The sequence below is a fragment of the Prunus mume genome, linkage group LG4 (assembly GCF_029339155.1).
Source record: "Prunus mume cultivar Tortuosa linkage group LG4, ASM2933915v1, whole genome shotgun sequence".
NCBI classification, from domain to species: domain Eukaryota; kingdom Viridiplantae; phylum Streptophyta; class Magnoliopsida; order Rosales; family Rosaceae; genus Prunus; species Prunus mume.
The window spans coordinates 3,116,034-3,260,212 of NC_142701.1; the positions used below are offsets into that span (position 1 = coordinate 3,116,034).

Genomic DNA, 144,179 nt, shown 5'->3' on the forward strand with positions numbered 1-144,179 from the left:
ACGGTTTTAACACTGTTTTTTGTACTAAGAATACTTTAAAAATATTATTTATCAAACATAGAGTTGCTTTACTTTACAACTAATTATTTTCAAAGCACAGCATAATCAACTTTTTAAAAAAATAACAACAATCCCAAACCGGCCTAAGACATATCATTATCACTGCTTTTCACATATTTGAGTCTTTTTTGAAAGACAACGTTATCTCATAATAACATCAGTATATAGGTAGCAGTTGTCACAAAAGCTACCGTATCTGTTTTGTAGTCAGACATCTCATGTTATAAAGGTTTTTTTATATTCTCTATATTTAAATGAAAATGAAAATTGAAATGGGTCAGATATTGATTTATTTGTGAACCATCATAACTTTTTAATATTATATACTACATTGAAATAGATGCATTTACTGCCTCTTGAAATAAGTCAGTACAGAATTTGGGAAGCGGTTCTTCCACATTTGTACAATGTATGTAACTTTTTTACTGACTCTATTAGACTCTAAATGATGTTCTCACCGGGATGATCTTCTTCGGAACTCGACTGTACATGCAAGAGATTGACCAAAGTTCAAGCACAGCAGATTGTACAGCAATGGTGTTGCTGAACACAAGGATCATGGGGGATTATATGCCGATTGAGGAGATGATCAAACCCAACAGCAAGATGCCATGGGGAAATCGTTTTACATTCTTGCAAGTACCCATACCCAAGTTAACTGAACTCTCAAATGCGGACGACTTTATCAGGAACACACACAAAATGATAAAGAAGAAGAGAAACTCTTTGGCTGTTTATTTCACTAGTAGGCTATTGGAGATTGTGAACAAATTTGGAAGCCATGAGGTTAGTAAAGTGAAGACTACAATATGATTTACGTTACGCCGTCACTTCACGACCCGATTAATTTGAACTAATTCAATCTCCTTCAGAGCTCAAATTCAGATTTGTTTCTTTTAGTGTTAACATATTGTTAGTTTTGCAGGCATCCAGCAGATACATTCATCGCACGTTGAAGAACTCGAGCATGGTAATCTCGAATATGATTGGACCCGTGGAGCAGATGTCTTTGGCTAATCATCCAATTAAAGGTTTCTACTTTTTGGTTCCTGGTTTACCTCAGGTATGTCACACATTGTTATAAATCTTATAAATGTTGAAAGATATATTGATCAATTACTCCCTAACACTCTTGATACTTTTTCAAAATACCTGGAAATCTTGACCACATATTCCTTAATAGTAAATTTGGCATATAATGTAATTGGACATATCTATCTTACATGGCAACATATTTCAACTTTGAGATTTAGTTAGAGGTTTAATTGTAAGTGGATTTCTGTCTCGGATATAAGAGTCGTAAAGGCTGTATTGGCTTCACTCATTCCTTAAACGAGTAAGTACTAAATGCATGGTTCAACAGAAAAGAAAATGATGTTGAAATTAATGAATTTTCTTCTGTATTTTTCAATTTCAATTTGCATTTATTAGTTTTTCCAGTTATGGCATTTAGCAACTAGTATAACATGACTACTATGGATTTACAGGGCTTTGACATAACCATTGTAAGTTATATGGGAAAGGTGAGACTAGCCTTCAAGATGGAAAAAGGTATCATAGATCCACAGAAGTTAAAGTCATGCATGGAAAATGCCTTGGACATGATAGTCAAAGACTCCAACAAGAATCCGAAGCTGAACAATTAAGAAGCCGTTGAAGTTCCGCCACTATTTAAAATAATAATAAAAAGAGCTTTATTTTGTTGAATTATTATTATTATTAAATATATGTATTGTAAACTGAATTATTTTTAAATATAGAAGTCTTAAATTAATAAGAAATAATTGATGCAATTTCATTCTTCAAATATTTTTTGTTAGGGGAAGGAAGGTTCTGATATGTTGCATATCGGTTTTCTTTCAACTCAACTTAAACACCCAACAATTAATAGATTGTAATAGATTGTAATCACATGATTCAATTAGGATTTTAATAGATTGTAATCACATGATTTTAATGTAATGGATTTCAACATGATTTGTAATTACAAGATTTTACTTATGATTTTAATAGATTGTAATTACATGATTCTCTTATGATTCACTTGGGATATTTTTGTATTCTCCAAAGAATCAATTGATTTGCTCTAGGATTTCATATGAAATAAAAATTATATAATAACATGGATTAATTATGCTACATGAATAAATAACCAAATGATAAAAGTAATAACAATAACATCATGTAGCAACTAGACATGGCTTAAGGAAAACAAAAGTTATTCAAGACGTAATAAACATTTGTTGGAGCTTCATCTCCTCATATGACCTAGATAGCATCTCTCCACATAGCTGAAGCTATGCTAGCTCTCCATGTATTAGCATCCTCTCTTTGTTGGTCTTGGGTTTGATAAATCTGCTCAAAATTGTCCTCTTCATCAACTGGTATTGATGAGGATGAAGATGATGAAGATTCATCAGTTGGCTCAATAGGAAATTCATCGGAACGACACTCCTTACGAAGAAAGTTGTGTAATGCTGCACATGCCAACACTAGCTCTGCTTGTGTGTTAAATAGAAATGGAGGAGCTGACTTAAAAATTGTGAAGTGCGATTTAAAAATACCAAATATCCTCTCGATCACATTCCTTAAGGACGCATGACGAAGGTTGAACAACTCATTTTCATTTTCAGGATCACGACCATGACCTGCAAAATCTTGGAGATGATATCGCACACCTCGAAATGGAGCTAAAAATTGGCGTCGGTTGGCAAATCCACAATCCACTAAGAAATGTTTACCTAATTATATAGTACACATATATATATATATATATATTAGTATGCAACATAGAAATAAAACTCATTTCTAACAAAAAAGATAAGCATTTACCTTGAGGAACTTTAAGACCATTCCTCCTTGATAGAGCATCACTTAACACTTTTGAATCATGAGCCGAACCCTCCCATCCGCTAAGGACATACATGAATTCCAAATCAAAATTGCAAGCCGCTAATACATTTTGGGATATATTTCCATGTCGATTACGATAGTTGCTGACATCGCGTCCCCTCACTATTGCTGGAATATGTGTCCCATCAATAGCTCCAATGCAATCCTGTAATAATTCAAAACTGTAATGGTATAATAATAATAATAATAATAATAATAATAATAATAATAATAATAATAATAATAATAATAATAGTAATAGTAATAGTAATAATAAGGATAATAATAATTATTATTATTATGGAATGGTTGTCACTTACCTTGAAATAAGGATAAAACCTTGTACTTTCTCTTATTTTAGATGGCACTCCCGATCCTGGTTTAGCCATCAACTCAGATGCTATTGTATTCAAAGCCCTCAAAACTTTGTGAAAATTTTCACTTGTGGCGAATTGTGATCGCCCAAATGTTTTACGAATGACACAATATCTAGAATTTTGACCGACAATTTGTAAAAATGCTGCTAGCATTTCTTCAACACAAATATATCTTGTGTCCTTTAAGAGTGTTTTTTCTCGAAGGATAGTGCATAATTTTTGGAACACATCAGGATACATCCTATACCTGTCGGAAAATTGCGGGATCCTCGTTCAATGCCTGATGTATATAATCATATCCAACAGTAGTAATTCGTCGTCGAGTTAGCGGACGCTCAATATGTCCTTCATCCCCCTCTGACTGATGTAGCACTTGTATTAATGTTTGAGTTTCCATAAGTAAAATCTTAATGCCTTCATCAAATTCTTCATCCAAATCTTCATCTATTTCTTGTTCACCAATTTCTTCATTCTCCATTTCTTCTTCCTCTCTGTGAAAAAAAAAAATCAAAATTAACCAACAAATTAGGAATTGTAGATAGTGACATTGTTTGTAGAATTCAAATACATGAGACTACAAAGAAAATAAAAGATTAAAAATTAATTCTTTATCATGTAATTAACATGTTGATAAATAAAAAATTAAAAAAGAATTCATACATATTAATTAGAACAATCAATTTGATTGAAATAAGAGCTATTGTTTCTAGTGATTAATGGAGACGTACTGTTTGCATGAGGACCTCATATTACTTTGTATAGATGATAGTTTTAGTTGGTCATATTACTTTATCGTTTCTAGTGATTTTCATACATATTATTTTAGTTGGTCACCACTTTTTGTTCATGGTGTGAAAAAAAAAAAAGCATATTCATGGAAATTAAAATACAACAATGAAAACCAAATACATAGTCCAACCAAAATATATAGTTCAACAAAAATAGGAAAAAGTTCAATCAAAATATAACAAATTAAACCAAATGCATAGTTCAACCAAAATGACAACCAAAATACATAGTTCAACAAAAATACCAAAAATCAAATTCATAGTTCAACAATTCAAAGTAAACAATTTTCAACCAAAAACCAAGGTGATCCAAATAACAATTCATCCCAATTTGAAGGATATCCAAGATGTGCGCTCTTCGGGTGACATCTTCAAGAACATGTCTTGTTTGACTTTAGTATTAAGCAATTCAATCGCCAAGAATCGAGCATTGTCATCCAAGTTTGGTACATCCTTCATAGCATCCCAAATACTATTCTCTCTATCTCTTTCTCTTTTCTCCATTAGAGCATAGATTTTCTCAAAATTGGTGGATATGGTTTCAAGAACTTTGGCTTGGTTGGTGGAACCAATTGAGTTAGAACTCCCATCATACTCGGATCTACTTCGCTTCTTTTGACTTGTTTTTCCTTGAGGAACCTCAACACCTAAAGGGGACTCAAAGGGTGGTGTAGATTGGTTGGGTGATGAAGGTTGGAAGGATGGTTGATAGTGACTTGGTGCTACAAATGTCTCATTGGCAGCATCATATGTAAAGTCTTCCATCCCAAAATTTAGGTTTTCCTCGTCCCTAAAAGTTGTTGCATCGGTATCATTGACACCTAATGCAAGTGAGCCATTTCCAGTAGCAGTTGCACCCCCAACCACAATTTTTAAATCATCATAATTAGCAACACTTTCTGTCTGAAGGTTCTTGTGACTTGGGTGGGACTAGCAAAGAAAAAAAAAATGATGAGTGTTAATATATTATAAATAAAATATTAGAGCAAGCTAGTAAGTGACATAGCTTATAATATGAAGCTCACCTTCAAGTAATTTTCCCATACTTCATCACTAGCCGTGAACTTCTTTGTAATTGGGTCCCACCCAAATCCAGAGTTGTTACGCATGAGAGTAGTCATTTTGTCAAACTGCTTCTTATACCATCTCATTCGGCTCACGTAATTGTTATATGTTTTAGGAGACACGGTTTTCTCATTTAGGCGAGGAAGTACTCTTTTTTCTATTGTTTGCTTACTTATTGACCCATTAGTATCACGCCATCCTCGACTGATACCATCAACCAATAGCTCTAACAAGAAATCGCTTTCTTCCTTGGTCCAAAGTTCATAATTATCGGAACTTTTTCCTTTTCCTTTGTCCTTTCCTTGTTGTGAATCCTTCATTTTACTACATCATACATGTAAGAGAAACCTCTTTTACTACTATATCATATATCACACATAATTTCACAACTTTACGTCAAACAACAATGATAGAGCCAAATAAGCACATGAAAAAATGCAATTAGTATAAATTCATACTTGCAAAAAAGAAAGTTCATCTTTATCATAAATAAATAAAATTAAAAAAAATCGTAGCACAGTGGTCCTTTTCTCCCAAGTGGGAAAGATAAAAAAAACTAGTATCAAAACAAAGCTCTATTGTTATTTGAATAGTTATTTCTCCAGTTTTTACAAAAGTAATAAAATATTATTTTATGAAATAATAAATATCAATAAGTAAAACCATTCCTATCAAGTCTGTTCACAACAAACCAAAAACAAAAAGTAACACAACAAACCAAAGCAAAGCAACACAACAACAGCAACGCATATAATAATGGGGTTTGGTATCATTCCTATCAAATCATTCATATCAATATTTACAGAAACAAAAAGCAACACAGATATACACAGATGTACCACATTAGCAACACGAATAATGCAAATCGAGACAAAAAAAAATAATAGCAAGCATGTGAAGAGAAAAGATGAGAACCTTTTCTCCGTTGCTGTTGTTACTTCTCAAGTCTGTTCATCTTCATCCATGAGAATCGATGTAAAATGGTGTGATTTTTTTATGGGTTTGGTATTTATATCACCCACTGAAAAGTCTCACAGATTACATCATTTAACGAAATACTTCAAAATCGGTAAGTTTTTGAATACCACCGTACTTTTTCTAATCTTTTAAAAGTCCTAATTGAATACCATCAGACTTGCATTGATGATTTTAAAATCCTAATTGAATACCATCAGATTTTTATTGATCACTTAAAAATCATAATTGAATACCACTAGACTTTTAAGCTTAAAAAAAATCTATTAAAATCCTAATTCAATACACCCCCTAATACTTGACTTAGCCGCTCTCTCCCTCGGAAAGAAAACCCAAGGCTTGGAGACTTAGCCGCCAACCCCCTTTTGGGTGGTGACTTCCTTTTGCTCTCCCCTGCCTCTGTCTTGCCCCTCCCTCCCCTCTCCTTTCCTTCCTTTGTTAACCGTCCGCTCTTTCCCTCCCTCCTTGAGTTTTCTTCCTCACCCTTTTCTTTTGCTGTGATTTGGGCCTTTTCTTTTATTTTGCAGGGGGTGTGTGATTGGGTGTGGGTGGTTTCGTTGTTTTGCTCCTATTCTGGGTCTGTTTTGTCCAGAGATTGCCATTGTGTCTTTGTGGCTTGGGTGGTTTTCCCCTATTTCAATTGTGTTGTCGGCCATTTTTTTGGCTTTCTTTGTTTCTTTTGTAGATTTTAGATTTGATTCATGCTGGAAAACTACTTCTGATCTGTGATTTGCCTCTATCTTTGATTCAGTGACAAACGGAGTGAACAAGCGTGTTGTGTGGTTTACTACAGCCTTTTGTGCTGCTTTCGTTTCAACCCGTTTGTGGCGTTGATCAATAATCTCTTCTAGTTTTTGCTTGTAAGAGCCTCTAGTGCTTGATATGCATTTTCTCCTCTTACCACTGGCCCCAATTTCTCGGCACCTTCCCTTCACAACCATCTTCAGCGCCTCGACCACTCGACGGTCTCCTTTACTTGGATTATGATAGCGCTAGCTCTTCGTAGCTTTGGTGGCTTGTCCACCACCATTTTCTGTCTCGAGCATTGTTTACTGGTTCCTCTTCGGTGGGTGTGGGCTTGGGTTGATTGCGCAACTGTTCGGTTATGGGTAGTGTGACATTTCCCTGCTTTTTGTATGCATTTTGCTTTTCTCTGCTTTATGTCCTCCTTAAGTTTTATTCCTTCATGTGTTGCAGTTCTTTTTTATTGAGCTCAATTTGTTGTAACCAGCTTTTGCCTTCTATCTAATAAAATTTGATTCTGACCAAAAAGAACATATGTTGCAAATCTTGCGATAGATCAAATCCAAATTTTTTATGTATTCAGTCAGTGCTGATTGACCAAAATGAGGATCCCAAATTGCATGAGCAATGGGTCTTACATGTAAAGGATCTTGTACCCATGCGTCAAAATTTCCTTGCCAAGCTACACGAGCAAGCTACATGAAACAGATTTCCAGAAGTCCACAAAAAAATTATTGCCAATTGTTACTTTTGCTTTAGCCTTATTTCACGACTTAGTTCTGGGAGTAAATATTTCGGCAACTAATCATGAGACTCCACGTGGACAATGAGAATATTCCTTCTATAACACTAAGCACTAACTTGTTTATCAACTTTTGGATACTAATACATGTGGCACATGACATGGCAACTCATGTCATCTACCATCTCATATGTTTTAATTAAATAATTTGTTATAAAAAAAAAGTTCACACAGATAAAATAAAAACAAAAAAGAAAAAAAAACCCAACGTTTTAGATTTAGGGATAAACCCCTTCTTCCTCTTTGAATAACCCTAGAAATTCAGCAGTCCTTCTATTGAAGAATTGAAGAAATTCAACAGTCCTTCTATTTAATATGGATCATATTCTAATTTTTCTTATGAAATTTCATTGTGCTTTTTGTTTTCCTCCACTTTCTGATGTACAAAGAGGAGGTCATATTGACACATCTGGATGCCATAAGAAATAGAATTCATATTTGTACAGCAATCCCTAAACAATTGCAATCTCTCCGTCTGAAAGTATATATTTGTTGAGGCCCAAAATGTCACAAGAAGCCTAATATAAAAATAGGCAAATAATACACTTTTCTATGCGAAACTACCCGACAAGCTTAAGTGGGCCTAAGCCACATACATGCATGGGGTTTGCTGAGCGAGTTATGGTGTAGATGGTTACAAGGATCAATGAGGCCCATCAAAGGGTTCAAGAAATAGAGGTTTTGGGCTGCTTAGGAGTGCCAAAAACCCAAGCCCATTTCTAGCAGGGAACATGATTCCTCAGCATTTATTACCCGATCTCCAATTTTCTACCTTACAGTACCAAAACCACTGCCAGTCTTTCTTCAATAGCGACCATTGCCCAACCCCCAATTTTCTACCTTTTTGTAATCTTCGTTCTATAGTGGATTTGTGTTGGACTGAGGAGTCCGGTGGATTTTCCCCAAAGGTGAGGTTTTATCACGTAAAATAATTCTCTACGTGTTCCTTTATTTTATGTTCAGCACGTTTCAGGATTGATAAAGCATATCAATTTTGCTATCGAAGTTTATTGATTGTAATTTTTAATTGGCATATTCACCTTCTTCTAGGCATTTTTAGTCATCCTACAGGTAATTTCAAACATGTATTAGTTAAAGCTTAATTGACGGTACACCTACCATAAGTAGTCTTAAGTCTAGGAGTAGTTGCAATTTAGCTTTTCCTCATTGAAAGGAAAATTGAAGGACTCTCTTTGCAAAGTTCTTGGTTATGAGTCAAAAGCATACATAGGTTTCATGTGTTGAACTGGTGTGCATGTATACGATGCCAATTTGCCAAAAGTTCGACTTTCGTGTTCAATTTGTCTCCAATAGTATCTCACTCTGAAAGGGTTCGCCCCTGCAAAAATTATGCGGTGCCTCAGCTGTACCGGTACAGCCACTTATCCAAGGGCAGAGTTTGCATTTCAAAAATGGATGGCTGAGATTGAATGACTGGATAACCTATTCAGCCTTTTGTTATTGAGCATGTGAGTCACATGTGACTCTTACAAGGGGTAACAGAATCAGACGCATGCTGTGGAGGTGGAAGACGACGCTCTCTCCTAGTCTTCTCTCCAAATCCAATCGTAAGAGTCTCCAGCTCTTTTCTCTGCTTGCCTAAATCCAATCCTAAAGGCCTCCAAATCCTCTCTCTGCTTGCCCACCAAACCCTCTCTCTACTTGCCCAAATCCATCCTGAGCGCCTCCAATTCTTGTTTGTGTTAGGCCAAAACGCATCTACAGGAAGCTAATGCTCACTGAATTGAGGTCATCCACGAGAAAACCGAAGACAAAGCTGGCGACTCTGCTTAAGCAAGGTCCTCAACTCTTCTCTCTACTTGCCCAAAACTGATTTGCATAAAGGTAATCGTTGCAAAATTGATGATGGGTCCAAGCTTCATGATGTAATGATCACCAAATTGAGAGGTATTTAGTTTGATTTGTTGGAATTGTGTGAACGACGACAATTGAGTTGGAGGAGAAAGGAAGTGTAAGGAGGATGCGTTGAAAGTTTGGAAACATGAAGTAAGAGTTCAAACAACCCTCTTTTTTTTGTTTAGGAGTTCAATGTATTTTGGGTAATGAGTTCATGCAGTTTAGGAGTTAAATGTACTTTGGGTAAGGAGTTCATGGAATTGCATGTTTTTAGCTTCGTATTTATGCTCCAAAGAGTTTGCCAATAGTCGGGCAACATGTGCATTGCAAACATGCAATTGCATGATGGTGATGCAATGCAAGAGTGACTGTGCGCAAACAAAAATAAGAAAAAATGGATCATATTTTATTGTACAGGCATAATTAGACATATTTTTTACTATAAATCGAAGGGTGCAATTATCCGAAATACAGAGCATGACAAACGGTAAGGGGCAATAATCTGAACATATTATATTACAAAAGGACCAATTATTCGAAAATACCTAGTAATAGAAATCGTCATGTAGTACGAATCACATTAAAAAATATCCCCAATTTCGTAAACCATAATGTGGTTAACCCTAATATTTAATAATAGCCATAAGGTCATAATGAAGTAGTTACTTGCTTTTCTTTGTCTTCGCACTATACATTCATTAGCTTTGCGTTTTTAAGCTATGTGGAGTTTGCTCACAGGCAGGTAGCGTTTGCATAACACACATGCAATTACACTAAGGCGATGCAATGCAAGAGTAACTGTAAGCGGGAAGGGGCAATTATCCGAAATACATAGCATCACAAACGGGAAGGGGCAATTTATTCTGAATGGACGATTTTACCCCTACATGTTTCTATAAAACAACCCATCATGTCCACAAAAATTTAGATCATTTTATCATACAACACTCCATCTTATCTATCTTCATCAAAATCATGGAAAAAAAAGGCTTATTATCAAAAACCGTCCCTAAGGTTTACGAAACTATCAGATTACATCCTTAAAGTTTTTTTGTGTCACTCATGGTCCTTAAGGTTAGTATGTGCAATCACAAATGGTCCCTGCCGTTAGGTTCCGTCAAAAACTCCGTTACTTTGCTGACATGGCATACATATATATCAAAAAACATCCATGAGGTTCACACACCTATCACAAATGGTCTCTACGAATTTATTTTAATTTTTAATTTAAAATTCATAAAATTTTGGTTTTCTTTTTAAAATTATTTATAAATGAAAAAACCATTTATAGAAGGATTTTAATCTTGAGGACCATTTATGAACCCTAAACCCTTAGTTTTTTCATTTTTAAATTTTATAAATTTTAAATTATTTTTTAAAAACTCCATTAGTTTGTTGATGTGGCACATATATGTAGCCCACATCTACAATAATATAGTGTCACATGTACTTAAAATAATTTAAATTCATAAAATTTTAAAAAGAAAAAAAAATGTTATGAATTTTAAACTTAAAAAATTAAAAAATTTCATAAGGACCATTTGTGATAGGTGCATGAACCTCAGGGATGTTTTATGATATATATATGTCACGTCAACAAACTAATGGAGTTTTTGACGGAACCTAACGGCAGAGACCATTTGTGATCATGCATACTAACCTTGAGGACCACGAATGATAAAAAAATAAAATAATAAGGATGCAATCTGATAGTTTCGTAAACCTTAGGGACGTTTTGTAATAATAAGCCAAAAAAAAGTTATAGGGGTGATGTACCCAGTAATGTGAAAATCACTACACGTGGTTCGTTTAGTGGTGCGAACCAAGCCTTTGCAAGTGAATAATTAAAGGAGTCGCTTCTCGTGGTGGGTTATGTGCCCAAAATCATGGTACGATTATGTCATCTGAAGGAAAATGGTCCGCCACCTTCTCATCTGGTGGACCCGCCTTCGCCAATGATTGAGCCGTACTTGTATTCAAATGTGTCATGGAGTAAAGTTGTCCGTTTCATGGAAAAAAGAACCCAAATAACGTACGTGTTCAACCAAACGAGCTAGTTGTTCAAGCGAACACAGGGGTTGCGTTCATTCAATAAATTTTCCCGTTCCACAGAAAAAAGAACCCAACTAACTTATTTTTTAAAACCAACAAGCTATTTGTGCAAGCAAACGTAAGAGGTGCGTTCATTCAGTAAAGTTTCCTGTTCCCCGGAAAAAGAGCCCATCTATCTATCGTTTTTAAACAAACGAGCTATTTGTTCAAGCAAACGCATGGGTTGCGTTCGTTGAGTAAAGTTGCATGTTCCCCATAAAAATTAACCCAACCAACTTACTTTTGCAAACAAACGGGATTTTTGTTCAAGTGAGCGCAAAGGGTGCGTTCGTTCAGTAAAGTTGTCCGTTCTCTAGAAAAATGTACCCAACCAACTTACTTTTTCAAACAAACGGGCTATTTTTTCACGCTAACGCATAGGTTGCATTCGTTGTGTAAAGTTGTCCGTTCCTTGGAAAAATGGACCCAACCAACTTACTTTTTCAAACAAACGGGCTATTTGTTCAAGCGAACGGCAGGTGTTGCGTTTGTTCAGTAAAGTTCCTTGTTCCTTGGCAAAATGGACCCAACCAACTTACTTTTTCAAACAAACGGGCTATTTGTTCAAATGAATGTAAGAGGTGCATTCATTCAGTAAAGTTGCCCGTTCCCCAGGGAAATGGGCCTAGCTAACTTTGTTTTTTAAACAAATGGGCTATTTGTTGACGTGAATGCAGAGGTTGCGTTCGTTGAGTAAAGTTATCTGTTCCCCATAAAAATCAACCCAACCAATTTACTTTTTCAAACAAACGGGCTGTTTGTTCAAGCAAGCACAAAGAGTGCATTCTTTCAGTAAAGTTGCTTGTTCCCTCGAAAAATAGACCCGACCAACTTACTTTTTCAAACAAACGAGCTATTTTTTCACGCTAACACAGGAGTTGCGTTCGTTGTATAAAGTTTTCCGTTCCCCGGAAAAATAGACCCAACCAATTTACTTTTTCAAACCAACAGGCTATTTGTGCAAGCGAACAAAAAAGGGGTGCGTTCGTTTAGTAAAGTTTCTCGTTCTTCGAAAAAAAGAGCCCATCTAACTTTCTTTTTTAAACAAATGGGTTATTTGTTCATACAAATGCAGGGGTTGCGTTCGTTGAGTAAAGTTGCTTGTTCCCCATAAAACTTAACCCAACCAACTTACTTTTTCAAACAAACGGGATGCTTGTTCAAGCGAGCGCAAAGGGTGCTTTCGTTCAGTAAAGTTGCCCATTCCCAAGAAAAGTGGACCCAACAACCTTATTGTTTCAAACAAATAGACTACGTTTTCACGCTAACGCAAGGATTGCGTTCGTTATGTAAAGTTTTCCGTTCCTCGGAAAAATGGACCCAACCAACTTACTTTTTCAAACAAACGGGCTATTTGTTCAAGCGAATGGCAGGGGTTGCGTTCATTCAATAAAGTTGCTCGTTCCCTGGAAAAATGGACCCAACCAACTTACTTTTTCAAACAAATGAACTATTTGTTCAAGCCAACGCAAGGGGTGCATTCGTTGAGTAAAGTTGCCCGTTCCCCCGAAAAATGGACCCAACCAACTTACTTTTTCAAACAAACGGGCTATTTATTCACGCGAAAGCAGGGGTTGCGTTCATTGAGATCAGCTTTGAGATGTTTAGGAAATGCGCTCAGCTTGTTGATGCTGGTTCAACTAAGCAGGGGTTGCCTTACTTGGATCATAACATAGATATCTAATTAGTAGAATATGGTATAACATGTGGCTTCCTTCATGCATAAGCTCTTATGTATGTATAAACATGAAATTACGGGTAAATGAATTATAACTATTTTCAAATAGATCGGGATCGGGGAGAATTTCTGAAATGTAAAGTCAATATATTTATATGTATTCGGAAATCATGTGAAAGGGATGTTACTATTTTAGTTTGGATCTAAGAAATTCGAGGTGTGTTTGTTACACCATGCATGCTTGGACTGGCTTGGCTAAAGTTTTATCCTATGTTTGTTTCACCCTGTTCTAATTTTAAGTGGGATTAACTAATACTGGGCCCACCAAAAACACCTCTTTAGGTGTTCTTAGCTAAACCCGTCTGGAGAGGAGGGACTAACAGTCCCAACGACCCAAGCAACTAGCAACCACACCCAATCACCCCATAACCAACGACCGACCAAGCAGCAGCCATAACCACCATCCCAACCACCAGATACGACCACCCGCCACGACCACTTGCCATAGCCACCCAAGAAGGAGATGACAGAATAGAAGAGGAAAGGAGAGAATATAAAATTTTCTAAAAACAAAACAGAGAAGAGGAGAGAAAATGGAGAAGAAGAGATGAGAGAAATTTTTCGAAAAAAATAGAGAAGAAGAAAGAAAATGGAGGAGAAGAGGAAAGAAAATAGAGAAGAAGAGGAGAGAAAATTTTAGAAAAAAACAGAGAAGATGGGAGAAAATGGAGAAGAAGAAGATAAAAGAGATGTAAAGGGGAAGAAGAAGAAAAGAGATGCAGAGAGGTTCGTCCAAAAATGAAAAAACGAGATGCAGAGAGGAAGAAAGAGATGGAGAGAGAAGAAAAGTAAAAAAAATATAAAAAAATCTTACTCTTAAAAATAAAAGAAAAATAGTCCTAGTCCAATCAAACATACACCAAATGCTGTATAAGTGTTATCCAGCTTATGCCAGGCCAAGCTAATCCAAGACCATACCAATACTTAATCCAGTCCATGACAGTCTCCTGTACCAAACTACCCCTCGATGAATTACCCCTAAACGTTCACATTATAATAATGCTGGTTGATGAGAGTTACTTTGGAAACAAAAAAAAGTAAAATAAAATTTATTTTTGTTATTCTCCCAATTCCAATAAAATGCAACAACTAGGTCTAGTTAAAGTATGAGTTGGCGATGAGAACGTATATGGATAGAACTTATAGCGGGGTCTGGTAAAAAAAGTAATTTCTGCTAGGCTTTTGTTCTTCTTTTTATTTTTATTTTTAGGGTCATTAGGGTTTTTATTGGTTGGAATGTCCAGTTATTTTGGTAGGAATTTTATATCTTAATTTCCTTCTCAGCAAATAATTTTTTTTTTTTTTTACACAAGGGATCGTGATGTCTTTCTATGGGATCACAAGTCTTTTTATTAGCTCTTATTTGTGGTGCGCAATTTCATGGAATGTAGGTAGTGGTTATGATCGATTCGATATAAAAGAGGGCGTAGTGTGTATTTTTCGTTGGGGATTTCCTGGAAAAAATCGTCGCATATTCCTCCGATTCCTTATGAAAGACATTCAATCCATCAGAATAGAAATTAAAGAAGGTATTTATGCTCGTTGTGTCCTTTATATGGAAATCAAAGGTCAGGGGGCCATTCCCTTGACTCGTACTGATGAGAATATGACTCCACGAGAAATTCAGCAAAAAACTACTGAAACCACAAGGACTTCCACACACACGCCAACACCAAGGGGGGGTTTTGATTTGATTTTGTGAATAAAACAAAATAAGGAAAAGAAAACAAAACAGAATTTAAATTAGAGTTTAAGAGAAATTGGTTTAAAATCAATCAAGAACAATAGCTAGGACTTACTATCCACCTCCAAACAATCAATCAATCAATCCATAAACAACAATAGATAACCAATTTCTAGCAAGCATATGATGACGACACTCAAAACAAGATCATGGCATTTGACTCGAGTTGTATGATTCTCTCTTAAGTGTATGTAAAAAGTGTATGGCATTTACATCAATACGTGTATTCTTAATTGAAATCTAGTCAGGGCGGACCCAGGAAATTTTATAGGGTGGACTAGTATTTTTAATGGGAGATCCATTATATTACCTTTTTATCTTTAGGTTTATGGTTTTTTTATGAGGGGTTTACATGGTTAGATAGGCTATAGGTTTTTTTATATATGTAAAGAAAATGAGTGGTAGCAACATTCTTCAATTAACAATTTTTAAATTTGATGGGAGTACACATAGGTTGCAGTCATATAGATTTACAATTGCACAATCACAAGCTACAAGATTCAACAAAACCAAGAGACAACTAGACTATATAAAAGCAAAGATCAAGTAATGAATAGATTAAATTAGAAAAATGACAAGTCATCAATAAAATCATAGCAAATTGAATAAAAATTCCCCAAAATTGAACACACAAACTCTAAGTCATAAAAGGCTAACAAGTTCAAAAAGTAAGCGAGAAACTACTAATATTAAAGAACCCATTGGATATAGGTTGATACAATTTTAAAGAGGAGGAGACCTACTGCTCTCAAGTTCAAATATAAAGTTATTGCTTACATGGGTGGGTAATAGAAAAACATGATTTTTGACGTGTGTGGGTGCCTCTAGAGATGAAATCTTACGGTTGTGCTAGGCTAATTTCAACAAAAAGGGGTGGACTCTTTTTAATTAACTTGGCTTTAACTTATAAAATTAATATTAAATTTTTTTCACCTCCAAGTTTAGCACTAGGCTAGAGCCCACTCTAGCCCATGCCTAGATCCGTCCTTGAATCTAGTATGACATTTACTCAAATTAACAATCAAGAATTCATTAAGATCAAAGAGAATATGAGTGTCACAAAAACCCTAAAACATGGCATTTGTTATTAGGAATTCAAGAATCGATTTCTGATAACTAGTTCTTAACCCAATTATTCGTTGCAAACAAGAACACATTCAATATGGCAATTGACCTATGTTCTACAACAATTTAATTCCAATACATGCTTCCAAGTTTGCTACTCAATGAAACAAAATATCAGAATTTACATAACATAGAGAAACTGAAATCATCATGCTTGTAGAAACTGAAAATCCATTCAAACTTGTTTATAAAATTGAAATCATGTTTAGGGCTTCAAGATTAATCCCCAAATAACAAGAAATTAGTTACTCATGTTCTTGGATGAACTCAAAAATAAATACACAAGAACTGACTATTTTTACAAGGAAGGAAAAGAAAGAACTCGTTGGCAGCTTTCTCCTCTTGCGCGGTTGATCTCCTTAGAACATGAATCCTTGTTTGGGGTCCTTGACTGGCCTTTTATACGACTTATATCAGAGTCCTAAACCCTAAAATTGACTGAGAAGTCGTCCAAGAAGTCTTGGAAAATAAGGAATCCAAATAGGAAAGTAAAGATCACAATTCCTAACTCCACAGGGAAATACAGCTCAGTCCAATTGTCACATGATTTGGGGATCTTCGGCCTCCTAGAAAAATCAGTAAAAATATATTTTAGAAAGATAAATGTCTTATCTTTCCAACCATATATAGCACATAACTTGGAAAATTTGGGAAGGCTTCCGTTTCTTCACATTCACGTAACATGTACTAAACTGTCATGTCTGCACGTGAGCTTACTTTACTTGTAATACTGTACCAATTGGCTCAGTAGAAAATTCTAGAAAAATCACAGATTGAACTTCAAGATGTTAGCTTTCATCTCCAATTGGCTTTGCACCATAATTCCTCTGAAAAGTTGATTTTCCCTTAAAAATCTTCTAAAAGAGCAAAAAAGCTGAAAATCAGAAAAGTAAAGTAATAAGCCCTTTTTAAGTCTAATGTCCTACAAAACCTAAGTAAAAAGAGTACATAAATGAGTATATTTATGGAGTTATCAAATGACCAAATTGAGAGCATGGAAATTAACCCACTCAACAACTTGGGTTGTGTTTTCACTAGGCAACAATAGATGTTTGATACCACAGTTGAAGACAACTATGAGCTTTAAGAAGTGAGCAAGAGAAAAAATAGATTACACTGTCTTGAACCATATTCTGCCTTGCCCACCACAGAAAAGCACCGACACCAACAATTGCTACAAGCACTGCAAGGAGCTGGATGTGAAAAGACATCAATTTCATTTCAGATATAATCATACATGCTGATGTCAGTGTCAAAAATAAAAATGATTATATTAGACACAAAAATAGTATAAAACTACCAGTTTTTTTCAAAAATGTAAAGGAACTAAGATTTGTGAGAAGAACCCCAAATCAGTTGCTAAATGGAAGAGAGTACCCAAATGGAAACAATTGCATCCAAAATCCAACCAAGCTGCCCAGTAAATGAAAGATAAGTAAATCCAACAGCCAAAGCTAAATTACCCAGAACTCTAGCAGTAGCTCCGTCATCTTTCCACCACCACCTCCACCACCATTAAACGAAACCCCTGATTGAACCTCACCACAACCTCTCTCTTCTTCTACTCTAACTGGTATCTCAATGCTGTATTTTCTTTGATGACTAAGATGAATGAATTTTTTTTTTTACAATAAAATGAAATCTTATGCTACGATTAAAAAAATCTAATTTAATAGATTAGAGAACCTCATATTAATTTTTATTTTAAAAAAAGGACAAGGAAAAAATTGAAGGAAGAAAAATTCACCAAACCCAAACTTGTTGCTCTAAATAAATTAAAAAATAAGAGAGAGAAAACAAAGAAACAACCAAGAGAAGCCAGATGTGTGGAAACTAAAATCTCCCAGCCAAATGCATGTGAATTGAAGTTGAATTTGAATGGTGAAGAGATATTGTCTTTGTCCCCAATATTGATGGTGAAGCTTTGGCCTGAAATTTTGTTGTACCACGTGAAAGTGATGAGGAGCTGCTTCTGGGTGAGAGTTTGGGTATGTCTACCCACTTCCCCTTTCCCTGTCTCTACAATTCTCACCAAGCAAGAGACCCTCAAAGAAGAATCCACAAAACAGCACACAATCCCTCATTCCAACATCACTTAAATTCACACACCCAGGCATGCACAAAGTTCTTTTTCCAAACATTTCTACTCAACTTGCAAACTATTTCAATAACAGAAAGCTAAAGATTTAGTAGATGAAACACACCAATTCATTTCCCATAATTAGAAAACAATGCAATAAATCCATGAAAATGAAAAGTAATCAATAAATTAGTAAAAAGGTCCCATTTCAGATGATGGATTCATATTTTCCTCAACATGAACACTCTAAATATTTCTCAGAATTATCAAATTGACCAACTCACAATTCTCAAATTTCAATTTGATTGCTTTATGAATTTCCAATCCCAATACCTTAACTTTATCACAAAAGCCAAAATGAACAAGCAATAGAGAGATAATAACATACGGGCAATAGGAATTGGAGAAGATGGCAATCTTGTTGAGTAGATGACGTTTTGTACGAATATCAGTGTCGCCGCCACTGCTGCCGTGAACACAGCACCACACAACAACTCTAACACATCTTCCCAAGACGACACAATGATCGCAGGTTCGAAAGGCCGACGCAACTCTGAGATGATTCAAGCGAGTCCGACCCGTCCTCTGCCACCGGTTTGAGTGTCAAGACTATCCACTCCACAATACAGAGGAGTAGGACGAACGACAGTTCAGAAAGAGCCTTTTTAATAAAATATTTAATAAACTGACCCATTCCATTGCCATTTGCATTGGCCACTTTCCCCATTTCATGTTGTTCTTTTTTCCTGTCAATTATTTATTTTTAATCAAAAAACCATCAAAATATTAAGCAACCACATTTCCAATTTTTAGATGTATGTGTAATTACATGAAATTAAAAAATGCATCCCGCCCAACTCTTGCTTGTTGTACATTACTCTTGGCCTTGCGCTTTCCTTTCATTTCACCTCTTTTTTGAGCTTCCATAACGTGCACAAATCAAGTACACAACATTATCATGCACTCTAGCAATGAGAATCTGAATACTAATCCAAAAGCCTAATACACCCTAAACCCCTTAAACACCGCAACATCACATTGCTTAATTACAAAAATACGGTGACCAGGATTTGCACACAGTCGCTCTATAATTGCATATACCAATATGCAATTGCACGACACTACTTGCAAGTGCATCAACCCTCCATTATAACATTGCACAAATAATGCGCACAACCCACCCATGCATTTCTCTCTTGGGCCGGGATTCACAATCCTTTTAAATCCCAATCCAAATCTTAACCAATCCTAACATTACACATTCGGAACACTTTACGCTCCATAACAAAATATGCAAAAACACAGTCAAACCTACCTACCTACCTACCACGAAATAACCTCACTTGCATAATTAAAAAACAAAACTATATACTGTAATTGCATTCAGTGACTTGGATTTGCATACAGGCGATTAGTAATTGCTTAATCACAAAAATACAGTGCCCTGGATTTGCACACAGTCGCTCTATAATTGCATATACCGATATGCAATTGCATGACACTACTTGCATGTGCATCAACCCTCCATTATAACATTGCACAAATAATGCGCACAACCCACCCATGCATTTCTCTCTTGGGCCGGGATTCTCAATCCTTTCAAATCCCAATCCAAATCTTGACCAATCTTAACATTACACATTCGGAACACTTTACGCTCCATAACAAAATATTCAAAAACACAGTCAAACCTACCTACCTACCACAAAATCACCTCACTTGCATAATTCAAAAATAAAACTATATACTGTAATCGCATTCAGTGACTTGGATTTGCATACAGGCGATTAGTAATTGCATATAGACATATGCAATTGCATGAACATTACAACCATGAATGTGAGATACCCACTTCACCTCACGACACTTTTAGAATGAGAAACCCACTTCATCTCATGAATGTAAGAAACCTACTTCCCCTCTTGCCCCAACTCATCACCACAGAATTTCAATTAACAATAACATAAAACATACACTACAAAACAGAATGCTTTTAGCGAGGGCATTTTTTCGTAGCAAAAAGCCTTTTGCCGTCGGAAATACCCTTTTCCGTCGAAAGTCGTCGCTAAAACACTGGTTGCAAATACTTCTTTTCCGACCATTCCATCGGAAATAATGTATTTTCGACACCCATATTTCGTCGATATTGCTTATATTTCTATCGGAAATAAATTTTCTAAACAATCATACAAATTCACTTCCAACCATAAATGTGGTCGCAAATACTTGCGCACCTGTCGGAAATAATTTTTTATCGAGATCTTTTGTTTTTGCCATGCTATTTTTTCGACCAATGACTATTTGTTGAAAATAGTATTTCCGACCCTCGATTACTATTTGTGATAAATATAATACGTTGGAATTGTGGTTTCTCGACATGGAAGTTTGTCAAAAATGTTTTTCCAACTACATTTATTTGCATTGAACATACAAAAATTTGGTCCAAAACTATGAATAACATTTCAATTGAGAAATTGTTGTTCGAAAAATAGTATATATTATCATTAATAAAAGACAAATGTAATAAATTACAAATATTCATTACAATCCTAAGCTATGTCCTATATCACTAGTCCCAAAGCCTACTTCCAATCAAACATTAAAGAGTTCGAAAGCATGCTTCATAGCTTCCATGGAATCATCACTAATGATGGGATGCTGCTACTTCCCATTAACAATAACATTGTTAATCCTGCAAAAACAAGAACAGAGCTAGTTTTGTTACCAAAACAAACTTGTAGTCAATGTGTTAAATCAAATATATCAAGGAAGAAAACAATACATGACAGAGTAATGAAATAACAAAAAAATAGATACAAACTCAAGGCGACTAAAACCTGAGAGTAAATACTAGATTCATATTGAATTGAAACATATTTTTACATTATTGATTACCCTATACCATCTTTCACCACTAAGTCTCTCAACTTGCAGTCTTCCTGAATGCCCCAGTAGCATTTAATTTTATCAATAACTTTGATATTCATGAAGATCCTGCCCTATGGGGAATTCCAACAGAAACACATTGAGAACATGCAAACTTCAGCTCAGACAAAACTAAAAACTCCAATGATTCAAAGAACACAAGAATTCTAATGTATCCTCTTTTGACTGACCAATTCCGGACATGCCAAGTACCCATAATAAATGACGGATTCTTATCCAACTAGTTGCCTTAATGAAATATAAAGAAAATAATATATTTAAAGCAGTGTCCCCTTAATTTTTATATTAATATTTGGTAGTGAAATATTATATTGCTTTTCGGGGTAAAAGGTGTCACAATTCTGACGGTACAAGTGTCCAGATCGTGACCAACCCACCAACACACAGAAAAGAAGGATATAATTCGATTTGGGCAGAGATGAGAGAGTGCTGAGTGAGAAGTTTAGGGTTATAAGTGAAGGGGTATGACTGAGAACTATGAGTGAGAAGGTATGAGTCCGAAGAGGTTTCAATGAGAAGATCTAAGTGAGAAGAGGTACAAGTGATAAGATTCAACATGTCTTTGTCTTCATCTCCCGCTCAAACAAAGAGGTGTCAGTATTGTGGAGCTGCAATGGTGCTTCGGGTTTCAAAATCAGATAAAAATCAAGGGAAGCCATTTTGGAAGTGTCTAACCTTCTATGTAAGTTTTCATTTCCAGAATATGTATGTGGTGAAAAAAAAAACCTAGGTCTAACTCTGACAAAATTATTTTGCATATATGATGCCTGCAATTAGGGAGCCACCAGTTGCAATGTATTCGAATGGGTTGATGTAACCTTCGCTGAAGCAGATCAGCAAGATGACACGTATGATGTTACAGTGCTAAATATGCTGAAGTCAATTAAGGACTTGGTATTAGTTTTATTAGTTGTATCAATTGTCATATTATTTGTTCTTTTAATGACCAATTAAGTGCACAGTTTCAAGGATTGTAAAAGTTCTCCCCAAAAACACATGTTGCACGCACCACCAATGACTTTTCAAACCCATTTTGTAATTTTTGTTCTTCAAATAGGTGGATAGACATTGAGTTTAAATTATTGTTTGAAACAAAAGCATTTATTTGTCTGAAACCCAGTAAAAAATTTCCTACACTTAGTTTAAAAAAATAAAGTCATACGAAGATGATAAAATGATAATACAGGGCCAATACGATGCAATAATAACACAATACCTTTTTTTTAAAGATTGCATAATTATTAAGTGTATATAGATTGTTTATTGATTGTTTACTGCATGTAAGTCGCATGATATTGAATGTTTATTGAAGGTTTATTAACTGCATGTATTTCGCATGTTATTACTCCGATATTGAATGTTTATTGAAGGTTTATTGATTGTTTACATGTTTAGTGAAGGTTTAATGATTGTTAACTGCATGTATTTCGCATGTTATTGAACCGATATTGAATGTTTATTGAAGGTTGATTGAGTGTTTACTGCATGTATATCGCTTGTTATTGCTCAAATATTGCATATTTATTAGGGGCAAAAGTAAGACTCAAGTAAGATTTAAGGAGTTAGATTTAAGGGGGGAAACGGTCCTTATTCTTTTTTTTAGTAGGAAGAACAACTGTTAAGTAGAATTTCCTATTCAATACGACTTCCTTATGGTTGATGTAATTGGGGACTGATGTATATTGCATGTCTATTGCGTGTATATTACATGTCTGTTGCGTGTATATTGCTTGTCTGTTGCCTGTGTATTGTTATTTACTTCCTTCGTAAGCAATAAAAATCAATACACACGCAATAAATGTAATATATGCACGCAATAGACAAGCAATATAGACGCACCGATATACATTACTTTCATGCTACTCAGCTGCCCAAAACCAATAAAAAAAAAAAAAAATCAACCAATTTATTAACCGATTATAGAGGAGAAAGGGATTTGAACCCGAGGAGCAGTATGGAACCAATAGGGAGTTTTTATAGCATTGCACTTGGGGACATTTTTTCATCTGTTTCTATAAAGAGGGCATGATTGAATAAAACATTGGAGGCGAGGCCATAGCCGCCTATTCCCCTTACAGAATTACCTTATTAAGATGCAACCCATTGCGATTACGTCAAGGCATGTTGAACGGCTTAAAGATTGGGATCTGATATTTGGAATGGTGGCTTGGATAAATGATGACATATCACTTTGCAATGATGTAATACACTTAAAAAGCTATCAATCCCCATTGACATATGCATTCTTCAAATCCCAATTCACATATGCAGTCTTCAAATCCCAATTCAATGCAGTTTGGTTAAGGTTAGGTAAATGTCGTGAAGGAGTTAGGCCAATATTACACAGATGTTTGTTTGATTAAATCCAAAAAAACTTTACACTCCATATGCACATTCTATGTATGGGAATGGCATGTGTCTAACTTCAACAACGCATTTGCCTATCCATTTAGATTGCCCACGTGCAATAGATTTACAGATCCATTTACTTTTCTCCTCACCAAGCCTCAGCATCTCCATTTCAGATTCTTCATTTTTCTGTCTATGCTCTGCATCCAACTCCATATACATTTAGCACAATATGAGAATAAACATAGCGTAATATCACACTAATCGAAATGAAAGTATGCATCCGCTATAATATTTGCCACTATTTTGGTTCTAATTGTTATTGTCCAATAACTTAAATCTAAATTTCTGTACACAAATACACTAAGATTGAGAAAGACGAAGAAGAATTGAGGAGCAGAGGTAGAATTCGAAAAGGACCCGTGGGTCTCTATTGTGTATTTACATGACTTTGAATTTGGACATTCCCAAAACCTATTTAATCATCATGTGCCTGAACTAAGTTCAACCGATATCATGGCATGTAAGCATCTCCCCGTACAATCTCTGCAGCCAACTTCAACTGAAAAAAGGGCATGTTCTGCGAGGTGCAAGTAGCTAAGGGAATCTCAGTGCTCAACAACTCAATGTACTTCAACACGAATATACCACAATCGCCTCTGAAGCAAAACAAGAACTCGATCAATTCAACTAATGACATTCTAACGTAATTGACAAATTAAAGTAATAAAATTAAGTAAAAAGTTGTGCTCACTGATTAGCCTATTGTGGAACATACACACGTTGTATTGGCCATGGACACCACCAATCTCGGGTGCACTCGTTCTCGTAAACACCTTCTTCATAAAAGTCGAGGGTGTTCAGAAGATTGGCATCATAATTGACAGGGGGGCGAGTTCTTCCTTTAAGCTCTGATCTGGAATGAGTGAAACCATTGAATCGTAGACTTTGATTTTATAGTTAACCAGATCAATCTCTAGAGCCACCCAATGCTTATACTTTGGCAACATACAAGGGGCATATACCTTATATGCGTTCTGCCAATCCATTCCACATGCTGGAACCTTGCCATTTACAACGTTCAGTAAATTGGTTCTAATTTTCCACCCAACTTTCTCTTTTTTTCTTTTATTATCTGCAAAGCAAGTATGGATGTGATTCTGTGAAATAGAAAACAATCAATGGTTAAACACCTTCACAAAGCAAGTATGGATAATTTGTAATTATTAACTGCACTTGGTTAAGGCCTATGACATACTGATGTAGCACAGCCCTGGGTGTGTTAGTTTAAACACTCAGAGCAATAGGACAGAAAAGATAAGAAAAGCTGAAGGGAAGAAAAGGTAGAAGGCAAGCAGAAATCAGAGAGTTTAAAGGAATTTTTAATCAATATTCAAATGTGAATTGTAAAGAACTATATAGGGGTATTTATAGCAAACTAAAACCTAGAGACAATAGAATTAAAATTCCCAGCTAAAACAGAAATCATATTCCTAAAAAAATAGGAAACTTAGAAATCCTACTAGGATTTGGAAAACTAACTTAGAAATCCTACTAGGATTTGGAAAACTAAAGAATATAGGAAACTAACAAATAAATCAGGAAACTAAATAATTTAGGTCCTATGCATCCTGCATCACATACTATAAAAAATACATCGGTCATTGTCCAGTCCAATATTTCTACTTCCTCCAACTCCTGTTATCACTTCCGGATGAGATACAACCCCAAATCAATGTGCTACACATGTTTTTCTTGTCAATCTCATAATCTATGTACATTCAAACAATTGCATAATCAATTAAACTTACATATCCTTTCAGCCAACCGTCAGCTTTGACGAGGGAAGCAAAGAATTCAATCTCAGCTTCCACGTTGCCAAATTGCATCACCAAACTATGAATACAAAAAAAGTTTTAGAACACAACAATTAAAAAATATATACACTCATGCCTTCTATCTCAAAAAACAAGGTACTTACTTTGGGTTATGGTGCCATTCCCAACAAAGGTTCAGCAATTTCACCATATCATCATGCGAAATTGCCTCCATTGGGTCTAACGTTCGAAGTTCCAAATCACCAATTCACTAGCTTCAAAGATCTTCCACATACGAATAATCATCTTCCTCTTCTGTAATTGGACCCCTCGTTCCACTGCTTTACCTTCATCATTTAACCAAACGTTCAACTGAGATAGCACAGCTGTAGGTTGATCCAAATCAATGGGCCCGAGAGTAAACTCAACCTCTGTCCCCTCCGTGCTCTCGCCAATGTCATCGCCAAGCAACATAACTTCATCATCCGCTTCCTCACATTAGTTTCTTTGCACTTCCTTTTCCTCACTTCTCTGTCTTTTCACTTCCTTGCCCTTCCTTTTTTTTTTTTTTTTGTGGATCCTCTCCCTCATTGCTTTTTCTTTGCAATTCCTCTCCCTCATTGCTTTTTCTTTTCACTTCCTCTCCCTCAATGCTCTTTCTTTGCGCTTCCTCTCCCTTGCTGCTTTTTATTTTCACTTGCTCTCCCTCAGTTCTTTTCCTTTGAGCTTCCTCTACCTCACTTGGTTTTCTTTGCACTTCACCCCCTTCAATCCCCTCATCTTCCTTTTCCTCTCCCTCATTTCTCTTACTTTCCCCTTCACCATCCTCTTCCTTTTCTTCTCCCTCATTTCTCTCACTTGCCCCTTCACCCCTTTCAATCCCCTCCTCTTCCTTTTCCTCTCCCTCATTTATGTTATTTGGCCCTTCACGCCCTTCAATGTCCTCCTCTTCATTTTCCTCTCCCTCATTTTTGTTACTTGGCCCTTCATCCCATTTCATGTCATCCACTTCCTCATATCCCTTAAATAGATGTGACACGACACAACGATTCGTCCTCTCTTTCAGTAAAGCTATGTCCCTTCTCACTTCCTGCTCAAAATGAGGACCTAAATAGTGGTCCAACATTTTTTCTATCCATATGACCTTTAACTCAAGGACGTCCTTTTCTCGCTTTACTTGAAACAACTTGGACCTCAACAAGCTTACTGTCCTGTTCAACTCATCAAGGTCAGCACATGAAGAAGGAATTGACTTTGCCGAGACAACAACAGGGTGATTCTGTGGCCAACTCCAATATGGTTGTCTCATTTCCATTTCACTCGGACATAGTGCCCGCAACTGAACTGACTATTTCAGAATACAGACAAGAGTCATATGCAATCATTCTACTTCATAATTTCATTGAATCTTATAAATAGTTCCAAGGGCTGCAAACCAAACCTTTTTGCTCTGGAAAAAATAATTGTTCAACTTTCTCATCTTGGGAACAGCAGTAGTAGTTCTCCATCGCAAAATATGCGGGAGAGCTGTCGATCAACAACCTTGCAGTAATTCAGGTCCGCCATTCTAGGAATTAATTCATATACCCAAATCTACACAATCCACAGGACAAAAGTTAGTAGTTAAGTTTTAAAGTCCACAAAACATAACTGACATGAACATTATTACCATGTACCTGGAAAGCATACGTGAAACCTTTAAAACTCCAGCCACCCCTTTGCACTTCACCATGCTTATCCTTCTTGCCCTTCTCATTTTTCCGGCTTGGTCCCGTTACCTTACTTTTCCCCTTCTCTCTTCCCTTTTCATTTTCAAAGCTTTTCACATACCTTGTTGGTGCAGAAAATATCTTGGGTTTTGTCAAAAGACACCGAACCCCACGGATACCTGTTGAACGCATCCAAGTCCTCTACAAGGGTCAGATAATTTAGATTGATGTTCAAATGCTTGTCCCTTCCCAAAACCACTAACTCAGCAAAGTAAATAAGAGCTAGCTTGTAGATGTCATCTTCCTCTATGCACCTCAGAAATGCTTCTTCTAAAGCATTACATGTAATTCCTTCGTCTATAAAATATCTTTTCTTAAGTCTAATTTCATCACTTTTTCCACTGGAAACTTCAAGCACTTCCCCAAAACGAAGCCCTATGATCAAATAGAAATCCTGACGAGTGAACTGAGCAACGTCGCACCCTATTAAGAAACTCAGTCCATCCAAGTCTTTCACACCCTGCCCCTTTACTCTACGCAACACAACCCCATGCACAATCTGCCCACTAAACTGAATCTTATCTATATTCAGAAGATGGCCAAAGTATGATGTCTTGAATTGTTCTAATTGTTCTGCACTCAACTTCACTCGAATTGCTGCTAGGGATGAATTTGCATGTGAGTAGTTGTTCACCCGTGAGGAATATGCCTCTGACTCTAGCCATACCAGCTCCACGTTGGATCTCATTTCCTGAAATACAAGATGAAATAATGTGAACACATATACTACCACGTATTTGCACAATCACATTGGTATTTACACAAGAAGTTAACCAGCACATTACAAATTTTACAAAGTACATGCGCATAGGGATTACTGATCATAGGCTTTAACATCATCAAAGCAATATGAAAATTTTTGTGCAAATACCTGTTAATGCAATGATTCTGTGAATTACAAGCAATAACATGTGTTTTATTTATGGATTCAAACTCCAATCAATGGTTGATGCATGAGTGAGTGTGAGTGCATTCTAGGCAAGTTCTGCACTTCACACACATGACAATTATTGTCATCTCACACACAACACAAAATAAATAAATAAATAAGAAAGATGGTGGAAGGAAGCAAAGCAAAGCATCTGCTCTGCTATCTGCTTGCTAAGCCATTGCCACATCCTTCTTTCTTTCTAGCTTTTTCTTCAGTCCGCCATAATCATCATAGATCAACCTTTTTTCAAATGCTTTGCACTTTTATTCATGAGTTTATTATTATCTGTTCTCATTTTTCACAGGCATATTTAGACGGAAATAATATTTTTTCCAAAAATTATATATATTCTAGCACCAGAGAGATAATCTGCACTCTGCACTGCTTCAAATGTGGAAGGTTTTGAGGGCCTCCAATTCAACATCATTACCTTATTCATATCATTATTGACATGTTATTCACTTGATTTTCATTCGTTTTTTAACATATACCCAAGCAAAAATTAACATGCAAGTGAAGCACAAAGAAGAGATGCCAAATCCAACAACATTCATGGTACAAATTGGGGGAAACGATTACTCTAACCCTCAACTCAAATTCCATAAATTACTCACCAAATGCTGGGTATTAAACAATCGCAAGGTGTCTGTGCTGGGTCTTTGTGCGGCTTTGCTCCACAAATGGAACCTATCACTTCCAATGAATATGACTTCTCTCCTTCTGTTTGCCCGTTCTTGGTTTACTCCTATGATGGAAGGGCAAAGTTCCCCACTGCCTTGAGAACCATAAACTGGTCAACAAGTCAGCTTTCTTTGGTGTGCGAGCGTGCCACTGCTAGCAAAAGTTCTAGCAGACTTGGTTTGGAATGGATAACTTGCGTCCCAAGTTACTGATTTCTGCAAACAAACGATTGTGAATTTGGGTGAGGAATATCTCCCAAGTAAGTTCTTTTCCTGCCTCAGACTGGTGAGGACTTTAACAATTTATCTCAGTATAAGGAGGTTGCCTTGGCCAGAATGGTTTGATGGGATTTAAATTGTTCTTTAGGCGGAACTGCCTTTTACAAAAAAATATATATAACAGTGAATGCTTATATTAGAGGAAGATGAAGGGACAGCCGGGGCTTTATTTCTGTCGAGATAGAAGGTTCTGCTGACTGGAGATACCGGCCGGGACGCTTGGGCTGGACTGGACCGTTGACAACCTTGGCTGCTAGGCTTCAACTTGTAAATCGATACCAAAGGCTGATTCTGGCAGAGCTTTGATGTACCTCATGCTTTTGTGAAGCTTTTGAGTGGGCAGAACTGCAATCTTCTTAATCTGCACGGGCAGGAGTGACGGTTTTTGAGGGCTTCAGTGGGCTAGAGACTGCACTGTGAATTTTGTTGAGGTTTTCCATACTTGGAGGAGACTCAAACCCTGCCTGTCTTGGTTTGCTGAACCAAATTTGTAACGAAAGAAATCTCGTTTTGAATGACTTGTTTCTTAAATCTGGATTTTGTGGATCCTGATCTGGAGCTGGTTTCACTTGAAATTCAAGTGGGCTTGTTGGTTGATTTTGAACTTGTCTGTTGACGGTTTTCTTTGTGTAGGATCTTTGTTTGATTGGGTGATGATTTTTTTGTTGTGTGTTGTGTTGTTGTCCTTTACCCTGTTCACTCCTTCTTGTATTTATAGTAAAACTGTTTCTTTTCTGGAGTAGGGTGATTGTGTTTATTTATTGGGCGGCAAAGATATCTCCCCCCTTTTTCTTTTTTTAATGAAAGGAAAGAAAATAGGATTTCTTCAGTTTTGGCAGATAGACTCTCAAATAGGCAATCACTTCCCTGATTTTCTTGAAAAGGAACCTAATCTCTTTCCCAATTTCAACTGCCCCTTGTGAGATTTTACCCATGATGGTTAGTTTGACTCCTTTTCGGACAGCTCCCTGCTTTCCCGCTTATCCTCTTTGAGATTGTAACTTGCCTATCTCCTTGGGATAATTACCTTCTCTGAAAAGACAGAAGAAAAATCTCTGAATATACATATATATATGTAAGAGGGATTTGATCTTCAGTTTTTTCATAATCAACTTGATGTCATGAACCCTTCAATCACTTCTTCTATACAGTTGCCATTGCTGACTTTTCTTTATCCCAGAGATGTCACGTGGGATTGTTCCTATTTCTGGGCTCCTCTTCCTATTATATTGGGCCTGTGAGGCCCAAATTAGCCTTGTTTGCTCTGATGAGCCTTGGGCTGGTCTCTTCGGTTTTGGGCTTCCATCTTTCTTTGATTTTTTGCGGCTTTATTCGGGCCTATTTTCATGGTGGGTGTGTCAATTTTGGCCCAAACACCTTCTCCTTCCACTGTTTGAATCCACGCCTTTGCTCCTTCCACTCAAAGTAAATACTTTTTCACGGTTTAGATAATGGAGTTGCGTTCAACCCTTGCCTTCAACCGTCGTTAACCTTTGTCTTCAACCGTCGTTGCCCGTTGCCTTCAACCGCTTTCTCGAGCTTAGCGGTTTCTCGAGCTATGAGTTTTAGATCAGTGGGTTTTTTCTGCTCAAACTTCGAACTTGCCTCTTTTTTCTTTTTCTTTTTTTTTGGGACCAACTTCATTGCTGGATATTAAATTCGGGTTTGGGTTCTTCACCTACCCGATTGCACAACTTTATCCCAATTCTCCCCAACCCTTGGATTGATCTAATGACTATAAAGTGAACCCCTTATAACTTATCCCTCATTATAGTCTGAGCATATTGTATCTGCATCAATGTAATTCGCAATGAAGAAAGGCCCTGTATGCCCATTTCAGTCTTTTTGAAAGTATGCAGGACAGATTTAGGTAGTTTGTATTTTAGGAGAAGAATTTGCATGTCATAGGGATAATGTTGTTTTACTATCTCATCCAATCATGTTTCGTCATGTGAAATCCTTATCATGCATGGTGGAACGTGATTGATTAGAGATAATAGAACAATGCTATTCCCGTGACATGCAATTTTTTTTCTTCGTATTTAGGGACTTTTTGATCATTTCCCCTTGATAAAATCTTCCTGCGTTTCCTACCAAAAAAATAATATCTTCTAGCGTTTAGACCCAAAAAAAAATATAAAAAATAAAATAAAATTCAAACGCAGCCTAAACTGGTACAAAAATAAGTTCAACCAGCGCATAAATCTTCTCAATGACAGTATAACCTTGCGACCAAACAGAGGGACCAAAGTGTAATGGTATAATTTCTAGGGTTTCAACATTTCGCTATAAAAGCTTGATACTCTGCTTCTTCTAAGCCCACGGTCCCCAACTCTTGAAATTTCAGAGATTTCTCTCCTTCATCTTCCTTGCTTTTAATTTTCCGAGATGGCTTTCTATTATTTTTTTCTCTGAATTTTGATTGATGAAAATGATGAAAGAGATGTGTAAGGGTGATGATCATTCGATTTCACGTGATCAAACAAATTCTCTTCGCTACGTTCTTTCTGATTCTTAAACTCCCACTGCCATTCGGGCCCCCATTAATTTAGAAATTCAAATTTATTTTGTCTAGTTTCTATTATTTCTCCTTTTTGTTTAATGTTGAATCTTCGAACTGGTTTTTGCAGAAATTGGTTAATTACGTTTATTTTTAAGCAACCACAGATTATAATGGTGTATTTGTAGTTTGATGTGAGGAGATGTTTGATTAAAACTGCAGATTGGGTTCTACTTCCTTCTCATGCAGGTTATTTCTCTGCTTCAAAGTTCCTTGATATTCTGCTTCCACTGAAAACTTGTGTTTCCAGATTGATGAACACAGAAGTATTCTAAACCTAGTTAATGAATTTGAAGCTAATCAAGTAATTATAATTTGGTTGGAAAATCACCATTATGGACCCCAAATTGCCTAAATTTTTACCCTTTTTGAATCAATTTTACAAGTTATTGGGTTCTGATTGAGAGATGCATTAACCTAATGCAGCCCTGATTTACCAAGTTCTGATTGAGAGATGATGGGCCTATAATTTTATCTTAACAGCATAAGATTTTTCAACGACTTTGTAACCTGGAAAACCAGAGACTATTAATGCTAAGAAGAGTTAAAAACAGAGGAAGCAACAACTTAACTCTTTGTTTAAGTCTGATGATTTGTTTTGATTTGTGGGAGCCTACCTGAATTAGCTCTTAGGGCTCTTTTAAATGGATCATAAACTTATGGTTGGAGTAAAGGAAAAGTTTCTCAAAGTGATGCTTGACGTTAGATACGTCCCCATTCTTCCTCTTGAAATTTCATAAACTTATGGTTGGAGTCAAGGAAAAGTTTCTCAAAGTGATGCTTGACGTTAGATACGTCCCCATTCTTCCTCTTGAAATTTCAAACTGTCTGTTTCGTTAGAAATGGGACTCGTATAACCGCGTTACGAAGCTCAGATTTCTGCAGATGCATATGTAGAATGTGCAGATTGTATCGATATGACCAGTCTGATTTAAATCATATACAGATTCGTACACCGTACTAGAAGTGTAGAATTTTCAGTTTATTGACTTTTATCTTTCTGAGATTACTTTTCATTTTAGGTTTTGGTTGTTTGATAATTTAGTCCAACACTAATAGAATGAAATATTTTACAGCTAATGCAAGCTCGTGGAAGGAGAATTATTGATAAAAGTCAATGGTTTTTTTGTTTCACCAGCCAACTTGACAAACACATTGCTGCTTTTGGGGATCTGTGGATCGTTTGTCATATTTTGCGGCGATCGGTTGACTTCCAAAGTCAAACATACGATATCCTGATTCAGCATGTCTAGCTAAGCTGTCAAGTGAAAGGAACAAAAGTAGAACAAGGAAGGCCAAGCTTGGCCTGTGCTCATAGCAAAACAGCTCTTTTTTGCAAGTTTGTAAGGAGATGAAATTCACTTGCAAGAACAACTTTATTTATAAGCCTGTTCTGCTTCTGTTATGTTTAACCTTCTTCGATGCTTGTATCTCCATGGCGTCTCATGTTATTTCCGCAGGCCAATCTCTTTCTGGGAACCAGACAATTACCTCTCCAAGTGGCATTTTTGAGCTGGGTTTCTTCACACCAGGTAACTCTCAAAACTATTATATTGGGATATGGTACAAAAAACTACCCCCTCAAACAGTAGTTTGGGTGGCAAACAGATACCAACCTGTTTCTGATACATCGTCTTCAACATTGCAACTTTTCCAAAATGGAAACTTAACCCTACTGGGCCAATCCAAAGCTGAAATTTGGTCAACTCATTCTATGTCAGCGGTTTCTCATTCCACCGTAGCAATGCTACTTGACAATGGGAACTTTGTCATAACAGATGCATTTAATTCATCTGTTGTTATATGGCAGAGTTTTGATCACCCAACTGATACTTGGCTTCCAGGAGGGAAGCTTGGACATAATAAGCTTACGAAAGAAAAACTAAGTCTTACTCCATGGAGAAGCCCACAAAATCCAGCACCAGGCCTCTTTTCTTTTGAGCTAGAACAAAATGGAACAAGTTTTTGGTTATTTTGGAATGGTTCTAAAACTTATTGGACCAGTGGGTATTGGACAGGGAAAATTTTTAGCCTTGTTCCAGAAACAGCAGCAAATGATTATATTGCAAGTTTCACTTTTGCTTCAAATGAAAACGGAAGCTATTTCTCTTATGCTTCAGCATATAACGATACCTTTATTAGATTCATGCTAGAAATTACTGGTCAAATCAAGTTTTATGTCTGGGGGAAGGGCTTCACACAATGGACTCTAATCTGGATGCGACCAATTGAGCAATGCGATGCTTATGCTACCTGTGGTGCTTTTAGTATCTGTAACCAGCAGAATGCTTCTCTCTGTGGTTGCCTGCCTGGATTTGAACCCAAAGTCCCGAAAGTTTGGAAATTAAAAGATCACTCAAATGGCTGTCTGAGGAAAACTCCTTTACAGTGCAATGATGTCCGAAATTCCACATTTCTGGTGATGCATGATGTTCTCCATCCTGTGAATTCTGAGTCTTTGACAGTTGAGAACATTGAAAAATGTAGATTAGCATGTTTAAAAAATTGTTCGTGCACTGCTTTTGCTTATGATAATCAGTGTCTGATTTGGAAAGGAGATCTGCTCAATGTAAAGCTACTACCATCTGAAGGTAAGGTAGGAAAAGATTGGCATCTCCGAGTTGCAGCATCTGACAATGAGTATCAAAAGATAGGGTCTACCATTAAGATAAAGAGGAAGACTACTTGGATTGTAATTGGTGTACTTTTAGGTTTCACCTTTATCTTGACAATTGTCATGATATTAGTCAGAAGGAGACAGTCGGAAGGAGCATTGGAGACAGTTGATGATTCTTTAGTGTTGTTCAAGTATAGAGATTTAAGAAGAGCAACAAAGAACTTCTCAGAAAAACTTGGGGAAGGAGCTTTTGGTTCTGTCTTCAAGGGGGTATTGCCTGATTCAACTGCCATAGCAGTGAAGGAACTTAAAAGTCTGAACCAGGGAGAGAAGCAATTCCGCAATGAAGTGAGAACTATTGGTTCAATCCAACACATTAACCTTGTTCGTCTCTGGGGATTTTGTGCAGAAGCTTCAAAAAGAATTTTAGTCTATGATTACATGCCGAATGGTTCTCTTCAATCTCTCTTGTTTCAAAAGAATCCGATAATCCTAGATTGGAAGGCCAGATATCATATTGCAATCGGCGCTGCCAGAGGATTGGCTTATCTCCATGAGGATTGTAGAGAGTGTATCATACACTGTGACATTAAGCCTGAGAACATTTTGTTGGATGCAGAATACAGCCCGAAACTGGGAGATTTTGGTCTTGCAAAACTCATAGGCAGACAAAATAGTCGGGTTCTAACAACCATGAGAGGAACTGTAGGCTATCTAGCACCAGAATGGTTTTCAGGTGAAGCCATCACACCCAAAGCTGATGTCTTTAGCTATGGCATGTTGCTGATTGAGATTATATCAGGAAGAAGAAATAGACAAGGGTTAGATGAGGGATTAGAGAGTTTCTTTCCAATCCAGGTTACAAATATAGTAACCAAAGGAGAAGATGTTGTTACCTTGTTAGATTACAGATTGGAAGGGCAAGCAGACAAGGATGAACTCACCCGGGCATGCAAAGTCGCTTGTTGGTGCATTCAAGATGATGAGAAGGATAGGCCAAAAATGAGGAAGGTTGTTCAAATTCTTCAGGGAGTTTCAGATGTTGGTATACCTCCAATCCCACAGTTCCTCCAGCGCCTTAATGAGAATCCAATAGAAGCCACCAGTAGCCAGGAGACAATTTGCACTTCAGATTCATCGGCATGATCTGATGTCTTTTCTGCGTTCAATCTAAAATCAGCAACTATTATGTGGAAATGAATAAGAATGCCCCTTTGGCCCTTTTGGAAAGTTCAAACCAGTAACGTCCATACCTCCTCACGTTTTTATTCACACCAGCTACAGAAGATATGTATCATAACATAAATTTTCTCAACCTCTAATCTCGATTGCCAGTAAATAAATTATAATGAGGAACACTGGCACTGAGAGCTTTTGTATTAAGCATCTGGAGAATCCTCTTTCTCTAATGAGGTTCACTTGATTTAGAGTATGTTTATTTTTCAGTACTAGATTGGATCAGTAGCTAGCTTCTTTTTGTTTTTTTTTTGATCTTTTAATTCTTGGTTTCATAAACTCTATGACGATCAATGTAAATGCTGCACGGATTTACTGATTACACCTTGAAATTGAAAACTTCATTGAAACTATATTGAAAAGGACAGAAGAGGATGCAATTTTTCACTATAGCTTGTAACCAGACTATGACTCTTCTGAAGTCATATACTATTTTTTTATGTATTGATTGAAAAATCTAAAAAAGGAACAAGAAAACATGGCCGTACAAAAGGGAAAAGACACTAGATCTTTCATTCACTGATGCTTTTGCTCTGTCTTCCTCAGTTTTTAATCTTCACACTTGTGATTAAATTCCAACTGAACTCAACTTCTTTTAAAGATTCCTTGTCGAAATTCTTTGCTTAGAGATAATTCAATGCAGCCACCTTCTTAGGATCACAGATTGATGTTTAAGTTATATATATATGTATGCATCCCCATTCTGCCATGTGAAGTGAGTAATGCTTGAGTTAGATCCAGCTCTCAATAATAGTAGTTCATTTTTAGAAGACAGAGAGCTCAGTTGCAACTTCCCCATACATGGCTCAACAATCCATTTCATTATAAATTGAATTATATTGAAATTCTACAGAGGCTTTTGGTAATAGAGTAATATCTAGCTTTGCTGGCAATTGTGAAGGGAACAAAAAACAGAATAAGTCCAGAGCTTTGATATCACCAAGCTTAATTAGCGCAAATCTTTGTTTGCAAGTCTATGAAAAGATGGATATCATCAGTAAGAACCACTTTATTTCTGAGTCAATTATGCTTCTACTATGCTGTACCTTCAGCGAGTATATCTCTATGGCATCTAGCATCTTCTCCCCAGGCCAATCTCTTTCAGGAAACCAGACAATCACCTCTACAGGTGGCATATTTGAGCTGGGTTTCTTCACACCAGGTAACTCTCAAAACTATTACATAGGCATATGGTACAAAAATCTACCACATCAAACAGTAGTTTGGGTGGCTAACAGAAATCAGCCTGTTTCTGATCCAATTTCTTCAACATTGGAACTCCATGCTAATGGAAACTTAATCTTACATGGATTGTCCAAACTTCCAATATGGTCCACTAATTCAACATCAGAGATTGCTAATTCCACTATAGGAATGCTTCTTGATAGTGGGAACTTTGTTCTAAGAGATGCATCTGATCCATCCGCTGTAATATGGCAGAGTTTTGATTTCCCAACAGATACTTGTCTGCCGGGTGCAAGGCTTGGATATAATAAGCTTACCAAGGAAAAACTAATTCTTAGGCCATGGAGAACTTCAAGTGATCCAGCACCCGGCCTCTTCTATTTAGAGCTACAACAAAATGGAACAAGTGTTTGGTTTCTCTGGAATGGTTCTGAAACTTATTGGACCAGGGGATATTGGACAGGGAAACTCTTCAGCCTTGTTCCAGAAATGGCGGAGAATAATTATATTTCAAATTTTACTTTTGCTTCAAATGAGAATGGAAGTTATTTTACTTATGCTGATGCCTCTTCAAAAACCTTTATCAGGATTATGCTAGAAATCACTGGTCAGCTCAAGTTATTCATCAGGGGGAAGGAGTTCACACAATGGACTTTGACCTGGATGCCACCACTCGAACAATGTGACGTTTATGGTTCATGTGGTGCTTTTAGCATCTGCAACCAGAAGAATGTGTCTCTTTGTGGCTGCCTGCAAGGATTTGAACCCCAAGCCCCAAAAGATTGGAAATTACAAGATCACAAATAGCTGTGTGAGGACAACTCATTTACAATGCAATGATGTGAGAAATTCCTCATTTCCTGTATGCATGATGTTCTCAATCCTATGCTTCTGAGTCTTCGACAGTTAAGAATGTTGATGAATGTAAATTAGCGTGGTTAAGAAATTGCTCATCCACTGCTTTTGCTTATGATTATCAGTGTCTGATTTGGAAAGGAGACCTATTCAATCTAAAGCAACTAGCATCTGCAGGAAAGAGAGGCCAGGATTGGCATGTCCGAGTTGCAAGATCTGAGAAGGATCAAATTATATATTCTGCAAACAAGAAAAAGAGAGAGACTGCTTGGATTTTTATTGGAGTACTTGCAGGGTTATTCTTTGTCTTAAGCGTTGTCATGGTCATTTTCAGAAGGAAACAGTCAGTAGGAGCATTGGACACAATTGAGGATTCTCTCGTGCTGTTATAGAGATTTAAAAAAAGCAACAAAGGATTTCTCTGAAAAACTTGGAGAAGGAGGTTTTGGTTCCGTTTTCAAGGGTATATTGGCTGATTCAACTGCCATTGCAGTGAAAGAACTTAAATGTCTGCAGCAGGTAGAGAAACAATTTCACGCCGAAGTGAGAACTATTGGTGCAATCCAACACATCAATCTTGTTCGCCACTGGGGATTTTGTGCAGAAGCTTCAAAAAGACTTTTAGTTTATGAGTACATGCCAAATGGTTCTTTACACTCCCTCTTGCTTCCGAAGAACCCACTAATCTTAGATTGGAAACTAGATATCATATTGCAATAGGGACTGCGAAAGGATTGGCTTACCTCCATGAGGAGTGCAGAGAGTGCGTCATGCACTGTGACATCTAGTCTGATAACATTTTGTTGGATGCAGAATACAACCCGAAACTTGGAGATTTTGGTCTTGCAAAGCTGATAGACGGAAACTGCAGCCGAGTTTTGACAACCATGTGAGGAACGCTCGGCTATCTTGCACCAGAATGGTTTTCAGGCGAAGCCATCACTCCAAAAGCTGACGTGTTTAGCTATGGAATGTTGCTGATTGAGGTTATATATCAGGAAGGAGAAACAGAGATGTGTTCGATGACGGGTTAGAAAACTACCTTCCAATCGAGTTACAAATGTAATAATTGAATGAAAACATGCTATTAGCTTGTTAGATTATAGGTTTGAAGGCCAAGCCGACAAGGATGAACTTGGTAGAGCATGCAAAGTCGCTTGTTGGTGCATTCAAGATGATGAGAAGGATAGGCCAACCATGAGGCAGGTTGTTCAAGTTCTCGAGGGAGTTTCAGATGTTGGTATATCCCCAATGCCGTGGTTCCTCCAGCGCCTTACAGAACTTCCAATAGAAGCCATTAATTACGAGGAGACCACTTCCGGTTCAGATTCGTTTTCTTGCACTCAAGTGCATTTCAACCTCAAATTAGAAGCTGTTCAAAAGAAATGTAACAAGGATGCAGCTTTTGCAAGCTAAAATCAGCAACTTCCATTTCTATGTTTTCATTAAGATCACATTTCTGTTGCCTTCTTGCTACCTATACAAGATTTGTATTGAAAAATAAGTTTTAGCAACCCAGGTTGAACCCCATAAGCATCCTACTTTCTTATTTAACATCAGCAAAGCATATTCTTTCGCTGAACAATTTCATCAGTTGATTTAAAATCATTTTGTTCGTCAGTATTGCCTCTCATACCAGGGCAGGGGGTTTTGCAACTTTGCATAAATAACATCAAAAGCTTCAACAACCAAAGCATTTACAAATTTACACGGAGAGCATTAGCCTCGCCAATATTACATGGAAAAATTGTCTAAAGAAGAAAAACAATACTTAGAAAGTGATTTGTTGCCAGATGAGAAAAATTGTTCCTTCCTCTATCTGCATTAACCATCTTGTTGAAGGACTGGGGTGTTAACTAAATCAGCAACCTAGAATGAATGTGGGGTAGAGATAGCAACAACATAAACATTAATTGTCATTATCCAACGGGGGTCACGTCTAGTGGAAAAGGGCATTGATTGCAAACTAGTGGTCTTAAATTCGAACTCTTATGCCACCTTGACAATGTGTGTGAGAAAACCACCATCCACCTTCCTAACTTTGGCAAAAAAAAAAAAAAAATTTCATTACATAGAATATTTAAAATAAAAAATAGTCACGACTTTTTAAAGAGGAAGAAATCTTCCCTACGCTGGTACCTGTTCTCTTTGTTGGTAACCACCACTCTCATTCTCTCTTACTGGTATCTTAATCTCCTCTCTAGTTAATACCTTTAAGGACAAAATAGCCATAGAAAATAAGTAATAAATGCAAATTGGGCCTCGTTTCAATAAGTGTAATACAAGGGTTTTTCCCGGCATTTTTAGTATGGATCATTTCTATATAGACCCCAAAATATTTTTAGTGAGAGTTGGTGTTGACAGTACAACATACCTTTGCTTCAAAACAGATGCATTCTCTGCAGGAATTGTGCTTAGAACCCCTTGATCAATTTTTATTTTCAGTTTTGGATTGCATTCAATGTAAACCAATTCCGCCACTGCCAGGGATGGGCACTTTAAAGTATAACCTTCAGTGCACACACGCTTGAAGTTTGGTAGCTTACGAAGCATTATGGAATTCACTAGAGGAAGTTCCATTTCCTCTGCATGTTCTGCTTCTGTCTCTGCAACAATTTCTTCCATCATCCAACAATCTATAACTTTTATCTGCTCTAGGCTGATAAGAAGTTTAACTATGGAAGGTGAAAACAAATATTTCATTTGCTCACAACCATGTACTTCTAGCCATCTCAAGTTCCGAAAGCCGTCGATTTGTTGTGAACCCATTTCCCATATGTCAATTAACATTGGCAAATCTTTTAATACCAATCGTTTGATCTTGGTAAATTTGTGTGCATAATTGCTTTCTTTAGGTTGGAATATCACTTGCAGTGACTCGCAGCCTTCCATTTCAAGACATTCTAGATTATCACTGTCATCTGACTCATTAATAGTTACCGACAGTGTAACCTGAAAATTAAAATGGCCCACTAATCAACAACAAATCAAAATAATAGGAACTAAGTAAGAGAAAAAGAATAGGTGGCTTCATGAATAAGCATTTCATCATCTAAAGTTCAAACATTTTATTCGGGAAGCATTTTAGGCAATTCATCATCTAAAGTACCAATAGAAACCCTATTTGTGGACGCATATGCCCATGCCCATTGACCTTTTTTCAGTACTTACCAGATCTTTGAGCATATTTACACCCGCAAGCCCACGCATATGTACATATACATATTGATATGGAAAGTATATATTACCAACGATACGTTAGTCATTTAAATGCTTACCTCTTTTTTGGAAGTGTGTTCACTGGACGAGAATGGTGCGGAAACTGATGGTTGCGAACGAGTACTACTAGGACCTGCATCCGACTTTTGGATTTGTGGAATATTCTTTCTTTGTTTTTGTTTTCGTGGAATCAATGAACCCAATGTCTCCAATTTTGGGCATCTTTTCAGGTACATTACTCTTGTGGATGGCCATACAAAAGTATTATCAGCATCGTCGCTAAAAGTCTTGGGACCATCACTGAGGCTCACAAGGCTTGACAGGTCTTCTAGTCTAAGACTCAGTTTGGGAAACAAGATCCTTGTGGACCCTATCTCTTCTTTATACTGAAGTGCGACTATGGTTTTCATAGTCCTGCAATAAGAGATTTTTAATTCTTCAAGACCCACAAGTTGCCTGGCCACTGAGTAGGAGAACAGGTATTGCAAGCTGTCACAACTTAGGACAGTTAAAAACCTTAAATTTTCAAAGCACCGGATTCGACGCGGAACGTTCTTCCACAAGTGTGCAAGCAGAGTTACATTTGCAAGGGACACTTTTCGTAGTTGAGTGAAGGAGACCGGAATTTCTTCAGTGTTCCCCTGAACCATCTGGCCCTCTAGATCAAATAGCACTTCTATTTTTGATGACAGCTTCACTTCTAGTTCTTCTAGATTTTTTAACCAGGAAATGCAATTTGGTGGAAGTAGTATTTTTGATTTCTTAGAAGAGGACCCGCCAGCTTCATTTCCTTGATTTGACGACCAAGTCTCTGCCATCTTTGCCAAATGGGAGGAGTTGATCAGCATATTATTATTCGTAAGTCAACCAAATATGTAATAATGGATTAACCCTCAGAGGAAAAAAGAAATTTGACACACACATTTAATTATCAAAAAGAAAATAACCAATTACTCAATTATATATATATAGACACACGCATACCTCAGGTTTTGAGCTACATGGCTGGTTGGCTATGTAGAAACTAACCAGGTTTGATACACCGGACAGATTGAGCTCCGTTAAATTAGGAAAAGCAACCTTGGAAGATGCATCAATCTCATCTTCCATCCCCTCATTTGAGACAATTTCTTGCATTTTGTCGCATAGATAAACAGCTAAGGACTGGAGTTGTACCAAGTTTCTTGCTATAGACACTGGAAAGGCATATCTTAACTCAGAACAACAACTGATCTGAAGGGATCTTAGGTTGCCCAAAGATTGATTTTGAAGCTGCCCATGACATATTGCTAGTAAATCCGGTATCCCGTTTAGCTCAAGTGACTTCAACTGAAGGAAGGCAGTCTCACCCGTTCGATCACTTATAAGAGACTCTGTGCCGAGCTTACTATTTTGAATCGATAAAGCTTCCAAGCCTTCAAAACTTACTTGGTCATTGAGGACACAGTTCAGATTTTTAGTTTCTCTGAAGTACAAAGCTCTAGAGTACCTCAACAGAAATCTAACATCTCCATTTTGCATGAACTCCTTTGCATCACCAGCAAGCTTAACAGTATTTTTAAATCCGTAATCCAGGGGTTGTGGCATAGGAAAAGTATTAGCCTTGCATATAGATATATGAAATCTTGTTGTTTCCTTTTCCAAGAGCACTTCATCTTCCGGCAACAACTTGAAATCCGGTATATCTATGGCTAAAACTGTCAAATTTTTAGAGGGTAGAGACATCACCTCAGCTAGGCTTGCCATCCGGATCTCACCTTCTTTGCTTTGATCGACTTCCTCTGCAGGCTCCCATTTATTAAAGCTGCGTGTCATGTACAGCTCTTCTAGTTTACTTAATGTGGATAGGATACCATGAGGAATTTTCTTCAGATAAGAACAATCTGTCGTATCTAACAACCTTAATTGTTGAAGATCTGCAACTTCTCTCGGTAACTCTTTGATGTTGGAACGCGCAAAACTGAGGATCTCGAGATTCTCCAATTTCCCAACACCAGATATGTCTCCCAGTGTACAATCATCTAGAGACAAGGTCCGAAGGTGTCTTGGCAGCACTTTAATTGATGTTAAACCTGTATGTATGAAAGATAAAACCCGGAGCTTCATCCCTTTCAACATGCTTTCCAGGGCAGATTCTGAAATTTCGCTATTTTTTAGTTGTAGAAGTTTAAGTTCTTGATACCCCAAACCTGTCACAATGGGGTCGTCAATATGAACATTATTCAGTGAAACTGTTGTGTACTGTTTGCATGGAGGATTTATTTGCCAACTTCTATATCCAGCTTGATCTTGTACCATAAAAACATCCATATCTTGGGAAGCAATTGATATGGCAATGCCATGAACTACGCCATGCATTTTGGTACAGCCTTCCTTGCTGCTATCTAGCAGCAAAAACCTCCTTTTTAGTTTGACAACCAAAGAATGTACTCGCATTCTTGCTGCCTCCACTGAATCAAAACTGTCAGAAATTATTCCTTGTCCCCATGCATATCTAACCAAATAATCAATTGGAATATCGTAACCTTGTGGAAATAAACAACATAGTAAAAAGCATGACTTGAGTTCATCGTTCTCCAGTCGTTCATAACAGAGTTTTATACTAGAATAATAAGATTGGGGAGGAATTTCATGCGCTTTTAGTTGCTGAAGGGCATTAGTCCATTCATACTTACTCTTATTATTTTGTAGCGCTTTCGCAATAGTTACGACACTATACGGTAAACCTCCACATTCATTTGTGAGCGCTTTTGCAATACCACATAAATCAGGATCAGCATCCAAGGGTTCACCTATTGTCTCCTGGAATAGCTCCCACGCTTCTTCTGTAGTTAACAGCGGGAGTGTAAAGTTCTTTTGACTCCCTATCTCATAGCACACATCCAAATTCGATGACGTCACCAAAACTTTGCAACCTTTATGTGGATGTCCAAGCGGAAGTCCTATTGCCTCAAAATCATGTACTGACCATAGATCATCTAATACGATGAGGATCCTTTCACATAGGATTCGTTCTCTTCCCTTTTCAGTTTCTAGGTCAATTGTATCTGCAATTTCAGCTTGTATTTTACTAATGTTTGGGTTTGGGGACACACCTATCATCACAACCGCATCAAACAGCTTTCCTTGTACTATTTTAATGATTTCTTCCGCCATTAGGGTTTTACCCACACCGACCATCCCGCAAATCCCAACCATTCTTATGTTTTCATTCTTCAAAGCCTCCAAGACATGATTCATGACTGTTATTCTGGATTTAGGGCCTCTAACGCCTGCTGTTAATGTTGGCCGTATCGTCTGTGGAGCTGCTGGATGGGCTACATTTTGGTTCTGTGGAGCTGCTGGATGGGCTACATTTTCGAATTTTCCTTCTTCAAGGAGATGAACAACATGTTGTTTAATCTTCTGCGCTTGCCTACTCAAACTCAGCCAATACAAGCATCGTCTTCTCCTGTTGACTTCATCTTCAAAACGCGAGACTTTGCCGATCGTCACGTCCACCGTGCTTAGCCAAATCAAAACATCATAGTTGATCACTTCCCCTTCCCTTTCGGCCTCATTGACCAACCTCTGCAACGCATCTCTCTTCACAATTAATTTTGTAAACTCATCTTTAAGATCTTCTATGTTAGGATCACAGTAGGTCAAACAACCACTCTGTGTCCCCATCAGCGCCACTAACTACCTTCCCAACTTCGGATGTAGATGAATTAACAATATCTTTTTTTTTTGGGGTCTGATTTTTCTTTCTTTTTGTTGGGGAAAGGAAAAAGCAATTGGAATAAATGCTCCTCTCTATGTATTTGTACAGTAATTTGAAGGCTTCTCCCGATATAAAAATCCACGGAGCTGTCAAACGAAAATAAATAATAAATATAAAAATGAAAGATTGTTATAACTAAGGAAAAAACACAGGTGCTATAATGAAATTTGGCAGATGTCTAAGGGTTGCATATTGTTGTCCATCCCAAATAACTCACTTAGGTACACAATCAAATGTCACAAATCACAATCTAGAGGTCGATAGCCTGCTGGATATAGTATACATAACCAGAGACTTAAATATATCGAGATACTGATCTTCACCTCGAATTCATATTATTGACTAGTCTCAAAGTCTAATAGAGCTATTTGAGGATTGTTGGCTAACGCGACATGATGGGTGAGAGGGTTGATATTGCCTGGACCTAAGGTATAATATTAAAATTAATAAATTTGATTTTTCTACTTCAAACTAATTTTTTTCTTACCAGCATGTTGCGCAGCCCATCCCCTTTTATTTCTATAAATAAAAGTCAATTTTTTCTAAGTAAAACTAATGACTAAGGTCCAACAAAGCAAGTTACCGAATCAGTCCTAATCAAGGGTGGAACTATACCTTAATGACTACGGTGGGCTGTAGCCTAAGGAGAGTTTTGGGGATTAAAAAAATCAAACCTATATATTTGACTTGTTTTAAACATAGCCCAATATGTATTAACCTATTACTAGTCCAGAAAAGTCCAATTCTTTATGAGTTTAGGTGCAAGACATCAATAAAAATACACATTAAAATAGGTACACTTTCAATTATGTTATCCAACATATTTTTCATTTTATAATATGTGCTTTTTGGTTTCATTAATATGTATTTTTTTATATGTTAAACTTTATTGGAAATTAGCATTTAGCTGTGCACTCGAGGTCCTAGGTCTAATTCTCCCCTCCACAAATATAAAAAGAAAAAAAGCGTATTGAAAATTAGTCAATGAAATTATGAACTATCGTAATTGATATGATTTAATATATACTTTTATTTCTAGAAAGACTATAGAAACTAGAAGTAAAAACAAATAATATCATTAGAACGTAAGGTAATAACTTTAGCTAGCCCACCCATTGAGGAGAGAGAAAGACATAGTTTTTTGAAATTTTACTTGTCCAAATTGCAACCGTGAGATGGTGACATAGAGACAAAGAATGGGGAGGTGTTGCAGGAAAAAGGGTAGGTGCTGTGGGGAAGATGGTGGCTATGGGGAAGAGGATGAGAGTGCTAAGGTTTTTTTTCTTCTTTAATGTGTTTTATTTATTTATTTTAGGGAGATTAACTATTATACCCAATATAGGGGCCCAAATTATAAAAATACCCTATATAAAATAGACTTTAAAAATGTACCCAAAGCCCATTTACAACAACAAAGAGGCTTTTAACTTCTTATAAATTATAAAACTGCCATCAATTTCTTAGAACAAGCCCAACCCCAAAACCTCATAAAAAAAACCCCAAATACACAATAGGTATCAAAGTAATTTAATAATCAAACTTAAATTCAATAGGGCTAGCTGTCATTTTTTGGGTTTGTTTATAGAAATTCAGTGGTGTAGGGCTTATCTATAATATTAGTGCTAAGAATGGGTATATCACTAAATATCTCTTTATTTTAATTGTTATTTTGTTTTATTCTTTTGTTATTTGATTTGTTTTCTTAATTTATTGCTTATGTGGAGTCCACGTCAGTTAAAAATAGGTCCCACAAATGTCACATTAACACTTAATGATTTTATTAAGAGTACTTCTAAACAAACCTTAAAATTACTGAGTACACCCTACTACCAAACTATTTATTAAATTACTAATTTACCCTAATATAAAATGACCAAAAAGAATATATTGAATTGTGAAATAAATATAATTTTAATAAGTACATCCTACTCACCATATTCAACCCTAATCAAATATAGAGAAGTTTCCATATTACTTGGTGCCCACGAACAAAGTCGCGCACACTGACGAAGGTGCAAGGAGGTGTCGTTAAATGGTGTATAGCATATAGGAAGGGATAGATAGCAATGATTCTAATCCAGCTAACTTACTTGCAACAGTATCAATCTTCGATGAGTGACTAGAAGAATTTTCCCTTTGTAGAGTAAAAAGCGATCTTCATAAGCATATGATAACACAAACTTCCCACATACTTTAAATAGATCAACCTGGAGGAAAAATGAACCTGATTCTGTCAGTTGCAATATAACCTTCATGACAAAAGAAAAAGAATTAATTTTAGTCACTGAATACAAGTAGATTGTAACCAAATAGGACATCAAGCTGGATATCAACCAACAAATAATCACACAAGGAGGTTTACTTAATTTAAGGTTGAAGAAGATGAGAGAGGATGGAATATTAAATAAATTTCAGACATTGAGATTTCCACCGGCTTCTCTAATAACATCACCAAAGTCTTCTATGCCCTTGCTTTCCTGCCAAAGTAAAAAATTTAAATAAATTGTAGACATTGAGATTCATGAGCGTAGAAATTGCAACTAGTAAGAGCTGGAAAAGTATAACACTCATAAAAAGAAGGATTGGTATTAGGGTGTTGTGTAATAGAGTGCATTAGGGTGTACAAAAGGTATTTTTGGTAGTTAAATAAGGTGTACTTAGTTAATTTTACATTTTGATTAAAATATTAGGGTTTACTTAGATCATAGGGTGTACTTAGTTAATTTTAGGGTTCGTTTAGCAGCACTCTTTTATTCATAGTTGGGCTAACAGAGGGGGTGAAATGTAAATTCTCAATGAGTTTGAGTATGCAATTGTAAATGTCCCCAAAAATGGATATGAACTTGAAAATGACCCCCTAGACATAATACCTACCTATCTATTCACTGATCATGTATAAAATATGTAGGTAATTTATCTATTTTGCATGTATCACCATAAGTTTCCAACGGACAATGACCTAACCGATACTTTTTAGGCAAAAGATTAATTTTTATTAGGTATATTATTATCATTGTTTGTTTAGCTATATTACTATTATTTATGTGTATTATTATTGTACATACGTAATTTGTATTCAATTATTATTTATGTATATTAGGTGTTTACTTTTGTTTGAAACGTTTAATTATTGAATAGGTTTCCAAATTTAAAGGAATTAAATTTAAATGCTAAAAATAAGGGATTTGACAAGTAGTTAAGGTAGATGGCATAGTCTATGAATATGTTACAATACTAGGACAACTATAACCTATATTAAAATTTGGGCTTTTCATAAATGTTAAAAAATTGGTAGGTTTATGTCTAGAGATAAGAGTTTATTTATTTATTTAGTACAAGGATAGTCTAAACTAGAGGTGGGAGTTACACACAACTAATGTCATAGGGGTTCGAACATGAAATCTGTGGTTTGCAAGTCAAGATCCTTTTCCACTGACCTGGAGCCCCCATTGGCTGGATTAGAGTTTCAAGAGACTATCTCTTAACATATATCTAATACTGAAGTGTGAGAGAGTTTCAACGTCGACGTACCTCTAATACCAATATGAATTAGGGTGCAAGAGAATCTGAGAGAAATTCTGCAGAATGCGATGTCATGAGACAAAAGTGCTGCAGGTGCTCCACAAATTGAATAAGAGAAAAATTTAATTGTTTGAAGGAATAATCACAGAGAATAATACTGATCGATTCACAGAAATTAAAGACTCAACAATTGATCATACTAGCTTAGAACAATTTATAAAATGAGTTGTGTGAGCTATAAAAAGGAAAGAAGTGGAAAGAAATACAACAGGCATTACTTCAAGAGAAGGTTATTCCTTGAAAACCGAACTCTATAGTACAGAATACTAGAACATATCCAAGCTTAGAGGTTTCCTTTTTCAATCACTAAAGAGATAAAATATGCACCCAAGCAAGGTATAAGATTCATGTGATGGGAAAACAAAAAATACATAGATACATCAAGACTTTAAATACGCACTGACCCAATATGAATGAGAAGGAAATGGAGAAAAGAAATCTAGGGATTTAGATGACATTATAATGTTAATTTGTTTATTTGAGTTTTGACATGGACGTACCTCTACTACCAATGTGAATTAGGGTGTAAGAGAACCTGAGAGAAATTCTGCAGAATGCGATGTCATGGGACAAAAGTGCTGCAGGTGCTCCACGAATTGAAGAAGAGAAAAATTTAATTGTTTGAAGGAATCACAAGGAGGATAATACTGATCAATTCACAGAAATTGAAGACTAACAATTTGATCATACTAGCTTAGAACAATTTATAATATGAGTTGTGTAAGCTATAAAAAGGAAAGAAGTGGAAAGAAATACAACAAGCATCACTTGAAGAGAAGGTTATTCCTTGAAAACCGAAGTACAGAATACTAGAAGCATATCCAAGCTTAGAGGTTTCCTTTTTCAATCACTAAAGAGATAAAATATGAACCCAAGCAAGGTATAGGATTCATGTGATGGGAAAAAAAAAAGAATACATAGATACGTCAAGACTTTAAATATGCACGGATCGACCCAATATGAATAAGAAGGAAATGGAGAAAAGAAATCTCACTACAAAAAAAAGTGGCAACAGTTACCATTTTTTCAGTCACGTTCTTCTTTTTTATCAAGTTAAAATAAGATAAAGAGACCTCTGAGTTTATCTTAACTATTTCATTAAATATATGCTATTTAATTGTTTTTACATATTTTAAATATCTTTATAGATTAATCTAATTTCCCGCCTTCGTGTTATTTAAACTTATCATTCGGACCTAAAGCAGAGGTCTAGGCTTGAATAGGGACTATTAGTTCGAAAGTAAAAGGTTAATTCAGGCCCAAACTATATCATTGGGCCCGAATTGACTAAGAATCTTGACCTGATCTATGGGTTGATCTAAACCCAAATAGGTACCATTAACCATGATTCTAGTTCCCTCCTTGTTTGATTAGGTATTGCTTGTATCTATCAGACCGACACACATAAATGAAAGAATATTGAAGTCCTTTTGATTGAGGCATAGAAAAGAACTCATCCAGGCCTAAAATTGGTACATAGGTGATGAGGGGTAAATTTAAATGATAATCAAGCAAGACACAACAAACTTAACATACTTTTGACCAGGTACTCTTATGACTAGTCTACTGTCATACATGAATTAATATAACCAAGAGCATACACAGAGCATACCAAGAAGTACCTGCAAGCCTAGAGAATTACTAGTGACAACCTAGGCACTTAGAAGGACCCGTCAATCTAGGCATCCCTTGTACTAGCAACAACTATGGCGAAAGTGTGTGAAGGCATCATAATCAAGTAAACATCAAACAACAGGAAATGATGACTAGTCAATCGCAAGAACACAAACCCAAAAATACATGAACATCATGCGATGACTAGTCAACTATTAAGAACATAAACCCAGAAAATTACAGAGATGCAAACCAAAAATTGTTCACCTAGAAACCCACAATTGGGAAAAATTAGGGGTCATCAACCGACCAGGCAATCCACTAAGCAAAAAGATTCTTACAAAGAAACACTAGCAAGCTCAAGAAATCCTAGGTCTATTTAGGAAGATGAGCTTTACCTCTTTTGTGCAATCTTCTTCTCCAACTTAGCAAAACTAGCAGCTTAGGTCTTCATGGCAATGACATCTCCTTCTTCAGCTATTTCATCCCATGGCACCAGCTGGCTAGCTCTCCAACTCAAACAAGAAAGAAATTTGGATTCAAAGGGAGAATGACCAATTTCTTCAAGAAAGCATACTCTTGAAGAAATCAATCTTGAATCTGACCTAGATATAAATGAGAGAGTGTTTGATCTAGCAAGATGAGGTTTTCATATTTCAAATGTAGTTGTTCAAAAAGAAACAATTTGGAAAACTCGAAGATGAAAAATATGATGGTTACACTTGAGGAAGAAGAGAAAGTTTACAAAGAAACTTTCCAAAACTTACCTGCAAAAGTGACGACTGCCAAATGAGGAATGCGTTTGTTTTTACACAAAATTCCTAGGTTAGAATTGTACAAGGCAGCAGAGAATTTAGCAGAATATGACAAAAAAAAATTGGGTAGGATCCAACTGGAAACAGTGAGTTGGAAATCCTAACAATACAGAATTTGACTAGTCATACGAAAGAAAGATGACTAGTCATAATTTTTAGGAATTTAGTTAATGCAATTTAATGCAATGCAAAACTTACCTTTGTCAAACACATTGTTGTCCATCACAATGCAGCCAGATAAGAACACCTAGAGATGTAATTCTTAATCTAAACTAGAGCTTGAGAAAAGACAATGATTGTCCTATTACAAAATTGTCAAGGGAAGCCAAAAGAAAATTACAAAATCCATACACTTACAAGGCCAATACCTCCCTTGGAGCATAATGGCTTGAGCAGAAGTCCAGAATAAGCGCAAACACAACAAATCAACATCCTACGTACACTATTATACCGTGTCTATTTGGCTAGTCTTATACCCATACCTATACAACTCTAGATCAAGATAAAAGGAACAAGCCGATAAAGTCCAAACCTAAGCTCCCCTGTTCTTGTCAACCTGATCCAAATTTCAATTTTTTTCAGAAGTTGAAAGAATCCTCTTCATGAGCCAGAACTCCAATCGTGGCATTGGTGTTAATCCAAGACCTCCTCACTCTATAGAGCAATCAGATCCAAGTTATCAAACCATCAAAAGGAGTGTTCACAGGAAAAGGGACTAACAATTAGTTTTCTTTAGCAAATTTAACTTTGTTGTCAAATCCAAATCCTTCTTTCAAATACCTCTATGAGCCCAATTTTCCTATTACCAAAACCCATGTGACCTCATGTTTCTTCCTTAACACCAATTTAACTTTGTTAACTCTTTAGCCCTTTGATAGGACCCGCCCCGGATTCTCCTTCGGAATCTGTGACAAGCCCTACTTCCTGTCTAACATCTAACCGATGCTGGATCCACTTTACTAACAATCCATTTAGCCCTAATTTGAACTTATAAAGACTTCGACTCCTACTGCAAATTTCAGCAAAGTCTCCCCCCTGTAATTGGAACATTTCCCAAATTACAGCACTTGCAAACAAGTATAGAAATAATGCCAATCTGCAGCATGCACAAGGTAAGGGCACACATAACAGTTAACACAATTGAAATGGGCTTCACGCCCTCTACCCAAACTGGAAACGAGCAAGCAGAGCAACTAAAGATTTAAGTTTAAAACCTGATGAGGAAAAAGGAAAGTAGAGAATGATAAAGAGAAGTTCCTACACTGCAAGCTTACGGAGCAAACAATGCTGAGGCCTCGACATGGTGGTCTCGACCTTAGATATCTAGAACTTGGGGGGCAAAACAGAAAATGCGAGCGGATGAAAACAAAGCGTTAAACATAATTTATATTCAACATAAATAACCCCCTCCGTTTTAGGAAATAACTATCAAAACACTATGCAACAAATTTCTTTTGTATATGTGCATATTTACCATCCGATACTTGAAAATAATTCACTTCAGTAAGTTCATGTCATAACATAAGATAAGGAAAACCATATAATTAATACTTTTCTAATTTCTTGGAAAAATATAAACTTATTTATTTAATCCTTATTGTAAAACTGTAAATTTAAACCCACCAAAATATCTCGTTAACACAAAATATAATATGCCAATAATTTCCAAATATCCAACCTTAATTCTGAACTTCGTTTCCAATGGTCATACCTGTGCAGGTAGTCTCAATGCACATACTCAAGAAATCTCAACCTAGAAAGTATCTCCACAAATATACCCATATACATATATAGATATACAAATACACACACCCAAACTTAACACATCATTATCATGTACCGAGGGAAACAATCCAACCGGATCAAAAAGTGAACCAAAGTGAATCCTACACCCCAAGGGCAAAAATATAATTTCACAATTAGATAAATTGAATAAAATGATTAAATTGGTGGCTGAAATCGCTGGAACAAGAGGTGGAAGTTTTGGGTCAAAATTGGCCGAATTTTTGTACTTTGCTGGCAATATCGATTGCTCCAGCTGCTAGGAGAGGCGGGATGGAAGAGGAGGTGGAGTTGGTTCTTTTCGTACTAGCCTTGTTGTCGGAGGTGGGCGGTGGCGGTGGCGGTGGCCCCAAAAACCATCACTATAGCGAAAGGGGGCTGTCGTGTGCGAAGAGAGAGAGAGAGAGAGAGAGAGAGAGAGAGAGAGAGAGAGAGAGAGAGAGAGAGAGAGAGAGAGATCATATTTTTTTAAATTCAATTTTGAAATATTTATAGTTATGTCATTATGCTTCCGTTGATCATAACTTTTTCATTACAACTCCGATTTGAGCCCACTACATGTCTAGGGACGCATCTCAACGCGATCTACATCATGGTGCCATTCATGTCTCCAAAATCCGAAGTGGCCAAAATAATCCTATCCTTGAGGGCAAAATTGTAATTTCATAATTTATTAAATTAATTAAATTAAACAAATACTTAAATTAGGGTCGGGATGTTACAGATGTCTCAGGTGTGAGGACTAGTTTGCACGATTGCAACTTATGAGTTCTAGTTTGATATGTGATTAAGACTTCCATACTAGAACTCGTGGTTTGATCGCGTTCAGTATACTTGTCTATATAAGCACCTACACACTTATCTTAGTGTCTCTAAATGCAATGACTTGAGACTAGTCATTCTACATGCAATGACTTAATGTGGAAGTATTAGAGATCTCCTTATATCCAATCTCATTTCATAGCTCTCATACTATTTCATATTCCAATGACTTGTTGTGTTACTGTTATGATAATATGCCAAATATCATTGTTGAAAACAACGATCTTGTTAATTAGTGTTGGAAAATATCCAAAAAGCAACATCACATGGTTGGTGTTAGGGCATATTTCTAACATGATAGTGGTGGTGATTTGGCATCGTTCAGCCTAGATACAGAGTAAAGAGTTGGGAACTAAGAGACGGATACGCAGGCGCGTATCGTATCCGAAGAGATCGAGTGCGGATACGCAATGATCGTATCCGACTAAACGGATACGGTCAACGACAAAAAGATACGAGTATCTGACATTACAGATACGAGTATCCATTGTTTAGGATACGTGTATCAGAAAACGTCTCCACTTCTTCTTCTTTCAGATCTTCCTTCTTCTTCGATATAAATAAGAAGCCCAGATCTTCCTTCTTCTTCTTCATCCAGCGGTGCCCCTACTCATCAATTTCTTCTTCTTCATCCTTCATTGTTGGCGGCGTCGGGTTCTCTTCTCCATTTTCATTTTGTTTTCTCACGCGTGCTTCTCTGTTCTGATAGCTGGTCTTATCCTTTTGACAAAAGGATTTTGTTTGTTTTTTTTTTGGGTCAAAGATTTTGTTTGTTTAATAATCACAGTTTCACCCACACCCCACGTGATGGCTGGTCTTATCGTTTTGACAAAACGATTTTGTTTTGTTTGTCTTATTAAAAGTAATAAAATATTATAACCAAGACAAGTGAAGTATGTTAAAAGTAATAATATTATCATTTTTATGTTATTTAAAATATGTTTTAAATTATATATATTGTTATTTTTAAATTATTATATATTTTTTAAATTACCGGACGTCGTATCCTCATTTTTGAAAATTTGTTATCCCCGTGTCGTGTCGTATCGTATGTTTATCCGTGAGGTTGGGAAGATAAGAGAAGAGAGAGAAAGATTGAGAATGAAATGAAGAGACATAATAAGATCTTAATACAGAGATTGAGAACGAAATTAAGAGACATAATAAGATCTTAATACATGAAATTGAAATTTGGAAATGTTTTGGTCGCAGGTTGATATGTTTGTGAAAGATAGGGAGAAGAGAATAAGATCTTTTAAGGTCCTTGTTCTTGAAAAAAAAAAAAGAGTAAAGGAGGAGGAAAGAAAGAACACTTGTTTGACATTTTAAAGTTGGAAAGTTAAAATAGAAAAGATGATATTTACTGTATTCTATGCTTGATTGCTTTTCTCTAACCACATGGAACTTTAGAAAGAGAGTTTGGAATAATTCAATAGGCACAAAAAACGATGGCAGAAATTAAAACAATGGGAAACAGCCCACAAATGCCAGGGACTATGTTTGGAACCAGTTTGGTAACCAAACATTTATAGTAAAACCGCCTACCGACCGATGACGGTTGATATAGCTAAAAGGGAATCGCTACGGCACCAAAAAGGTGGTTGATGCAAAGAGACCAGCGGCTAATCAACCATCAAGTGAACCAACATCCTCCTCGCAAAGAAGCTTGTCGGCACCGTTGAGGCTGACTGGGGGAAGTGTGAAGAGGGAGAGAAGACATAAAGAAAGAGAGAAGGCAAAGAGACAAAGGAAAAGACGTTCAAACAAAATATATATATATATGTGTGTGTGTGTGTGTGGGGCGGCTGAACAATGGATGTTAGGTTAAAAGTGTTAAGGTTTTATATATATTGTACTGGAGTTGAAATGGAATTATGTACTAGTGGTGAGGGTTCCGAATGTCATTGGCACTACTTTTTGGAATTTGAAGCATTTTATGTTGATGTCATTTTGGTTTGATTCGGTTGAACTGATGATATTGGAGGTTATGAATTGTGAATTGGACCGAGTAGGGGCAGTTCAAATTTTTTTTTTATTAATAAAAAATGAAAACAAAATTTATAAAAATTCTGGATCTAATGGTTCATACCAATTTGGTCAGTTCATCGATATATATGTTAAAAAGTCCAACCCTACTAGGGACACAAGTATCTTCAAAGAGGCAAAAATTTGAGAGAGAAACAATATTTTATTAACATACTTTTGGATTTCTTATAGCTTAGAGCATCTATAAGAGAGTTGCTATCGTCTCATTCCCAGCTATTTTGGTTAAAAAGAAGGAAAATCCTAACTGTAGCAGACTCCCCTACTTGGCTTTCTATTTTGAAGAACCAACTTTTGGCTCGCTACATCTAGCAAGGAGGAGAGAAAGTGAGCCTTGCCAAACGAAAGTTGTGCAAGAGAGAGAAAGGGGGAGAAAGATAAAGAGAGAAACAAGGGAGAGAGAGAGAGAGAGAGAAAGATATTTGGAAGGTCGATGGGGTTGGTTTTAAAATTTTCCTTTTAATATTTTTCATTTGCAAGTGGGAGAAAGAGAAAGAGAAAGAGAACAAAATAATAACATATTTGAGATTAGCCAAAATAGAGAACATTGCTAGAGAAAACACATTTTAAATAGTTTGCTATAATGACTTTCTAGCTATTTTAGCTAGAATTTGGCTAAAATTTAGAGACTCTCTTGAAGATGCTCTCAGCTCCCTATCTCCTACTTAACATTAGAATAACTCTATACCAATTTTAAATAAAACAAAAATCAATTAGGTCTTAAAGCTTGTAATGTCAGGCTGAGGGTAGGGGTTATGAAAACAAGTGACATGAAAATCAAGGACTTAAGAACATGCCAAGAGTGCTCCTTCTTGCTACCTGGTAAATGGCTACATTTTGTGAATCTTCAAGGCAATGTGCTTCTTTGAACTGAATTTGAACATTGATCAAGAACATGTTTTTTTTTTCTTTTTGTACATACACATATTTTTTTTTCCAGAATTTGTCAATCTCTTGCTTTTCTCTTTCAATTGCATTTGCCCACTAATTCACTACATTTGATAGGTAGGCGCATCCTGGCTTCTTCATTTCGTTGGATCTTGACATGTTCTCCAATTATAAGGTATGGCTAAACAGGGGATGGTATCTTAGATTAAGATACAAGGGAAGGAGTAATGTGGGTGATCACTACTACAAAAAGTGAAAAATACAACCAGAAAAAAATGACGATTTAACGGAAAACCGTCGTTGTGTTTGAAAAGATGACGGTTTTATAAAACCGCCGTGTAAGAATAACTTAAACACCGAAAAAATGGGGATTCCAATGGTTGTTTTTAAAACACGACACACCTGTTTTAAAAAGCGACATCTTATTGAAAAAGGTTTTCCTCAGAGTAAACTCAGAGCCCAAAAACAACGGCAGAAGGTATGAATTAACCGACATTGAAAGTAAAGACGACGGTTTAAAGAAATAGCCGCCATTTTTTCTCCGCAATGACCAAGTTTTCGTATCCGGCGTCACATAATTTCAAAAGAATCCACGGCGGTATATTACAAAATACCGCCGTCTTAAATACATGTACAACGACGTAAAATATAAATTTGTCGACTTATTTCATGTTCCATACTACGATGGTATCTTTAACTCTAACCACGTTGGTTTGTTCAATTAACGCCGTGTAATAAAATTTACCACGTTGTGAAGTTAAAATTACCATCGTATTTATTTACTTTATACATCTACGCTTATACCTAAACGGTCGTCTTAATTACATTATTTTTTACTATTTATTTCTTGGATTTTGGTATCCTACGACAATAGACCAACTTAATGACAAGAATTGAGAATAACCACGATGGTTTATATAGAAAACCGCCGACAGAATAGATTTTTTTGAGATCCAAGATATACGTCGTAAAGTTAAAATTACCGTCGTATTTATTCACTTTATACGTCGACCTTATATCTAAACCGTCGTCTTAATTGTAATTTTTTTTTAATTTTTATTTCTTGAATTTTGTTATCATACGTCTGTAGATCAACTTAATGTCAAGAATTGAGAATAACCACGACGGTTTATATAGAAAACAGCCGACAGAATCAGATATGAGATCCCAAGAGTTACGAAATCTTACCAGATGGAACTTTGTTTCTCATCATAATTGGACCACAGAAAGACACAGATTTGCCTCTAAAATTTGATGACGGCAGCCACAGATTTGCATTTAGAAAGACAATTTTTTGGAAGTTGATGATGTGTGTGTGTTTGTGTCTTTCAGATACACAAACGCACACACACATCAACATCCAAGCAATTGTCTCTAAAATTTGACGACGGCAGCCACTGGTTTGCATTTAGAGAGATAATATTTTAGAGATTGATGATGTATGTGTATTTGTGTCTCAATTGAGACACAAATACACACACATCAACATCCAAAACAATTGCCTCCTAAGAGGTGAGACATAGGGCAAGAAGAAGTTGGAACCCTAATTGAAAACTGAAACTAAAAGAAAATCGAAAATGGAAAAAAACTCAAAGGTCTTAAAGATAAATCTGTAAAAGTTTCAAAGATATCCACGTTGGTTACATTAAAACTAACGCCGTTTAAGAAAGGAATCAACGTCGGTTCTTGAAAAAATGAGGACGTATTAAACATACAATCAATGTCGGTTATTAAACTCAAGGCAACGAGGTTTTGGAAACCCACGTCGGTTTAATATACAAAAACAACGTGGTAACTTATAATATTACTTATTTAAAAGTAAACTTTTGACGTGTAGCGCTAAACTAACCACGTTGTTTTTGGAATACAAAAGTCAAAAGGCTTTTTACTAACTACGTCGGTTCATATTATTTTAATGTCGTCACAACAACATACTAGGGCAGTTTTTATGACCACCGTCGTTGTATTTATCTTTATGATACTATATAAACTTTTTAGTCACCTGAACTAAACTTTTACGTTCTCTCTAAAATTTTCAGTTTTCTCTCAGGTTCCCTCTCATTTCCGAAAAGCTGCGTTTCTGATTCTCGTATCCCTCTCAACTTCTACATTCTTCCTCGTCTTCGTTTCCAAAATTTGATTCCGAAGGAAACTTTCTTTGCAAGCCAAAGGTTTGAAAACTTTCTCACTCCGTTTTTTTCTTCATTTGAAGTTTTTTTATTTAAAGAACTAGTCTCACTAATGTTTGAAACAAGACTCATGTTTGAAAATGCCAAATCTTTCAATGTTCGCACTCACAGGTCCTGTGAGGACGACGAGTTTTAAAACCGTCGTCTGATTTGTTGGGAGAACGTGGGAGAGAAAAAACTGGGCCATTTTTTTAATGAATTTATAATACAACGACGGTCTTATTTAATGACCGTCGTGTTAAGTTAATGACTACGTCGTATTAACACATCCACGTTTCTGTTGCTTTGCACGACGGTTTTGTTTTTTGTCCATCGTCTGAACTTTCATTTTACATCTGTATTTTACCTAACCATCGTTATTTTTCTTGCAATTTGTATTTCTTTGTAAGCATGGTTTCGAAATCTCAAAGTAAGGATTTTCAGGCATCAAAAGGTCAAGGCAAGGACATTGCAGTTTCAAAGGCACAATCTCTTCCAAGCAATCCCCCAAGAAGATGAGATTTACTTCATCTTCCGAGAAAGACCCAAGCTCTGCGACATTTGATGAAGTGACGAAACCTAATCGCGGTATCAACACATTGGGTCGTGTTGTGAAGAGAAAAATCCAGAAGATTAAGCATGTGGTTGAGTACAATAAAAGTGGCAAACCACATGGCAGGCTACTATTGAGATGCAGAGTTAAATTGGTATTTTGGCATGCACCAGAGTCTTTCATGTGGACAATAAATGGACTCAATTGCCCAAGGACCTGAAGGAGTAGATTTGGGAAGCTATTCAAATGGCTTATGTTGTTGAGGAAGAGGGCAAGAAGATGGTGTTGTCGTATGCTACCAAAAAATGGAAGGATTTTAAGTCTACCTTAACTAGGCAGTTTATCCTCCCATTCGCAAATGAGAAGGAGAAGTTAAAAGAGCCCCATCAGCTTTATAACTTCGTAGAGAAATATGAATGGGATGCCTTTGTAGCTTCAAGGCTTTCCCCAAATTGTGAGGCTATGCATTCTGAGCAGTCACAAAGAAGGGAGAAATGCGAGTACAACCATAGGTTGTCTCGAAAAGGGTATGTTGGTTTGGAGGATCAATTGGAAGAAACCATGCCCGATGAAGAAATCGATCGATTTCTGCTATGGAAGAAGGCAAGAGAAGATAAACAAGGAAACATCCTTGATCCAAAGGTTACATAGAAGGCAAAATTAATCGTAAGTTTCACTGACTCTGTTCTAAACTTGTAAAACAGAGGTTTTATTTTTCATTCAGACGTCGATCTTTTTATCAACTGTCGTTAGACATGAAACCCCACGATGGTTTTTAATCACCGCCTTTTAAAAAATATATAACGTCAGTATTTTTATAAATCCAACGTCTTCATTGAATTACAACGACGGTTTTGTGTTTCTGTATAAGGTTTTTTAAATTAAATTTTGAACTTTTTTCATATTCACACGCACACACACTCTCTCTCCCTCTCTATTTCTCTGCAATTGGTTTGTACACTATTTCTGGATCAGTGAACATTTTGGTTTCGTGTTTTTATCTATGATGTCAAATAAACGATGGTTATTTCATGGACCGACGTTTTAATGTATACAAAATGACGGTAGTTTTGGGACGACATATTAAATTATTTTATGCGTCTGTTTTTAAAACAAACCGTCGTTATAACCTGTTTACCACATCGGTTAATATTTTTATTAATTTATTTTTGATCAGTTTTACTATCTATTCACTCACTGACATTCCTCTCTCACTTTTGGGATGATTTGAAAAAACAAGTCTCTGAGGGCACTCGTTTAGAGCATCGATGTTTTGACCATGGCTTTGGGAACCCCGAGCATGGTGGGAGGGTCAGAGGTGTTGGAGTTGGGTTTCCCCAACTCAATTCTTCAATTTGCGAGACAGCAGAGAGTAAAATTTGCTGACAAATTGAAGGAAAGTGTTGTGGCAGCTGTGAGAGAGGAAACCAAAAAGATGGAGGCGGGCAAAGGAAAGTGTTATGGAGGCTGTCAGAGCAGAGAGGGAAATTATGTTGAAACAGTTCAGTCAACTAATTCCCAACTTTGATCCTAACATGCTTAGAAAAATTCCAACTACACCAACTACACCAATTACTCCAATTCCTCCAATTCCTCAAGAGCAAAGCCCAAAAAATCCAATGTCTAACAAAGCAAGCTGCTCTAATGTGAGAGCCCCTGAATTGGATGAAGACAATCCCACGAATGATGCTTGATGCTGATGCTGCTGAAAACCGTCAAGATCAAACGGTAAAATCTCTGACATATGCTTTTTCTGAATTTTATATTTTAAATGGACGTCTGTGTTTATAAAACTCGTCATCTAGTTTAACCTAGACGACCTTTTTATTGTGTAGCGACGTTATAACTTTTACGCAACGACTGCTATGTATGTACCGTCATCTATAACCTTTACCCTGTCAGTATGTTTTAGAAACCGTCGTTGATATTATGTACCACGTCGGTTTTCTTGATTTGTCGGAGTCGTTTATTTTACTTCATGAACACACTAACTTTTATTTCTCTATTAGCCCTATGCCAATATGTCGAGACCAAGTTGAAGTCTGCTAACGCGACCATTACAGTTCACATGCGAGGAAATGTTTGGCGATCATGATACCTGGCTCTTGAGTGAAGACATTTTATAGTTTGCTTCCATGGTTGAGATTGGAGCCACAGTGATTGCAGTATACATAAGGTAATTCTAGAAATCCAATTTTGTTTTTTTTTACTTTTTCTTTCTTTTAAATTAAAATCTTATTTAATTGAATTTCATATATTTAATTAGGTACCTATTTGACTATTCAAAAATGGCAAATATGGTAAAGCTTGTTGGCCTCGTGGACCCTGGACAAGTCAGCTCTCAATCTGGAACGTTATCTCACTGCTCAAAACATCTCTCAGAAAGCTTGAAAAAGGCAGATGGGGATCAATTTTACTTGGTGCCTTATAATCCAGGGTTAGTCCCCTTTTATACGTAATTGGTTCCTTGTAATATATTTTTTTTGTAGTGTATTTAATATATATGGATAATTTTGTGTAGGGGTCATTGGGTGTTAATAATTGTGAGACCAGCTAAGGAGACTGTCTATTACATGAATTCATTGCCAAACCGCTCTGTTGACGAGGACATGAGAAATATAGTGAATACGTAAGTTTATTAATGAAAACCTATGATGTTTTATATCTGCATTTGATTGATACGACAGCTTTTTCTAATACTGACATTGTAGTGAAAACACAACGACGGTATATTATAACTGACGTTATCAATCATTTACAACGTCAGTATTTTCTTGAAACCGTCGTTTTAATTGAAATACCACGTCGATTTTGTTTTTAATTTTAGGACTTTTTCTGTTAAACTTTCATTTAAAATTAACTTTGGTTATACGTCGTTTTTCGTCGTCATCGACGTTAGAATGAAACACAACGACGGTTCTTATTTTCCAACGTTGTATATAAACTACAACGTCATTTGTTTTACAAAACCGTTATCTACAATTATTTACCACGACGGTTAATAATTTTGATGCTGATTTTTAGTTTTGTCATTAACACTTTTTGTTTTCTTGAAACAGTTCAATCAAAATGTATAACTCTCACAAAGGGAAACAATCATCACGTAAATCACCCATATGGAAAAATCTACAAGGCACTCCTAGACAACCAACAAATGTAGAGTGTGGCTATTACGTGATGCGTTTCATGAGAGATATAATTCATGATCCAGGCCTAGCCTTTGAGAAGAAGGTAAAATTTAATATATAATTTCTTTATTTTAACACGTCGTTGTATTACTTGTAGCACGTCGGTTTTTTGTTCTTTATTTGCAGTTTGACAAGAAAAAGGAACCAGTTGTGTATAGTCAAGAACATATTGACGAAGTCAGGTTGGAATGGGCAGAATTCATGAACAAGCAATTACAAAACAATAATTGATAATATACATTTATTTAAAAATGTTTAGGTTTATTTTAATTTTTTGACAATGTATATAAACATATTTTTAGTAATTATTTGAACATTCATAAAAAAAATCATATGAAATATATTGTTGTTTCTAATTTTTTTTTTGTATAAAATATAAATGTTAAAATGAACTAAAATGTAAATTAATTCCCAAAATCCGACGTCTCATTCATCTTTACCCGTCTCTTATATATAAACCACCGCCATCTTGTTATAGCGGGAAACAAAGCATCGACAACATTTCTCAAAAATGACATTTAAGGTTGATATACACGTCGGTTTCTTTAAAAAACTGAAATCTACGAAAATATTTATAGAGACATGCAACATCTGTTACAGGTTAAATGGTGACGTTGTATTCATAAACAACATCATCATCAAATAGTAATAGATGTTGTAAATAACTAAACACGGCAGTTATTACATTGCGACGTTTAATGTTTACTAGGACGACATTATGAGTTACTTAACGTCGTTGTAAACTGATAAAACATCGGTTATGTACTTTCGTATTCAATTTTTGTATGACTTTTATATTTTATTCTTAATATTCATAATAATTTCAAAACAAATTCCATAAAATAAACTGACAACTACTATGCACTCATTGGAAGATTTTATCTCCCCTAAATCTTTAAAAAATTTAATGTTAAAATTATTTATATTTGTATTTAATTACTAATATTAAAAAAATATTCATAAAAAATCCGAAAAATAAACCGACAAATTCTATGCACTCATTGAGACAATATCTATCCCCTACATGCCTGAAAATTTTAATTTTAGATTTCAAAATTAGAAGTGATAACAAAAGTCAAAATAATTTAGAGACAAAGCACAATAGTTATTATACTTTCCATTACATAACCCTAAGGTTTATGTGATCCATTGGTGGTCATAAAATTGAAAATTCTTTAATATAGATTTTAGCCTAATAATATAGAAGGCATTGTTGTAAGCAGTCCATAGCAATTTTCGGGTCATTTTTCTCATACTTGTGTATTTTTTTATAATTATTGTAAAATTTAGGGTTTAGGGTTTATTGAAACGATGCCAGTTTGCTCTCGCTCTTTTTGGTCAATATGCACTTTCGAATCTTAGGAAACACACACCAAAGCTAATTTTTTAGTATTTTAGACGTCGGTTTTTGTATGGGCGATGTCAAAACACAATACAACGTCGTAAATGTAACATAACTGTCGTTGTAAATATGAAATTAAATGACTATTAGGTTGTATTTACAATCGTCTTTAATAAACGCGGTCCTTTGAAATTTTTGACCGGGATCTAAAATTTTCCGAATTTCCATTAACCCTAAAGTATTTCCTTCTCTCTCTTCAACGTAAATTTGTCTTAAAGTTTTCGCTCTCTCTCAAAGCATTATGTATTTTCTCTGAGCTCTCTCTCAAAGCATTGGGTATATTCTCTGAGCTCTCTCAAGCATTTGATATTTTCTCTTAGCTCTCTCTCAATATCCATGTAAGTATATTCTCTCAGCTCTCTCTCAGTATTCTCTTATTATTAGTTTGTATATATTCTCTCAGCACTCTCTCAATATTCTCTTAGTTTGTATATTCTCTTAGATCTCTCTAAATATTTTGTTAGTTTGTATATTCTCTTAGCTTTGGTTTCTTAATATGGGTTCTTTTATGTTTTGGGAGCTATATATGGGTTCTTTTTATGTTTTGAGGTTTGCATTCTGTTAAGGGTTCTTTGAAATGGAATGGGGATGGAAGAATTAGGCATTGGTTTTTTGTAAACCACTCGTCTAAATTTTTAGTATACGTCGGCTTTTTATTTATTACCGTCGTCATTTTTAGTCGACCATAACCCAGCCCTGTTCTTCAAAAAGAATACAAATATCTTGTTGTTTGCTTAAAGACGACGGTAAATAGACATACTGTCGTCTTAATCTATGTTACGAGACGATTATTTTGTAAAAACCATTGTCTGATTATTGTGCATTTTTTTTTTCATTTTTCCCACTTTGTTCTCTTCTCTGTCAATATAGTAGTGTTTCATTGCTGGTCTTTTCACTTTATTATATGTATGATTTTATAGTGTGTGAGATGGATAAGTCATGGATGCATGCGGATAGAAGATCAAAGGCATATGAGTTAGATGTGGAAGGATTTTTGAATTTTGCTGTAGAAAATCTTGTAAATACAACTCATATTCGTTGTCCATGTGTTAAATGTGGGAATATTCGATTGTTTGGAGTTGGAATTATAAGGGACCACTTATACTTTAATGGATTTGACCAAAGCTATAAGATTTGGACATGGTACGGAGAACCTTGGGAATGGACTACTAATGCTAGTAGAAATGTGGAAGAGGATGAGCAATGTGGGTTCAGTTTTGTTTATGAAGTAGTAGGGATGGATGATAATGATTTAGGAGATATTGGATTTGATCCTTATGAGTTTGCCACTGTGATTGGGAATGGAGATCAACCCTTGTACCCTGGTAGCAGTAAGTACATAATGTTGTCGGCTTTAGTGAAGTTATATCATTTGAAAGCAAAACATGGGACGAGTGATGTTTGTTTTACAGAATTATTGATACTTCAAGGAGATTTGCTTCCAGAAGGAAATACACTACCTTCCTTTATGTACGAGGTCAAAAAGACATTGTCTGCTTTAGGGATGAGTTATGAGAAAATCCACGCATGTCCCAATGACTGCATCTTGTATAGGAAGGATTATGAAGATTCAACTAATTGTCCTACTTGTGGTGTCTCAAGGTGGAAGGACGGAAAAGATTCAATCTTGAAAGAGGGTGTGCCAGCGAAGGTGGTGTGGTATTTTCCTCCAATTCCTGGGTTTAAAAGGATGTTTCAATCACATAAGATAGTTAAGAGTTTGACTTGGCATGCTGCTAGAAAATCAGTTGACGGTCAAATGTCTCATCCAGCGGATTCCCCGTCTTGGAAACTTGTTGATGATAAATGGCCCGAGTTTGGTAAAGAGCCAAGAAACTTGAGATTGGCTCTCTCATCTGATGGATTCAATCCCCACAGTTCTTTAAGTAGCAGATACAGTTGTTGGCCAGTTATCTTAGTTACATATAATCTCCCACCATGGCTATGCATGAAATGGAAGTTCATAACCTTATTGATTTCCAGTCCTAAACGGCCTGGAAATGATATAGACGTCTACTTAGAGCCTTTGATTGATGATTTAAAATCTCTATGGGATAGGATTAGAGGAGTGTATGATTCACATATTCGGAGAATACTTTACACTCAGAGGTGTATTACTGTGGACAATTAATGATTTTCCTGCTTATGGAAACTTATCTGGTTGTGTCGTTAAAGGATATAAAGCTAGTCCAATATGCGGCGATGATACACCTAGTCACAAGTTGAAAAATGGCCACAAAATTTGTTACATTGGGCATAGAAAATGGTTACCAATCAATCATCCATATCAAAGGCAGCTTGCAGCTTTTAATGGGAAACCTGAATATGGCACGCCTCCGGAGCCATTAACTAGAGAAGAAGTGTTGCACATGGTTGAAGATATTAATTACATATCGGGCTCGAAAAATGGGGGAAGTGTTGGTGAGAATGATGGTGACAGAGTTTGTTGGAAGAAGAAATCAAAATTCTTTGATCTCGAGTATTAGAAATACCTTCATGTGAGGCATGTCCTAGATGTTATGCATATTGAGAAGAATGTTTGAGATAGTATCATTGGTACATTGCTGGAGTTCTCTGGAAAAAATAAAGATGAGATTGCTACTTGGTTAGATTTATTGAACATGGGGGTCAAAACTGATTTGCAACCCGAGTATGGACAAAGATGTACTCGCTTGCCCCTAGGGCCTTGGAATTTGTCAAGAGTAGAGAATAGAGCGGTTTACAATTCTTTCTATGGTATGAAGGTTCTTTAAGGTTATTGTTCAAATATAAAAAATCTTGTATCTTTAAAAGACTTCTTGGACTTAAATCTCATGATTGTCATACCTTGATGCAACAATTGCTCCCTGTAGCAATTCGTTCTATTTTGGAGAAGCCTGCAAGGTATGCAATAACTCGATTGTGCTTCTTCTTCAATTCTATATGTGCAAAGACGGTAGATGTTTCCAAGCTAGATAAATTGGAAGAAGATGTAGTAGTTACTTTGTGTTTGCTTGAGAAGTACTTTCCCCCTTCGTTCTTTGATATCATGGTTCATCTAGTAGTACATCTTGTCAAAGAAGTTTGTCTATGCGGCCCAGTATATTTTAGATGAATGTATTCGTTTGAAAGGTATATGAAAGTGCTAAAAGGGTATGTTCAAAACCGTAATCTTCTGGAAGGTTGCATTCTTGGCGGTATATATTTGAAGAAGTTGTAAAGTTTTGCACCAGTATTTATCGATGTTAAATGCAGGTTGGAGTGCCTTCAAGCCAGAAGATGGGAGTTTCGAAGCCATTATCAGGTTGCACAGTAAGCTTAGTTGATCTGGACTTGTTAAACCAGACACATCTATATGTCTTGGAGAATACGGCGGAAGTCCTACCTTATATCGAGTACGTATGACTTTTATTTTTCATATGGAGTGCCATATAAAATATTATTATTCTTTATGTTTATCTTATATACAAGGGACTGTAATGCTTTATTTTTGGTGTGAATGTAGGGAACATATGATCCACATCAAGACCACTTATCCAAAATTTAGAAAAAGAACAAAGTGGCTGCAAGATAAGCATGATAGCACTTTCATTCAATGGCTCCACTTTAAGGTATATATATGTTATTGAATGACATGCATATTCAACTTTTAATTTTCTTCCATTCTATATGTTAGATTGAATTAAGGTATATATGATTAATTTGCAGGTTCAAAGTGAACTTAATGGGGAAGAGCATAATGGCGTATCAGAAAATTTGAGGAGGCTAGCAGCTGGTCCAAGCATGGCAGTGCCATCATACAGGAGCTATCTTATTAATGTTGTTAAATTTAACACCAAGGCACAAGATGATGTGCGAACTGTCCAAAATAGTGGAGTTTATTTACTTGCACATACTATGCAAGTTGCTAGTGCCAAGGATAAAAATCCTATTGTTTCCAATATGGGTTTTTATGGTGTTATTCAAGAAATTTGGGATCTTGACTACCAAAAGTTTAGAATCCCAGTCTTGAGGTGTGATTGGATAGATAACATTATGGGCCTTGTAGTTGATGAACTTGGATTTACCCTTGTAGATCTGAGTAAAATTGAATATAGGAATGACCAATTTGTTATGGCTTCTCAAGTCAAACAAGTATTTTATGTTGACGACCCAATGCATCGTGGTTGGTCGGTAGTGTTATCAATGCCTAATAGAGAATATAATGATGTTATTGGTGATGATGTGATAGGTGATACTAGAATTGAGTGTGAGCCATTTACTAGAGGGATACCAAATGTTGACACATTCGATGACCTAGTGGGTGAGTTTGGGAATGAAAATATTATAGATGAGTGTGAAGATATATGGATTGATTGATTGTTGTAATGTATGACCTTAGTTATTCAGTTAATTGTATGACATTAATTCTTATCACATTTTCATTATGCAGGCTTTGCGCAAGGCAAATCAAAAATTAAAAAAGCTGGGCTAAAGCTTTAAAGTACGACGGCCAGGGATAAAAATTGGAAACACTGACTTCTAAGATAAAAACAACGTCGGGTTTCAAAAAGGCAACAGACCGTAAAACAAAAAAACAGACATCTGAAAAAGAAATCAAGACGGTTTGCTTAAAATAAACTGTCGTCTAAAGCTCAAAATAAAGGCCGTCCAGTTCCATTAACTATCGTGACAGACGTTCTGCACGTTTCCTAGTCTAAAACAACTGACGTCTCGCGCATACATACATCATGACAGGTCATACAAGCGACTTTTAAAAGGACAACCATGTCATTATGTAATAAGAACCGACGTGGTAAGTAATTACAACGTAAAGCAGGTGGATCTGTAGACATAGTGAAGTAATTAACCATGTCCTTTATTTTAAAGCAACAAACATTGAATCTATAATCCACGTCGGTTATGTTCCTATCCACGCCTTAAATACTATTTATAACCTCAACCTTTGACATAAACTGACGTGGGGGAGAGTTTTGTACGTCGATATTGAGTAATATTCTATCATTTTAAATATTTTAGACATTGGTTATTTAGAAAAACTGACGTCTACCTCTGTTAAAGGGCCTTCTTTGTACTATTTAAACGACGATTCTGGAAAAAAAAAAGACGTGTCAACGAGTTAACATGTCGGTTTGTACTATGGTTCGCGACGTGAATAAATACATAAGTGTCGGTGATGCCTAGTGCAGGACGTGGTTATTTTATTTTACGGCGGTAATTGAAAGACAAATGACATGTAATACTTTTTAAACATCTATTGGTTTGTGTGTACGTCGTTGTTTATGGTTCGCAGGTCGGTTTTTTTTAACGTAATAAATATTTACCACGACGGTTTCTAGCTTATCCAAGTTTTTTTTCCTTCACTTAGAGACGTGGATAATTATCTGTACGTTGGTTCTTCTTTTGATCTTGACATGTAACAGTCTTTAGACGTCTCTGTTTTCATAAAGCCATCGTCTAATGTTGTCGGAGATTTCATTTTAAGCTAATTATATAGTAATTACACGTCGGTTAGTAATAAATCTGGACGTTGAATTCCTTAACAATGTCGGTTATTAACCGTCGTTGTTGATAGTACAAAAGATGATGGTCGATTTCATGACGGTTGGAAAACCTTCTACACGACGGTGGTTTCCCGTCGTTTATTTCAATTTTTGTAGTATGATGAAAGAAAGGCTTAAATGTTTGGATGCAAAACTAGGTAAAGGAAGCACACAATAGGGAAGGATATCAGAGCCTTGTAGTGACTTAAACACACACAGCCTACATCATATCAATGGGTAAATCCTTTTCACAAATGTCAGCAAGCAACATAGTATCTGCAAAACATCAAATAGTTCAAAGTATTCGGTGAATATAATGAGATCATGATAAGAGGAATCTGGGAAGTTGTAAGAGTAGAAATAAATAAAACCCTCTCAAAGAATGGAATAAGCTCAAATTAGCTCACTAGGGTAGTCTCCACTATTCTTCTAAAGAAATCTAAGTATGGCACCTTGTGAACTGAAATTCCAATTGCGTGACGATGTGTATGGCAGAATTCTGATGCAAACACTTTCATGGCAACACATCAACAAAGAATTAGTGACAATGACATTGCATATACATCTTCATTAGTAAGCAAAAGAAATCTTTTACTAAGACTTAGACATTGAACAAGTTTCATCCCACACCCGAAACCTAAATGAAACATTGTCCTCGATGTTTAAAAGAAAGGAAATGCAATGCAGTAACCAAACTAGACATAAAAGACACAAAGGAATCAACTCTTAAACTAAAATAAAAACAACAACATAACGTGGTTGGGTTGCCAACAGATAGGGTGTGGTGAACTTATGGGAGTCAACAACTTGTGTTTCCACTACATCATCCAAGTATTGTTTCAACCGCTGTCTATTCACCTTGAAAGTTGTCCCGTCCCTTAAAGTTCTCAATCTCAACAGCTCCATGAGGGAAAACTTGAAGCACCTTGAATGGCCCCAGCCATCTAGATTTCAATTTACCTAGAAAGAGATGCAAACGTGAGTCATACAATAAATCCTTCATAACTTGCTTGAATTCTTTCCTGAGAATGGCTTTATCATGATAACATTTGTCCATTCTTTGTAGATTTTGGCATTCTCATAAGCTTCGCTCCTTAGCTCCTCCAATTCATTGTTTTGCCATTTTTGACATTTCCAGCTTCTTTGAAATCAAAATTGAACTTTTTAATTGCTCAATATGCTCGGTGCTCAATCTCCATTGGTAAGTGACAAGCTTTCCCAAACATGAGTCTATAAGGGCTCATCCCAATGGGAGTCTTATAGGCTGTCCTATAAGGCCACCATCACTAATGATAGCTCTAGGAGTTCCAAACCTAGTGAATATCATATATCTCAGGAATTTTAGGACAACTTTGTGATCATTAGTTCTTGTAGCCAACGCCTCCACCCATTTGGATACATAATCTATAGCAACAAGAATGTAAGTATAACCCAAAAAGGAAGGAAAATGTCCCATGAAATCTATACCTCATATGTTAGATTGAAGAACCTTAGCTGCTGTTTTCTTGGCACCAAACCGACCTCCACATGCAAATTCGTGATTGAACTTGAGTATGCTTTGCTGCTAATTCTTCGGGACACAACTCCTTATGATTTGGTTGGGGCTATGTTTGTGATAGGACATACCCCGAATTTCTCAAAACCCGAGACAAATCCTGTGGAATTCCCGACATCACCCCGATGTCGGGCCCCCATCTGAAACTATATCCTCTTTTCCCAAAAAGGAATAAGGGCCCGAGACTTTCTGCCGAAAATTCGGCAAAGTCTCCCCTGTAAATGGAACATTTCCCAAAGATTCCAACCTACATAAAACTCATTTAATATCCCAACTGGCAGCATGCACAATGTAATAACATGCAATTCACATAAATGGCCTTCGGCCTTCGGACAATTTGTAACCAAACTACCAACAAAGTTCTTAACCCAAAAACACCTTAAACAGGGCAAAAATAAGTTCAAACACACTTATGAATGCCGAATGCAATTCTCATCATCTAACTTTCCCAAATTCAACATGTGAGGTTTTCACCTCCTAACACAATCACATCTCGTTCTCACCCGAATTTCGGGACCAACGACGAGGTCCGAACCAATCTCAATAAAACAACATGAGCAAAGTTTAGCCCGCGGCTGCACCTAGGCACTACCCTAGGCTGCCTACATACCCATATTAAGGGATCAAGCTACACGTAGTTCTTTCATACAAAATTTCCAAAACAATCAACTTGCAACCAATTACAGAAATCCCAACAAAATCTTTTTCAAACATCATTCTTTCCCAACTCAGGATAATAATCCATAATTCATCTCTCTAATAATCACATAATCTCCCCATATGCTGGAAAATCCAACGCCGCGTATGGGGCCTGTCTGCACGCTGGATAATCCTACGACACGTGGGACCTCATAAGCATATCACAATATGTCCCCATATGCGGTACTACCAACGCCACATATGGGGTCTGCATTAACATCTTTGGATACTCCTCGACACGTCGCGACCTCACAAGCATATCACAATATACCCCATATGCGGTACTACCAGCGCCACATATGGGAGTGCATCAACACGCCGGCTACTCCTCGACACGTGCGACCTCACAAGCATAACATAATATTCCCCATATGCTTTGGTACTACCAACGCCACATATGGGGTCATCAACATGTCGGCTACTCTTACGTCACGTGTGACCTCATCATCATATCACAATCTCTCCCCATACGCGGGTACTACCAAGCCCACGTATGGGGCACTGTCCTGCCGGAAAATCCTACGACACGTGGGACCTCACAATCACGGGTGGTACTTACACAGTAAAATTAAACATGTTTATATCTTTATACTACATATATTAATTTCCAATATAGAATCCGATAATCCCCCACTTTAAAATCATAAACTAATATCCTAATCCCACATAATCAACATACTCAACTAACAATCAAGACCTGTCCCTAGGGTAATTATAATCCTCCTAGGAAGGTAAAACTACCTCGGAAGACTCTCGGTCAACCAAGGGTCAAACTACCCAAACTTGGTCAAACGGGCCCATGGGGCCCACAGCCTCCAAATTCCAATCTGAAAGTTCCTATAGGTTCTACAAGGCTTAGGACACACGTCCTGCAAGTTTGGTCCAGATTAGACGGTCGGATCACTCACAATCGCACGATCGGACGGCTACTATAACCCTAACCCTAAGGTTGGCATTTTGGGAGCATCTGGGACTCCGTTTTACGATCCGTCGAATCCTACACGATCCTAAGGATGTCCAGATTAACCTATAAACAATTCAAGACCATATGACGATCCAAACCTATCGAACCTAGATAACGCGCAATATGCGATATCCGATCGACGACCAAACGATATCCAAATTCATATATAAGCATATCGTCGTGCTCGGGACGACATGATAAGTATTTTAGGAACCTAAGCTCAGCCAAATAGTGGCCCACGCGCCGGGCAAAAGGGATTCCGGCGATCGAAAGACCTCCAAACAGCCAGCCAAAACTTATACCTACATGATCAGCACCTAGAGTGGAGCAACTTTTGTTAGGGCCTACCCCAAAAGTCGACGAAGTGGCGGAATCGGAGGTGAAATGGGCCAAAACTTCCATCGCTTATTTAACTACCAAAACGCAGAAATTGATCCTAAATAACACAACCAGCAGCTAGAATACATTAAAAGGATGAGAAAGCATACCTAGCTCGCAAGATTTGGTAGCCGAAATCGCGGAACGAGCTTTGGAAAATATGGGTAAAAACCGGCCGTGTTTTGCAGTTTCCGGCGATCGAGGTGGCTGCGACATCGGGATGGAGTGGGATGGAAGGAGGAGAAGTGGCGGTCCTTTTGGGACCGGTCCGGCGCAATTAGTGGTGAGCGTGGCGATAGCAGCGGTGGAACTCACCGCTGATAAAGGGGTTTCGCGACAGAGGAGAGAGAGGACTGCGCGAAGGAGAGAGAGAGAGAGGTGAGGGCTTTTCGACTTTATCAAACCCTTCGCACAATATTTACGGTTCTGCCACTCAAGGTATTTTGATCGTATCTCTCTCGTTACAACTCTGATTCGAGCCCACTACGTGTCTACGGACCCATCTCGCCGTGCTCTACGCAATGGTACAGTCGAAATTCCAAAATTCCTTCCTGGTCAAAAAGTCAACTTCAAACCTAATAAAATATTCTATGGGCAAAATGGTCCTTTATCTGAATAAATTACTATTTACCAATTTATTTAGGACCGGGTCGTTATAGTTTGCACAAATATGGATCATCCCAGAAGTAATATTTGGCTGTGGCAGGGAACTTCTTTCTTTCCTGAAAAGTTAAATCATCTCTCAAAACACCACTAGCAAGATAATTAACCAAATCAGCATATCATGGTTCTTGATCATGAATGGCCAATAGTTGTTCATCCGAAAAAGATTCATTGAGGGGTAGGACATCCTTATTCTCTTGGTTACCATCAATGAGACGAAAGAGATGATCAGCAACAACATTCTCACACCCTTTCTTATCTCGGATTTCTGAATCAAATTCTTGTAACAACAATACCCATCAAAGCAAGAGTGGCTTAACATCCTTCTTGGTTAATAAGTACCTAAATGCTGCATGGTCAGAATATACAATCACTTTAGAACCAATAAGGTATGAACAAAACTTCTCTAAAGCAAAAATTATAGCAAGCAAGTCCTTCTCAGTTGTAGAGTAATTGAGTTGAGCATCATTTAATGTTAGGCTTGCATAACGGATGACATGAGGGGGCTTATTCACTCTTTGACCTAGAACTGCACCAAGAGCATAGTTAGAAGCATCACACATTAATTCGAAAGGTAAAGACCAATCTGATGCCTTGATAATTGGAGTTGATGTTAGTTCAAGTTTCAAAGTGTTAAACGCATCTAAACAATCTTTATCAAAGTTGAAAATAGCATCTTTGGCTAAAAGATTGAATAGAGGACGAGCAATTTTGGAGAAATCTTTAATAAAACGACGATAAAAACCTACATGTCCTAGAAAACTCCTCACTCCCTTCACTGAAGTAGGGGTTGGTAAATTAGAAATCAAATCAATTTTTTCTTTGTCTACTTCAATACCTTTGTTGGAAATAGAATGGCCTAACGCAATACCTTGCTTCCCATGAAGTGACACTTCTCCCAATTCAAAATCAGATTCGTTTTTTGGCATCTTTTAAGCACTAATGGCAAGTGGTTCAGGACAATTATTGAAAGAGGATCCAAAAACTGAAAAGTCATCCATAAACACCTCAATGAACCTCTCTATCATGTTTGAAAAATAGGCATCATGCATCATTTGAAGGTAGCTGGGCATTGCATATACCAAATGGCATTCGTCTATACGCAAATGTTCTAAAAGGGCTTGTGAATGTTTTCTTCTCTTGATCCTTCGGGGTTATTGCAATGTGATTATAACTTGAAAAACCATCAAGGAAACAATAATGTGAGTGACCAACTAGCCTTTCAAACATTTGATCAATAAAAGGTAAAGGAAAGTGCTCCTTTCTAGTGGGCAGTGTTTTGCTTCTGATAATCAATGCAAACTCTCCATCCCGTGATGGGTCTTGTTGGCACTAGCTCATTGTTCTCATTCTTGACCACTATGATGCCTGACTTTTGGAACAACTTGGATAGGACTCACCCATTTGCTATTTGAGATAGGATAAATGACTCCTACATCAAGTAATTTAAGTATTTCAGTTCTTACAACATCCTTCATATGTGGGTTGAGTCTCTTTTGGGGTTCATGAGTTGGCTTGGCATCCTCCATCAAAATTTGATGCATGCACATTGTAGGGCTTATTCCCTTGATGTGTGCAATGGTCCATCCGATAGCATTCTTGTGGTATCTTAAAACTTTAATCAACTTGTCCTCCTCTAATGGTGAAAGGTCAGAAGTTATAATGACGGGAAGGGTTTCTGTCTCACCAAGGTAAACATATTTAAGGTGTTGAGGAAGAGGTTTGAGCTCAAGTTTAGGTGGCTTGACAATGGAGGGAACTAGTTTAGTGGTGCTAGGTTTAAGAGGCTCTATAATGGGTGAAATGGAAGAATGAAATGGTTTCAAAACCTCAAGGGCAGCTACCACTTCCATGAACTTAAATTCATCAACAAGGTCACCTAAAGGTTGTGTCAAAACAATTTCTAAATCATCATCAGATTGTGCCTGCACAAATTTAGATAAAACTAGGGAATCCAAACTATCAATTGAAAAACAATCAACTGAATTAGAAGGATGAGTTAAGGATTCAAACACTTTGAATTCTACGGTTTGGCCAAGGACTGTCATTTTGAGGATGCCATTTTTAACATCAATGAGAGTGTTTGTTGTGGCCATGAATGGTCTTCCAAGCAAGATAGGTAGCTTACGGTCATGAATAGGTGCATCTTCCATGTCTAACACTACAAAATTAGTAGACAATATTAGCTTATCAACTTGAACCAAAATATCTTCAACTATACCTCTAGGATATTTCACTGAGCAATCAGCAAGTTGTAAACTGAGTGTGAGGGATTTCAACTCTCCCAAACCTAGTTGAAGAGACACTGAATAAGGCATTAGATTGATACTTGCATCTAAATCCAACATGGCTCTCTCAGCTCGTTTATTTTCAATGGTTATGTCGATGGTAAAACTGCATGGATCTTGAGCTTAGGAGGAAGCTTCCTTTGAAGGACAACACTTACATTTTCAGGCACCAATACCTTCTCATGAGGGCTATACTTCTCGTGTGTGAATTCAACTCCTTAAAAAATTTACCATAAGTTGGCATATTCCTAATCGTATCAAGCAAAGGCAAGTTAACATTGACTTTACTAAGTATATCATAAATTTCAACAAAAGATTATCGTGTTTGTTTGTAGCAAGACACCCAAGGAAAGGAATTGGTGGCAAATAAGGGTTCTCAGCCTTGTGCATTAGATGTGAAGTTCTTGATGTGCTAGTGGGAATTGCTTCCTTTGGTGTGGCCTCGTCCTTGCGTTCATCACATGCATTCACGATATCATTATTAGTAACTTCATTGCCAACTTTATTATCAATAACCTCACCACTTCTAAGCACTAAGATTGCTTTGGCTTGCTCGTGATGCTTGGGATTCACATATGTTTGGCTCGGGAATTTTCCAGGTTCTCTTTGGTTCAAACTATCCGCAATTTGTCTCAATTGAATCTCCATCTTGGTAAGGGCAGCATAATGTTGTTGAAGAGCACCATTAGTAGTTTGCTGGAATTGCAAAGTATTTTGGGCCAACAACTTGACTGTGTCCTCCAATGAACTTAGTTTGGGTTGGAATGATGAACTTGCTTAATTTTGATTGTTGCTCCAAGAGATGTTTGGGTGATTCCTCCAACCAGGATTATAAGTGTTCGAGAAGGGTCATTTCTTGGCCTTTGGTTGTACGAATTCATCATATGGTCTTGTTCATGGAAAAACGTAGGATAATCATTACTAGTTGAACACATGTGAGTTGAGTGTCCTTGAACATTGCAAATAGCACAAACTTCAACTTGAGGAACTTTAGGTACCATATTGAGCACAACATCGAGCTTCCTTTGTAAACCAACAACCTGTAAAACAAGCTGATTGTTAGGACTAAGCTCATAGACACCTACACTTTTACATCTTGTATCTTCATGTTGAGCATTGGATCCCAACATCTCAAATATGTTATATGACTCTTGAGCATTCTTTTTCTTTAGAGCTCCACCTGCAACATTATTGACAGTCGATTGACAACTTTCGGTTAGTCCATCATAAAAAAATTTCATTTGTAAATATAGAGGTAACCCATGATGTGGACATTGCATTAGAGTTCCTTTGAAATGCTCCTAGCATTCGTTGAATGGTTCGCCATCATGTTGTGAGAAGTTGAAAATCTGTGACATCAAGGTGACTGTCTTTTGAAGGGAGAAAAACTTCTCTAAGAACTTCTTAGCTACAGCATCCCAAGTGGTTAGTGATCCAGGGGTCAACGACATCAACAGAGACTTGGATGAAGACACTTATTACTACTACTCCAAGAACTTCAAGCAATGGTTTGTTCGACATGCAATACCTGAAAACAAAGAAAAACTAAGGAAGTAAGCAATAGTAACAAGACTCTTAATTAAGTTCGCAGCAGTGGCGCCATTTACTTGTTGGATAGATTTTACTCTATCTATTTCTCGCAAGTGCACGAATCAATTATAGTATAGGAATGCAAGAACGAGGTCATTCCATAGAGACTTGGATGAAGACACTTATTACTACTACTTAGACTCACAAGTAACCTTAAGACTAAATAGAATTTTAATGAGGTTGAGTTTAGTTGTTTGGAGCAAAAACTTACAAAAAGGGAATGCTAAATAGCAAGTAACTGAAAATTACTAAAAGGGAATGCAAAATAACAAGTGACCAACAAGTAGATGTTTAGAAAATTTATAGACAATAATGAAACAAACACTAGGGGTTCAACTTCACCATGACAATCCAATTTCAAGCTACAAGTTAACAATCACCCAAGTTGATTAGTTCAATTTATGGAGTTCGTTCTTTCTTACATATGATTATCCATATGGTGTATGGTTTTAATCAAGTCCTCAGAATACACAATTTAGCTATGGTGTTTAGTCTAAACTATGAATCTGAATCCATTAAGCTTAAGAAGAACACTAAGGAACCAAGTAAACATTTAAACATGGTGTTTGTCGTAAATGCATACCCACTCATTCACTAATCAGTTCAAGAGTCATATGGTGTTTATGTAAGCTTGAACTAGATAACCAACATGCATGTCTTAATAGTGGCCAGTTATTTAAACATGCATAAAGATTCAACTAAGAACAAGTGAATGAGACCAAAAAATAATAAGTAATCAATAACTTGAAAACTTGAAACTGTCTTGTTAGGCTACATTGAAACCCTAGTTATGGTAATTAGTTACACCCCATTAATGGAAAGTACAATTGAATCATAATAAAAAATGGAGAAGGTAAGAAAAAACCATGAAGAAAGAATTATGTTGTTGAAGAGCTCTTTACAGCTTCCACCATGTATGGTTGCAGCAAGAGATGAAGAGTGGTGTGGATGTGTGGATTGTGTTTGGTAAATAATGGTGATGTGCTTGGGAAATGGTGGGAATGTGAAGGGTGGAGTGGTTTCTGGGAGAGGTGTATGAGGTTGTGGTTGATGAATGTTTTAGTGAGAATTGTGTTGGGATGGGTCATCTGGTAGGAATTGGAAGAGAGGGATTGTGAATCCCAGGATGTGATTGATGAAAATGTTTGGAATGGAAGTGGTATTTATAGGGAGAAGGAAATGGGACATCTAATTTCAATATGTCTACCTACAACACTTGCAATTGAAAATCAGTTTCTTGGCTGCTGCACTTCACCAACAAATCCCACCATAAGCAATACCTCATGCATAGCTCATCATGACCAACCATCAATTAGGTCATGCTTAGGTCAGAATGATGAACAAATTATTGGGCTCACGAATTGGGTGCCTCTTAATCAAATGACGACTTTGAGCCCCCGATCCTCAAGTTCAAAATGTCTTCTTTCCAACCACATGTAATTTGGCCCAATCCAAGCTCTGATGAAGAAGGTACATCCTAAACGAATTTCTAACTCAGTTTCCAGTTTTTGTACAATTTTGCACCATTTTGCTCCATTTTACTCCAAATGCCTCGGGTGGTACCTAGAGCTCAATAAACTGAATAACAAGTACAAGTTTTATTTTAAAACTTGACCATACAATACGGTAAAGTGCTACAAAATGATACAGAATTATGCATTGATCACGCTCCCTCTTTGAACCACAACTAGATCTAATTTGTCAATCCTTAGCTTCAACCATAGCCGAAAAAAATTGGACAATGCTGCTTTATGGGTTGTCATCCCAACTCCATTATAGTGTCACTTTTCCGCTCCAATTCCAAACCCCAACTGCACAAACCCATCACAATCAAATACCAGAATTCATGTTGCTCATCCCCAATCCCAAACCCTTCTCCTCCCCTTAAGCTCTTCAAGACGCCAAAGCTCCTTTTCTCTGCCAACTCTAAATCCAAGTCATAAGATTTGAGCAGTGGGCAGGGGAAGTGGAAAAAATTTTGGACTTCAAGATCTGTGGGTGTTGTTAAGTTCATGCTTTTCCTCCTCCAATATACCCATTAGAGGAAGGTTATTCTTTTCTCGTTCTATATGCTCTTTGCACTAGAGAATGTCAAAGAGGTTTTTCCTTATGTTCTTTTTGCCAAAAAAATTTCACTCTAGTAGTCATAGATGTTTTCTTTTCTCTTTTCAATTTTTTTACTTGTTATAAATACATAAATTGTGGATGACCACCATTACATCCATTACCTCTACATTTTGATATTTTGTAACCTATGCAATTAATAGCCTTTGATTCATAATTTGTGGGTTATAGCTTCCTGTCATTGTAAGCCTATAAATAGGTGATTATCAAAGAAGAAGATAAACAAGTTTTAGAGACTAATTTATGTTGTCTTCCTCTACTCTTGATTTCTCTCTACAAATTCTCTTAGCAAATAACGCAAACATCTAACTAGAGGAGTCATATTGCCAATGGTGAAGGATCCTTTAGGTTTGACAAGACTCTTAAGTTTGAAAAGAGCATAATTTATTTGCTCAAGGGATACTAACTCAGCTTTGTTCCAAAACACAACATAATGGGCAGCAGAGGTGTGTGGTAATTTGAAGAAGGAATCTAGGATAGGGACACTAATAGAGACATATTTTCCTCCACAGCGGACAGAAATGGATTGATCTTGATCATTTATGTCAATATCGATGGAATATTTGCATAAAATTCCTTCACAATATGTTCATTATACTATTGAATGTGTGTGCACAGAGGTTTGAGAGAAAGCCTATGGACAAGTTCTAGAAAAACCTTAGGTATAGAGAGTAGATTAAACACACATTCAGACAGAATTTTTTGAAAAATTGTGACAGAGTCAAAATGAGATTGCTTAGTGGAAGAAGAGAACCTTTTGACAATCAAAGAGGGTTGATTGCCCGGGGATGAAGGATGAAAGGATGGACCAGCAGAAGGTGGCGCTTGAGTGCCTGAGGGAGCCGGGTTTGTGACGTGAGAGGGGCCAAAGGTGTTTCTTCCATTGAAGCAGAGAGAAGAGAAGTGGGATGCGAAGAAAATAGAGATAGAGAAACTGAGAAAGGGGTGGAGAAACTAAGAAGAAGAGGAAAAAAAACACCATTTTTGTTTTTTGTTTTTAAGAACAAATGCGTAGTGCAACTTTAATCTTTTGGTCCAATACCTATAGATTTTTGTAGGAACTCAAATCCGGGAGAATCAGGTGATTTGGTCAACAAATCTGCACGTTGATGCTCAGTGGGACAATAAGTAAGTTGCAAAATTCCATCTTCTACAAGATCCCTAATAAAATGATGTCTAATATCAATATGTTTGGTTCTTGTATGTTGTATGGGATTCTTGGCAAGGCAAATGGCAGATATATTATCGTAGTGAATGAGGAAGGTGTTCTCAATGACCTCGTAAACTCTTAGCATTTGTTTCATCCACATTAATTGAGTGTAACAGCTTCCTGCAGCAATATATTCAGAATTAGTGGAGGAAATGGTGACACTAGTATGTTTTTTACTTAACCAAGAGACTAAGTTCTGTCCTACAAAGAAACACCCACAGAGGTGCTTTTTCTATCATCAACACACCCAGCATAGTTTGAATCATGTAGCCTATAAGAGAAGTGTTGGACTACCTAGAATACCAAAGACCATGATCAATGGTAGAGTTCACATACTTGATAATCCTTTTCACAGATTTGTGATGGGATTCTTTTGGATTAGCTTGAAATCTAGCGCATAGTCCAACATTAAAAGCAATGTCGGGTCTGCTGGCAATTAAGTAAAGCAAGCTTCCTATCATGCTCCTATAAGTTTTTTTATCAACAGAATCACCATTTAAATCTGCACTTATTTCAGCTTTGCTATACATGGGAGTTCTAGCTTTCCTAGCATTATCCAAGTGAAATTTTTTGACAATATCTTTAGCATACTTGGATTGGCAAATGAATATCCCATCAATACATTGTTTTACTTGAAGACCAAGAAAATAGGTGAGTTCTCTAACCATAGACATTTCAAATTCACTTTCCATCAGTTTAGTAAAATCATTCACTAATTTTTTCGAAGTGGCCCCAAAAACAATGTCATCAACATAAACCTGAGCAATGATCCTATCTGAGTTGCAAGTTTTTACAAATAAGGTTTTATCAGTAGATCCTCTAATAAAACCTTCTGCTAAGAGAAAACTAGACAACCTTTCATACCAAGCTCTAGGGGCTTGTTTAAGACCATAGAGGGCCTTTTTCAGTTTATAAACATGATTAGGATAATTTAAATCTTCAAATCCCTTTGGTTATTCAACATAGACTTCTTCATTATAATTCCATTTAAAAAAGCTGTTTTGACATCCATTTGAAATAGTTTGAAATTCATGTAATAGGAAACAGCAAGCAGAAGTCTAATAGATTCTAATCTAGCAACATGAGCGTAGGTCTCCTCAAAATCTATACCCTTAACTAGAGTATAACCTTGAGCAACAAGTCTAGCCTTGTTTGTCACAACTTTTCCTTCATCATTTGATTTATTTTTGAATATCCATTTAGTTCCAATTAAGTTTTTTTCTTTTGGCCTTTTAACTAAATCTCACACATCATTCCTTTTGAATTGATTTAGTTCCTCTTGCATGAAAATTACCCAATCATCAAGGGAGAGAGCTTCCTTGATGTTCTTTGGTTCAATTTGAGACATAAAACACACATGACTGATTTCTTGTTTTAACTCCAACAGTGGGGTCAAATAGGATGACATCACTAGCATGGTTTCTACCAACCCAAGGAGTAGGACTAGGTTCCACTGGTTCTGTATGAACAACCTCATGAGGTATAGGCTCAATAGATTTAGGTGGAGGTAGTTCAGTGACAACTGACACAGGGTTTTCCTTTTCCATTTCAAACAAGTTAACATCATCATCATAACAAGGGATTGAATCATTCAAAGAGTCATCAATAACAAGATTACTAGATTCCATCATAGTCTTGTTCGTTTGTTAAGAACTCTATAAGCTCTACTATTGGAATCAAATTTTGCTAGATGCTCCCTATCTCTCAAAATGTAACACACACTGCCAAAGATTCTAAAGTATTTTAAGTTAGGTTTCTTATCATTTCATAACTCATAAGGTGTTTTGCTAGACATTGGCCATAATAAACTCTATTTATTACATAACAAGCAGTGTCTATAGCCTCAGCCTAAAAATGTTTGGGCAATTCCTTACTAGAGAGCATTACCTTAGCCATCTCAATTAGAACCCTATTTTTCCTTTCAACTACACCATTTTGTTGAGGTGTGATAGGAGATGAGAACTCATGTCTAATAACTAGCTCATCACAGTAATCAATGAAGGATGAGTTATCAAACTCAGTTCCATGATCACTCCTAATTCTAGACAAAAATTTTACTTTTCTAACTTTTTCATTTTGCATTTTATTCATGATGGATTTAAAATGAACAAAGTTTTCTCCTTTGTCTTTTAGAAAAGCAACCCAAGTGAATCTAGGGAAATCATCAACAATTACCAAGATGTACTTCTTTCCCCCAAGACTAATGGTTTGAATCGGTCCAACTAAGTCAATATGAACAAGTTCAAGGAGTTTAGTGGTAGTCATGGAGTTAACAGTTCCATGACTAGACTTTGTCTGTTTTCCTAATAGGCACCCACTGCACACGAATCTTGAGGAATTACCAAACTTGGGAATACCTCTCACTATTTCCTTTTTAGATAGAATCTCAAGGTCCTTGAGATTGACATGACCTAATCTATGATGCCACAATGTGATACAGTTGTCAATTGAGAGATTACAAGCAGCATCTTTAGGAAACAAATTAGTCTCCACACAGTAACAATTATCAGTTGATCTTAAGCCAGTCAGGATAGTTTTTCCTTTGTTATTTGAGACAATACATCTTTCTTTAGTGGAACGAACATCGCAAGTATCTTGATCACAAAGTTGACATATGCTTATTAGATTTGATTTTAGATTTTCAACAAACAAAACATTTTCAAGTTTATCAATCCCTGGAGTAGATATGGTTCCCTTTCCCAAGATATTAGACTTGCTACCATCACCAAAAGTTACAGTACCAAGACTGGATATGGGAGAGAATTTAAGGAAGGAGTTCTTATCACCAGTCATGTGTCTAGAGCAACCACTATCAAAATACCAAAGATTAGAGTTTTGAATAGATAAAACATTTAAGACAACAAGACAGGTTTCATTATTTTTCTTTACCCATATCCTTTTGGGTTGGAGATTTAATCTTGTGATAAGGCTTTAGAAGTTTTGAGATGATAGCCATTTCTTTTAAGAGACTTTGGATTTGACCTTCTAAGATAAAAGAACCATTTCTTAATTTAAAGGAATTAGGTCTTATGTGCCCCCCTTTTCTTACAAAAGTGACATACTGGGATGAAGGAGTCTCTCTTAGAGGAATCTAATCCATAGGGATAAACTTTAGGTTTTTTGACTTTTGTGGATTGATACTTCTCATAAATGGATTGACCCATCGAAAAAAATGATGTTTTGTACAGAGGCTGACTTGTATTGATCCATGGTGATTTTGGATTCATCCATTATTTGCACAGAATCCACAGCTTTTACAAATTTTACTTTATTATTCATCTTAACAATTTCTGAGGTGTATCCAAGACCAGACTTGTCACCATAAGATTTTCCTGAGTTTATCATGTTGTCTATTTTCTCAGCACCAATGGTGAAATTAATTTCTCTTTTTCTAGACAGATCTAAGTCAAACTTTAACTTTTCAATTTCTTGCTTAAGTTGACTCACACGAAAGGAGAAATCTAAGTTTTCTTGTTGAAGCATAATGACTTTATTTGAGAGATGCACACTTTGCTTATTTATATTGTAAGACACTTTCACAAGTTCTTCATACTTTTGAATTAACTCTTGTTCACTATCAATGAGTTCTACCTCAAGATCCTCACAAGATTCAATGGTGGATTTTACCATAAGAGCAACGACACTTTCATCATCATCATCAGAGTCGTTTATAGACTCACTTTCACTATCACTCCAAGTGGTTGTTAAAGCTTTATCTTTTGAATGACTTTTCCTTTTAAGAGTGTTTGCACACTTAGGAGCTATATGTCCTATTCCACCATATTCATAACATTTGATGGAACCTCTTGATTTCTTTTCTCTACAGTCAAATTGAGCAGTATTCTTATTCTTGTTAAAGCTAGAGTTTGATTGAAAATTATTTCGATTACCCCTTGGTTTTCTAATATTTCAGAATCTTCCTAAATTGTCTAGTGAAAAGAGCCATTTCCTTCTCAGTAACAAGATTATCTAGAGAGGAAGAACTTTCTTCCTCTTTGACAGAATTGAGAGCAATATTTTTGGTTTTCTTAGAGAGGTTCATATTCATTTCCATTTCATAGGTTCTAAAAGACCCAATGACTTGATGATGTTTAACAGTTGTGAGATCTCTCATCTCAGAAAAAGTAGTTCTCTTAGCATCAAACCTATTAGGCAAAGATTTAAGGAATTTCTTTATCAATTTTATTTCGCAGATTTTTCACCTAGGTTGTGAGACGAGTTGGCAAGGGCACTGAACTTAGCATAGAATTCTTGGATAGTTTCTAAGTCTTGCATTCTAAGACTCACAAACTCAAAGCTAACCATATCTAACTTAGCTTATTTTACTTTTGCATCTCCTTCATGAGTAAGCTTGAGAATATCCCAAGCTTCTTTAGAAGTTTCACAGTTTTCAAATAAGGCATTCAAGGCTTTCTATTCAAGTTAGCAAGAGTCTGTTCTTCAATAGTCCAATCATTCTTCTCTTTTAATTCACATTCCCCAAAGGGATTAATGGTGGTTGGAGGATTCCAGCCATCTACAGTCATTTTCCAAGCCTTAGAATCTAAGGCAAGTAAGAAGGCATGCATCTTGTGTTTCCAAGCAGAGTAGTATTCACCATTAAATAATGGTGGGTGAGCTATAGAGCTTTGAGCTTTATCTCATTCCATAGAGATGACTTAGAGTCAGATCTACACTAATTAAAATGTAGTGCCTGCTCTAATACCAATTATAAACTAGGCCCTAAGCTCTGAAAGCCTATAGAGAGTGGGGTGACGTAGGCTACAGGTCAAAGACCTACCAATTTAAAAAACAGGTTCTGTTAAGTCATACAAGCACACATGAGCAATTATGCGATTCATAAGGTAAGACATTTAATAGCTGGAAATAAATGAGATCTAGAAGAGGCTTGGAGTGAACAAAAACCAGCAGTGGATCATTTGAGAATATTTGGTTCCATAGCATATGCACATGTTCTAGATGAGAAGAAAAGTACACTCAATGACAAAGGAGTGAAGTGTACGTTTTACGGAGTTAGTGAGGAATCCAAGATGAACAGGTTGTACAATCCAATCATTGAAAAAAAATAGTCCAGATGTTATATTTGATGAAGATGATGCATGTGATTGGAATGGTAATTAAAGAACAAAATTAGATCTTAGTGAATTTTGATGAAGTCGATGAAAGAATTGACGAGCAGTTGTAATCTCCTAATGAAGTTCAACTACTGAAATTGGTACTTGGGTAAAGGGAGTACATTAAAGCCCTAATAGGACAGACTGATGACAACAATGATCAAATGTTGTTAAGCTCATAATTTCATACATATACATGCCCTATTTACTTAATTTTTTTGTTTAGTTTCTTAGAATTCTGAATCGTTTATCTGTTTCTCTTTGTGTATTTTGTAGGTCAATAAAGCAAGAGGGCATTAATTCATGCAATTCAAGCATGTTAAGGTCTGATTTGGATGAATGGAAGAAGAGCTTAAAGACAAACCCAATTTGGGCTATACTCCCTTGTCAGTCCAATTTCGTAGGTCACATTGCAGGCCTTATTTCAGCGATCTACATAGCTCAAATGAGGAGGTATTCTTAAGTAAAGTTGATCCAATGGGTCTCTACTATGACACATCAAGAATGGAGCACAATTGGAATTATATAGAGTCCTCAGCCCACCAAACACTGAACTACGCTCAGGAGGCATTTTGTCTACGCTCGTAAATAAGTTAGCAATTTGTTTTGGCCTTAACTTCTTCTTCCAACCTTGTATTGGCCCAAATAATATATGGTTAGAAAGATACATCTCAACATCGCCATTTTCTTAACGGAAGCCCAATCCGTGAGCCCATGAAGTTGTTGATCATACTAACCTAAGGATGAGCTAAATGTTACTTGGTCATTCTAACCTAAGCATGAGGTGATTTCTGATGGTGGGGAAGTTAGGTGAGCTAATTCAAGTGGAGTTTTCTGGCAGCCATATAAAATAAAGAAGATGAAGTGGGTGTTGTTGGTGAACTAATTTTTAATGCAATTGTGTGTTAGGTAAAGTAGGTGTGGTTGGTGAACTTAATTGTAAACTTTGATTCACTTAACCCCTGTGCCTTTAAATAGAGAGTCTTCAAGGAGCAAAAGCATTCATAACATATTAATTCAAATTCCATCACATTGCACGCAAAGAGAGGGAAAGTTGAGAGTCACAAAGGGAGAGAAGAGAGAAGGCAGCAACTGGGAGGCTTTGGGGTCCTGACAGCCATGGGGATGAAGCTTTTCCATCTCTAGCATGCTATCCCTATCTTCTTCTCTTTCCTTTTCTTTTTATTTTCTTCTTGTATTTCCTCAATTTTACTTTGTTTTAATAAACATCATGATGATTTTAAGTTTTTTAAGTTTGATTGGTTTTCCAAGTTTCAATTTAGTTTCTTGTTCTTCTTCACCCTAGGGTCGTGACTACATTGGCCACCCTTCTTTTCACTTTTTCTTTTCAACATAATTTTTTTTCCAGCTCATTTGTTGCCTTGAATACATTAGAATCTCAAATACAATCATGTTCTACATGTCCCCTAGATGGTAAGATGTTTAATGAATGATAAGGCGACAAAAAGAAATGGCTAAGTGTTGGGTACAAAAAAGTTTACAATGGAACATGTATTGTAGGGGTTGATGGAGGAAAAAAAGGTTTAACAAAGATGGCCTAAATCATATCTTAGTTATAACTCTTCTAGTGAATCACACAAGCAAAAATGCATACAATTGGGTAAGACATGTAAGAGGTGTATAGTCATGGCTTAGGTACACAGAAAGCTCAAGAATAACTGTGCGAGACTTAACTAGCAAAAGAATAATGGCCTAGTTTCCAGTGAAGTCACCAGTTATGTGGGGGTCTTTTTTTATTGAGAAGGCTTAGCTAGGCTAAATAGTTGAAAATAGGTGGTTACAACCTTCAAGTCCCCCTTTCTGAGTAAGAAAAAACTAGGCCCAAAGTATCCCAAAAGAAAAGAAAGTCCTAGGGAATACTCTGTTATTCTTCTAGTGGCTCTTCCGACGACTGTTTGGATTTCTACGACATGCTTGGCTCTGTTCTTCTTCCAGCAACTCTTTCAGTGGCTCTTTGGATTTCTACAATATGGCTTGGCATGGGAGCTAAGAATCCATAATTTTAGCAAGAGAGAATTGTTGAGATGCTTGAAGCATGGTGTTGGAAAAGATATGGGTGATGTTTTAGGGCTTGGGTTGGTTTTTAAGGTTTCTATAGCAGCTATAGAGTATGGCTTAGGTATGGCTTCCTCTTGTTATGGTCGTTCTGTGTTTAAGGATTTGGAAAGGCTAAGGCTTGGGTGTCTAGTTTTTTTGGGAAAGTTTAGGATGAGCTTACCTAGGCTTGATTTGGGGTGTTTGAGCTTGGAATCACTAAGACTTGTTTCTGGGTTGGAATGTCTAAGGCTTGTTTTTGGGTGTTTGCAGAGGGTAAGCTTGCCTTTGTGTTGCTTGTCTAAGCTTGGAATAGCTAAGGATTGTTTTTAGGTTTGGAATTGCTGAGGATGGGTGATGCACACGCAGAAAGACAAAAAGGTGGGGAGCAACCTATGTGAAAGGAAACATCCAATGCAAATATTCAAGAAAACAAAAAAAAAGGGCAACTGAATTTTGCCTATGTGAAGGCTTCAAACCAGTCAAGCAAAATTATGCTGTGCAAAAGGAAAAGAAGTTATTTTATCCATAACCAGGCATATTAGTCAAAGAAAAATATATGTTGTGATAAATAATGCCAACCAAACTCTGTGGCATTGTTGTGAATTCAAGCAAACTTAGTGGCGCTATGGTGAATTCAAGCAAAATTAATGGCGTAATCGTAAATCCAGGCAAATGTGATGGCAGAATTGGAAATCTAAGCAAAATTGGTGGCATAATCCTAAATCAGGAAAGACTAATGGTAGGATCGTAAATTCATGAAGAAAAATAATGCTACCATTGCAACAATCGGATGCCCCAAGTTCATCACGCCATGCAATAATTCAATCAAATACCAAGAAATTCATGCTAGGAGCTCATGCAAATCAAATCTTTTCCTGATGATTAGGATGCACTTGGGGGCTGAGAAACGAATTCTTTACATCCACCACCGCACCAACAAAACCCAACACAAGCTTACCAAAACCACAATTGCAAGACCAAAGAAATCTCCTCAGATTTTCAATTCCAATACCTATCCCGCATCAAGCAGTGTCAAGCAAAACACTTCCAGCATATATTCCAAGCAAGCTTTCGGACATCCTTCCAACATCTAGCCATCATGACGGCGCGTCATCACCTCCGCTGAGGTTTTGTCCAAAATAACCCTCACTCTTTCCCAAATAGTTCCAAAGCTAAATGATGCCAATAAACATGTTAAAATATTTTTTTTTCTAGCCTTCAACTCCACTACTCACAACTTCTATAATTTCCATAGCTAAAACCCAAACCACTCAAGCACATCCACCTCGCTATATAGTCTAAAAGCTATATGAAACCATGCCACCTTAAAGAACACTCTAACAATCAAGCCCAAAGTCAAGCAGCTGGAACTTATAGCAAAGTGTTGGAAGGTGTCGGCCCCATGACCTTCCCGGAATCCATATAAAGCTACCATAACTCATACCAAACTGCGAAGCATACAAGTCAATACTAAGTGTACAAGACAACACCAAGCATACAAGCCAAAGCTAAGCGCACACACCAATACCAGATATCCAAGTATACAAGCCAAAGCCAAGCGTACAAGCCCATACCAAGCATACAAGTCAAAACCAAGTATACACACCAATACCAAGCATACAAGCCCATACCAATTATACAAGCCAAAACCAAGCTTGCAAGCCAATACCAAACATACAAGCCAAAATCAAGCGTACAAGCCAATAACAAGCATAGATGTCAATACTAAGCATGCAATCCTATATCAAGTATACAAGTCATTATCAAGGATGCAAGGCAATACAAAGAACATAAGCTATAACCATTCAAAATCAAGCCTCCTTTGTCACTCAAGAAAATCAGCCAGGCAAGCTAAACTATTTTGGGCTAAGCAACAAATTCAACCAAGCGACCAACTTTTGGTAACTCTAGTGAATAACTTCCGATATTATAGTGTCTAGGAAAAGTTCTTGAAGGAAACACCTTTGGTCTCTAAGAAGGATTGGGTTTTAAGCGGGACCTTTGTGGCCCCTCCAACCTTCCTGGAAAGTACCTGGCTGTGATTTTTGGAGACCCTCAAATGGTCATCCTTGAGTTGTTTATTGTTACATTTAAATATGTATGATCAAATCCCCACTCCCTTTGTGGCTTTGAAGGACAAGTGCCATTCCAAACTCTTTACAGTATTCACAAGCATAGTGAGGTTGGAAGAAGAATAATGCAACAAGCCCCTCAACAATGCAATTATCCGAGCATAATCTATGCACTAAGCACGCAAGAAACATCATAAATTCAAATTCTAACACACTAAACACACTTAGTCAAGCAAAACTTTCACAACATGCCAAGCAATTTCACGTACCAAGCTAACTGATCAGGAAAATCGAAGCAAGGCAAAAGGAAACTTACAAATCAATTACAGCTTGCCAAGAAAATTCTCTAACCCACATGCCAAGAGAATTACAACATGCCAAGAAGATTCATCGACACAATTCACATGTGCCAAGCGAGTTATAATATGTCGAGAAAGCAATCCAAGCAGTCAAGATTATTCAAATGGGTCCAAGCCATAATAAATCATTGCAAGCTATTTGGACACATGCCTACTCTCATGCCAAACCATACCATGCAATCCTGGTCTGCAAGCAACATGCAATATCCAATTCCAATCGTGCCTCTGCCAATTATTTTGGGCTGAAATTGATTATTTGGTCCATCTCGCTACCACTTCATGGCCCCAATAATTAAGGGGGCTAATGTTTAGGCCCAAAATGTTAAGAGAAGCCCAAAGGCATCTAAACCCCAGTATAACATACAATATTTACCACATGCTAATCTAAATTATATTTTGGGAATTAATTCATTGAATAAATATAGAAACAATGTACATGTCATGCCAAGCAAATAATATATTTTCCTATGCTAAACCACCTAACAAGCTTAAGTGGGCCGAAACAACATACATGCCTAGGCCTTGCTGAGCGGTTTGTGGTGTGGATCGGTACAAGGATCCATAAGGCCTATCAAGGGTTCAAAAGAATGGAGGTTTTGGGCTGCTTGGGAGCTTCAAAACCCAAGCCCATTTTCTTGAGCCATTGAATAGGTAAGTAGAGAGAACGTGCATTAAATCACCGACCCAACCACCAGCCTCTTCTACAAGCATAAAAGCTAGAGCTACCCACTCGTCTTCCTCCAGCAATTAACCTACTAGTATTAAAGCCTAGGCAAGCTCATCTTCAACTTGCCCCAAATCAAGCTTAGACACCCCAAATCAAGCCGAGACAATCTCATCTTCAACTTGCCCAAAAAACCCAGAAACCTAGAATCCCAAGCCTTAGCCTTTCCAAATCCTTAAACATAGGTTGGGTTGGTGATGGAGGTGGAGGTGATGGTGGTAGACGATGTCATTTTTAAAAATTAATGACGGTATTATGGCAATTGAAAATTTTCATGAAGGGATCTTCTCCACTTCTTGTGAAATGAGCTTTCAAAAGCAACGTACTTTTAAAAGCTTATGTAAAAAGACCATTTCTTTTAAAATAATCAAGATATTTTATTTTTACCAAACACCTTAAACTACTTAATTTTACAATGAAGTTACTTTTTTTTAGGGAAAAAAGTAGTAAATTGAGCTTAACCCCCCTTCAAAGTCATTTTTCCTCAACTACAAACCATCTTTCTATTTTTGTTTGAATAAAATCAGGATTTTTATAAATAAAACCCGATGACTAAGATCCAACTCTACAAGTTACCTAATCAAGCCCAAAATCGAATTTATTGTAGTTTTCAATTCCTAAAATACCCCCAACTAAGTCATTATTGTATTTTGTATATTAATTTAGTTACCAATATAGAAACAAATTTTAATTGGATTGTAACTAACTGTACACAAAGATGTAGGAATTAATTTGAAAACTTCTTAAAAATTTAACATTAAATTCATATTTAACATACCTAATTGGTTTATTTAATAATTTTTTAAAAAAATTTACTTATCAAGTATACGTAATTAATTATCTATTATATTATTGTTTTATAAATATAATAGCATACATACACAACTCACCCATAAAAAAGCATCTTCCAATTATTTCTAGGCTAAAATTGATTATTTGGCCCATCTTTCTACCACTTCATGGCCCCAATAATCAAATGAGCTAATGCTTAGGCCCAAAATGTGAAGAGAAGCTCAAAGGCATCTCAAGCCTAGTATAACATACAATATTTGCCACATGCTAATCAAAATAATATTTTGGGAATTAATTCATTAAATAAATATAGAAATAATGTACATTTCATGCCAAGCAAATAATACATTTTCCTATGCTAAACCATCTGACAAGCTTAAGTAGACCCAAATACTATACATGCCTGTGGCTTGCTGAGTGGTTTGTGGTGTGGATTGGTACAAGGATTCGTGAGGCCCATCAAAGGTTCAAAAGAATGAAAGTTTTGGGCTACTTGGGAGCCCCAAAACACAAGCCATTTTGTTGAGCCCGTTGAATGGGTAAGCAGAGAAAACATGCATTAAATCACAGACCCAACTACCAGCCTCTTTTACTAGCACAAAAGCCAGAGCTACCCACATGTCTTCCTCTAGCACTTAACCTGCCAGTATTAAAACCCAGCTTTCGCTGTCTCAATCGTCATCACTAAAAGCTTAGACCAACAGTTGCTCCTCCAGGGCCTATAAAAGGAGGCATTATCCAGAACTAGAGGGGGGGAACCACATCAATAGTAGCAAGCATTTTCTCATTGTTGGAAACACACCAAACTCAAGCTTAACCCTTTCATTACTCTCATTTTCCCCTAGAAAGGCAGAGGCAAGCTCACCCTCTACTGGAAATCACCAGCCACAACCATTCCAAACCCGGAAACAAGCCTTAGATATTCCAAGCTCAGACAAGCAACACCAAGGCAAACATACCCTCTACGAACACCCACAAACAAGCCCTAGTCATTCCAACCCAGAAATAAGTCTTAGCTATTCCAAGCTTAGACGCCCAAAATCAAGCTGAGGCAAGCTCATGGGTTGGATTGGTGATGGAGGTGGCAATGGTGTTGGGTTGGTGATGGAGGTGGAGGTGGTGGTGGTGGTGGTAGACAATATCATTTTTTAAAATTAATGATGGTCTTATGGCAATTGGAAAATTTCATGAAGGGATCTTCTCCGCTTCTTGTGAAATGAGCTTTCAAAAGCAACATACTTTTAAAAGTGGATGTGAAAAGACCATTTCTTTTAAAATGATCAAGATATTTTATTTTTACCAAACACCTTAAACTACTTAACTTTACAATGAAGCTACTTTTTTTTTCAGTAGCGGGGGAGGGAGTAGTAAATTTAGCTTAACCCCTTCAAAGTCATTTTTCCTCAACTACAACCCATCTTTTTATTTTTGTTTGAATAAAATCCTATTTTTTCTAAATAAAACCAAATGACTAAGATGGTAAGTTACCTAATCAAGCGCAAAATCGAATTTATTGTACTTTTCAATTCCTAAAATACCCCCAACTAAGTCATTATTGTATTGTGTATATTAATGTAGTTACCAATATAGAAACAAATTTTAATTGGATTGTAACTAATTGTACACATGGATGTATGAATTAATTTGGAAACTTCTTAAAAATTTAGCAATAAATTCATATTTAACATACCTAATCTGTTTATTTAATAATTTAAAAAAAAAATTTACTTAACAAGTATACATAATTAATTATCTATTATATTATTGTTTTATGAATATAATAGCATACATACATAACTCACCCATAAAAAAACAATCTCAAATGGGCTGTAGTGAAATGCGGATAATGCAGGACTTCTACATTTAGAAGCTCGTGATCTGTAAGTCACCAGCAATGTTCAACTGATTCAAACTTAAGAGTCCATTCTTCCCTTTTGCTTTTATGTCTAGAGCAATCCCTACGTCTGTTCTTGTGTTGTGTTACATGAGGATGCCTTTAGGTACGATCATTGAGGACTTTGTATTGCAGGAATCCTATAAAGTTTCAAATGTTGGGGCAGTTACTTTAAAAATGCCCCGTCAGTAAGACTAAAGGCGTGATTTTTGTTGTTGTGGATACTAAAGGCATGGTTGGATTATAATCTAAGCAACGAATGGAACTGCTTTTGATTTTGTCTTTTCTTGTTTGACACAAATTGGAGGTTGGATTTCCAAACTGCTTCAGTATATATATTTGATGCCTAGTGATCAGGTTTTCAATAGCATTTGAGCATTAGCAATACTTTTGAAGACTCTTTCTTGGGTGTATACCGTGTATGACTCGATTTTCAGGTGCGTTCTCCGTGCTTTAAATCTTGACAGATTACTCACTCTGCTGTCAGATTTGTTTAAATAACTTCTACATTGTTTTCATCTTTATAGTTTACCTTTTATAATTACTTTGGTTACCAATTTAAGTTCATCATTAATAATTTTTCGATTTATGATATCGAAACTAAATATGATACTACCAGTTGCCCAATTAATTGTGTTAATAAGATTAAAGGCCATAGGCTCCAATTGAATTCCTTAGTCACTTGACATTGCCTATCATGTTGTGGATGTTCACGTTATTATCTGACAGATTTCTTAATGGCTTCATCAGGTTAATTAATGATTTTGTTTACGAATTATATGTTCGTTTTTTCGCCTATATATGTAGTGCACAGTTTCATGATTTTTATGAAACATTTAAATACTAGAAGGCCTATATATTGAAATTTAAAAATTAAATTATATAACTAGAGTAGTCCCGTCACACCCAAATTTTATGTTTTATCGTCTTATTTGCTTATTAGGGTGTAAGGTAAATGAATAAGAAAACTAAACAAAATTTTTTTATTTAAACCAAAGTAATTTACATCATAATTTTATAAGGAAGAACAATACTCTCTTATCCTAGCTTCTACTTAAAAACAGTACAATGCTATCTGCAATTAGTTCCTCTTATTTGCACATCTCATAATAAACCTCAATTTCAAATCCTGCAACAAATATAGAAAAGGGTAAGTACTAAGGCCCCGTTTGGTGTGCCAGATTTGACAAGTTCGGATAAGACTAAGAATGTTTGATGGGCCTGGCTTGAGTTGGGCTCGGCTTTAAGTCCTGTGAGTTGGTTGGTAGATCAATAAGCTGTACCATTGGACTTCGTTCTGGATCAATCCAAATTGGTCGAATTCTCTCTATCACCTATTTCTCTGTAAATGCATACAAAATGTATGACATATTAATCCAATTTATTTGATCTTTAACTGTGATTTTTGGTTAGATCAATACAACTCATTCTTTTGTGCAAAACAACTTTTCTAGTACCAATCCATGTTGTTTGGTATCAATCCTTTCAATTTTCCACCTCTTCATTGATGAGATTACTCAGATCTCTAGATGGAGTTAATCAACAAAATAGATTGCTAACAGAGCAATCTAAGTTTATCACCAACAATCACCTTTTCCTATAGACTCTCTGACACCGCAAATAGCTCTTCCATCCCTTCCTAAGACTCACCCACCTCAGGACTTGTTAGCCTTGAAGAATACTCAGCAAAATAGAGCGCTTATAGAGTGATATGTGCATTTGAAGTAAGGAGCTTGTAGTTCAAGAGTCTTTACCCTTGCATCCAAGGTCCTAGTTTCAATTCTTCCTTCCCCATATCGGTTATATTAAAATAAAGTAAAAAATTTGAATGCACAACTTGGTGTGCCCGTTGGTGTGGTGGTGGACAATTGCTTGAGAGCTGGTTTACATATAATATATGTTAGACTCAAAACTAATATTATTGTAACGTCTTTAGTTTTTTTTGTTTTTTTATTTGCCAAAGTTAAAACGGGAATGGGAGAAACTTACACGCACGGTACCATGCAGGCTTGAACATAGGATTATTTGGAAGCACATCAAAGACCTAGGCCAATCCAACAAACACCTTGGTTATATCTTTAGTTGAAAGCCCAAAATCATTAACCTACAAATAAATGAGTTAATATATTAAAAGTTTTAGTTTTTCACAAGTCCCTATGCAATCCTTCGATTTAACAGATGTTTCTAAAATTCAAAAAAAAAAAAAAAAGGGATGAAATAAAATAGTAGAGTAGAGGATCACTTGGTGTTATTTGATTATCGCTAACAACTTTCATTTTCCGGTTATTAATTAAGGTGGGGATCAGAATGACAGAGAGCAACAAAGATGATGACTCGGTGGTGGGAAATACAGATAATGCAACAGCAGCAGGAAATGATTTGAAGAATCAAAGTTCGGGTTTGAGTGAGAACAGAAAGGAAGACGAGTTATTAGCATCCTCGATTCGAAAAAAGCTTCCTCAGCAGTCTTCTTCACTCGCATGTAGCTGCATATTTAGAATCCCTCATATATTACGCAGGGGTAATGAAAATGTTTTTGTTCCAAACCTAGTTTCAATTGGGCCATATCACCATGGACATGAGGACCTGAAAGCCATGGAAGAAATTAAACAATGGTATTTGCATTGTCTCCTTGAGCGTAGAGGCAATCAGGAGGCCAGTATGATGTCCTTTGTGAAAGGCATTAGAAGCATGGAAAAATACTGTCGTGATTGCTACGGAGAAAAGGTTAATTTAAGTAGTGATGACTTTGTGGAAATAATGGTGGTTGATGGTTGCTTTATAATTGAACTCTTCCGCAAGTATATTACTGATTCTACCGCTGGAAAGTGTGCAACAAAGGTTTTCCCAGAAAGGGATGATCCTGTGTTCGACACATCATGGATGATCGCGACGCTCCTATACGACTTGCTTCTACTTGAAAATCAGATTCCTTGGAGAGTTCTCGACTGTTTCTTCAAGCTCACAAGAGAAAACGATGAAATAGAAGAAACTTCTCTATCTCAGCTTACTCTCAACTACTTCGAGTTTTACACCTTAGGGCGATATCCAAAGAAAATTGAAGAAACGGGAAGCAAGCATTTACTTGACTTTATAAGAAGATGTTTACTAGGAGGAACAAAAGAGGATAGTACTAATAATCATCCTAACTCAGATTGGGCTCCAATCCCTAGCGTCACAGAGCTTCTACAAGCTGGAGTCAAATTTCGACGTACTGACGATAGCATGCTCAACATAACCTTTGAAAATGGAGTTATGAAAATTCCACCGATCGTGGTTAACGAAAATGGTGAGTCCCTCTTCAGAAATCTCATTGTTTACGAGCAGTGCGAAGCCAGCGTGTACGAATGTAAAATTACATCTTATGCTGTGGTGTTGGATAACCTGATCAACACCAGCTCGGATGTGGACATTCTGGTGCAGAAAGGAATTTTATTTACCCATTTAAGCAAGGAGGATATAGCTAGCTTTTTCAATAAGCTTTACAATAACACCATCCCTGGCCATTTCTCTTATAAAGAGCTCACTGACAAAGTGAATGAGCATTATCACGGTCGCTTCAATAGATGGAAAACAATTCTCGCACGTGATTATTTCAACAATCCATGGTCAACTTTGGCATTTGCTGGTGCCCTCTTGGGTTTGGGTTTGACCTTCATGCAGACCTTTATGCCATCCTGGCTTACAAGGCTCCTAAAAGTGATGAAGGCTATCATTATCCATGATTATGTATGTTCTCGCGTCCTGTGCCAACTGTATTAGCTACTGTTAATTGTTTCACCTCCTGCAGTAGTTATGTTTTTTATGTCCCAATAAAAGCCACGACTATGTATTAAGTATTGTTTGCGGGTATGAATTGTTCCCAAGTTTAGCAATAAACAATGTAAATCTAATTCCTATAAAACTGTTACCCTCTTTTCGGCCGGGGCAAGGCCGACGGAAGGAACTTTTGGTCCTTCTTCTTTTTTGAGTGCGGGCGTGCCACCACCAAGCCCCGAATTTGGGCTTGAATGGAATGTGAGTAGATGGATGTGTTGCGTCCGAGATCTAACTTTAATCAAACGATTGTTCGGCCGAGCAAGGAACCTCCTCACGGCCTAGGCTCTTTCACTACCTCAGAGTCAAGGCTTTATGTGAGCAACCAAATGATGTGGAGTGGGTGGAGATGAAGATTGAAGGTGAAATGTAATGAAACGAATAACACGTGCATAAAGTAAAAGGTGCTTGAATTTAAATATAATTGAAAGACAAGTGCGGAAAGTAAAGTGCCACTACTACGTTTCACTATTAGCGCGACGAAGAACAACTCGTCACGCAAACATTACTTGCGCGACGAAAACAACTATTCGTCGCGCAATCCACTGAAAATTTGCGCCACCAAACTTTTTTGTCGCGCAAAATGTATATGCGCGACAAAACAATTTTTCGTCGCGCAAACAGAGTTAAAAAAAGTGGGGAAATTTTTTAGCGCGAAACATTTGCTTGCGACGAAAATATCGTCGCCAAAGGCAACATTGCGCGACGAAGAAATTCTCCGTCGCGCAAAAAGGACAGTCCCCTCATTTAGCGCGACGGAAAGACGTTTCGTCGCGTAAGAGAACAAGAGATATTTTATTTTTTGGCGCCAAAAATGACCTGGGTGGGATATTTTCTTTGCGCGACGTAATTACATTTCATCGCGTAAAGTTCAACGTTTACGCGACGAATATCTTGTTTTGCGCGACGGAATTTTGTTTTTGCGCGACAATTTGCGCGACGAACTTTTGGGCGACGGAAAATTCCAGCGTCGCGCAAAAGTTAGATGTCGGCAGGTGTTTGCGCGACGAAAAAATGGGTTTGTGCGACGAATGATTTGGTTTTTTGCGACGGGAGTTTGCGCGATGAATAAGTATGTTCGTCGCGCAAAGTCTTTCTTCTTCATATTAGAATTCTGCCATTACAGAGGCAGAATGTAAAAACAAAGCATTCTGCCTCGCCTTTCTCTCAACATCTCTGCCGCTGCTGGGATTTCAATACATTGATTGGGTAAGTATTTTTCGTCATTAGTTTAAAAGTATTAATTTAAGTTCGTACTAAGGTTTTTTAATTTGTTTTCGTTAGGGATATTTGTAATTAGCGATTGGTGGAGAACGATTGAGAAGGTATTTTATTTGTTTTATATATGTTTAAAATGTTCTTGTGAAGTTATATTTATATTATGTTGTGCGTAACGTAGTACAATCTGTTGTGATGTACGAAGTTAATTGAAATTAACTTCGTGCTTTTATTTTTATGTTTAGTAACACTTAGTTTCCCGTTCGAGATTAGTTGGATTTCGTGCATGGATGCGTAATGCATGACTGCGGTCCAATTAATTCTTGAATTGTCCCATTATTTGGACAGTTTGGTAATGCATAGTGTTGTCACGTAATCTATGGCTACAGGATTAGGTTTCGATTGTGGATATTTCGTTGTCATCTCGGTACGTTCTTCGGGTGGTACATAGGTATTTATACCTATGGCCACCTCAAGAACTGTAGCGAGATGTCGAAATTCATCCACGTCGAAATCTAATCTCATGTAGTCGAGGTTACGTGGCAGGAGTATGCATTCCCGAATGGGATAGGACCCTTACCGGAGGCATAAGGTGACATTATAACTTCGTATGAAGTTGTTGTGATTCTGGTTTCAGGAATTATGGACAGAAGGTGGATACAAAACCCGAACAGATGCGCAGACGAATACTTGGATGGAATCGAGGATTTTATTGAGTTTGCACGTAGACACAACCCGGTGCAACTAGAATCCGTTGTCCTTGTAGGAGGTGCAACAACACGTTATGGGAGACAATTGAAAATGTTGGATTTCATTTAGTAAGGAATGGAATGATTGAGACATATAGCATTTGGAACCTTCACGGGGAACAATTAGAGCATGCTTCGTCTTCAAATGCCACAAGAGTGGACAATGTTCAACCTATTGTGGATGCTAATGATCAAGTCATGGATATTATACAGGATGTTTTTCCATTTGCATCGACCAACATGAATCAAGAAGAGCAAGATGATGTGCCTACACCAATAGACAGTGCGGAGTTTGAACAATATGAGAAATTGTTAAAAAATGCCAACCAAGAGTTATACCCGGGGTGCGAGAGCTTTTCCGTTCTCACGGCCATTGTGGAGCTAATGCACGGAAAAATAAAGTATCGTATGTCGAACCTGTGTTTCGATTACTTTTTGGGGGTTTTCAAGAGAATGCTTCCGACGGACAATTGTTTGCCGAAAGACCATAAACAGGCGCAGAAGGTGTTGAATGGTCTTGGATTGGGTTATGAAAAAATCCATGCTTGCAAAAACAATTGCATGTTATTCTACAAAGAGCATGAATCGTTGGATACATGTCCTATATGCAATGAGTCGAGGTTCAAGATGACATCTCAGAATAGGACGACTAAGATCCCACAAAAAGTCATGCGTTATTTGCCCCTGAAACCTAGGTTGCAGCGATTGTATATGTCGACGCATACTGCCACAGACATGAGATGGCATCAGGAAAAACGGGTAGACGATGATGTGATGCGGCATCCTGCAGATGGGGAGGCATGGAAAGAGTTCGATCGAACGTTCCCGAGTTTGCTGCGGATCCCCGAAATGTTAGATTGGGACTTGCCACTGACGGATTCAATCCGTATGGGGTTCTAAACCAACACTACAACACTTGGCCGATTTTCGTATTCCCATATAATTTGCCGCCTTGGAAATGCATGAAAAAAGAATACATGATGATGACTGTTTTGATAACTGAGGATCCTGGGAGGTCAATCGATGTTTACTTAAGGCCGCTGGTTGATGAGCTGAAGGATTTGTGGACAAACGGTGTTCGCACGCATTTATAAATCAATCGGGAAGATGTTCACTTTGCGGGCAGCAGTTATGTGGATCTGTGAATGATTTCCCAAAGCATATGCAATGGTTTCTGGGTGGAGCACAAAAGGTTATATGGCATGTCCTGTATGCAAGGAAGATGTAACTTCTGGTTGGCATGCTGGAAAAGTTTGTTACCTTGGTCATCGGAGATGGTTGCCATGGGACCATGAGTGGAGGGAAAAAGATAAAGAGTTCGACGGGAACACTGAGCGTCGCCTTAGACCCAGAGAATGGTCCGGTGATGAGATATTGGACCAGCTTAACCGGTTGGATTTTGCTCCCTTCGGGAAAACAGTTAGTCGTATCAGACCTTCTACACATATGAACTGGACGCACAAGCCTATGTTTTTTGAGCTCCCATATTGGTCGAAACTAAAATTGAGGCACAATCTAGATGTGATGCATGTTGAGAAAAATGTATTCGACACATTGGTGGGCACGATTCTAGATATCGAGGGGAAGACAAAGGACACGATCAAAGCTCGTCTTGATTTGGAAAGAATGGGCATACGAAGGGGTTTATGGATGAATAGGGACAATGATAAAGCTAGAAGGGATCTTGCATTCTTTTCTATGAAACCGAATGACAAGAAAGAGTTTCTAAAGTTTGTATCGTCAGTAAAGTTTTCCGATGGGTATGCTTCTAATATCGCACGTTGTGTGAATGTTGACGGGGGTAAATTTACTGGACTTAAAAGCCATGACTGCCATGTGTTTATGCAACGCCTACTTCCTGTTGGTATTCGACACCTATTGCCGAAAGATGTAGTGAAGCCAATCATTTTGTTGTCCAGATTTTTTTCCCAACTGACGGCGAAAAACGGACATGTTTCAGTTGCGCCATGACATTGTCCAAGTCCTATGCAAGTTTGAGATGATATTTCCTCCAGCTTTCTTCACAAGTATGATGCACGTGATGGTTCACTTGCCAGAAGAGGCATTACTTGCTGGTCCTGTCAACTATCGCTGGATGTATCCAATAGAAAGGTATATAATCCTTATCATTTGTGTATGCATCATTATCACATGCTTGCTAATTTCAATCATATCGTTTTATTTTGGCAGGCTTCTCGGAGAGCTGAAAAAAAGTGTACGCAACAGGGCGAAGCCCGAAGGATCAATCGTAGAGGCTTGGGTTCAATATGAGTCGCTTACTTTCTGCGGAATGTATTTAAAAGATGTGGAGACGGTTTTCAATCGTCCTCAGCGCAATCATGATGGAGGTATGAGAAATGAAAAACTTTCTATTTTTGCCCAAAGCGCACGACCCTTCGGAGATCCTGGACGCGGAGAGTCGTTTTCTAGAAATGACATGGAGGTAGCGCATTGGTTCGTACTGAACAATTGTGATTGAGATCATGGGATACTTATATGAGCATGAAGAGATGATGAAGCGAGAACATCCATCACATTTGGTTGCCCAGAAACACCGTGAATTGTTTCCACAATGGTTTTTGGATTCTGTAAGTTATCAGTGTTTGTTATTTGAGAAATATAAATGTTTTTATAAATTTTGTCGACTAACATATGAATGGTTTTGTATAATATTAGGTGAATAAGTTGAAATCATCGAATTCCCAACTTACAGTGATGAGTTATATAACTTGGCGTTCGCCCGATTCGCTGAATTGTTCTCGGTTGTAATGTCAACGGTGTCAAATTTTTGGCCGAAGCACGAGATGACAAGTTGTGTACGCAAAACAGCGTGTCCATGTCCTGTGGAGGCGGTACGGACATTGATTTCTATGGCAAACTCACAACTGTCGTGCAATTGCTTTACAAAGATCGATACCAAGTGATCATGTTTAAGTGTCGATGGTTTGACACCAACCCAAATAGGCCGGGAAGTGTTAAAATCGATCATGGCTTACTATCTGTGAACATGAACAGAACTTGGTATGATGACGACCCTTATATTTTGGCAAACATGGCAACACAAATTGTGTATCTAGATGACCCTAAAGCCGGAAGCGGTTGGAACGTTGTTCAAAAGATGGATCACAGGAACGTGTATGCTATACCAGAACTAGACCCAACTGACAACAACGTCAACAATGTAGCTGACCAACGTTTAGAATCTTCAATGGAAAATGATGCGGAAACACTTCGAGATACTAATGTTATACAAGAGCCATTTCAAATACAAGGAGTGTCTTCAATCGAAATACCGATTCAGTCAATTACAATTGACCTCGGTGATCTTCCGCGATATGATGTTGCAGTTTGCCCGAGCAACGCGATGATGTAGTTATAGAGGAGGCGGAGGAAGAGGAGGATGAAGAGGATTGGGAGACCGAAAGTGATGATAGCAACGATAACGAAAGTTATTATAGTTCAGATGATGAATGATTAATTTTTTTTGTAATTTTATTATGTTAGTGGACATATTTTGTGTAATGCAAATGTTTTCATATATGTACTTGTTATATCCAAACATTATATATGATACCAAGTGAAACATTATTAAAATAATTGTAGTTATAAACCATTGGTAAATAAATATAGCCAACTAATTTGTATCATAAAGTTTAAATTTATTTTCACAAAAAACTTTTACAAAATGAAAACCATATAACCGAAAAAATGAATACAAAGAACATAAGATTATCAACAATCCTTCCATTCTCAAATCGAAAGAAAATAGAATAAATCATACTTTCATACAATTAATTATATGTAATGATGAATACTTCAGATTAATAATATGTGAATGCAAATAATCTTGTGAAAGGCATAATTGTCGCGCAACTTTGCGCGACGGATAACGTACACGTCGCGCATACTCTATCATTTGCGCTGACAAATAATATCGTGCGCAAGTGCCTTTAGCGCGACGAAGAACAGACCTCGTCGCGCAAACATATACATATATATATATTTCTGAAATATACACACGTATATAGTTGAAATTGACGATCGAAGTAGTTCACTGTATTCACATAGGGTTAAACAGTATAGCTGTAAAAAATCATCAAAATCAGAGTCAAAATAACCGTTAAATCATGACTTTTCGCTTATAAATCCAAACGCTTTGTCCCGTTACTTGAGCTCTGAATGTTTTTTTTTTCTCATTTTTGACGTATAAGATCTCGAAGTATAAACAAACATATTTGACGGCTAGATTACTGAAACTAGTTTCCTAGAATACGTATTCCATAAAAACACAATATTCATAAAAACTGAATAATTTCTTTATACATTCCTTCAGTCTAACATAAGATTATGTGATGTCTTGTACTGTAAATATCTGAAATTGAAGATCGAATTACATCTCTGTATTCATATAGGGTCAAGAACCGTAGCTGAAAAAAATTTCAAGATCGGAGTTAAAATCACCGCTGAATCGACAATTTGTTTAGAACCATTAAACGCTTTGTCCCGTTACTCAATCTCTGAATGTTCATTCATTATGATTTTTGACGATACGATCTTGAACTATGAAAAAGAAGATTACGGTTGGATCATTGAAACTAGTTCAGAGTTCGGTTTAGGCTTAGGTACAGTGTTTTAGGGTTTAGGTACTTAGGGTATGGTTTTGCGCGACGAATACGCCAATTGTCGCGCAAAATCAATAAAAATTCCTCCTCCCCGCTCCAACACTTAGTGAAATTTTTTGGCAAAGTTAGTTTGCGCGACTTAATACGCACTCCATTCGTCGCAAAAAATCAATAAAAATTCCCTCCTCCCCGCCCAACACTTAGTGAAATTTTTTGGCAAAGTTCTTGCGCGATTTAATACGAGCCCATTCTGTCGCAAAATCAATAAAAAATTCCTCCTCTCCTCGCTCCAACACTTCGTGACATTTTTTTGGCAAAGTTAGTTTGCGCGATTTAATACGTGCCCATTCGTCACAAGAAAATCAATAAAAATTCTCCTCCCCGCCCAACACTTAGTGAAATTTTTTGGCAAAGTTAGCTTTATGCGACAAATACGTAACCATTAAATCGCGCAAAATCAATAAAAAATTCCTCCTCCCGCTCCAACACTTAGTGACATTTTTTAAAATTAGTTTATGCGCTGATTTAATACGCGCTCATTCATCGCGCAAAATCAATAAAAATTTCCCTCCCGCTCCAACACTTAGTGACATTTTTTTGGCAAAGCCAGCTTATGCGACGAATACGTGCCCATTCGTCACAAGAAAATCAATAAAAAATTCTCCTCTCCGCTCCAACACTTGGTGAAATTTTTTGGCAAAAGCCATATTGCGAGAAATACACATCCAATGTCGCGCAAACTTTGTGGCAACATAGCATGCGCGATTTAATACACATTCGTCGCAAGAATCTCATTGCAATGATTTTTCCACAAGAAAATCAAATCCCAAAATTTGGGCGGCTGGACAAGTATGCGCGACGACACTAGTTGTTTCACGCGCAAGGTATATCTGTTCACAACTTTGCGCGACGAAATCATGTTTTTAAGTCGCGCAAATGTCAATTTTTATAATGTTGCGCGACGAAAATTTTACTTTTGCGTCGCGCAAAGGTTATTTTAATGAACTTTGCGCGACGGATATCTTTATTCGTCGCGCAAAGTCGAATAAGTTTTCTGAAAATCGCGATCTTCTCCTTCTTCCCCAATTTCTCAAACCGAGCCCTAAACCTCCATTTCTCTCCGCCGTGACCTCAGCCCTTACTCCGCCCCAAATCAGACCCTGCCGCCGCCACCGCCGAACCCAGGAGCTTCTTCGCCGCCGCCCATCCCGCTGCCGCTGAATTGCTCCGCTTAGGCCGAATCTTCGCCGCCGTTGTTCTCTCTCCTCCGCCACCAACCGCTATTGAGGTATGCTTTCGGGCTATTTTTCATGCTCTAGCTGATGGTTGTGTAGGATTTGATTGATTGTGTGCATAGGGTAGTCAATTTGAAACCTTAGGTTTCGCCGGTTTTGAAATTGAAATTCCGCCACTTCCGTCCGTTTTTCGGTAGGTCCGAGAACAAAAGTGCCTCCAATTGATGTTTAAAACCTAGGGTAGGAACCTTGCCCCTTAATTTGTAGGATTTCCCGGGGATTGTTATCGCTAGGCACCCACGCCGCCGCGTGTGGTGGCGCGTGGGGTACTATGGCATAGGGCATTTTGTCCTGCAACATTTCGCTTGTCACGAGCGCGTAGGTGTGCTCGGATTGGAATTTGGTTATCGCTTGAGTGTCTAACGGTTCGAACCTATTGTGCGATTTTAGGTTTGATATGTTCGACCGCTGGATCGAGCCGAAACTCACGATGTGGTACCATGTATTTATAGGATCGCTTAGGAATCGACGGATCGTGGATCGGAGTCCCTGATACTCCGAAATCGCAAACCCTAGGTCAAACTATGATTTTAATTAGTTAGTTCAATTTTTACCGACATTGTATGTGCTACATTGATTAATGAAATTGTGCAGATGTCGACTTGATTAGACGTCGAGGGCGGTGACGGCTACACCGAAGTTCGAGCCCCGGCCACCGTATCACCGCCATCGCTTCCAAAGACTAATGGAGCAGACCACGTGCTAGCTGGTCCCGGGGATACCAGCGCTGCATCATCATCTTCTTCGTGGTGCAGCCTTTAGAGCTAGGGCGGCAACACCGCCCGCTACCACCACCGACACCACATCCATCGATCAGATCGGTGCCTCGGGGCACCCTGTGTAATACCTTCCCTTTCATTTTTTTAACATTTTTTAATTGGGAATTTTATGGTTCAATTTGATTGTATATGTAATAATATTGTCATATCCTTTGCAGCCAAGAGGAACACCCGAGGGTCCGTGTCGGCACCGAAGACGGCGAAGGTCACCCGGTGACCAACACCAGACAAGATCGGATATGACAAGCGCCATCGGGCTGCACCGACGCGGACTTGCATAGCTCCTGGCCCACGACATTGGGCACGTCGTGCTCGACCCATTGCCCGATGCAATGGAAGTCTTGGAAGGTCATACCTGACGAGATCAAGATGCAAGTTCGCGGCCAGTTGTCGGTATTTTTCCTATCTTTTAATTATTTTTCTTTCAAACTTTATATATTTCTATTACTTAATGTATGTAATCAATTTATTGCAGACGAGCTACGACTTAGAGGACATCAACGAAGACTTTGGCGACGTCAACAGACTCTTCGGTGAGAGGTACAAGTAGTGGAGGAGCGACTTGCACCACCATTTCCAGCGTTTGATGATCCGCAAGTCGCTCTTCGGAGGGTTGCCCGAATGAGCTTGAGGGGCGGAGGATAGTTGGGCGTGGCTCTGCGCTCATTTTTAGGCGCCCGATTATGTGGTATTTTTTTAATAATATTTGTTTAATGTTTATTTTATTTTTTATATCTCATTATTATTTAATTTATTTATAGTTCAATGATTACGTTTTATTTTTTGTATAATGAATAAAGCCTCCAAGTGAATAAGGGCAATAGGAAGAAGAAGACTCTTCTTCACCATTCCGGCTCCAGGCCCTTCTCATATAGGATGGATGCACGGCGTCGGGTAAGAATAATATAATTTATATTTAATTTTAATACGCATTATTATTAATTTCTTTTGTTCATACTAATATTTTTCTTCTCTTGTTCAATTATGGGTCAAATTCCCAGAGATCGACGCCTTTGGTGACGCTTATGTTCGACCTGGGAATAAGTTGGCCGAGTCCCTTCATGTAAGTATTATGTATTTTTAATTCTTATGTTACACTTTCAATTTATATGCATTTTTCAATTTATATTTTATGTAATGTTAAATGACGACGATGGTGGAGAGGAGCCAGTTGGTTCTTCAAGAGTCCGCCTCCCAACTTCCTCCCGAGACTCCGATCGAGTCTGTGGATCCTCCGCATGATGCCGATTTCAGATTTTGACGCAGACGTTGGATCAGACTCTCGGGAGGAGGCCGGGAACGATTGTAGGGGGATAGGGAATGCCCGATGAGGGAACCTCGACCGCGGTCATCGCCGCAGCAAACAACAGTGACTGCTTGACATCGCTGGTTGCCGAGCTTGAGGGTCGATGTCGGTGATTCCGCAATCCTCGCGCGTCCGCATTCCAATCCCGAATTTTAGTGCGTCGACCTCCGAGCCCGCCCACCCCGAGCATCCCCAAGACACCACGGCCCCGCAGACACCCATACCTCTAAGCCGCATGTGGCAGATGACCAAGTAGATTTCGGAACATTATTTGATTAGTTTTTTATTTTTATAATTATTTTTACAATTTGTATACATTTATTTTATTTTATATAATAGATGTTTTCTTTACGATTAATTTTTTTTATTGTAATTTCATTTTAATTAAAAAAAAAACCAAATTTATTTTTTTACAAAATTAAAAATCAAATAATAATAATTTTTTTAATAATATATATTGCTTTTGCGCGACGAAACGTAAATTGTCGCGCAAAAACATTTAAATAACAAATCGACAAATATATTTTAATCTTGCGCGACGAGTAATTTCGCTAAGATGTGTATGCGCGACGAATAAGATGTCGCGCGCAAGGTCCATAGCTCGCGCGACGGACAATTCCGTCACGAGTTTTTTTACGACGACCGCTGTTTCGTCACAAGAAATATTTGTGCGACGGACAATGAGGTCGCCCCAAATGTTTTTGAAACGGTTGTTATATCGTGCGCAAACCGCGCGACGAATGGCATTTGTTCGTCGCGCAAATCCTTTCTTCACGAACTTTGCGCGACGAAACTTCTGTCGCGCATAATGATGTGCGACTAAAATCATTTTTGCGCTGATTTAATACCCTTTCGTCGCAAAGACTAAAATGTAGTAGTGTCCGTAAAATAAAGAATGTAAAGGCAAGTGCGTAATTTAAAGTGCGTGAAATAAAGAATTTAAACACGAAAAGTGCGTAATGTAAATTGCGTAAATTAAATAATTGAAATGCGAGTGCGTAAAGTAAAGGGCGGAAAGTAAACTAGATTGCAAAGAACAGTAAAGAAACATGAATTCAAGTTACTGTAATTAAAATAGAATTGAAAAACAAGAACAAGAATGTAAAGGAATAATTGAAATCTATGGAAACTAGAACGGGAAAAATAAGAACTAGGCTATGGTTACATTATGCTACTCCTAGGATAGAAATTGAAGAGAATGTAAAATGACAAGTTTGTGTTGTGTCGGGGGTCTTTTCTCTCTTCCATAAGCTTGGTATTTATAGGGGCTTCAAAAGGTGCCCCAATTTGGTTGGTCGTCAATTGGCATTCAAATCAATCATAATTGCTCTAGAATATCTTCAATCCCTTGTCTCATGCTTGTGATTTAATATGAATAATATTTGATTTGATTTTCCTTCCATCTTGAGCTCTCCCTCAATAACTTCAATTGACCATCAAGCTGGCATAATTCCTTCCATATTTGAATTGTAACCTATGAAAATCCTCCTACGGATTATCTCTCTCCTTATTTAAGCATTGACTGATTTTATGTATTCGGCCGCTTTTAGTCTTCCGACCGTATCTACATTTTCGGCCGCATATAGGCTTTCAACCACTTTTATGCTCTTGACCACATTGATGTGTTCGGCTACATTGATGTGTTCGGCCACATTGATGTGTTCGGCCACATTGATGTGTTCGGCCACATTGATGTATTCCACCACATGTAGATATTCTGCTACATTTATGATTTTGGGCTTCTATCCGGCCTTATTGATTAGGCCCACCGAAATATAGCTTGGGCTCACTATTAGTTTAATTGTCGGATCTCGGGCCTGACCCGGTTAAACTTCAACCAGGCTCAAACATTGCCCCCCAGTTTTTATGAATTTTGCCTCAAGCTAAGTTTATGAAAACTTGAATTTAATTCTCTTCTATGAATACATGGCCGTTTCAAGATTTTCCTCTTATACTGGGGCCTAGACAACTTTGAACTTTAAACTAGTATTTCCGTAATATTGCCGAAGCAATCCGGCTGTGAAAGTTCAATGAACTATTTCCAGGCAGCTGCACTCTTCATTCTTTGATCACAAATAGTCTTTTATGGCCATTATTAATTGGCCCAATTTCATTACTAGTTTTTTAGAACTAGCAAATCATTGATTGACCTTCTTGACAAACATACTGCTTCTCTTACTTGAACCAAAGTAACCACACCATATTTTTATATTTTTAAACTCACTAAAGAAAATTAGCCATAATAATTGGCTATAATCATGGCAAGATATTTTGTGGGCAGTCTACCCTAATTAATATGATCGACCTCCTTTTGGTTCAAAAAGGGAAGGTAGATGCACCTTTCTTTTCTTCTCCTCATGGCTTAGGATATAATATGTGATACCCATATTATTAACCATTAACTGACTAGGTAAAATGAGATTTCCTCTTCCCATTTGTTCACGTCCATTGCAAAGCTGGCCATTGAATTGGCCCAAAACTAAGGCTCCCATTATTTTCAGAAAAGGAAAGAAAGAATATATGTAATTGCTCCATGAAACAAATTTGCACGTCAATATTACTATATATATATATATATAGTAATAAGATTCTCTACGTCACCCATTAATTGGCTAGAATCATGGGGAAATATTATGGGTAGGTAACTCTTCCCCCTCTTCCTTTATGAAGCAATTTCCTTCTTCTACTTGCCCAAATAAAACTTGGCTATTATGGGAAAGTATTTTATGCCATGCGATAAAATCTTTCTTTACTTTCCTTCAAAGCAACATAAATATTCTCCCAGTCAAACTAGGTTTTCCTCCACTCGTTTATATAAACCCCAGTGAACTAATCAATGAAGTACATCACCCCTATAAACACCAAAAGTGTCTTTGGCTATTCTCAAAGGTAAGCCACTTCTATCACCTCTTCTTCGGTTCCACTTCTATCACATATATATCTATATATTTCTTTACTCATTATTTTTCCTTTGCTTTTCTAGCACACAATTAGGATTTGGAAAACCACGCGCTCAAAAACTCTCTCAAGTTCGTGAGTTTTTCAATCTCGGCACTATACCTTGTTAAGGTATTTATCGTTACTTTATATATATGTATATATATATATATACGCACGTATACGTATATATTTTCTCTGATCATATGAATATGGACACGTTGACATCTTCAATATCCCACAATGCATGCTTTTATTCTAATTGCCCATATGGCCATTTGGCTTCCTTCGTGGATGCAAGGCCATTAAGATGGCTTTTGTTTAATAATTCTCTTTCTTTCTTTTTTTCTTCACGTGCATGGCCAATTTAAATCATTGTTGTGGCTGCAAAGTTATGAAGATTTCTTTGGCCGCAAGGCCATTTAGCTGGCCTTTTTATTTTATTATTTTTTATAAACATAATTTAACATAGCATGCAGCTTTGACCATTGGCCCAAAAGGCCATTCATTTTGGTCGTGGGATTGTTTATTTGACCCAGCATGTAGGTTACTCTTTTCGGCCGGGCGGCCGACGGAAGGAACTTTGGTCCTTCTTCTTTTGGATGCGGGGCGTGCCACCACCAAGCCCCGAAATTGGGCTTGAATGGAATGAGAATAGATGGATGTGTTGCGCTTCTAACTTCTGAGCAAACGATTGATCGACCAAGCAAGGAACCTCTTCTTGGCCTAGATTCTTTCACTTTCTCAGGGCTCGAGAATGGTTAGGTTTCGTACGGATGTTTTTTGTGATTTTTATGGTTTATGTAAAATAATGCAATTAAACTAAATATGCGTATAAACATAAAGACAAGAATTGAAATGCAATAAAATAAATCAAAGCGATAAATAAAGCGAGAACGAAATAAAAGCAATAAGAACAATAAGAACGAAAAGGAAATAAACTTGAAATTAAATTTAATCGAAGTGCGATAACAATTAAATGTAAAGGAATTGAAATAAACTTGAATTGAAACGACAAGAAATATAAACTGAAACAAGAATTTAAACGACAAGGAAAATATAAACTTACACTAGCAAAACGAAGAACTCACTACACTAGGTGCTTGAAAAATAAAATCCTAAGTCTAGGAAAAGAAAAGTGCGAGACGAAAGATAGGTTTGTTTGTCTGATGTTGTGTCCTGATGTCTTCATGGAGCAAGGTTTATATAGGGCACTCGCAGCCCATGGGCTAGCCATTGAATGGCCAAATGTCAACTCTTCTTTAAAATCTTTCCTTTCGAAGCCCTCCTAAATCCGTGAGATTGCGTTGATATTTTGACAGCTTGATTCTTCCTTGTTTTGGAACACTCGGAGTTACTATAAAAACTCCCTTGATTTCTTTCCTTGTGAGGCCCTCCACACGTGCACATTATCCTCCGAAAATCTAGAATAGGATGGGAAGGGCTTCAATTTTGAAAGCTGGTCGTGCCCAACAGTTTCCTTAGTTTACATATATTTGTATATGTATACAAATAATTATATATATATATATATATATACCAATATATGCATATATGGGAGAATGAATCAAGACAGCTTGGTTGAAATGCCTGGCCCATGCGGATGGGCTCATAAAGTGAAGCCATCCATTGTGATATACAATATTAATATATATATATTAGGTCAATAAGTTGGCAGCCGCATTCATCCCTTTTATGCCCAGCCGCATATTCATCCGGCCGCATATTCATCACACCCGCCGCAGCTTCCAATTCGCCAGCTACGAACTCCTCCAATCTTGGCCGTGCCCAACAGAACAATCCATATGCACTAGCCCAGCCGCAATTCTTCTTCTCCGGTCACACCAAATCGTGCCCAGCTGCCTATTCATCACACCCGCCGCAGCTTCCACCCTGCCCGCCACGAACTCCTCCAATCTCGCCGTGCCCAACGAACAATCCGATGCACTAGCCCAGCCGCAATTCTTCTTCTCCAGTCACACCAAATCGTGCCCAGCTGCCTATTCATCACACCCGGCCGCATATTCATCACACCCGCCGCAGTCATCACACCCGGCCGCAGTCTTCCAATTCCTGCCCGGCCACGATCTTCCACCTGCCCGCTACGATCTTCTCCAACTCGGCCGGCCCAACAGAACAATCCATATGCACTAGCCCAGCCGCAATTCTTCTCGTGCCAATCCAATATCCCGTGCCCGGATTAGGTGGGTTTCCACCACCCCCAAACATTGCCCCCCGATTTGTTTAGCTTCGGAATTGGTGTAGAGGTAAGCAAATTGAAACCCAAAACTTTTCAATTTCTGAAATTTGAGATTTTTATTTCTTGCTTGCCTTGCACGTTATTCAATTTTGAATCGGGTAGGAATTTAGGAAGACACCAATTAAATTGGCGGGACCTTCGAACTTCCTATCCGTTAAAAACCCTAGATATTACAAATATTCAAGAGGTCCCTTTCATTTTCACATAAGCACTTCCACCATAGCTATAGGCTTTTAGAAGGTTTTCTCAAAACCCATATCCTCTTCATCTTCACATTCATCATTTCACACACCAAATCCACCCGAATCAACATCAAACTTGAAATTTGCAAGTTTCTAGGTACGTTATACTAATTCTTGGTTGATTTTGGTATGATTTTGATGCATCTATAGCCTTCAAAAGTTTAGACTTGAAACTTTGAATATGTGAATAGTGCCATGATGTTCTTCGTGTTCTTGATTCGAATCTTGTTTGCTTCACTATATTTTTCTTTGATTCGATTTTACACCATGTTTGTAGGATGGAATCCATTCCAAGTGATAGTGGCCAATTTTTTGAAGATATGAAGGTGGCCATGGAAAAAGACTTGGGCAAGCAAGTATTTGCTTATTTCTCAATGCCTTTCCCAACTTCGCCCAATATATTCTTGGCCCATTTTTCTCTGCCTATCCGAAGAGGTGGCCAAAGTGTGGGTGACGCAACCAAGAAGTGGCCCAACTTATTTTTCAAACTTCACATGGGCATCCGTTTGGGAGAGCACCAAGCCATTTAAAGGTTGGCCGACGGGAACCCCCCTCAAATCGGATCCCACCGCAACAAAAGAGGCCCCATCAAAGAAAGCATCATCCGCCGCCGGGAAGCCCGACCACTCAAGCTCGGCGGATGGCAAGTTTGATTGGTATCATTGGTTCAAGGCATTGGAACCAAAATTGAAGGGCCATTGGAAGAAAATTGGGATTTATGATACATTGCTCCTATGTGCGGGAAGCCCATTTCCTTGCGACCGATCTCTCATCATTGCGGCCCTATGCTTTTGGTCTTCCTCCACCAATTGCATGAGGCTCCGTTTTGGGATGATGACGCCCAACTTGCTAGACTTGGCCGCTATCGCCGGCCTCCGCCCTCATGGAGAGGATTTCTCGGCCGCCAACCTTCCGGATGGCAAAGTGGGCTTAGATTTTCACAAGTCAAACAAGAACTCCGGGAGCTGGGTGAAGACATATCTTGGCCATGGCGGAGATCCCTCCGACCCTCCTTCCATCAATGAAGTATCCTATACTGAGCATGTGGCTTTCCTTGTGATGTGGTTGTGCAAGTTCTTGGCATGCCCAAAATCTGGCGGGATCACAAAGGAATTTCAAGCCTTGGCGGAGGTACTTGCGGATGGCCATCAAGTGGCCATGGGCCCAATCTTTCTTGCCTATCTTTATAGAGGGCTCCGTGAGGTAACCACTAAACCCATGGATTATCATGCTTCTGGCCCCATATGGATTTTTCAATTATGGCTCCAGTTATATTTTCCGGAGTTAAGTCCCACCACCGTTTGCCCAAACGATAAAGCACTTTTGGGTCCGCCTTTGCTCAACGCCCCACGGCGGAAGCATTTTGTGGAGGATTGCTTCCGCTTTTTCTATGAGTGCCAGGAGAGGACTAGGGAGCATCTCTCCATTTGCCTTGATCACCGTTTCCCAGATTATCTAGCCCTGGATCTTTCCTCATATCCCACGGCGGAGACGAAAGATGAGAGACATAATATGTGGGCGAGCATCCTCATCAGCCGAGATCTTCCGTATGGCCTAATGGTGAACAAAGGAAGCAATTATCATTGTGGTGGTGAGCTTTATTATCCCGCCGCCGCCGGCTACCAGCTTGGTTTTATACAGAGCATCCCTATACCACCCATGGATTCCGTCAACCTGCTCTCCTCTTGGCGAGGTGGAATTTAAAGATGCAAAAGAAGTCACCACCTTGACGGATTTCAACCAAGACTTGGTGAAATCTTTCAGTATTCCGATTAGAGACCCTCGGTTTGGTGACTCTAACATCTTTATCCATTGGTGGAAAGAAATGTCGGCCGGTTGGTTTTCTCAACCATGCTCCGAGATTGAGGATAGGATCCTTAAGCATTGCCCATGCTCATTGGCCTTTCAACAAGAGAAAGAGAAGAAGAAGGCCCAAGCAAAAGGTAAAATATTTGCACTTTCTTCCTATTTTAATTTTTTGGCTATCTTTCTTTTCCTTAACCCTTCCAATCTCATAGTTGACACCGCCGAGAAGGAAAATCCTCCCGCCAAGGTTATTGAGAGAGAGAGCTTGGCCACATCCGCCAATGCAAATTCTGGGCGGGGCGAGAAAAGGCCCACCGCCCCCATCCAAGGTAAGCCATCCTCCATGATTATTTTTGCCCTTTTAAATATTTGCACTTCTAGCCTTCTGAATTCTTGATGGGCACATTTAAAAGCTTAAAACTCCAACTTTTTAGGAGATAGCCCTACGGAAATACTTTTGCCCTCTCAAACATTCCTTCGCCCAAAAGTTCTCATAAACCTTTCACCCCAAGGTATGGCCGTGCACTTTTTTTTTTTTTTTTTTTTTTTTTTTTGAATCAAAATGAACTAAAATTAATAAGCTTGTTGCAGGTTCCCCAAGGCCCGCGGATCATCCTTCCTCTTCTCATTCGGTCGGGGCCGTGCATTCGGCCACCACTTCATCCGCCGCCTCCGGTAAGCCTATATCTCTACATTCTTTCATTCATTTAATTTTGAAGGGCAAAAACTCACCCTTATGCCCAAAAATGTAGGAAACTCAACCTCCTACACTTGAGAAGGGAATTGGGGCGCAAGTCATGACTCCGGTGGGCGAGGATGAGGTAAATCCATCTCCTTAGCCATTTGAATTTTCTTTTACTTCTTTTGTGCTCACTAAATTTTCACACTTAGTCGGCCGAGATCACTACCACGGAGCACCCGGAGGATGTTTCCACGGGGTCACACGAGATTACTCTCATGCCCGATGATCACGCCCATGAGCACGTGGATGAGCTGACCGAGGAAGACTTCCCACATGTTCCGAATTCTCAGGTTCATTGAAATTTCATACTTTTTTTTAAAATTTCTAGATCTGCCCACTTGGACTTGATCCTTGGTTTGCTCCTTAATCAGCCCCTTAATGGGTTCATTGGTTGGCCCCTTGGGCTTTGACGAAACCACTTCGAGAGTCACCTCACATTGGCATCGACTACATAGCACAATGGCCTTTGGAGGTTCTTCCTTGGTCAAAACTTTTGTCTCGGGAACCTTGGCCACCTCAGGGTACATTTTAGCTTTGCCCTTCACCTTAGGATCCGCCGGAATTTCCCTTGCCCTTCTTTCTGCCGCAGCCCTTGCTGAGCCACCCAAGTCCAACCTAGGCCTAGGTTGGTCTGGCCTTGGGAAGTTAGCATTCACCATGTTGACTTGAGCATTTGGGAAAGGATTCTGGTCGACACCCATTGTAGCTTTCTCCGGAAACTTCAAGATCTTCCGATCGATGAGATCCTGCACGGCATTCCGAAAAACCAAACAATTGTTAGTCGTATGAGACCACACATTGTGAAACTTGCAATAAGTTTTATTTCTAAGTTCGTTAGCCGACGGAATATCATGATCATTAGATAATTTTATGATCTTTTCTTTCAAAAGTTGGTCGAAAATTTGTTCGGCTTTAGAAATATCAAATGTGTAGGACTTAGTCACGACCGCCTTTTGGGAGGTTCCACTAAACTTGGACATTTGGGCCGTGGTCGGCCTTTGATCCTTAGAGGCTTTAGACAAAGCCTTGCACACATATGGCCCTTAGGCCACAATCTCGGCCAAGTTTACCTCGGCCGACTGCTCTTCCTCCTCTAAGTAAACTTCATCACCTCTTTCTTCTGAGTCTATATCTCCAATGTCTACAGCGTGGACCGCCGTGGTCCTAGACCCGAAGGTTTGGTTGAATCCCTATAAAATGTCGGCCGGGTGCCGCCGCCTTTTGTTGCTCCTCCTATAAAGGGCTTCTATCGATCCACCCGAAGTAAGAGATCATAAATGTCGCGGAACTCAATTCCTTCGAATTTCTTTCGGAGGTCAAGCAACAATCCTCCTTGGGCCAATTTTGCAAACTCGTGCTCCGGCATATTGACCGTACACCTAGCCCTTGCTTCTCTAAACCGCCCCAAATATTCTTGGACCGACTCACTTGGCTTCTGACTTATCTTTGCCAAGTCGGCCATTGAGACTTCCGGCTCCGGTCGATAAAATTGCTCGTGGAAGACTTGCTCCATAACTTGCCAATTCGGGACGGAATTTTGTGGAAGCTTAACATACCATGAAAAAGCTGCCCCCGTAAGGGTACTCGGAAATAGCCTTAGTTTCAAGGCCTCGCGATGCCTAATCTCCAAGATTGGGCCGTGAATCGCCAATGTGCTCAACGGTCGATCGAGCCCATCTCCCGAAAATAGTGCGAAATCCGAACCTGAAGCCCTCGAAATTCCTCTTGATCAAAATGCTCCGGATATGGCCTTCGGTAGACTGCCTACCAATCCTCCTAGCATGGGGCACCATATCTTGAATCATTTGTTCGACCGCACCTCGGTCGATTGCTTGATTCCCTAGCAATGGGTTGTTAGCATTCCCGCCGGGGTTATTCCAACCACCAACTCCGAATTGGTGATATGAGGCCCAAAATTGGCCCCACCGCTGGTGAGCTTGTGGGCGGAATTGATTATATGGCGGGAACACTTGAAATTATTGACCGCCGATATGGGTTGTTGCCCATCGGCGGAATATTAACCACTCGGGCTTGGTGCCCTCACCGTGGATTGTTGGGGCAGATTTACTCCAAAACCATTTGGTTGGGCCTCCACTTGTGGCCCAACCGCTGGTGCTCCAATAGGCGCCCCTTGGTTTCCATTTTGGCCATTTTGCTGGCCTAACCATCGATCAAATCTCTCGTTGATCTGAGCACTTTGAGTGGCCATCGTTTGGGCCATTGTCTCCATGACACGCATGAGTTGTTGGAGTTCCAATGAAGTGGCCGGATTCGCCTCACATCGGTCCCCTGCGACTGTAATATCCTCAACCACCACGTGATCGTGGCCAACGGCCGTGTTTCGGCCAGGGGCCATTTTGCTCTTGAGTGGCCGGAACATTTTGTGGCTGAGTATTCAAAGGGAGTGAACCAGCCATGCTTGTCTCTGATTCCGACCGAAGTCTAGACTCTTCAAATTCTTGATCTCTTCTAGGATTCCTCCTAGTGTTTACGACCATACAAAACCTAGTGGTCCCACTGGGCGTGCAAATTATGTTATCTTTTCGCCAAGGCCACGAAAGGAACTTTTGGTCCTTCTTCTTTTTTGAGTGCGGGGCGTGCCACCACCAAGCCCCAAATTTGGGCTTGAATGGAATGTGAGTAGATGGATGTGTTGCGTCCGAGATCTGACTTTAATCAAACGATTGTTCGGCCAAGCAAGGAACCTCCTCACGGCCTAGGCTCTTTCACTACCTCAGAGTCAAGGCTTTATGTGAGCAACCAAATGATGTGGAGTGGGTGGAGATGAAGATTGAAGGTGAAATGTAATGAAACGAATAACACGTGCATAAAGTAAAAGGTGCTTGAATTTAAATATAATTGAAAGACAAGTGCGGAAAGTAAAGTGCGTAAATAAAGAATGTAAAGGCAAGTGCGTAATTTAAAGTGCGTGAAATAAAGAATTTAAAGACGAAAAGTGAATGTAAATTATGTAAATTAAATAATTGAAATGCGAAAAGTAAAGTAAAGGGCGGAAAGTAAACTAGATTGCGAAGAACAGTAAAGAAACATGAATTGAAGTTACTGTAATTAAAATAGAATTGAAAAACAAGAACAAGAATGTAAAGGCATAATTGAAATCTATGGAAACTAGAACGGGAAAAATAAGAACTAGGCTATGGTTACATTATGCTACTCCTACGATAGAAATTGAAGAGAATGTAAAATGACAAGTTGTGTGTTGTGTCGGGGGTCTTTTCTCTTCCATAAGCTTGGTATTTATAGGGGCTTCAAAGGCCCCAATTTGGTTGGTCACAATTGGCATTCAAATCAATCATAATTGCTCTAGAATATCTTCAATCCCTTGTCTCATGCTTGTGATTTAATATGAATAATATTTGATTTGATTTTCCTTCCATCTTGAGCTCTCCCTCAATAACTTCAATTGACCATCAAGCTGGGATAATTCCTTCCATATTTGAATTGTAACCTATGAAAATCCTCCTACGGATTATCTCTCTCCTTATTTAAGCATTGACTGATTTTATGTATTCGGCCGCTTTTAGTCTTCCGACCAGTATCTACATTTTCGGCCGCATATAGGCTTTCAACCACTTTTATGCTCTTGACCACATTGATGTGTTCGGCCACATTGATGTATTCCACCACATGTAGATATTCTGCTACATTTATGATTTTGGGCTTCTATCCGGCCTTATTGATTAGGCCCACCGAAATATAGCTTGGGCTCACTATTAGTTTAATTGTCGGATCTCGGGCCTGACTCGGTTAAACTTCAACCAGGCTCAAACAAAAACAATATAAATTTGTTGAGTGTGGCCATCTAAGCTGTGGAAGCAAACATGATTACATTGATGTATCAAATATTAGTGTGACAGGTGAGTTGCCTTTTTGTTTGAGAACTAAATCAGAAAAGGGAATTGTTAACTTTGGTGGGAATTGCTTATCCGTTGTTCTGGAATATCATATTGCTTATCCATTGGAGGAAAACAACGTAGGAATAGTTGTGCTTGCAGTGCTTCTGCTTTTAAGCTTTATCAAATTATATCTTTATTGAACTTGAACATCATAGGGCATTCCCAAAGACACTACAAGAAACTAGCAGCCTAAGTGAACATTCAGGGCACTCCTTTTTTTATACTTCTCTCCCACTCAACCTATATATCTAGAGCTTTATGTAAACTTAATATTGGGTAAAATCATAAGAACCCAATCCATGACCTAAGATCTTGAACTTCATGATTTCACAATAACATTAGGCGGAAATTCAATTAGACTTAAATTACATACATACCTTGAATGATTAGTCTTTTACCATATCAAGATATTTGCCTTGAGCGATCCATAGGCGAGCCGTCAGTGTGGAGGAAATAGATTTCTCTCTCTAGCCTTTTGCACGTTTAGAAAACCCTAATACGTGTCTTCATCAGTGTACACATAAGATGGGTATGTGCACTATTATAGGCAGAGAGAGTACCCGTTTCCTAGTGAAGCCCGTAATCAATTACCACCCATCACGGTAATAAAATAAGAAACTACTTCTCTTTATTTGACCAATATAATTATTCTGAATAATATTTATTAAACCAATTAAACAATTTATTTACCACATATGTCACTTCATGTGGGCCACACATAATATTTATGAAATATTCTTACATTCTCCCACTTGGCCCATATGATAAATTTACTTTTTGGTTTAATAAATAAACATTAGGCATGCGATACATTCAGAATAAGCCTCACTTTCATATGGTCGACATAAATACCGCATTTAAGCAATTGTCTAATGCGAGTCATGGCGGTTATGCATCCATAAACGATACAATCCCTTCTATGTACCACAACATTAGCAAATCACCTAAAACAGTCCATAAGTGAAAAGTATCATAAAAGGTCCAATAATGTCTTTGTCAGAGACGACTCCTGTTATCATTCATCCAATCTCATTCATGTATACATATAAGGGAAAACAGGATATAACAGAAACATATTCAATTATTGAGCTCAGAGTGTCAAAATAAATAAAATGTCAGTGTGCAAACCACAACATCATAAATACTATCATGGTTTATGACCAAGAACAGTCCTCTCAACTAACTATTAATGTCTTTGGCCAAAACCTTTTACTTGGTTTGCAAGCATAAGTTTTGTCTTTATAAACACTCTTTGTTTCTGAACCTCCTTAATGACATGGTATTTAATTCCATTATGTTTAGCACTCCTAGAACACTTGTCATTCTTGGAGAAAAGGACAATTGCGGTATCAACATAAATTCTTAGCGGTGTGGCAATAAAACATAAACACCAAGTCCTAAGATTAAAACCCGCAACTTCAATTCATCAACTATGGCCTCAAAGCAAACCATATATGCATAATGAACTCTCATTGTACTGTTCATGTTCCAATTCACTCTTATGGGCATTACATAATGCTAAACTTGTCCCCTTTCTGAATTGGAGCAACATTAATGGATAAACATTATTTCATATCATGTCTCTTTAGAACACTTACAATATATGCTTAATGAGACAAAATTAACAATTCATGTGATCCATTCTGGAATATTTCATTTCCAATCACAAAAATTGTCTCATCCATATATTTCATCCAAGGTTCTTAGAGAAAAGCTTAATGGTTTCAACAATGAAAACCAAGACCAATATATAGCAAGCAAAATAGCATAAATATCCAAAGTGAGAAATATAGACTTACTCCCACTGACCTTGAGATACATACAACAATTAGTAGTGCTTTCATCAAAAATTAAAAATTAAAAATATTATGATATTATTAAACTTTGCATACCATAATAATTGCTAAATTTTTAATTTTATACAGTGAATTCTTCAGTTTACAAAGCATGGGTTTCTTTCAATAAAAGAGAAGTCTTCAGGTTCATTCATACAAACTTCTCTATTAAACACTCATCTAATATTTTATCTTTCACATCCATACAGTGTAACTCTAAATCATAATGAGTTACGAATACCATTAATGATTCTAAGTGAGCCATTCTTAGAAACAAGTGAGAATGTCACTTTATAATATATGCCTTCTTTCTTAGTAAAATCGTTGTCCAATAGTGTGTCTTTATATCCATCTATATTATTGCCATTGGAGTTGTATGTAGTCATGAAGACACCTTTACACACACCTTGTCCTTTGCAGGCAAATCGACGAAATCACAAACTTCATTCCGGCAAATTGATTTCAACTCATCATTCATGGCATAAATCTATTTAGTAGAATCAATATATGTTTAATGACATGTGAAAATAAAATCAAAATCTGACTTAACACTTACAGTCAGATTCTTGTAGATATCCCAAATAATCACTTAGAGTAGCAGATACCAACACGTTTAATGTCTTGATATCATCTTAATGCTATTCTTTGTGGGTCTCTACTACACTTTCACTGGTGAAGCAGTCATAATGGAGTGATTAGTTATTCATTAATTTGTTGGTCATTGTTGTTAAAATTGTTCACAATTGTAGGAACAACAATTTCATTATGAAGTATGCATGCAAAAATTTGCACACTAACTTCTCATAAAACCAATTTTCTTGGTTATCCACTCCCACTAATTTCACCATTTAAAATTAAACTGATGTTACTGATTTCAATAATCTCATACCCCTGTTAGGATAATAAAATTTATACCATTTGTACTTTTCTAGGTAACCAATAAGGTTATCAAAAAAAATTATGAAGGTCCAATCCCTTCTCATGTGAACATTATATTCTTACTCCCACTAAGCAACCCAAAACATAGGTGCCTCAAACTGGATTTCCTTACTTTCCGCCGTTCATATAATTTCTTATTTGAAACTATTGTCGTAAGAACAGGTATCCATAATGGTATAGGTAACAATAAATTACTTCACATACCCCTAACCAAAAGGCAGAGCATTATAAGTTGAACGCATGTTTTATAAATAATTTCAATTAGCTAAAAATTTCTTATGGAATCTTTCTTGGTGTATTTAAATTGTTCTCCTTAATACAATCCACTTACACACCAATAAGAGATCAATAAAATATAGGTTCAAAAGAACCTCATTCCTTACTGATCCTTTAGTTCTTTCTGTGAACACATTACCAGTCATTTATGTCATAAGAACATTAAATTTTAATTTGTCAAATAGTTGTCACTTCTAAATTAATCATGTGAAGTATCAAAAATATTTAAAGAAAAAGTCATCATGCTCTAACTTTGTAAATCATTAATAGAATACCATAATTAACAAAATAGGCATTCTTTAAGAGACTGAAACAGTCATCACCAAACTTTAAAGGATAGAACATTATTGCCAAATTCCAAAACAAAATTCCAAGTAGATTTGAAACAGGAAGAACATAATACGCTTTCAATAAACCTAAATCATGGGCATTAAATTGAATATATAATTCCAAAAAGTGAAACCAAAAGCAACTTTGCATTGAACTATTAGAAACATGAATTTTAGCACATAATTTAATCCATCAAACATCATAAGAAAATTCATCTAAAAATTGATTCGAAACACATAAAAGCCAAAGACATTCTTTTCGAATCGTATTGTGTAAATGCTTCACCTTCTTCATAAGTAAAATTGATTCATCTTCTTCATCTAAAGGACTTCATTTTGCCACTAAATTAGTCCATTGAATAATGCACTCATTCATGCTTCACATACCATCAAATTTCATGATAGTAAGGTCAGCCAATATTGTCCATGTAATGGACTTGTTAGCAATTCTCAAGAATTCTTTAGCATTATTCACATTAATGGAGCATAGCCTTAATTTATATTACAATGTCTATTTATTCGCATAAACATAAAGCTCAATATGTTTGATCTTTTACAAGCTTTATGGGAAGTCTTTAATCCTCAGTGTCTTACTATAATAGCAATGAGTTTCTCATTTTGAAATGCCTAATCAAGACCCAGAACACTTTGGTGATACTGGACTTGTTCAAAACAAAATGAGAAATTAAATCTAAACTAGATCAAACATGAGAATGAAGCGAACCTAAAAGTGAGATTGCAATATAATTTGTAATATGCTCAGAATACTAATGCTTCGAGTAATAACCACGTACAAACATATATAAGACTTGTATGGTCTGAACATCAATAGATGTATCATCATAACTCTCCTTTGGGATAAATTATGACAGTACCAATAATTAACAATTATGATGCATTTATTTTACATTATTGGTAAATGTATATTCCTAGTTAGAAAGGCTTTGATATCTTTGGATATCCAAAACAAATCTAAATAAAAACATATACAAGTTACCTCATTTATTTCACCAATCATATGAATAGTGGATCCACCTTCGGGTGATCTGTATATCTTATGAATGATGAAAATCAATATACTCATGACGTTCGAACCTTGAAAACATTATAAGGTTCAACCTCATTTATATGCATCTTTAAATCACAAGTAATTGATTAATTATCATTTAATTTGATATTCAAGGAACGTTCTAGCTTGGCCACTTTGGTGACTAACAAACCATTCATAATAAGAACGTCAAATTAAATTAACAACTGTATTAGTTAATCAATTACATAAGATTAACTAATACACTTTAATGATTAATCGATCATTAGATTAATTAATTTGATATTCAAGGAACATTCTAGCTTGGCCACTTTGGTGACTAACAAACTATTCATAATATGAATGTCAAATTAAATTAACAGCTGTAATAGTTAATAGATTACATAGGATCAATTAATACACTTTAATGGTTAACCAATCATTAGATTAACCGATAAATATATGACCTTTTAACACAGTAGTGGGCAATAGACCTTTAGATTGCCTCGCTTCATAAGACAATGTACAGTGACAATGAAATACAATATGCTTACATTTATTTGTTTTAAATAACTTTAATCCATTGTACATGTCTACACCAGGATCATTCCAGGAGTTCATAAGTGGTCATACATTTAATACATCATTCTATTACAAATTTCATTTTATATAATTGCAATTCTTAATTTGGTGTAAATATTATGCAATTTTCCCAAAACTAGTATTGCATAAAGAAACAGTACTCCATACTATATGTACTGGTTTGATAGCCAATTCATCCCGACCACTAATATATACACAGTACATATTTGCTAATTCAACTTTCCCAAAATTACATATGCATGACATATCCATCAATACGCTTATTTGCTATTATTTTGTCATTCATATGTAATACCATATACTGAATGGAAAACTGGCAGCTATATTTCCCTTTTATGTAAAAGGTGCTCTCCCACATCGTACGCAGACCGGTGCACCGTAGGAACCCATGCGAGCAAATATATGTTTTAATTGATATAAAAACCAAATAAACAATAGCCAAAATCAAACACAGTACATGTCCACCGCCAAATAAACGATAGCCAAAATCAAACAAACAGGCGTAAATTTTATGGCTCAACCAAATCAATAAACCAAACCTCATAAATCATAATGGAAAATCAAGAGAGTTCTCAACCATGCTCTAATACCACATGTAAACTTAATATTGGGTAAAACCATAAGAATCCAATCCATTACCTAAAATCTTGAACTTCATGATTTTCACAATAATATTAGGCGGAAATTCAATTAGACTTAAATTACATACATACCTTGAATGATTAGTCTTCTACCATATCAAGATATTTGCTTTGAGCGATCCGTAGGCGAGCCGTCAGTGTGGAGGAAATAGATTTCTCTTTCTAGCCTTTTGCACGTTTAGAAACCCTAATACGTGTCTTCCATCAGTATACACATAAGATGGGTATGTGCACTATTATAAGCAGACAGAGGACCCGTTTCCTAATGAAGCCCATAATCAATTACCACTCATTACGGTAATAAAATAGGAACCTACTTCTCTTTATTTAACCAATATAATTATTCTGAATAATATTTATTAAACCAATTAAATAATTTATTTACTACATAGGTCACTTCATGTGGGCCACACAGAATATTTATAAAATATTCTTACACCTTATTATGTCTAGGCTTGCGTACATCAGGCCTCACCTTTTAGGAATTGGGAAATTGGCGGCTTTACCCTTGCTCACCTAATTTATTCACTAATATCCTTATTTTGAAACCCAATCACAAATGCCCCTTATAAAAACTCTCTATTGACAGCCTATTGCCCATCCTTCATTTAGTTTTTTTTTTCTCAGTCATTGCTCTTCCTCTTCCTCTTCTTCCTTCTCCCAAACCTCACAAAATCCACCTCCACCATATAATCTCCCCTAACTCTATCTCCTCTTAGTTATATTCACCTCCACCATAGAATCTCCCCTCCTCTCCTCTCTTCTCTCTCTCTCGCTCGCACCCACATCGCCGACACCACCGCCACCTCCTCAGAAACCCTAACCCACATCGGCTATGGCGATCTTTCCACCTCCATCTCTCACTCTCTGTAGCCTCTCTCAACCTCCATGCCAAGAGATGGCGTCTCAGGTAGCTAGCTTGGCTTTTCTCCTACATATTTGGGTTTTCTTCTCCTTGTTTCAATTTCATATATTTGGGTTTTTGGTGCTTGATGTGAGTTCAAGTCCCTCCAAGTCAAATTTGGGTGAGATTGTACTGAAATTTGTTGAAACATAATTGTGGGTTTAATTTAAAATTTACTCTCTCTATATTTTAAGCTTGTGTAGAGAATGTTATTTCAGTGAGATTATACAAGAACTTTTTGAACCAAAATTTTGGGATTATGCAACATATATTTCTCAGTTTGTCTTAAGGAATATTATGCTTGAAGCTTGTCCAATCTACAATGATTTTGAAGATTTTCTTTTGCTTACTGAATTAGATTATTGAGTTAGGTTTTTATTTTGACAAAAAAACAATTGAAGAAACACAGTTATTTGGTTCAATGATCTGAATTTGTTTGTTCTGTTTTGGAATGTGATTTTTGAATGAACTATATAAATTGATTATGTCTTGAGGTGGAGGATATCTCCAAAAGTGACTGTGGAGTTTGTAAGTTTTATGAGAATGCCAATATTTTAATATAAGTTTGATATTGTAAAGTTGGCATATGTTGGATCTTGGTTTTCTCTATTTTTCATAATTCAATCTTGGATCTGTTTTTGGTGTAGTCTATAGTCCTCAAGGTTGGTATCATGCCAAGGTTGTGTTGGTGCCGTGAAAAGAGTTCTTGGAAAACTTGAAGGTTTGTTGATAGCTCTTGCATTTATCCAGTTCCATTGTCTTGCTCTTCTTCTTCTCTGAGACTGTGCTTCTTTAACTGTTTGAACAATGCGAAATGCAGTATTGATGATTTCCTTATTTGTATTTTTATTCGCCTACCAAGACACACATTCACTTCACCCATGTTTATAATAACTTATATACTGCAATTGAGTAGTACGAAATCGTGTGCATAATTGTAAACTTTAATTTTGCAATGGTATTATCTTGTGAAATTTTCTATATGAAGAATTGGGTCATTTAGAAAAGCTAACAATCTATATGAAAGTCGGATTCTTGAAGGTAATCCTTCACTTGGAGAAACCACAGATAGATTTCTCAGAGATATATATAACTCAGCAAACTTCAAGCTTTGCTTTTAAATGATGTATATCATAATATTTTTTTTCTTTCTTTTATTAATAAATGTATATCATACTGCAGTTTTACATTTATCCATTCAATTTGTTGTATTGCATGTAAATGTATGTGTCTGATACTTGTAGTGCCTGTAAATATGTCTGAACTTGTTTTGGTATTAGTTTCTGAATCTGTTATGGTATTGGTTTCTATTATGAATTTTGGAATTGGTTTCAGTTGTGATGGAATGTTATGTTTTTGTTTCCATTGTGATTGAATGATTTGCTTCTAATATGCATTTTTGATCTGTTTTATACAGATGGAAGATTGTATTGTTTCAAGTGGTAGCGTTCTCTTGGGGAGGAAATTGTTAACTTTCAGCTTATATTCGGTTCTAAGAGGAGATGTTGTCGAATTTTACTGATAGATATAAAATGTATTAAAATTCTCGACCAACAGCAAATGTAAATTTTTTCTTTTTTTGCCACTTTCTTATGTATATCTTAAGATGTAATGAGATAACATAATTAGTTCCTCAATTTATGAGAGTCAAGTTAGAAGGAAATTTTTCAATCTCTAGTTTCCATGGTTTTATAGTTCCCCTTGCAAAGAAGAAAAAAATACAAATGTAACCAAATCAGTGATTTAACTGGCAAATGCCATGACAGATATATATTGCATATGTATTGCACATGTATAGCTCTTTATTGCTTGTGTATTGCCCCCGTATATCCTTTTTTTTAAAGTCTGTTAGAATAAATTTATAGGAGGAATATGAAGTTTGTGTATTGCCATTGTATAGCCTTTTATTGCTTATGTATTGCCATTGTATAGCCTTTTATTGCTTGTGTATTGCTACTGTATTGCCCCCGCATATCTTTTTTTCCTTCTTCAAGTCTATTTTGGAATAAATTTATAGGGGGAGTATGGAGTTTGTGTATTGTCATTGTATAGCCCTTTATTGCTTGTGTATTGCTACTATATTGCCCTCGTATATCCTTTTTTTTTTAAAGTCTGTATTGCGAGTAAGAAGGTAGGGATGGGGGAAAATAGCTTCACGGGGATAGGGTGCTCACCCCCGATTCGACCCATCGCCATCCCTATATAAAAGGCAAGAAGAATGAGCTATATATACACATAATAATGTGCTCTTTTCAATGTATAATATAAATAAAAGTATTTTTCCATTGCATACACTTGCAAATATATAATAAAAACAACATATTCAAGACTGAAATTTCTGAGGTAAATTGAACTCAATTTCATTCCATGAGGACTAGATAATTACATAGTCTGTCTTATACACAAATAGTCCCTCAATTGCATGTTTTTTTTTCCTTATAACTACAGTACACTTCCTGCAACTAAATGGAATGTTGTCCCACCCCAAATTGATGAAGGTTCTCAATGACAACAATCTTCTAGAAGCCAAAAATCTAGGTACAACTGTCATGGAAAAAAAGAGTCAATTATCTCAAGACTTAAGAGTTAGGGTTTCGAATCACTAGAGACCAAGCTTGTGGGATATGGGCCGTGACATGATCTCGTACTCTACCAATTGTTCCTTCACCTTCTCAAATTCATCCATCATCTTCATCTACAACGGAAACAAAATAAAGCAATGTCAATATGTACATATATAAATATGTATATACATAGTAATACAAAAGTCAAATTGGTATTAATGAGGTACATCTTTGATCTGCTTATTGGAACCATCACTTTCATTTATTGCTATATATGCAGATGCGCAAAATCACAAACAAGCCCAATTTAAAATCTCCTACTTACGTATCAAGAAAAGACAAACTTAAACTCAAAGCAGACTAAGTTTCTTATAAAAATAGAGTTCATTTTTTTTTCGTCTGTGCTTCATTTGCAACTTATAACTCACATGGTATCCAAAATCTCAAGCAGTGCATGACAACTCAATCAAGTTAACTCCAGAACAATGAGAGAACAACAATATTAATCAATGAAAGAATTATGAAAGAGGCTGATCATTGATCAACAACATTAACTCCAGAACATAGACACCACAGAGGTATGCAGTACAATTTACTTTCATTCAATTTCTACACAAAAATAATCTTTTAGATTGATATAGCCATTCATTGCAAACTGAAATTTCACAGCCATGAGAATAATGCCAAGACGAAGAGTATCATATCATCTCATAATTGGAAAACATCTAATGGACAAGGAAAAGCAAACCTACTAAGCACAAGATGAAAGGCCTTACTGCTCAAGCTCGATCAGCACACATCTACATGGACATTAACCCCTGTATGATCATATTGCTTATTTTTTTCTATTCTCGGCATTGGCTTTGTACCATTTACGTTTTAACAGCATACATGAATTGTTCCAAATTAAAAATTTCAAACCGCATGTCCTAATTATAGGCAGTAAATTATGACTTAATAAAAAATAGCCATTGGAGTTGGATCTAGGGAGCTGAAAGCATCACATAGCTCAAAGAAACCAAATCAGGGGACCACATACAATAGAGGCAACAGTGCTAGCTAGTACTACAGGGCAGGGTAGGGCAGGGCATGGCAAGAGACATTTGGATGATAATGCTAGAGATATGTAAATGAGGAAGAGGAAGCAGTAAAAATCTGGCCATGTGAAGCAGAACATCAGACCCTTTCTATGTTTCTTTTGTTTGCTTACATACTTTTTTGCCATATCATAGCCCTTAGAATTCCTGCAAAATAATAACATGAACTTTATTTCTCAATTTCACAATGACACAAAATAGTGTAGTATTAACTTGTTCACAGACAAGTTAAATGGCGACGTAGAAATGAAAGAAACTCAAGACATGACACAAAAATCTTGAAAAATAAGAAAATAAATATAATAGAATTCCAAATATCAAATGACACAACCAACTATCCTCTCACTATAAACTGACATAATATGGCACTTGTGTAAGTCTTCATGTAAAAACAGGGACATTTCTCAAGCATTGTTAAAAGGTAATCAAACTAATGTCAACGGTTATCTAACAAAACCATAATGCACTGTAAAGACATCTTCGTAAACAAATTATAATAACTCACATGTTCTTCCTTCCATTTAGATGGGTTCATTGGGTCCTCCTAGAAGTTCACCTTTAAGTATATACCAGGAGAATTGTCCCAATTGGTTTGTATCTCAAAGAAACCCATAGTGCACTCATTAAGGTGATTCATCGAACACCTGCAGGCCTTTTTTTTCATGCACTCATCAACTCAGCCTAACCAAACAAATAGAACCATATATTCAGAACAAGCAAATAAACATGATAAATAAAACGATGTACCAAGAATTTGGATTTTGAGCAACTTTCTAGAACACTGTATGAAATTGAAACAAGCAGAAGAAAACCCAAATAACATATGGGTATGAAAGTAAAGGCGAAAAACTAAGCTGGGTACCTAGGACGTCATCTCCAGGTATATGGATTTGGAATGCTGAAGAAAATTGAGAAATTTGTCTACTCGCAGGAGAAGAACGGTGGTTGAAATAGGTGACAGAGTGAGAGATGGAGATGGAGAACAACGGCCAAAAGAGAGAGAGTGAGGTTGCCTTCGCCGATGTGGGTTCTGAGGAGGTGATTGTCGTCGCCGATGTGGGTGAGAGGGAGAGAGAAAACAGGAGAGGAGAGGTGAGTGAGTGAGTAGTTGAGAGTGAGAGCTTTGAGCTCAGAACCACAAAAAAGAGTGACATAAGGGCAATACACTGGCACTAGGGAGTTTTTATACGGGACATTTGTGATTTGGTTTCAAAGAGGGGATATTAGTGAAGAAAACATGTGCACCGGGGGCAAAGCCGCGTATTTCCCTTAGGAATTTAGGCAGCCACCTAGCTGAATCTTCAGGAATTCGATGGAGATTGTCTTTGTAGTCGACGTAGTAAAGCCCGACAGCCTTCCCCACATTCAAAGTCGTCAAATAGAGCCTAGTGGAAATATCCTTTGACATTCGCACCACTCCTGTAAAAACAGAAATGACAAGTAAATGGATACTCTTTCATCAAACTTGCAAATTGACAATGGATAAAGTCCTAGATTTGATATTTAATAATAACAATAATGGTATAGCTTCTTAGTTCTTACCATTCTTGATTAGTTCATCAATCAGGCTATTGTAGTGATCAATACCCTGTTGGTTTAGCCCACCACTCAAGGTTCTCTCTGCACATTGAAAATTTCAAAGAAAGAGATTAACTCGTCGAGCAAAACGTAAAATTAAAGCCACAAGAAGCTGCAATTCCCACCCTTTCTAACAATTCTAAATATCTGAAACAGATTGAAACACAATAATTTCAATGCCAGAAAAGGGAAGAGGTGGCAGCAGGGGTGGTGGAGGCGTGGTGGAGGAGGACGGGGTTGGTCGCCTCTGGATAGTTAGAGAGAAAAAGTACAGAGAGAAGAGAGGGAGGAGTGGGTTTCAATTTTAAATAATTTCAGTATTCTTTATTTAATTTGATATTTGGAATGTTAAACAGTTTTTCAGCTCAAATTAACGGATAGGGTAATGTGGCTCACAAAACAAAATTTCATTTAGATAATCTAGTCATTTTAAAGTTCAGAGGCAAACTAAAACAAATTGCAAAGCACAAAGGGCATTTCAAAAAATATGCCTAAACAAAGTAGTTGTCGATTTTTGAAACTATGCTAACAAAAATAGTGGTGAGCAAAAATGCTTCATTTACAAAATGATGCTAACAATTTTTTGCTCCTTCCCAATAATTGTTGTCTTTAGTGTTTATTGGTAACCATATATTTTTTCTTTTTTTTTATTAAATAAATTAACAATAATTGTATTAAATAATTGGGCACAAACACCAAATACCCATAAAGGGTTAATACAAAGATGGATGCACAATAACAACAAAGGATTAATTCATATTAAAAAGCATACACCGGCGACATTATACAACTTGTATCTCCACTAATAACCCTAAAAAACCAAATACATTTCAATGCAACAGACGCTCAAAATGGGGTTCAACTTAGATAGATGTGAAGTTGTTGATGATGTGTGAAGGTGTGGATCTTCAGCATGTGTATGTGCCTTCGGGAGGCAAGGCAAGTGATTGCCTTCGGCAGGTTGATGCATTCAATGGGTTAAGTGGAAGGTGAGGACCTTCAACAAGTTAATGACTAGTGAAGGCTTGGGCAGATTGGGGGATTGTGAAGGCCTTCATCAGGTTGTTGCCTTCGGCAGCCAGTGACATTCAGCATAGGTAAAGTAAATAAGCATGTAGAAAACAAGGTATACGTGGTTCACTCGAATGATAGGCTATGTCCACAGAGAAGGATGTTCTCATTATGATACTGTTTGTTTACATTGTACAAGGGGATTAGACCCAAAAATAAAGGGAAGAAGGCGAAAGAGTCTTAGGTACAAAGCCCGAGAGTTCAAGGCCCAAAGGCTAACACCCTTTTCTAAGTAAAGAGTGGTCTTCTTTTCTAGGTGAAGGGGAGTCTCCATCTCTTGCAGTCTTCCAGTGTGGGACTCTTGACATTGCCCCTAGTTGTGACTTGTGGCAAGGCTTCTTCGGTTAAAGTGATGACCTCTTAAAGCATGGCACGTGGCTGATCTTGCTTAGCTAGTTGTTCGGTTAGTCACGGCATCAACAGTATTCCCTAAGTTCGCGAGTAAGAAGGTATTTCTTGCTTGGGAATTTGTGATTTTAAGTGCACTGGCTGAGCAACACCGTAGTCCATCTTCCAAGTCATATAGTGCACTACCCACAGTCCCCCAAGTCCTCTGGTAAGAAGGAAATTGGAGGGAGGGAACAAGACTTGCATGTCGCAAGACAATGTGTGTAAGCATGAGGGTGCCGAAGGCATAAGACTTGTATGTCACAAGACAAGGTACTGAAGGGCACGTAGGTGCCGAAGGCGTAAGACTTGCATGCCTCAAGACAATGTGCGTAGGCATGCGGGTGCCGAAGGCATAAGACTGGCATGTGACAAGACAAGGCACTGAAGGGCGTAGATGCTTTGAAAGCTTAAGACTTGCATGTCGCAAGACAATATGCGTAGGCACGAGGGTGCCGAAGGCATAAGACTTTCATGTCACAAGACAATGTGCGTAGGCATGATGGTGCTGAAGGCATAAGACTTGCATGTCACAAGAGAAGGTACTGAAGGGAATGTAGGTGCCGAATGCTTAAGACTTGCTTGTCACAAGACAATGTGCGTGGACACGAGGGTGGGATGTTACACTAGGTGCCGAAGGCTCAAGAATTTCATGTCGCAAGACAATGTACGTAGGCTCGAGGTATTGAAAGCATAAGACTTGCATGTTTCAAGACAAGGTGCTAAAGGGCATGCTTGCAAGTCACAAGGTCATGAATGGAATACTTGCGTAAGGTGGTGCCAAAGGATAAAAGAGGGCGAAGTGTATGGGGTGCCGATAGCGCAAAGCTTGCATTTTGCAAGATAAAATGCACAAAAGGAAGCACGGGTGCGAAGCGCAAAGCTTGCATGTCACAAGGCTATGTGCCTAGGCACAAGGGTGCCAAAGGGGCAAATAAATTTGAGCGGCAATCGTTTTGCGGGTTACGGTCGTGTTCATGTTAACCCGTTTTCTTAAGCGGTTGACACAAACACGACCGTTAAGTTCTTGATCAGAAATACTAGACCCAAACACGACCCGCACAACTTCGCAAATAACACGACACGTTATGGCTATAGGGTCGTTTTTCACCCGCTTAACCCGTTTCACCCATTTCAAAAATAACAATATTTTTTACACAAATTATTAAATGAAAACACCTCAAATTAGAGATATAATAAAAATAAAGCTGAAATCCTTAAATAAGTCTTATACATTGGCAAACAAAAAAACTCTTAGACAATGTGAGTTTCAAATTAATCTCAATTGAAACAAGTTTTAAATAAAATGTTAAGGAGAATAGGAATAAGTCTAGAGCCTTCTCCATGAACCTAATCTCAAAACTTCAATCCTCCATGAACATAATCTCAAAATTGCAATTTTCACCAATTATGCAATCTCACTGTAAGGAAACAAAAAACACAACAACCAAATATGAGAAAATAAAATAAAATTATGGAGGGATACAATATGAATAAAATATCAATTATTTATCGTTACCTTTCATCAATCTTCAAGGTAAATACTATTGGAACATTGTCCTGATCTAGTCTCTTCACAAGTAAGATTGAAGATATCTTCAGTAAGGCCTTCCACTTCAGCACTTCCTTCATCTATTGCTAAGCATTGAAAAAACAAAAATTACAAAGAATTCACATAATGGAAAAAGCATAAAAGAAAAAAATAGCTACTAGTATTAAGTTATATAAATATTACCTCCATTTCCAAAAAGCCAATCTCGAGTGCGCAACAAAGATTGAACAATTTGAGGTAATAATGAACTATGATATTGAACTAATACTCTACCGCCAATACTAAAAGCCGATTCTGATGCAACGGTAGAAATGGGAATTGTTAACACTTCCTAAATGTGAAAGTGTCGGATAATGAAAATGCTCCATTTGTCACCAAGAAAGAACATCTATATCTTGCTTTCTATCTAGTCTTTTCTCATCTAAATACTTATGCAATTCATTTTTCTTACATGGACTTCAACCATTTTTGTAACTATTATCAAAATCCCACACCATACAAAATCAAAACACAACTATTAGTTACATGCAAATATACAATATGAAACAATACATAAATAAAATAATAAGAAATAATTTGAATTTACCTCAAGAATGGTGTCTCCACCTTCATTGTGACTAGTTGTCTCATTCGTTGGATAACTTGCATTAAGAAGAGGAGATAAAGTTTATGTGTACACATGAAAAAGGGAAGTCAATGTGTCTGTAACACACTTGAATTCTCGAGAATCCTTACCGTGAAAATTAGTATAAGCCCACTCTACAAAATGCAACTTATAGCGAGGATCCAAAATAATTGCAATTGCGAGAATTAAACTGTACTTTAACCAATACTTCTCAAACTTCATGTTCATTTTAGTTCCTATCTTGTTCATGAAAATATCATCATCATCCATGGCTGCCTTGATTTGGTGTTGGATTATGAAGATCTATGGAAGAATAAATTTGATGCGGGGTACTTTGTCCCATAAAATAAGCATGTCACTTCATAAAAATACCCAAAAATTGGAAATCATCTCTACTTTAATCCACTCTTATGGAGAAGGGCAACTACTAAAATTGGAATCAATCAACCCTAAATTAATAAATGCACGATGATAGAAAAGTGCACTATCAAGCATGGTATAAGTTGAGTTCCATCTAGTAAGAACATCATGTCTCAATCCTCTCTTATTACCCCCAATCCCTACTTGTGCAACACAATCGTAGAATTTTTGTTAACTCACCTCAGATCCCTTTATATACTTGACACATTCCCGAATCTTTGTCACTGAATAATCTATTTCTTTAAGTCCATCTTGTACTATCAAGTTTAAAATGTGGGCACAATAGCGCACATGAAAAAACTTACCACCCATCAATAGAAGAGATCTAAAGTTAACAATATCAACAAAAGCAACACCAAAATGCGGAGGAGGCATATGACAAAAGTTGATAATTCTTTTCTGTAATCTCCAATCTTTATCAACAAAGTGGGTAGTAAGAGCAAAATAACCATAAATCTGATGTTAAACAAATTCTTCCTTGAACTGAGCTTAACAAACTCTGAAGTATTGTCTTTCACTTTTAAAAATCCTCAACACACATGCCTTAATAGTATTTCTACAAGGCAACTTAATATCCGACGAGACATAAGCAAACAAAGCCCTAACTCCCTCATATTCAACAAAGCTAAAAGGCAAGTTATGTTTTATGATTGTCTCTATTAACAAGTTACGAAATCTGATATGATCAAATTTAGGGGAACGCAATCCAGGATGATGACATAAGTAACTGTTTCACATCACCATGTGGTTTCTTAAGGCAGTTTTTAGCGTGATTCAACAAATTTCCAGTCCCACACCTACTATCACACACATAAATTGTCTCACAATTTTTACATTTAGTACGCCTTTTTTTATCTTCTCCAAGAGGCAATAAATCAAATGTTTCCCAAGTATGAGATCTCAATTTTCTCGTACCAATATTGATGCCTCTAGGCTTTTTCCTTCTAGGGCTTGACTCTTTATCTTCTACATTTGCAGTACATGTATCCCACCCATTGAAACATCAATAGACTCCTCATCTGTCAGTCTCATAGCTTCGGTACTCCCTATAACATCCATAAACTTTGTTTACACCATAATCAACCGAGCATATCCAACCTCAAAACGGCTAGCACCAAGGCAGATATGCCTTCTCCACTGAAGGAAGATACTCTTCAAGGTGCTAACACCTCTCTTGAAACTCTCATTGCCAAAGCTCCCAGGTGCGAACCTAATCTCCAAGACATGTGTCACACCACAGCAATTTGCACAAAGTCCCACATCGAAACTTTGTGCAAACTTCCCACTTTCACTTCCCCATAAATAGGGAATAGTACCCAAGTAAAAAGAGGTACCTTCTCTATCACTTTTCTTTTGCTCTGCCAATTTTACCACCCATAGTGACTTAAGCATCAGAGGGCCTTTGGTAGGCACCACACCGGTGTCCAAGCTTAACGAGGCTTCTTTTATTTTGTCTTCTGCAGGCTCCTCCTTGCTGAAGGTCCTCACCTTCTCCACTGCTGAAGGCTATCCACTTCTCTCTAAGTTGACCTCCCAAAAAGAGCATCAACAATTTAGTACCCAAGTAAAAAGGGGTAAATTCTCTATCACTCTTAATGTTGCTCTGCAATTTTACCACCATAGGCGACTTAAGCATCGGAGAGCCTTGGCCAGGCACCCTGCACCGGTGTCTAAAGCAACGTTGCTTCTCCAAATTTGTCTTCTGCAGGCTCCTCCCTTCTGAGGTCCTCACCTTCTCCCTGCTGAAGGCTATCCATTTATCTCTAAGTTGACCTCCCAAAAAAGCATCAACAGGTTTGGAGTAAATGCAGCAGGAAACAACTCTGAACCCCATCTTTCTCTACCGACCTAGGCTCCTCCTCCCATTAGGCCCGTCGCCTTTTCTACACCACACTCTACTATGCCGACGAGGATAGCCATGATACTCAGATACCATACCCCTTGGGAGGTACCTCTCGAAAGCTTGTGATTGCCAATCTCAGGCGGTAGAGCTCCTCGGTCAGCGTCGCCAAGATGTTCGATCAAATCGAACACCTTCATACCAAAAACATCAAGGTGGAGCATGACTACGCCTGTTGAAGGGCTCCCAGCGTGACTTCACCGGGATCTTGAGCATACCCGGTAAACCAGCGAGCACTCCTACCATAGTGCCTAGTCTACTCTAAGCTCGCAAGGGTAAAGGCCCTCTCCATCTAGAGACGACTAAGTCGCGGCTCCTTCATATCTCGGTAGAATGGCCGGCCCCATGAACCGATGAAGGTCTACAGAGATTTCGAGACCGTCTCTTAGGCCGTCAACGAGACCCTATTCCAATCCTGTTAATCTCCAAGACACAAGGGTGACGCACCTAGGCCCCCCAAAGCCTACCCACCTACCCATTGGAGAAGGTGCGAGGACTCGGACGTGGGAAAATTATCATTGACTGGAAAATTATCACACTAAAGCGTTATAGGATTGGGAACCTTACCACCGCAAATCCATACTCCAGGCCTTCAATGCGAGACCTTTCCTCTTATCGACTGCCATGGGCTTCTCTTGAGAAGGTTGGCGTCGAGAGTGAGCAACATCGCGACCATCGGCCCCTGCAGGCGAAGCCAAGACCTGGGCCCTTTACCGAAGCGTATCCTCAATTACCACCAGGCAAAAGAACATTAAGCCACTCCATATGGCCTTCTATATTGGCGAGAGGATCTTCTCACCCATATGCACTCCTTCAATCTGCCCTCGGATGCGGGCCTTAGTGATGAAGGCATGTGCCTCATCTTCCCTCCCACCCTAAGTGCTACGACCTTGAATTGGATCTACAGACTGAACCCTCACTATTAACTCATTTAACGAGCAGAAGCAGACCTTCTGGACCTTTTCATGATCGAGGTGATGCATGTACCGCAGGCGACTTGTACATGCTTGGCGGTGAGGATGGACCCTTAGGGTATACGACTGCCTCGACCACGAATACTCGTTGCCTAGGGCGTGATCCTGCGCCTTAGGTGCTTTCAAGATTGGCCTCCGCGAGTCCAACAGTACTGGTCCACGGCAACCCTTGGAACACATTGTTGAGCTAATAAGCGACAGGCGATTCACAAGGTGAATACTTCAATTCAAGCGTGGGTCAGCCACTTTTGCACTGCAGTACCTTTGGTGATCCTCCACTTGCCCGGTACCCACCAGCCCCACCTCAATATTTTCCCAGACACAAGTACAGAATGCCCGGCACCCCAAAGGAAGGATAGCTACCAGCCTACCTTGGCCGGTAGCAAGCAGGGCAGACATGGCAACCATCACCATCCCAGCTGAAGCAACCCTCCCAGGACAAGTGATCGTGCCCTACTCCCCTTCACACCCAAGCATAGGTTTGAGGTCTTCACCACCCTGAACACTATCTTTGAGAATGTCTTAGTGCACGAGGCACCCATAATACCTAAGCCTCACCCCAAGAGACCGACCAACAAGCCTATGCCAAACATAGGTGTCTTCTGCCATTTTCATCAGTTCAGTGGCTATGATACTGAATCTTGTGTTGCCTTAAGCGACATCATTAAAGGACTTATTCCCGAAAGGAAGCTGGATAAATATGTGAACAACCTCCTACCCCCACCTAAGCATCACACCCCTTGTGAGCTTCTCTGGTGATGTTGTCCAGCCCTATTGGCAGCATCCATCTCCCTATCTCTATTAGTTCAAAGACGCGGCGGCGGTCACTACTCCCTTCCTTATTGTCGATTGCCTCACGACTTACAATGTCATCCTTGGGTGCCCTGACTTGGTCCAAATGAAGGTTTTATCTCTACACATATGCTCTGAAGTTCCCTCGTGCCATGACACGGGCAAGGTGCACACGACCAACTTGGCGTGGTGTTGTGCTTGATGGTAAAATCCACCAATCGCCAACATAGGGTGAGGCCTAAAGCGATAACCAAGGCCCATCCTTCTTGGTGAGCTGGCCGACCGAACGACCCGAAGACCCCAGGAGGAATCACACCCGAGTGGTGAGCCAGTGGAAGACCTTGGGCTAGATTACTCTCCATGACGACATCCCGGATCGGCACCTCCCTCTCACAAGCGCTTCGCTCGACCTCGTCGCCTTCCTCCACCTCAACTCCGAGGTCTTCGCTGTCTTACAATGACATGCCCGGCATATCACCGACATCATATCTCATCGGCTAAGCATTAATCCCACCATTAGACCCGTCCCAGTGAAGCCGTGCTTATGACTAAGAGAGATAAGAGGCCATGAAAGCAGAGATGGATAAGCTGAGTAGCATCGGATTCATCAAAGAGGTGGACTATCCTACATGGCTAGCCAATGTGGTGATGGTACGTAAACCAAAGAAAAGCTAGCGCATGTGTGTAGACTACACCAACCTCAATCGAGTTTGTCCGAAGGATAGCTTCCCTTTACCACGAATTGACCAGCTTGTTGATGCCACAGTTGGCCACACCCTACTTAGCTTCATGGATGCTTACTCCAGGTACAACCAAATCTTCATGCACCCTGATGACCAAGCCCATACATCCTTTATCACCGACCATGGCCTCTACTGCTACAAGGTTATGCCCTTCAGCCTCAAGAACGCCGGGGCTACTTATTAGTGTCTTGTGAACAGCATGTTTGCCCTACGGATTGGCAACACTATGAAGGTTTATGTCGATGACATGCTAGTCAAAAGTCGCACTGCTGACCAACACATCCCCAACCTATCTGCCATGTTCACTATCCAAGCAGTATAAAATGAGGCTCAACCTACGAAGTGTGCCTTGGCGTAGCTTCGAGAAAATTCTTTGGCTCCATGATCACTAGCGGGGTTTTGAAGCTAACCCAGAAAAGATTCAGGCCATTTTAGACTTGAAGATACCCAAGATGTCAAGGACATCCAGACCCTTATCGGACGCATCGCGTCTGACTAGGTTTATCTCTAAGACCACTGATCGCAGCGCCCCTTCTTCAAGGCACTTAAGGGCAACAAGCGAAACATCACCTGGATCGCCGAATGTAACAAGGCTTTGTGAGCTCAAGGAGTATATGAGCCGGGCCCCTTTATTTTCGACTCAGAGCCCGGGACATCTCACGATGTACCTCTCCGTCTCAACCACCGCATTAACTTAGTGCTCATCCACCCCATGAAGGTGCCGAACATCCGGTGCACTATGTTAACAAGGGATTGCAAGACGAGGTTCGATACCTGGCACATCGAGAACGGCTTTTGCACTTTGGTAGTGTCAGCTATATGCCTCAGACAATACTTTCAAGCTCACACCATCCATGTCCTAACCAACCAGCCATGTAACACCCCGACCCCAAATTTATCCCATGTTTTAATTTATTTAAGTGGAATTGAGAATTTACCCGTGGGATAGGGGTATTTTAGTCATTTTCTTATCCAGAAGAAATTTGGGAATTCCGGTTGTACCATTGCGTAGAGCGCTTGAGATGAGTCCGTAGACGCATAGTGAGCTTGAATCGGAGTTGTAACGAGAGAGATACGATCAAATGAAGCTCAGTGGCATAATCGTAAATATTTTGAAATGGTTTTTTGGTTAAAAGGGGAATTGCCCCATCTCTCTCTCTCTCTCTCTCCCCGTCTCCCTCTCTCTCTCTCTGCTCGACGCCACCGCAGCCGCCACATTTTGGCGGCCGTTGCTCATCCTGCCACCACTCGGTCGGGACCGGTCCCAAAATGACCGGCCGACTCGCCTCCCTACCCCACCGTTCTCGGCGTCGGCGACGATACCGCGAAATTGCGAAAAAGCGGCGGTTTTTACCCAGATTTTCCTGAAAGCTCGTGCGATTCCGCCACCGATTCCGGCAAGTGAGGTATGGTTTCTGACCTATTTTCCGAGCCTCTAGCTGCCTGTTGGTAGGAATTGATCAATTTGTAAGCGTGAACAACTCGATTTCTGGTGGGTTTCGGGCGATTCGGGATGAGATTCCGGCCACTTCCGGTCAGTTTTTGGGTATGCCCAAGAACAAAAGTGACTCCAAATTAGGTGTATTACTTAGGGTAGGAGTCTTGGCTCTCGATTTGGAAGTTTTCCGGCGATGCAATATCGCTTTGGATACCTGCAGCGCTCCGTGGGCATTGTAAATCTATGAGGGGTATTTTTGTCCCACTGCGATCCTCTCGATGTCACGAAGCGCGTAGGTGTGCTCGGATCTCGTTTTGGATACCGTTAGAGTTCCGAATCGGATATATCACATATTGCGTATTTTCTGGGTTCGCTAGGTTTGGACCGTTGGATGGTCCTGAAGTTATAATATGTTGATCTAGGTATTACCAGGATCATGTAGGATTTGACTGGATCGTAAATGGAGTCTCGGATACTCCGGAAATGCCAACCCTAGGGTTTTAGTGACCGTCCGATCGTATGATCGTGAGTGATCCGACCGTCCGATCTGGACCAAACTTGCAGGACATGTGTCCTAGAGCCTGTAGAACCTATAGGAACTTCTTGATTGGAATTTGGAGGTTGTGGGCCCCACAGGCCCGTTTGACCCTAGGTTGACCGTGAGACTTTCGAGATAGTCTTACCTTTATTTGAGGGTTAGAATGACCTTAGTGACAGGTTTTGAGCGTTGTTGAGTTAAATGGATATTGTGGGCTTAGGATATAAATTGGTGAATTTAAATGGGGGAGTTTATAGAATGCTTTATTGATTGAGGTTAATATAGGATTAGAAATTAGAAATTATATATTTAATTGTGTGGTTGTATAAAAAGCAAATAAAGGGATTGAATGTTAGTTTACAATGCTATAAGCACTACCCCACGTACCCCCTCATATTGTGATTATGTTGAGGCCCTTAAACCCGTAAGCGGCTTGTGAGAATGTACCAGGCCCAAGTGAACAGTATGATGGCTGGTGAGAATGTAGCTGCAGACCCAAAGTGAACAAAGATATGATGGCTAGTGAGAATGTAGCCAGCCCAATGTTGAGTCGTGCGTCTTTGGATTAGTCGGTGTGTTGATGCGGACCCCATACGTGGCTGGGCACGCGTCGGCGTATGAGGGGAGATGTGATTGTGTGAAGGGCTGGTGAGAATGTAGTCGTGGCCCAATGGAGTTGAGTCGCCGCGCGTCTTTGGATTAGCGGCGTGTTGCGGACCCCATCACGTGGCTTAGTGCGTCCGACATATGAGGAGATATGATTGTGTGCGGGCTGGTGAGAATGTAGCGAGCCGGTGTTGAGTCGCCACGCGTCTTTGGATTAGCGGCGTGTTGACGGACCCCATCTGAGGCCGGCGTCATCCCGTCGTATGAGGGGATTATGTGATATGTTGATGAGTTCTCACGTGTCGTAGGTTTATCCGGTGTGCGGATATGTCCCATACGTAACTTTGGATGTTCCGGCATATGGGGAGATATTGTGATTGTATTTGGTGAGTTGTGATGAATAAATCCTAGAATGTATGAATTTGTATGGCTGTAATGGTTTATCTGATATTAGGAGCCAGGATGGATACGTAAGAGCTACGTGTGGCTTGATCCCTTAGTAGAGGTACGAGGCACCGGCTGAAGTTACTAGGTGCAGCCACAGTTAGACCCTACTTAGATGGTCTTATTGAGTTTGGTTCGGACCTGCGTTCTTTGGTCCCGAAACTTGGTTGAATTGAGGCTTGTCATGGACTGAGTGAGTGAAGGTGGGCATAAATAGATTTTGGAATTTTTATATGCATGTTTGATACATTAAGTAATTTTAAAAACTTTGTGGGCAGTTCTGCTAGAATCATTTGAAGGCCGGAGGCCATTTGTGTAAATTGCATGAGATTATATTGTGCGTGCTGCCGGTTGAGTTATAAAATGTGTTTTATGCGGTGGAAATTTTGGGAAATGTTAAATTCTGAGGAGACTCTGCGAAATTTCGGCAAAAAATCTCGTGCCCTTAGTCCTCTTTGGTAAACGAGGACATAGTTTTAAGTGAACCCAGCGTAGGTGGGATGCAAGGGTCTCCGCGAGGTTAAATCTCGGGTTCCGAAATTCAGGCGGGTCTGTAAACCACTAAGCGAGCATTACAAAAGCCAGAGACTTATGGCAGGTTGGTTAAGTGGGCTATTGAGCTGGGTGAATTTGATATCCACTACAAACCCCGCCCAACTAAGAAGGGCTAGACTATTGCTGACTTCATATCAGATTCACAGAACCCTAAGCATTGGTCGTTCCTTAGACAATAACTGAACCCAATCCTCCCTCGAGCTAGGTCCACGTCGCCAGCAACAGTACCCTCGACCTGACCTAGCCCTTGTGGATCTTATATGTGGATGGCTCCTCCAATGCCCGGGGATGTAAGGCCAGCCTCGTTCTCATCTCCCCAAACAAAGTTGTCCTTGAGTACGCCTTCGCTTCAAATTCCACGCCTCATACAATATCGCTGAGTATGAAGCACTCTTAGCTGGCCTTCGACTAGCCAAGAAGATGGGCGCAAAGCAAATTCAGATATTGGCGACTCCCGGCTCGTTGTTTATCAAGTCAACTAGGACTTCACTTTGCCAAGGACATCTCTGAAAGCCTACCTCCAACATACCCACCATCTGCACAAGTTTCGGCGCTTATCTTATAAGCTAGATGCCGCTCGAGAACAGCCATCTGATGCTGCGGCTAGGTTAGCCCCGGCCATAGAGCAAGGCATCGGTCGCAACATCCACATGGAGTTCTTGGATTAGCCCAGCACACAAGCCCCGCTCATCTTTACCATTGATCACAACCCCACATGGATGGACCCCATCATTCAATTTTTGCAACACCAGACATTGCCAACTAATTCTGCTGAAGCACGATGTGTTCACTATTGCTCCGCTCGATACTTGATCATCAATGGCGCTCTATACAAGCGCGACTTCAGCCTCTTCCTACCTTCGGTGTCCGACTCAATAAGAAGGTAATTATGTCCTTCGGGAGATTCACGAGGGCATATGCGGCAATCACTCAGGCTCGCTATTCGCCAAGGATACTTCTGGCCATCACTTCACACCGATGCCTAGGCCTTCACCCAGAAATGTGACAAGTCTCAGCAGTTTGCCAACATTCCACAACTCCCAGCCGAACCATTTACAACCATGGTCAGTCCTTGGCCATTCTCCCAATGGGGACTTGACCTCATCAGACCTATGCCTGAGGGTAAAGGTCAGGTCAAGTATGCAGTTGTAGCTGTGGACTACTTCACCAAGTGGGCTGAAGCTAAAGCCCTAGCCACCATCACTGCAGCTCGCATCAAAACATTTGTTTGGCAGAATATTGTAT

At 37.9% G+C, this 144,179-nt stretch overlaps 4 protein-coding genes, 1 long non-coding RNA gene, 1 other non-coding gene and 4 pseudogenes across 16 annotated transcripts in view; 8 read left to right on the forward strand and 2 right to left on the reverse strand.

Moving 5' to 3' along the window:
* The window catches only part of LOC103328409 (wax ester synthase/diacylglycerol acyltransferase 11-like), a 3,607-nt gene extending 1,773 nt beyond the window's left edge, over positions 1-1,834 (forward strand). The window contains exons 3-5 of the mRNA XM_016793442.2: positions 499-846; positions 986-1,123; positions 1,548-1,834. Coding sequence (XP_016648928.2) covers positions 499-846; positions 986-1,123; positions 1,548-1,706 — 645 coding nt within the window. The 3' untranslated portion in view covers positions 1,707-1,834. The remainder of the gene's footprint in view (positions 1-498; positions 847-985; positions 1,124-1,547) is intronic.
* Positions 1,835-4,438: 2,604 nt separating this feature from the next.
* LOC148917671 (uncharacterized protein At2g29880 pseudogene) lies at positions 4,439-5,733 on the reverse strand (annotated as a pseudogene). The gene is made up of 2 exons (XR_016126097.1): positions 5,143-5,733; positions 4,439-5,047 (listed from the first exon to the last, which is right to left on the reverse strand). The product of XR_016126097.1 is annotated as an uncharacterized protein At2g29880 pseudogene (transcript).
* Positions 5,734-31,312: 25,579 nt separating this feature from the next.
* On the forward strand, positions 31,313-35,726 carry LOC103328378 (G-type lectin S-receptor-like serine/threonine-protein kinase At2g19130). The gene is made up of 2 exons (XM_089051033.1): positions 31,313-33,201; positions 33,480-35,726. Exons 1-2 carry the CDS (start codon positions 33,091-33,093, stop codon positions 35,430-35,432), a joined length of 2,064 nt encoding a protein of 687 aa, XP_088907159.1. The 5' UTR covers positions 31,313-33,090; the 3' UTR covers positions 35,433-35,726.
* Positions 31,533-31,627, forward strand: LOC148917672 (small nucleolar RNA R32/R81/Z41). The gene has a single exon (XR_016126526.1). It is a non-coding gene; the product is annotated as a small nucleolar RNA R32/R81/Z41 (small nucleolar RNA).
* A 124-nt stretch (positions 35,727-35,850) lies between the features above and the next one.
* Positions 35,851-39,182, forward strand: LOC103328410 (G-type lectin S-receptor-like serine/threonine-protein kinase At2g19130 pseudogene; annotated as a pseudogene).
* Positions 39,153-48,797, reverse strand: LOC103328379 (disease resistance protein At4g27190-like). Of its 9 annotated transcripts, none has more exons than XM_089051032.1 (8): positions 48,627-48,797; positions 48,076-48,153; positions 46,635-47,021; positions 41,766-44,630; positions 40,841-41,599; positions 39,937-40,514; positions 39,702-39,773; positions 39,153-39,597 (listed from the first exon to the last, which is right to left on the reverse strand). In XM_089051032.1, the coding sequence occupies exons 4-7, from the start codon at positions 44,448-44,450 to the stop codon at positions 39,767-39,769; spliced, it is 4,029 nt and encodes a 1,342-aa protein (XP_088907158.1). In that variant the 5' UTR covers positions 44,451-44,630; positions 46,635-47,021; positions 48,076-48,153; positions 48,627-48,797; the 3' UTR covers positions 39,153-39,597; positions 39,702-39,766. The 9 variants fall into 9 exon arrangements, with proteins under 9 accessions (XP_088907158.1, XP_088907157.1, XP_088907155.1 ...); XM_089051031.1 differs by having other exon boundaries at positions 39,153-39,601; XM_089051029.1 differs by lacking the exons at positions 39,153-39,597; positions 39,702-39,773 and adding an exon at positions 46,478-46,547 and having other exon boundaries at positions 39,780-40,514; positions 46,635-46,751; positions 46,907-47,021.
* A 15,946-nt stretch (positions 48,798-64,743) lies between these two features.
* Positions 64,744-65,532, forward strand: LOC148917673 (uncharacterized). Its single transcript, XM_089050371.1, has one exon. It carries the CDS (start codon positions 64,744-64,746, stop codon positions 65,530-65,532), a length of 789 nt encoding a protein of 262 aa, XP_088906497.1.
* A 28,199-nt stretch (positions 65,533-93,731) lies between these two features.
* LOC103328413 (UPF0481 protein At3g47200-like) lies at positions 93,732-97,311 on the forward strand (annotated as a pseudogene). The gene is made up of 2 exons (XR_016126461.1): positions 93,732-93,844; positions 95,703-97,311. The product of XR_016126461.1 is annotated as a UPF0481 protein At3g47200-like (transcript).
* A 2,185-nt stretch (positions 97,312-99,496) lies between these two features.
* On the forward strand, positions 99,497-101,161 carry LOC148917674 (uncharacterized; annotated as a pseudogene).
* A 24,236-nt stretch (positions 101,162-125,397) lies between these two features.
* On the forward strand, positions 125,398-127,249 carry LOC148917675 (uncharacterized). Its single transcript, XR_016125826.1, has 3 exons — positions 125,398-125,656; positions 126,298-126,371; positions 127,068-127,249. It is a non-coding gene; the product is annotated as an uncharacterized LOC148917675 (long non-coding RNA).
* The last annotated feature ends 16,930 nt before the right edge of the window (positions 127,250-144,179 follow it).

Bases quoted from the DNA above. Each gene is read 5' to 3' on its own strand.
- LOC103328379 (XM_089051027.1), bottom strand. From the start codon at position 44,450: ATGGGGACACAGAGTGGTTGTTTGACCTACTGTGATCCTAACATAGAA. The intron at 41,600-41,765 runs GTATGCGTGTGT...CATTTGGCAAAG, and splicing joins CATGTAGCTCAAAACCTGAG to ATGGCAGAGACTTGGTCGTC. The intron at 40,515-40,840 runs GTAAGCATTTAA...TTTAATTTTCAG, and splicing joins AACACACTTCCAAAAAAGAG to GTTACACTGTCGGTAACTAT.
- LOC103328378 (XM_089051033.1), top strand. From the start codon at position 33,091: ATGCTTGTATCTCCATGGCGTCTCATGTTATTTCCGCAGGCCAATCTC. The intron at 33,202-33,479 runs GTAACTCTCAAA...GTTATATGGCAG, and splicing joins GCTGGGTTTCTTCACACCAG to AGTTTTGATCACCCAACTGA.
- LOC148917673 (XM_089050371.1), top strand. From the start codon at position 64,744: ATGTTGTCGGCTTTAGTGAAGTTATATCATTTGAAAGCAAAACATGGG.